At 40.9% G+C, this 144,179-nt stretch overlaps 3 protein-coding genes across 12 annotated transcripts; 2 read left to right on the top strand and 1 right to left on the bottom strand.

Annotated features, from left to right (window-relative positions):
- The first annotated feature begins 5,106 nt into the window (after window positions 1-5,106).
- On the top strand, window positions 5,107-39,639 carry Flvcr1 (FLVCR choline and heme transporter 1). Its single transcript, XM_027934749.2, has 10 exons — window positions 5,107-5,868; window positions 9,927-10,071; window positions 15,700-15,840; window positions 22,625-22,692; window positions 24,089-24,192; window positions 26,728-26,838; window positions 27,302-27,407; window positions 27,736-27,847; window positions 36,795-36,862; window positions 37,012-39,639. The coding sequence occupies exons 1-10, from the start codon at window positions 5,131-5,133 to the stop codon at window positions 37,084-37,086; spliced, it is 1,668 nt and encodes a 555-aa protein (XP_027790550.1). The 5' UTR covers window positions 5,107-5,130; the 3' UTR covers window positions 37,087-39,639.
- Window positions 39,640-80,116: 40,477 nt separating this feature from the next.
- Window positions 80,117-115,496, top strand: Vash2 (vasohibin 2). Its single transcript, XM_027934823.2, has 7 exons — window positions 80,117-80,501; window positions 89,585-89,673; window positions 93,711-93,767; window positions 94,288-94,362; window positions 100,198-100,579; window positions 102,437-102,552; window positions 112,373-115,496. The coding sequence occupies exons 1-7, from the start codon at window positions 80,226-80,228 to the stop codon at window positions 112,443-112,445; spliced, it is 1,068 nt and encodes a 355-aa protein (XP_027790624.1). The 5' UTR covers window positions 80,117-80,225; the 3' UTR covers window positions 112,446-115,496.
- A 215-nt stretch (window positions 115,497-115,711) lies between these two features.
- Window positions 115,712-134,030, bottom strand: Angel2 (angel homolog 2). Of its 10 annotated transcripts, none has more exons than XM_027934835.2 (10): window positions 133,642-133,701; window positions 132,109-132,172; window positions 131,237-131,562; window positions 126,684-126,940; window positions 125,923-125,992; window positions 124,476-124,897; window positions 123,490-123,616; window positions 122,666-122,723; window positions 120,272-120,435; window positions 115,712-118,821 (listed from the first exon to the last, which is right to left on the bottom strand). In XM_027934835.2, exons 3-10 carry the CDS (start codon window positions 131,553-131,555, stop codon window positions 118,670-118,672), a joined length of 1,569 nt encoding a protein of 522 aa, XP_027790636.2. In that variant the 5' UTR covers window positions 131,556-131,562; window positions 132,109-132,172; window positions 133,642-133,701; the 3' UTR covers window positions 115,712-118,669. The 10 variants fall into 10 exon arrangements, 9 of the variants coding, with proteins under 9 accessions (XP_027790636.2, XP_071456190.1, XP_027790635.2 ...); XM_071600089.1 differs by lacking the exon at window positions 133,642-133,701 and adding an exon at window positions 132,923-132,985; XM_027934834.2 differs by lacking the exons at window positions 132,109-132,172; window positions 133,642-133,701 and adding an exon at window positions 133,790-134,030.
- Between the last annotated feature and the right edge of the window lie 10,149 nt (window positions 134,031-144,179).

Raw genomic sequence — 144,179 nt, 5'->3', positions numbered from 1 at the left:
AGGATTTAGAATGACCTTTCAAGAAATACTGCTGAGTTTTTCCCTTTTCTGGACTCCATTTTTAACTCTAAGGAATTTGTTGAACTTTATGAATTTTTTTCTAATTCTTCTATTAGAAATATATTTTTCACTTTTCAAAAATCCTGGCAACAAAGTCAGAAGAAATCTTAAATCTCACATAGCTCAGTTTTCCATGGAATTTAGGAATCCTATCCACAACATACTTGTTCTGACTAGTTGGTTGCAGTGTTTGTAGGGGATGACATAGGATCATCTAGATATGTCCAGATGATATGTCACAAGGTAGTCCAATTGTTGACCATCTATAATGATAAGAAAATTACCTCTTATTAGACCAAAGATCATTAGGATCCTTAGTATAAGCCACTGTGTGTGACCCTTTAGGTGCATTTGGAGAGCACCCTCCAGGAATAAACAACTGTAGAAGAATCCAAGCAGGTTTACATAGATAAGACAGGGAATTGAACCTGAGTCAATACAATGAGAATGAGATATGACTAGAGAAACACAAAGATATGAGTTAGATGAGTTGATAATGATGAGTGATGAGTGATTTACTAAATATTAGCATAGATAAGAAATCAGGCCCTGCTTAAGTGCTTTACATTTATTAGCCATTAATTTCTTACAAAGATCTCATGAAGAACACTGCCTTCATTTTACAGTTGTGTGAGTGCGCCCCTGTGCATGTGCACACACAGTAGCTAGTCAAAGGTCATACAGCTAAAAAGTGAAAGAGCTTGAATCTGAACCAAGACCATTTGGCTTCAGAGTTGGATATTTAGCCATTACAATAGATCAACTTACTGACTATAAGAGAATGCCTGTCATTGTTCAATCTTTTAATCCTCATAGCAATCCTACAAAGCAGGATTCTGTTACCCTATTACAAACAGCTAAGTAACTTGCCCAAGGTCATACAGCTAATGAGTATTAAAGTTGGGATTCAGTCCTAAGTAGCTAGTCTCTAGATCTGATGCCTTTCCCCATTACTATAGATTCCCTATATGGTAGACTCCAGATAGATGGTAATAGCATCAGATACAAAGCTTTGTCATATGCAGGGAAGGGAAATGGTAAGGTGGGCAAGAATAGGTACCAGCAAGTAAAACGTGGAGGAAAATTAGCTGCTGACTGGCTGTGTAGGACACCCAGGGAACTCTCAACCCAAAAGTAGAGAAGACAAATGATCTTTAAAAACCTTCCATAGGAGTACATTCCGGAAGCTGCCCATGCAGAGAGAAAAGTTATCTACAAATCTGGCAAGAGATGATCTCCAGCTCTCACTGATAATAGGGAAATGAAATTGAATATAATTTGCCTGTTTGGGTTTCAGGAAGGGGGTGAGAATTTTGCAAATACCTGAATGTTTACTATGATTGTTTAAACAAAAACGGTCCATTAAAATTCAAGCTGCTGGGCTGGGATTGTAGCTCAGGGGTAGAGTGCTTACCTAGCATGTGTGAGGCATTGGGTTCGATCTTCAGTATCACATAAAAAATGAATAAATAAATAAAATAAAGGTATTGTGTCCATATTCTTAAAAAAATTTAAGCTGCTGTATTCCCTTTCTTAACAGATTTTTTTGTTTGTTTGTTTGAACACAGGGTCTCCCTATGTTACCCAGGCTTTCTTTAAACCTCTAGTCCTAAGCAATCCTCCTGCTTTAGCTTCTGAACAGCTGGGTCAGTAACAGGCAGGTACCACTGCCCCCGGCTTACACAGCTTTTTAAAAAGCTGCACAGAAAGTTTCATGGTACATAAAAGTATTAATAAGATGTCTGTGATAATTTGTGCTGAATATTAAGCACAGTAATTATTGTCTTTCAAAAATTCATAAAATAAACTTTTAAACTGAGGCTTAAGTTCATTGGATCTGATGTTACAGCTATTTTCTTTTATTCATTAGGTGAACATTGCTCAGTAATCTAAAATAATCTCCAAATAGATGCTCAGGAAATTATGCTGGGGGTGGAGTTATAAGATTTTTAATATATACATATTAATTCATTTACTAAGCAAGCAATTTTTAAAAATATTCAATAGTAAATTCTGTGCTTACTAACTGCATTGATTCAGTAAATATTTATTTTTATTTTTAATTAATTAATTATTTATTGCTTTTTAGTTATACACAACAGCAGAATCTACTTTGATACAATTATAGAAGCATGGAATATATTTTATTCTAGTTAGGATCTCATTTGCTGGGGTACTGGGGATTGAACTCAGGGTCACTTGACCACTGAGCCACATCCCCAGCCCTATTTTGTATTTTATTTAGAGACAGGGTCTCACTGAGTTGCTTAGCACCTCGTCATTGCTGAGGCTGGCTTTGAACTCCCGATCCTTCTGTCTCAACCTCCAGGAGAAAGCCATCTGCCCAGCGTAGGACTTCATTCTTATGGATATACATGATAGTGGAATTCATTGTGTTGTTTTCAAATATGTACATGGGGAAATTATATCATATTTATTCCACCATCTTTCCTTTTCCTATCCCCCTCCTTCCCTTCCATTTCCCATTATCAATCTATTGTACTTCTATCCCCCCCACCCCCATATTGTGGGTTAGCTTCCACACATCGGAGAAAACATTTGATCTTTGGTTTTTTGGGACAGTCTCCAGATCCTCCATCCATATTTTTACAAATATCATAAAGTTATTCTTCTTTAGGGCTGAGTTTAATACTCCATAGTGTGTATATATATATATATATATATATATATATATATATATATATATATATATGTTTTCTTTATCCATTCATCTGTTGAAGAGCGCCTAGGTTGGTTCCATAGCTTAGCTATTGTGAACTGAGCTGCTATAAAAATTGATGTGGCGGCGTCACTATAGTATGTCGATTTAAAATCCTTTGGGTATATATTGAGGAGTGGGATAACTGGGTCAAATGGTGGTTCCATTCCAAGTGTTTGATTCAGCAAATACTGAACATGCACTTTGTGCTAGATTCTGACATACATTCTCAGAAAACAGTAGCAGCGAAAAGTAACAAATTTTCAGTCCTGCCTTTATGAAGCTCACATTCTAGTGGGGAGGGAGAAAATAATCAGAAAAAACATAAGTAAAATATAGGACATTTTAGATGCTAGTAAGCGCTAAGAAGAAAAATAAAGCAGGGTAAAAGCATGGGTGGCGGAAGGCAGGTAGTAATTAAATTGGGTAGCCAATGAAGACATTCTAATGCACGTACTTATGGAGCCAGATTTGAGGATAGGTAGTTAGTGTAATTAGGTAAATCGGGTCTAATATCGAGTAAGATAAAGAAAAATGGAGGCCATTATTGAGAATGGAGTCCAGGAAACCAGAGCAGCTCTTGAGGAAATTGAAATGTTAATGTCCCCAAGGCCAGGAACCCATCCTAAGGAACTGTTAATGAAACAGCTCCCAGCATACAATGAGGTGCTAATCCAAAACAGCCCCAGGCCCTTCCTGCCCAGATTACTCCTTCAGCCCATCCATCTCCTACCTTTTGGCCTTTCCACCTGCATTCTATCACTGAAGGATTAAGGGAAACAAAGGACAGGAGTGTGGGAAGACTAAAAGAAGATTTTAGCTATAAAAGAGGGAAGACCTCCCCCTTCCATGGATTCCGCCTTCCGTCCCCCTTCTTCCTCCAGGGAGAAGTCTTTTCTGCTATCCTTTAATAAAGCCTTCCACTTTCCACTCATGTTGCTGTGCTTCTCTGGTGTTTATACTTCAGCATTCCCAGAAGCAAGGACTCCTCACTGGTAAACAGCAGTAACACTTAGGGCTGCCTGATACACTTTTATACATGCCCAAAATAATAATGTAAGAAACAATAAAAACGTGTACAGGTTTTAGGGTGCTAGATATGGACACTTTTTTAAGTCTATAAAAGGATCCTAGGGCTGGGGTTGTAGCTCAGTGGTAGAGTGCTTGCTTAGTACGTGTGAGGCACTGGGTTCGATCCTCACCACCATATATAAACAAATAAATAAAATAAAGGTATTGTGTCCATCTACAACAAATAAAAGGATCCTAGATATACCTAGTTTTAATTTCATTTTAATAGTAAATACTTAGGGTATCATTTTTTTCAAATGTAGTTTTCCAAGGAGTGGTAGGATTCACTTTTTCTCCACACCAGGAAGCCCCCAAGGTCCTGTTTACTTAGGAGTAAATGAACTATGTCTCATTTTAATGCTTTTATTCCCCACAGCCTGTAACTGGCGCACATCGTTCAAAACAAGTTTGGTACCTGGCACCAATGGAACCCACTGAAGGTGCAAGTCCACTTACTATTAACTACAGATTTGGGTCCTAGAGAACTAATGAGCAACAGGGTCCCCTCTGCACACGTCTCCGTCGCCTAATGCAAGCCAGCGTGGAGGAGGTGGGGGAATTCCAACTTCGCAAGGACAAATTTCTGACGAAATCTCTTTCTCTAATCGGACTGGAACGCTTTCTGGCCTTTTTCTTCTGCCGAAATAGAACGAACCTACAGATCGTGGTCTGTGTGCTCCAGAACCAGGGTCCCATTCAGAGAGCAGTGTGGGGGCGAGAGGCCACAGCAGTACTCCGACCTCAGGAAGCCCCTCTTGGTGGCGAACACGGTACCTGTCCCTGGGTCGTTTCCCTGCTTCGCCCGCTCCCTCGTTCCGGGTCTGGAGCTGCCCAATCCGCGGGCCACCTCCCGCCCGCCCAGCCCCAAGAGCCAGAGGACCCCGAGGACCCTGCCCATCCTTCCTGGAAGGAGAACACACTCAGCAGGGTCTTCCTCTCTAGCCTCCGGGTACGTTTGCAGCCCGCCCCGCCCTTCCCGGCAGGTTCCCTATTGGCTCTCGCGCCGGGAGAAGATGCCCTCTGATTGGCCGGCGAGCCGCTACCACTTCGGACGCGGCGCTCTCGGGGCGGGGCCTGCCATGGAGTGACTAGCGGCCCGGAGGAGCGTGGGGAGGACGCGTTCACCTGCGCTCTCAGGCAGGGCTAGTGTGCGCACCACCCGGGAAGGGTAGCCGGAGTGGGGGACCCAGGGGGTGGTGGGGCTGGGGTGCCGGGAGGGACCAGGTACAGAGGTAGGGAGGTGGGCTGGGGCGCGAAGCAGCAGCAGGGAGCACGGTGACATGGCGCGGCCAGACGCTGAGGAGGGGGCGACGGTGGCCCCCGGGCACCCGCTTGCGAAAGGATACCTTCCGGTCCCGAGGGACTCTGCGGCCGGGAAGGTGAGCGCGGAGCAGCAGAACGGGCCCAGAGCTGGCTCCCTGCTCCTGAATGGGGTCCCCAGGGACAACGCCGCTGCCCTCTCGGGAGCGCTTGGCGGGCCGCAGATTCTGCTGGCGCCGGAAGAGGAGACCCAGGCCCGACTGCTATCCACGGACGCGGGGGAGGAGACTCCGGGGGCCGAAGGGACACCGCTGCCCCAGACCGCGCTTTCCACGCGGCGCTTTGTGGTGCTGCTGATCTTCAGCCTGTACTCGCTGGTGAACGCCTTTCAGTGGATCCAGTACAGCATCATCAGCAATGTGTTCCAGGGCTTCTATGGCGTCTCTTTGCTGCACATTGACTGGCTGTCCATGGTTTACATGCTGGCCTACGTGCCCCTCATATTCCCAGCCACCTGGCTGTTGGACACCAAAGGCCTGCGACTCACCGCCCTGCTGGGCTCTGGCCTCAACTGCCTGGGTGCCTGGATCAAGTGCGGCAGTGTGCAGCAGCATCTCTTCTGGGTCACCATGTTGGGCCAGTGCCTATGCTCCGTGGCCCAGGTGTTCATCCTGGGCTTGCCCTCCCACATCGCCTCAGTTTGGTTTGGGCCCAAAGAGGTGTCCACGGCTTGCGCCACCGCCGTGCTGGGCAATCAGGTAAGGACCTGAGTGAAAGAGAAAAGTCGGATCCTTGGAGGACCAGAAAAAGCCATAGTCCATGTGAGCTAGGCATATAAATGGACCTCGGGAGACATTTGTCTATGAAATGAAGATGAGGAGATGAATAGTTGTAAAATAAGAGGCAGTCTTGTATTAAAGAGGGCTTTTAGGCTCTTTGTAAGGACAGAACTTTCAAAATCAGCTTACAGTGACTACCTTGTCGTCTTGCTTTGAAAATTATTTATATTGGCCTGTATGTGCTTAATGTCATAGAAAACTTGTCAGTGCATTAATGAAGTAAACTTGCATAGGTGTTATGTTTGTCACCAGTGTGTTCTTTGCAAAAGGGAGGTGGTGGATTCTGGGAAGTTTGTTTTCATTTGGAGTGGTCATTGTGAACACTATTTAATTTTATATATTAGTAGTCAGCACAGAGCTATGCATTAATGACTCCTAAATCAATGTTCTGGTGATAAAGATTTCAAGGCATTACTGAGTCCAATTACTTACTTTAAACAATAAGACTATGCAAGACAAATCACCGATTGTGGAAAACATTGCAGAAAGGATGGCTTTTTTGCTAAGTCTCCAGATTGTAATGCCATTAGCATTTCAGAAGCATTGTTGGGTAGAATGATTTTTGTGTGTGTTTTTAAAAACTTCGGACTGATTCTCATTATTTAAATTATGCATATGGGATCCTATGATACTTTATGTAAACTATATTGAGTGTTCATTCAGCTTGAGAATATCTAGTTAAAAACTGGTACGCCAAAACCTCCACATTTCTATACTTATATTGCCATATGTAACTATGTAACACAAGAATGTTACTTTCTCACTTCAAATCTCACACTTGTTTCAAGATCACAGGAATATTTATTTAAAATACACAAAGACTGACTCTACATGCTGGTTGCTTTATTTCCTTTTTCTACAAGTGCAGAAGAAAGAGTAGCTTGAAACATATTTGTGTATTCAAAATAATTTATGACTGACACTTCACTTGGTTGCTTCTGCATATTTCAATGGGAGCTGTTTTCTTAAAGTATTTTACATTTAAAAATTATATTCAAGATTAATTCTTCATTGAGCATGATAAAAATATCAACTCCATTTACTTATAGGCAGACTTCCTTTTAACCACACACTTGTGGATCATCTTCCTACTCTTCCTTGTGTTCTCATTCCTTCCTTGGCTCTAATAGTTGTACCGTTGCTCATTATTCCCAAGTATGTACTTTCAGCCTAGTTTTATTCATACTCAGCATTGTTGAGCACTCACTAAGAGGCTGGCAACACACTAAGTGTTTCGCATGCATTATTTCATTTAATTTAATACTGTAAGATTGGAACTGTTAGTCTCCTCATTTGATAGGTAATAGAAACTGAGACTTGAAGTAATGAAATTATTTTGTAATGGTCACATAGCTAGTTAGTGGTGTGTGACCACACTCAAGTCTGTCTAGTTCTTGAATTCCTAGCTTTTAATTTCTGCATCTGTACTGCAAGTCTCTAACTAGAAGACCCTTTTAAAACATAGATCAAATTATGTCGTTGCCCTGCTTTGAACTTGCCAATGATTTCCCATAGTACATAAAATGTAAACTCTAAATGACAAAAACTAAAAAAACAAAAACCCCACCAACTTACATATATGTTTTCTTTGGTTCCTTAAACAGCGCTAAGCTTGTACTTGGTTAAGGGTCTTTGCAGAAGCATTCCCTTTGCCTAGAATGTTCTTCATTTTAGGATCATGTGATTATATTCTTAGTATCACTCAGCTCTCTGTTTAAATTCATTCTAAATATCCAGTGGCATTTCTCAATCCCATTTAGAGTTGCTCAGTCAATTTTATATATCATTATATTGTAATTCTTCATATTACATTTACCACTCTCATATTTATTATTTATGTATTTATATACATACATGTTCATTGTTGTCTATTATCCATCTCCTTTCCCCTTGATTATAATGTAGATTTCATGACAAGCTACATGATGTGAATACACACAGCTCTATCACTACACTACTATATCATTATCATTACTGTATTTATTATAGCACCTGGCTTGTTGTAGGCTCTCCCTGAAAATATGATGAGTGCATGAAGGAACTTCAGACTCATTACCACTGGAGTACTGCCATATCTCCTAGGAACCCACCACTCAAAATTAGCCTTATCTTGTAGTTCATTTCTTTTCACCTCTATTGCTTAGTTTGGCCACCCATGGTGCTTACCTAGACCATACTAACTGATCTCCTTATCTGCAGCTCTTGCTGCCTTCCCTCTGTTCTTCACAGTCTTCCTGCTCTCTAATGTGCCAGATCTGTTCAGAGCACTCCCTTGGCCCCTGCAGTGGCTTCCATTGTCCTTAAGATAAAACAAGACCCCTCTAATGTGACTTGCAAGATTTTCTAGATCTGCCTCCTACCAGCTCTTTATCTCACTCCATGCCCCCCTCCCCTTTTCCGCATACACAGTCTTTCTCTGCTTTGAGCCAGACCGTGCATACTGACAATTTCTTACAAGGTCATGTTGTCCCCTTCCTGGCCTTTTTACATAATGCACTTTGGCTTAGAACACTACTTCTTGTTCATTTGTCTAGCTCTAACTTCTTTCAGCCCTTTGTTTCTCCAAAAACTTTTCTTAAACTCAAGTCTGTACAAGGTGCTCCTACAAAATATTCTACTACCTAGAATGAGCACATGTCTCAGTTTACCTGGCTTAGTCTGGGTGTACATCTGTTGCTTAGTATAATTACTATTGAAGTTTGTTTTACTCTGAACAGTGCTCTGATTTGGGTAATAAATTACACAGTCTCCCCAGTCTTAGAACTCTCTAATTCTCCATCACAGTACTGTATTACCACAATCTGTTAGAATATCTTTTTGATTGTCTCTATTCAGCTTTTTGGAAAGAAGCAAGTGAAATATTTGTTAAACATTATTCTTCGTACCTCAGCCTTGAAACATTTCTTGGGCCCTTCCCAATGTCCAATACCACGAAGTAGTCACTCCCCTCCCTCCTTCCTTCTATTCCCTAGTAATTACTAAACTGCTTTCTCTCCATATGTATTTACCTAGTCTGAATGTTTCATACAAACAGAATTATACAATAAATGGCCCCATTTGTATCTGACTTCTTTCGCTTATCATGTTTTCAAAGTTAATGCATGTTATAGCACTGTATTAGTACATCATTCCTTTTTGTAACTGAATAATATTGCATATACCACAGTTTATTTATCTGCTCATTCACTGATAAACATTTCAGTTATTGCCATATTTTGGATATTGTGAATTATGACTACTATGAACATTTATATATAATTATTTATTTGAATACCTATTTTCAGTTTTGGGGGTATATACCTAGGCATAGATTGCTGTTTCATAGGGTAATTTTATCCACAATGGCTATATCATTTTATACTTCCACCAGCAGTATAGGAGGGTTTTAAATCTCTCCATATTCTTGCCAACCCTTGTTATTTTATTGTTATAGCCCTTCTAGGGGTGTGATGTGGAATCTCATTGTGGTTTTGATTTTCTTGTCCCTAAAGACTAAAGATATAGGCATTTTTAATATGCTTATTGGCCATTTGCATATATTTAGGAAAATCTCTATACAAGTCCTTTGCTTATTTTAAAACTAGAACATTTGTCTTTTTGTTCTTTAGTTGTAAGAGTTCTTTATTTTGGATGCTAGTCTCTTGATTCTTTCTCATTCTGTGGTTTGTTTTTTCTTAATCCTGTTTTTACATATTCTTACTCCCCTTCATGTTTGTAAGCATGAAAGGGTAAGGACTATATCTTATGTAACTTTATAACGGAATCACTCAGAGTAGAAACTCATTATATGTTTTTTGAATAGTAAAGAGATTTGTTGGAAATTTTCCTTCAACAATAATACAAGGACATTAGAACATAGTTTTAGAATTTATAGTATACCTTTATAAATATTAGCTCTTCTGTATGTTCTGTTAAATGGCAGTATTTACCTTTTTCTCTAATGATATGAGCTGTTAACAGGACTGTTCATTTTACAGCTTGGAACCGCAGTTGGCTTTTTACTACCACCTGTTTTAGTGCCCAACACACAGAATAACACAGATCTCCTGGCTCATAATATAAGCATCATGTTTTATGGAACATCAGGTGTTGCCACACTTTTATTTATTTTAACAGCAATTGGTAAGTGAATTATTTTCCTTAAAGATTAGATAAATGCATGACAAAAATATGAGAATAACTAACTCTGAAAATTTTTGTTAATACAGTCACAAATGCCATTTGCTTGTTTTATTCTAGCTGTGTACTATGCTCAGATAATGATGGTACAACCCTAGGGTCCACTACATGGTATTTTACTATTGTAAAAGGTTTGATGACTAATCCATCTCATTTATCTCCCTACTAACTTTTCTTTCTGATAATTTCAAATATATTACTTGCTTCCTTCCCATATTTGTCTACATGGTCTGCTTCTTATGCCTACCTAGCCAGGAACAAGTTTTTGTCATGCTTTGAAATGAGTCAAGTAGGCTACCATCTTTCTTTTAATGATAAGTCCTCCCAAGGATCCCCAATTTTAAAATTAACTGGATCTAAAATGTTGACCAGTGAATGATCCTGGGCAGCAGCAAGCCGTTCAACGGAATTTCAAACTGTGGCGACTATCTGCTTGTTAGGCCACTCCAGCAAAGCACGGCTGCCACCATTCGTCACTGAGTCCTCTCGCCTGGGCCTGTCTCTTGAAGCAGTCAGTCAAAAGTCAGCTGCAAGCAGCCATCACCAGTTTGGAAGAAGCTTTGGGAAGGTCTGCTTTTTAAAGTTTATTTTTAATGAGAAGCAATTTTAATTTCAGAGAAAAAAGGTAGTGAGGTATATGTAAGTAATAGAGCTGTTAACATAACTATAATAATGCCCCTTGGCACTCTGTATCTTAAATGGAATTGGGGAAGAAAAGAACTATAAAGTTGAAAAGCCCCCTTTTCATCATTGAAATGTATAATTAAATATAATTATAGGCAGAAGTTTTAGATCTATATATTAACTTATAGCATGCCCATAATAGTAATGAAAAATTCATATTTTATGATCTCCAGATGTGAAATCCTCAGTTTTCAGAGAAATGTATGCTGAAGACTCTAGAGTGTTCCATAGAGACTGTCTTGGTAGATGAACTGCAGGATCCAGGTATAGGAAGCTCAGCCCACATGCTTAATTTCTTTTTTTTAAGATGATGAACAAAATGTTCTCTTGGTAGCATAATAAGTATTCTGACATGTCCGATCTGCTTGAGGTTGGTTTTTATATTTTCAGTTAATCAGAGAGTGGCATATTTGCAGTGTGCTGATTATTGAAAAAAAGACAAATTATCCCTATACTATTTTAGCACTTAACATGGTTTCTAAAACATTTTTAGAAGTAAAAACTCTCTTAAATTTGCTTTTTTAAAAAATATTTTTTAGTTGTTTATGGACCTTTATTTTATTTATTTGTATGTGATGCTGAGAATCGAACCCAGTGCCTCACGCATGCTAGGCAAGCACTCTACCACTGAGCCACAACCCTAGCCCCTAAATTTGCTTTATCTGGTAGCCATATTTGATTTGCTAGTTGGAATAGGAAATATTGTTTTTACATGTTTCATTAATAATAGATATTTTTAAGGCATAAAATTCTCATTCCATTGAGGGGCTTGTGTAAAAGAACATAAATTCCAGTTTTCCTTTTTATATCATTTTCAGTTAGTTTTCTATTTGGAAGAGCGTAGTAAACTACGTATCAGATATCCAAAAATATGAAATTATTATATATATGATATGTTTGCATATATGCTTAAATTGATACAATATAAGATTTTATCTAAGGAAGAACAATCATAATAGGTATAACCATCGGCATATTACTCTGTTTTGTTTTCCTCGTGTCCAAATTTTTGCTCAAGGCTCCTGAATTACTAAGATATGACCCTCCTTCCCTCTGAATTCTACTCATGATTATTTTGAAAATCCAACCAACATGGTATACTGAATTGGTATTCAGCAGTCTTCCTAAAATACTGTCTTGAAAGTTCAGGCCATGGAACCCTATTCCCCTCCCTCATGGAGCATATGTGTGAATGTAGTTCATCCAGCATTTCCACTGAATTTCATGCTGGAAGAACCCCACTGTAGCCTCTCACATTTGGTTGCTGATGTGTGCTAATCATCCCTTTGAGGAAGGTCCTGTTACCATCACTTCCATTTTACATAAAGATGAGGAAACTGGGTCATGTAACTTGATATAACTTTAAGTTGCCCAAGTTCACAATTAATAAAGTCAGGTTTAAGCCTAGATAGTCTAACTCCATATATAAAATGTTATATACAAAATAGATCATTTTAATTTTACTTTGCCTCATTTTATTTCTAATTTAAATTCCTCTTGTATAAGTGGTAATGTTGTTGTATTTAAAGTCTGTAGAGCAATAAATTTACCATTTAGCCCAAATGTGTCAATTAAAATATTTTCCTGATTCACTACTGTAAGTGGATGACAGAAACCAAAAGTAATGCTAATAAAAACATTTAATACTAATGTATTTAAACACAAGTGTATATAGCATGTAGGCATTTTACTTGTGATTTTTTTTTTGTGTGTGTGTGTGGTAGTGGGGATTGAACCCAGGGCCTTCTGCATGTAGACAAGCACTCTACCAACTGAGCTATATCCCCAGCTCTTACTTTTGATTTTTCTATTAAAGATATGCTTGGACTAGGGTTGTAGCTCAGTGGTAGAGCGCTTGCCCGGCATGTGTAAGGCACTGGGTTCAATCCTCAGTACCACATAAATAAGTAAATAAATAAATAAATAAAGGTATCGTATCCATCTACAACTAAAATAATAATAATTATTACAATGATTGTAATTATAATAATTTTTAAAAAGATACCCATATGTAAGCTATAAACTTTTAACAAATACATTTTATTTAGTCTATAAGAATTTCAAGCCACTAAGGCAAAGGCTCTGATTTTGTAAAATAATGTTTCTAAAAGGACAATATATTTTATATTTTAATAATTGCAAAATTCTTTTAGATATGTCATATCATGTGATCCTTTAGAGCTTATTATTGTTAATTCTGTTTTATGAAGGAGAAAGCAGTAACTGAGGGCTGGGGATGTAGCTTAGTGACAGAGAGCTTTCTTAGCATGCATTAGGTCCTATGTTTAATCCCCAGCATTGGAGAAAAAAGAAAAGAAAGAAAGAAAATAGCATTTCAGTGTAAACAAGGTCATACACCATTGGCTTTTTGTTCACCTTTTTTTCATGTAAACTTAAGTCTGACTTTACTATAGGGTGTAGTTTTTAAATACAGACTAGATTTTGCTAAGAGAGTTTATCTGAACTAAATGATAACACTTATATTCAGGAAATAAATCTAGTGGAGTTAAAGACTGGTGAAAAATTGTATTCACCTCTGCGCGAAATTTGACTTCAGATTTGGAACATTTAGACTTCTTTTTATCATAGTGAATAAAAACCTAAGTAATAGACTTAAAACACATTAAATAACCTGCTACCTTGTAAGCAAAGTTTTACAGTCTGAAATTTTTACAACTGTGAGTATTCTGTACTAACATTGTTAATAAACAGATATCTCCTATCTAACTAAGATACAAAAAGACTTTCCGGAAAAGATGCCAAACATCCTAACAGATCAAGGATTGGATAGGGTAAAAGGAGGAAGAAGAATTGCAACAACTTAAACATTTTAATCTCCTAGTCTTTCCAAGTAAGGATGTTAAGTAGTAAATATTTATGAGCTATATCTCTTCTTGAATTAGTTGTGATATCTGTAAAAAATAGATATTTCATTTTGATACATTTTGATTATATCATAATTAACGTTTTGACCAGCAAAAAAACTTAATTTTTTGTTTTTTAGCAGCAAAAAGGAGAATTGGAGAATTGCAGTATTTTGCAGAAGTTATAAGGGATATTTTTTCCTTTCTTAGTGATTCTCAAACCCAGATGGCTATACTAATAGCATTTGGGGAGTTTTTTTGTTTACTATAGATTTTATCATGGAGGTTCTCATTATTGAACTTGGATAGAATCTCAAAATATGTATTGTTTTAAAATGGTTCCAGTTGACAGGTTCATCAGTTCTGCCCCACTTAGAATAGGTCTTCCTTGTTGGAAGAAAGAAATTGTCACAAAAGAACAGGAGGGAGGGAGAAAGAGAAAGAAAAGCAGAAATTAGAAATTTTCACTAGAGGAAAAGAGGGGGAAAAAAGAAAAGCAGAAATTGTAATCTTCCAGAAATGTTACTTTTTTTCTGAATCAACTTACCTTCTTTTTTCTCTTTGAATTCACTTTATTTGATTAAATGCTAAGGTGTATGTTTTCATGAAATCTCTGAAGTCGAGGTGCCTTTACTGATCAATGATGTCTAACATTTGTGGTAATGGAGACAAGGTTGTGTGAAAACCTTGTGATAACCTGGCAAGGTCACTGAGTGCAAGCATCTTAGATTTAATGATACAGACTTTTCCTTCTGTTGTAGTTAAATTTTTTTAGTGAATAGCTTAAAATTTTGAGGGACTAAAAATAGTAGATTTTAATTTCTGACATACCAAATTTTAAAATGCAGATCAACTCTTTTGTCACTTAGTCATGACTTCTGGTTAGCCTGTTAGTTTTCTATCGCTATAACAAAATACTTTAGGTAATTAACTTATAAAAAGAAAAAGATTATTTTGACTCATAGTTTTGGAGGTTCTAGTCCATGATTGGGCAGACCCATTGCTTTAGGTCTTTGATGGGCTTGCTGGGTGGCCATGGCACAGAGAGCGTGATGGAGCAGATGGCTCACATGAGTCAAGAAACGAAAGAGAGAGAAAAGGGTTGGGGTCCCACCATCCCCTTCCAGGGCATGCCCCTGGTAACCTAAAGGCCCCCCACCAGGCCCCATTTCTGAAAGGTTCCACCTGGAGAATCTTTAGCTTCCCCAGGGACCAAGCCTTTAACACATGAACCTTTAAAGGACACTTATCCACACCATACCACTAACCCTACAGAAATCTCTCCCTAGCCATCTATTGTGGGAAATTGGTAGATCCTTCCCTGCCTAGCCAAAGGAGGTCTTTAGATTTCTGGCTAAGAATGCTGTGAGGTCTCTAACTAGAAACAGTACTAAAACTGTAGAGCATCAGACACCATATGCCACACTTTCCTGTCTGTTATTTCTACCCCTAGATTTTCCATGTGCCACTCAAGTAAGTGAGCAAGAAATACAGCCTGCTCCCATGAAATCACCTGGACTTCCTCAGTTCCAGATGTGTCCTTGAATCAGATGATAAACTTTGCATCAAATTGCAGAAGGAATAGTTACTAACTCAAGACAGTCCTCTCAATGTTCAGTAGTTTATCGACTTGTTCATACCCGAGACTTACCTCTAATTACAAATTGAACTAAATTTAAAAATAGAGTCCTTGATATAGTAAAAATTAATTTTGATCAACTAAAACGAAATAATCAGTGGGCAAGACGGTGACATATTAATGATGGTTTTGTAGCTCAGATAAGTGAACTGGCCAAATCTCTTGAGTTTTGGTTAGTTTCAGAGGGCTGAGACGATAATACCAAACTGATTTGCACTTAGAAGTCACTGAAAATGAAAAACCTCACCATAAAAGACATTCACTACTTACTTAAACTGATTCTGTCTGCTCACTAAGAGAGATATAAATAATTATGTATTTTTACCCGGGCAATTTATTACACTTATGTTAATTACATATAATCCTTCTCATGTTCATTCCCAGCATTCAAAGAAAAACCTCCATACCCACCAAGTCAGGCTCAGGCAGCTCTTCAAGACAGTCTCCCTGAAGAGTACTCTTACAAGAAATCAATAAGAAACCTGTTTAAAAATATTCCTTTTGTCCTTCTGTTGATCAGTTATGGTAAGTGGCTTTCTTATATTTTCTATGATGTCTGTGTAAACCTTTGAGCACTGTGAATTCTTTTTATTTAACCTGGTGGTTTAACCTTAATGAAATTGGTTAGTGAACTCCATAGCATAATCACGGACTTAAATGATAAACTGAAAGCAAAAGAATCCACGGTGGATCATTTTACATGATTTCAAAATAAATAGATCTCAAAGAGAGAAGTGTTGTTTTCTTGTGAGTTCTCCTAGAGTGCAGGTCATTGATGAACTGTAGTTATGACCACATGCAATAAGCATGTGGGAAGTGCTGTCAATGGCTCCTTTCTTACACCCTGTGCAAACTGGCACTTATTTTTTAACTGTTCTGTCAAAACTAGACATTAAGAAAATCATATTACAGTTCTAACTGAAAAACAATTCTGGCTGGGCGCAGTGGCAACTTGGGAGGCTGAGGCAGGAGGATCGTGAGTTCAAAGCCAGTCTTAGCAGATTAGCAAGGCACTTAGCAACTCAGTGAGACCCTGTCTCTAAATAAAATATAAAAAAGAGCTGGGGCTCAGTGGTTAAGCACCTGGGGTTCAAATAAAATTCTGGTTCTTCTAAAATTTTCAAGTTAGCTGACAGTTACTTATCCTACACTGTAGCTTTGACTGCAGATACCAACACTGGTTCTTTTCAGGGTTTTCTGACAGTTTGGTTTTTTGTTTGTTTCTTACATAAACACTATCCACATTGTATACTAACACTCCCTGATTTGTGTTTTTCTTGCCTTCGGAAGTTACTTGCTACTTCTCTTTTTTTGTGGCCTGATTTGAACTCTCACCCTTTCAACAGGATTAGTTCCTCAGTTTTTAGTGGAAATTGCTAATCATGAAAGAATGAGATATTTAATCTAAAGAACTCCATGTACCCATCACTATGTAGGCTGTCACCCAGCTTCAACAGTTACCAACATCTTGTCATTCTTAATTTATATACTTCCTCTATTTTTTCCTAGAATTATCATATAAATAAATATATATATATATATATATTTGTTTTTTTAAACCACTCAGCCACATCCCCAGCCCTTTTTATTTTTTGAGATGGTGTCTCACTGAGTTGCTTAGAAATTTGTTAAGTTGCTGAGGTTCGCTGTGAACTTGTGATCTTCCTGCCTCAGCCTCCTGAGCTGCTGGGATTACAGGTGTGTGCACCACACCTGGCTTCCTAGAATATGTTACAAGGGAATTTCAGAAGTGTCATATCATCTCATCTTTAAATACTTTAGCATGTCATAATTCCTTTCCTTAATTTTACAGGAAATCTCCCTTTGTAGTTAAACCTAAAATTTTAAAGAAGGAGGTAGAGAAATACAGTGGCTCAATACTATTAGAGCAAATTTATTTCTTAAGGCTGTCATTTAAGAGAACTTTTTTAATACAAATTTGTATTGTTTTCCAATACAAAATTTGTTTTTCAGACAAACTTAAGACCAACTCTAATACAGACATAAACACAGAATTTCTCCACATGTATGTACACTCTTCATTCCAATCTCTTCATTTTGTGCCATTATTTCCTTTACCTGAAATGTGCTCCTACAACACCTACCTTAATGTGTACTTCACTTATTGTTCATGTTGTTATTCATTTGTAATTTATTTCATCAAAAGCTATAAATACCAACTAAATGTATAACAGTGCTCTAAATGCTTTGTGGGCTAGAATGAAGCATGGTATAATTTCTGCCCACAAGTAATTTATCATTAGTTGTCATGACCATTTATTGTTATCTCCCAAGTGGGGAAGATATTTTAAACACCTGAAAAGTGAACAACAATGTAGGATGGATTTATAAAAAAAATAATAGTAATATGAGAGGTTGCCTGGTGAGTGCATGCTACAGGCCTTCCTGGTTAGGAAAGGGTGAATGAAGGAAGGGCTGTGGGTGGCCGGGAGGGCCACGTGAAGAACATGGGGATAGAGTACATTGCGCAGACAAAGGGGAAAAGGAAATGGTGTGAGCCAGGGCCTGAGATGGTACCGTCTCTGAGTACCATCTGACTTCTGTGGAGTATTGATCTCTTTAGGATCATATCACTTGGTACCTAACATGATTGTACACAAGTGGTTATTAAAATTATGTTTAAGGGAGCTGGAGTTGTGGCTCAGTGGTAAAGCTCTTGCCTGACATGTGTGAGGTCCTGGGCTCCGTCCTCGGTACTGCATACAAATAAACAAAAATAAATAAATAAAATAAAAGATCCATTGGCAACTAAAAAAAATATTTTTAAAAAATTATGTTTAAAGTCTGTTAAGGTGTGGGGCTGGGGTTTTGTCTTAGTGGCAGTGCACTTGCCTGGCATGTGTGAGGCACTGGGTTCCATTCTCAGCACTGCATATAAATAAATAAAATAAAGGTCTATCGACAACTAAAAAAAATCTTTTAAAAAAATGTATAAAGGGCTTTCATATGTATTTAATTCTTCAAGTAACTATTTTTGAGATAGAAAGAAGACTTGATTTCTTTTTTCTTAATTTTAAGTTTTATTTATTTATACAAACAGATAATACATGCATATAGTATCAAATTCATAAGGTACTATGGGTGCACAATGGAAAGTTAGTGTCCCCCATCTCTTTTCCTGGGTCACCCACTTTCCCTCCCAAAGGCAATTACTGTTATCATCTTCAACTTGTAAGGCTATTGTAACCTTTATAATCAAAATCAGATAAGGATTGTATAAGGGGGAAATTATTAGTTAATTTCACTTATGAATGTAGATAGTGAAAAAACCAACTAAAATACTAGGAAACTAATTTATAAAAATAATAATACATCCCAACCACATTTGGCTTATCTCAGGAATGAGAAATGTTTTAGTAGTCTTATAATATATTCATATAATTTACTACAGTAATGGATCAAAGAGAAAAATTAACCTGATTGCTGAGTGAAAGCATGTGATAAAATTAATTACCCATTGATCAAAGACTTGTAGCAAACTGAATACAAATGAACTTTCTGAACCGGATATATCAGGTTTATCTACAAAACCCCAACAGCACACATCATATTAAAGGCAAAACCTTAGAACCATTCTATTTAAGAATCAATAAGAATATCAAGAACTATGTAATGTTTTGAACAACCAACAATAAAAATTAAAAAAAAAAAAAGAATCAATAAGAAGCATCCCTTAGATAAAATACCTACTGTCACTTTCTATTCAGCATCCAACTGGGAGTTCTGGCTGTCTCAGAAACATAGGAAAAAGAAAGAAACAATATAAGAAACAGAAATAAAGAAGTTATTGTTTGTAGGTAACATGATTATGTATATCAGCAGTCAGAAAACAATGGCCCTGAGCCAATTCTATCTGTTGCCTGTTTTTATAAAAACAGTTATTGCACAGTGTCTTTAGCTATTTCTGGGTTCCAAGAGCTAGTTGAGTAGTTGCGTCAGAGACAACATGGCCTGCAAAATTAAAAATATTTACAATCTATTCCTTTACAGAAAATTTGCTGATCCCTCATCCATTAAAATAATGCAGAAGAACCTAGAGACAACTATTAAGCTAATGAATCATTGAGATTACTAGATAGATAACTAGTAATCGATAGATAACTAGATAATTCGAAAACATTCATTGCATTTCTCTTTATATCAGCAACAAAAATATATTTTGAAATAAATAACCAAAAGAACTTTATAAAGAAAATTATAAAACATTGCAAGGCATAAAAGAAGACCTAAATGAAGGAATATACCTTTATGTACAGAGAGAACTCAAATTGATAATGACGCCAGTTTATGATGCAGGATCACAGTATTGATGAAAGGGCCAGACACAGAGACTGCTTGGGAAGCTAATTTGGGTTTACTCTATTGAAGGAATATAAGGAGCAAAGAGTTAGGAAATACGGTGAGGAGCGCAACGTCTCAATCACAGTTGGAGAAATTTCTTCGCCCACTAAACAGACACAAGTTAAGGATCATAATGTTGAGTGAAGATCAGGTCACATCTTTTGGATGAATACTTGTCACCTCCACGCCTTGTGTTACACATAAGATTGGAGCAGTCTTGCACATGGAATAGTCTGGATAAGGAATAACACTTCTAGGAGAAATTTTTAGAATTGTATATATAGTGTCAAAGACTCGGCAACCAAATGAACTAAGGAAAGCATTTTTGAGGTATGCTTTATTACTATCCCAAATATTGCCGTCTGTTACATGAAACACAGATATACCATACTCTAGATTCAGATAACATAGCATCCCTTGCTATTAGTATTCTTATAATATATTCATATAATTTACCACAGTAAAAATTAATCCTATTGCTGAGTGAAAGCATGTGATAAAATTAATTACCCATTGATCAAAGACTTGTAGCAAACTGTGAATAAAAATGAACTTTCTGAACCGGATATATCAGGTTTATCCACAAACCCCAACAGCAGACATCACACTAAAGGCAGAACCTTAGTACCATTCCATTTAAAAATCAGTAAGAAGCATCCCTTAGATAAGATACCTACTTTGTAAATTTATTTATTTGTTCTAATCGGAAGTCTTTGTCTAAACACTTGCTGTCCTTATTCAGATCTGGAATAGATAAGATCACCCTTGGGTGCAGTGCAGTAGAATACACTCAGCCCTGAGCATAGACCTCATTTTATCCTCTGCTTTCCCAGGCAAATCCAGTCTGGCCAAGGGGCAACCTTGGACTCAATGGGAAGCTGAGTAACAAAGACCAGTTACCCAGGTGTTTGTGTTCAGTTTTGCTAACAGGTTTTTAGACCAGCTGTAGGCTTTATCCTGTAATCTTATTTAAATAGGGATTATAATAGAACGAAACTTATTCTAAAATTCCTATGAGAGAAGTAAGGATCAAGAACAACAAAGATAATTTTAAAATTATTAAAGATAATTTTAGCAAAGAACAAGATGAGGGACTCATTCTTAGCTACCAAGATTTATAAAGCTATGGTAATTAAGATGTCATGAATAGCAACAGATAGATGGTTAGATCACTGGAAGAACAGAGAGGCCCATGGTCTACTCCTATCTTGATGGAGGCTAAGTTATATTACCTCAATGAAACCCTTGCAAAAAATATTTAGTGGCCTGTCAAATTAAAGTTTATTCCTTGGCGTGCTCCATGTTCAATGTGAATTAGCAGCAAGGTTTTGCTCATGAAAGTGACTCGGATTCAGTCTGACATCTCCCTACCTGCTTCCACAGCTAGTTGGGTGGAAAACAGAGTGTTAGTTTTGCTCATATTTGAAGTCACGTGGCCACTCCTGGAATAAATAAAACGAGAATATTTGCAAATAATTAATGACTAGCACATCATACATATATAAAAACTTGATGTTTGACAGAAATTATTTCATCAATTGTCCTAAGATAATTGATTATCTCAATCAAGGTTGAGCATCACATACAATAGCATACACATACATAATGCCATCTGGTTTTCTTGGGATTGTTTTTTTCTTTTTTTTTTTAAAGAGAGAGAGAGAGAATTTTTTAATATTTATTTTTTAGTTTTCGGTGGACACAACATCTTTATTTTATTTTTTTTAATTTTTATGTGATGCTGAGGATCAAACCCAGCGCCCCGCACATGCCAGGCGAGCGCACTACCACTTGAGCCACATCCCCAGCCCAGGGATTGTTTTTTTATGATTGGTTCATAGGAGTTATTTTTATAGCAGATACTACTCCTTTGTTCTCTTATCTTTTGAGAAAGATGAGAGATAGGATTGTGGAAAGTCTAAAAATTAATCTGAAGTACAGATGATGAAATGTTAATGTTCAACAAAACTAGGTCTTAAATAAGGATATTTGCTATAGAATTTTCTATACTCTTTATATTCCTGAAATATTTAATAATATATATGGAGAAATAATAAACTTAAACCTCAGTAACATTAAAATCTCAGCTTACCAACATTCATATAATACATTAAGATATATTAGGGTTTATACCTACTCATATGATTCCTGATAACCAGCTCTTTTTATATGTCTCTTTTTAAGTATTCTTTCATTAATATTGATTTGCGAATTGCCTTGTAAATATTTTGATACAGGAGTAAGATCTTTGAAGTAAGATCCTTTAACATTTATTGGCTATAGTGCATTGTAGATGCTAAGTAAATGATCCATTGCTTGTTTGGTTGCCATATACAGTGTTGTATGTGGGGATATGATTTATGGTCAGAATATCTGAATCTAAATAATAATAGTGCTATGACAGAATTTTGCTATCATATTCTATTAGTCCATTTTCTGTTGCTATAACAAAATACCTGAGGTTGGGTGCTTTGTAAAGAAAAAAATATTTATTAAACTCATAGTTTTGAAGGCTGAAAGTCCAAGAGCAGGTTATTCCTTTTGTTCTGAGGACTCCCTGACTGCATCACAATGTGGGAGAGAGGAGAATGGGAAATGGCCACATGTGAAAGGGGCCAAGAGACAGGATCAACTCACTTTTTAACAACCTTGTCTTGTGAGAGCTAATTCTCTACCATTATTAATCCCTTTCAAGGGTTTAATTAACCTAACCACCTTGCTCTAGGCCTCCCTCTTAAAGATCTCATCACCTCAATACCAGCATACTTGGGATAAACTTCCAAACCATAGCACTTCTCTCTAGTAAATTTAGGTGTTAAATTAATCAGTCCACATTCTGAAAGGGAATGGCAGTAGTTTGGAGATACATTATATTTTCACAGCTGTTACCTGGTATTCCATCTTCATGAACTGGGAAATGATACATTTATAATTTTTTTTCATGTAGGAATCATGACTGGAGCATTTTATTCAGTCTCAACATTATTAAATCAAATGATATTGACACATTACGAGGTAAGCTTCTGCTTTCATCTTATTGCATGTCTGGCCAAGAATTTTTCTTCAGCCGTCTGATCATAAGCTCAAGAATTAACACTTTGTTACTGTAGAAGATTTACATTTGTTTTAACTGAGAATACATTTGTTAAAAAAAAAAAGAAAAAGAAAATTTTAAGGGTCTAGTTGAATGAAGCAGCATCCTATCTGAAGATCTAGAAAGGCCCTCAAGCTGAGCGGAGGAGGTGAAAGGACTGAAGAAAGGAGAAAAAAGGGACAAAACAGGATTGGTCATTTGGGGGGTACCTGGGATCAAACCCAGGGATGCTTAACCACTAGGTCACACCACCAGCCCTTTTTATTTTTTGAGACAGGGTCTCGCTAAGTTGCTGAGGCTAGCCTCAAACTTGCTGTCCTCCTGCCTCAGCCTCCTAAGCTGCTGGGATTACAGGTGTGAGCCACCGCACTCAGCTCTATAGTTACTTTACAGGGTTAAAATAGCAGGAACGCAACTCCTGATTGGTTGCTGTGCATCTCTAGCCCATTTTAAAGTCAAGTTCGATTATGTGGCAGCTAGCAGGAATGACTCCATTCTGATTTTAGTCTAGTCTGGTCGGGTCTGTCTGGCCTAAAATAGGAGCTCAATCTGAAAACAATGATCTCTTTATTTATTTATTTAGGTACCAGGTATTGAACTCAGAGGCGCTTAACCACTGAACCACATCCCCAGCCCTTTTTATGTTTTATTTTGAGACAACATCTCGCTAAGTTGCTTAGGGCCTCAATAAGATGCTGAGGCTGGCTTTGAGCTCACAGTCCTCCTACTTCAACTTCCCAAGTCACTAGTACATGGTGTGCACCACCATGCCCAGTGATCTCCCATAATTTTTATTAAACCTATTTAATCTGACTTATAAAGCATACAATGTTGGAAGCAGAAATCATTGTCACTGTGACCATACTTTACTAATGTTATTGGGTATATGGAAAAAGACAAGCTATTTTAAAGAGAAATCAACATAAACACGGAGAAGGAAATATTAAATTCTAACTGACCTCTCTGCTTTCCAAAGGAAAACACAGTTGTAGTCTGTAAAAGCTATTCCTTTTTAGATATGTAGAAATTACATAAGAATCCTAATAAAAATCATTGTGTTTCTAGCTATGGAGGGATAAGGAAATTTTTTTCTTTTTTATTCCCTCTCTTATTTTAGATATTTTTTCTGGTTTTAAAATATGATGCCCTCTATATATTTTTACAACCCACCCCCAAACTCTAACCCAGGTATTGAATCTTCCTTCTGTGTGCTTAATTTTATCTGATTGTTTCCATGGTCTATATAAAGGTATGGAATATGAAGGATATATCTGAATTAAAAATATTTGATCAGTTTCTTCTGCAAATTGTTTTCAGGGAGAAGAGGTGAATGCTGGAAGGATTGGGCTAACACTGGTAGTAGCTGGAATGGTGGGCTCCATTCTCTGTGGCTTGTGGCTGGATTATACCAAAACATACAAGTAAGTGAAAAATAGATGTGTATAAGTGTTGTTTTTTTCTGGGGTGGGGGTGGGTTATCGGGGATTGAACCCATTGGTGCTTTACCACTGAGACACATGCCCAGCCCATTTCTTAAATATTTTATTTAGAGACAGGGTCTCACTGTGTTGCTTAGGACCTTGCTAGGTTGTTGAGGCTGACTTTGAACTCGCCATCCTCCTTCCTCAGCCTCCCAAACCACTGGGACCCAAAGGTATTTTGATTTTGAAAGAAATTTTACTTTTTATCTTAAGGGATTTAAAGTGTTACTGTTACTTAAAGACCTGAATTCTAAACACTTGTAGATTCTTGTCACTTAGCAAATGTTTCAATAATCTATATATTACTATATTTTATTGGTCACATTTATTTTATCTTTGAGAACGTGGATACCTGATGAACTTCTTTCAATTTAACTATATGTATATATTCTTTTTAGAAGGATTATATCTAAAATAGGTCCTTTCTTTTATTTGTTCTTCTTAGTTTTACATGACAGTAGAGTGTATTTTGACATATTATACATGCATGGAGTATAACTTATCCTAATTAGGATCCTGTTCTTCTGGTTGTACATGATGTGGCGTTTCCCTGGTCATGTACTCGAATACAAGACTAGGAAAGTTACATTTGATGAATTCTACTGTCCTTCCTATTCTCCTTCCCCCACCCCTCCCTTTGTTTCCCGTTGTCTAATCCAATGGACTTCTATTCTGCCCCTGCCCACCCTTCCTTGTTGTGTGTTAGCATCCGCATATCAGAGAGAACATTGGGCTTCTGGTTTTTTGGGATTGGCTTACTTCACTTAGTATTATAGTCTCCAGTCTATCCATAAAATAGGTTCTTTCTAGAAACATTTGACTTTTGACAGACTTTATCTTGTTCTTTCTTACGTTACAGGTTTGAAAACAATCAAAAAGCTGTTCCATCAAAAACATTTGCCTTTTTTTAAAAATTTTTTTTGTAGTTGTAGATGGACAGCATTATTTTATTTGTTTATTTTTATGTGGTGCTGAGTATCTAACCCAGTGCCTCACATGGGAGAGGCAAGTGCTCTGCTACAGCCCCAGCCTCATTTGTCTTTTTTTGTGGTAAAAATTTTTGGCTGTTTCAAGCCATAGCACCACTTAACTATTATAAAATGCGTAATATAAAAATGCTGTTCATTTGCATCTATATGGAACAGCAAAATGCTAACATAAAAGAAAAAGTGAGAGACACTAATTGGGAAACCAAGAAAGGGTTTCAGAGGCAGCATCTTTTTCTGGAGGCCTTAAAAGAATTAATAGGCTAAACTGTCTCTTGTTTGCTTGGGAGGATGAATGAATGGACCTGTGAGTGAATAAATGAATAGAATGAAATAAACTGAATGAGTGAATTGGAACTGTGTCAGATATGCCTTTAAGGCCCGAGATATTTAAATTATCTATTAAATAAATAAATTAGATATTATCCTAAACCCTTCCAAAAGTATCTTTGACTTTGACATTCTCCAAGATAATTCTCTCACAATTTAAAAATGCACTTATTATGGTTTCACTACTGTAAAATTATATCTTAGGGTAAGACTCATTTAATTTGTAGAGGAAGAGCTCATGTGTAAAGGGCTTCTTTCCTTTATAGTCTTTAGTCCACAGAATGTTTAGAAAACTTGGTAGGCATAGAAATGTGTTCTGGTCACCTTGACTTTCTTCTCAGGGTAACTCCCGTTCCTTCTCCCAACTCCTGGTGTGTGTATCCCTTTTGGCTAGGAATTACAGCAAGCGACATGTGATCCCTGTCCCTGAGACACTCGTCGTCTAAATGGCAGCTATAAGGCATCCACATATGAAACATTAAATGATAATATAATACACTAAAATTGATGTCATAAGTGCCGGTTGCGTGGGTATAATTGGTAAGGGGATTTAGAGGAGGGAATTTTGTGAGCTGCAGTGGTTAGGGAAGGCATTCGGAAGAGGTGAGATTTGATCTGAATCGTGAAATATGAGCGGGGAACTCTCCTGTTTGGTGGCATAAAAGTTATTTTGTCTATGTGAGTATCCCTTCCTATCTAAGCACTGGCTATGATGTGAGTTTTTTTCCTGCTGTTATTGAATAATCTTAAATTTAATCTTGAAAGCCAATGATTTGGTGGATAACATTTTCTGCAAATAAGAAGAATGGGTGAGTTTGGTTTTTTTTTCCTTTGGTACTGGGGATTGAACCCAGAGGTGCTTTACCACTGACCTACATCCCCAGCCCTGTTTATTTCTTATTTTGTGACAGAGTTTTTTACTAAGTTGCTTAGGGTCTTGCTAAATTGCTGAGGCTGTCCTTGAACTTTTAATCCTCCTGCCTCAGCCTCCCAAGTCACTGGGATTATAGGCATGTACCTGTGTACCTAGCTAGAATGAACAAATTTTGAAAAACAAAGATTTATTACTATTTAGATAGCGCAATGGCTAGCCACATGATTTTTATGTGCCTGTGATAATCAGAAAAAAAATACTAACAGTTTTGTTGTTTTGTTTTAGACAGACAACTTTGATAGTTTACATTTTGTCTTTTATCGGAATGGTTATATTTACTTTCACATTGGACCTTGGTTACATTATCATCGTGTTTGTTACTGGAGGGATACTTGGGTAAGTGTCAAATATAATAAGACAAATGATACCATGTTATTATAATTCTGAAGTCTTATTACTCTGGCTTTTAATTTTTTAAAGGTCATCCCAAGCTTCTATAATATTTTAAAGTCTGGAAGATCCATCCACTGCTTACTGTGTATATAAATGTGAATTATAAAAAATAGTTGAAAATTGGTTTTTGTATATTGTTGGTAAAAAATGTATAATCCTTACCTAGTCCAAGTAACTTTAGGTATAAAGATCATTGGCCTAGAAAACTAGATGCATTTTTTTCTTAGAAACAAACCAGGAATTGCTTTGCTTCCCAATTCTTGTGAATTGGCTGGTTAATTAATAATAATAATAGTTTCTTACTTTCACATAGCAACCTCAAAATATTCACTTATAGAATGCTTACATCAGTGTGTGACATTGTCCTGGTACTTTTTCCCCCATAATTGTGGCTTTGTTTTCCTAGGTTTTTCATGACTGGTTACCTTCCCTTGGGTTTTGAATTTGCTGTTGAAATTACTTACCCTGAATCTGAGGGCACTTCGTCTGGTCTTCTCAATGCTGCTGCACAGGTGGGTATACCTCAGCTTTCTCTTACACCCTCGATGATTATTTTACCTAGTCATCTAGTGAATATTAAGTTTGACCATAGTTTTTCTTTTAACAATCTCATTTTTCAGTGACTATTTCTAGAAGCCAAACCATATGAAGAAGATGAGTTTTAAAAGTTCTGGGGGAAAAAAATATACTTTTTTTTTTTTTTTTCTTTTTTGGTGCTAGGGATTGAACACAGGGCCTTGTGCATGCAAGGCAAGCATTCTACCAACTGAGCTAAATCCCCAGCCCCAAAATGTACACTTGAAAGAAGCAAACTTAATTATTTCTCTTATTTTATTTTAGGTGTTTGGGATTTTGTTCACCTTGGCTCAAGGAAAGCTCACAACAGACCATGGTCCTAAGGCAGGAAACATTTTCCTTTGTTTCTGGATGTTTTTAGGCATCATTTTAACAGGTACTTAGGGTGTTGTGTTGTGTTTTTAATTAAATTTTCATGTATATTGCTTCTTAAGGGCTTTGCAGAATTCAAGGGTTAAAAATGAGATAAGAAATCAGGAAATTATTTTCTTCTAAATATAAATGTATTAATTTGTTTTGCTGGGTGTGGTGGCGCATGCCTGTCATTCCAGAAACTCTGAAGGCTGAGGCAGGAGGATCACAAGTTCTAGGTCAGCCTCAGTAACTTAGCGAGACTGTCTCAAAATAAAAAGGTAAAAAGGATTGGAGATAGGGCTCAGTGGTAAAATGCCCCTGGATTCAATCCCTACTCTAAAATGACAACAATAAAATCTGTTAATTTGTTTTAAATTTTTCAAAATCATTACAGTTACTGTTCACAGAAAACAAATCCATTTTAAGAAGCATAGAGAAGACCTGGAGTTGAGTGAAACCTCCTTAGGCATTACTTAACCTCTCCAAGACTGTAGACAGGAAAACCAGCATCAGCTCAGACTCTCCTATGAAAATTCACAGCATAGGTCACTGCTGTGACCATAGGAGGGGGTCAGATTTCTTCCTACCAGCAACCAAGCAGTTCAGCAGTTAACAGCAGCTGGGAGTCCTCTGAGACCAGTTCTGACACTCTCTACCTGGGGAGAGCATAAGAGCTCACAGGTTGAGGGTTCAGTCCCCCGAACTCTCCCTACTTAAACCTCGTCACAGATCTGCTTTTCCAAAACCTTAGGACAGTCAGGGATCTCCACAACCCTCTCCTCAAATTCTACTAAGTTCCTAAGACAGCTCACAGGACTCAGAGAAACACTATACTTACATTTACTGAGTTAATGAAGCATACAAATAGGCAGCCAGATGAAGAGATATCACAGGGTAAGGTCTGGAAGGGTCCTGTGCACTGGAGCCTTTGTCCCCATGGAGGTAGTGTGCCACCCTCCTGGCTCATGAGTTCTTATTTGTCTTCCTGTGACTCTCCATATGAGCTTTCTGAAGCTCCCCAAATCCTGTACCTTGGGGGTTTTATAGAGCCTTTATTGTATAGCCATGATTGCTAATAGACTGGGTGGGGAAACCCAGCAAGGCCTGTCTGTTCAGATTCTTCTTGGCCTTTGTACAGCAGTCCTCTCTCTAGGGCACAGGACAGGAGCCCTCTGGAATGAGGAAGGTCAATGACTTATTATCAAGGGTAGGTCAGACTCAAAAAGTCAAAAAGGTGGGGAGATTAGGGTTTCTCTGATCCACCTTGGGGAAGAGAAATTCTAGTTTCTATGTCCTGCCTTGGAGAGGGAGTTGGGTATCAGAAACCATGGTAAACAAAACAAAACAAAACAATACATAGAGATATGAATATATAGACATAGATTGCTAGATCCATCTCATAATATTACAACCTCTCAAGTCCCCCTTTTCTCATTCATATAGGAATAGAGTATTAAAAGCCTGCAGTGTAGGGTCACTGTAAGGATTAACTAAGGTGGTTCATGAGAAGCTCCCAGGATGGCGTCTGACACCTAGAGAATGCCTTATACATGTTATTGTAATGTAGTAGCAATGGTAAGAATCATGGAAGTTGTAGAAATGACATCGAATGGTTGGCTAGTTCTTTCAGTTTTTAGGTATAACCACATAGACATGTGCAGGAAAGAGAATAGTGTCCCATTTCCAGAGAAAGAGAATTTAAAGAACTTTTATCCATAGCTTGCCCGGGCACATAACAGATGTAACGGTGGCTTTGGAAGCAGACCTCATGTTCAGCAGTATTTCCAGGACCAGGTTGACTTCGACTATTATTTTACTTTGTGAATTTCTTCCTGTATCCCTTTACCAAGACAAGAAACAGCGGCTAAGGATAGTCAAAAAATTACAAACAATTTGTTTGTAACTTAATTTGAGGATATAATCTCATAAATCAAAGTTTCTTTTTATGTTTGTTGGCATACCTGATCATTCTTTTTGAAAGCTTCAGTCTGAAGTCTTACCTGTGGTAAATATTTATTTTGAATATACACAACCACCTAAGATTACTATCATTCATGTGTGCTCAAAGGGCATTTTCTCAAAGAAAAACATTCCTATTACACAGTTCCCCCCCATTATCCCTTGTTATCTTCAGTTAATTAACATGAAATATCTATTATAAGTAATTCCTTATTGGTTCTTAATTTCCAGACAAGTACCATGCATCTATCAAATAGAGTGCATGAAAAATAATTTTGTACTCCCTTTGACATTTTTTTATTAGATTCATAAATGTTAATTCAAGCAAATCATGCCTGAAAAATTCATGTAGAAATGACAAAATGTCTTTGAAATTAGTTTTACATTAAATGCCCTTACTATCTAACATGCTAATTAATTTCTCTCATGTGTTGAGTATTTTAAAACTGGAGAGACCTTGATGGGCTTTCTAAAATATTGATACCAGTAATGAAGCAGGATGAAAAGGGACAGTGTGGATTTCAAGGGAAACACCGGACTTCCAGTTTCTAGCCTGACATGTGAGAAATTTGAAGGTTGCCTCTCTACACTAACAACAATTTAAAAACTGAACAAACTGAAAAATCACTCTCTTTTTGGATCCATTAAGAGAAGTGAAGTTATCATACAACCATTGCCTCCAATATTGGAGAGACCAACAGACAGAGAGAACTACGGTTTACTCAAATAGAACCCAGGAGTGGAAACCATTGCTGGGGTAGGAAACCAGAGCTGGGGTTGCTGAGGTGCTGGAGGCTCAGTGTGGACAACTCTGAGATCCTGTGGGAACCTACTCATGAGGCCCACAGGCTTTTGCAATTGTACTCCTGCTTCTGCAGGAAGAGAAAAGGAACCATATTTTGGAAAACACCTGGAGCATTCTACTCATAACAAGATATGCCCTCAGAAGGAACTGTTGTAATCTGCTGTGATTTATCATAGAATCTGACTGACCTGGGGAGAGGTAAATACCCAAATCCTGCCCACTCCAGCCTTCCCAATGGAAGAAGGAAAATATGCAACTCTAGACCCCCTCCAGTCACCCTGTCCCACCTAAGGTGGGGGTGGTGAGGGGAGGATTGAGCAACATTTGTGAAGTTCACAATCCAGAAGCACTGGCCTCATTATAGGAAAACATATGCTTCCCCTCCCCCGCACCTTACCACCACATTACTGTGGGTCTTTTACAGCCGCCCTTTTGAATCCAGTTTATCACGAATGACGATGAAGAAAAAAAATCAAAAGGCACTCCAAGGCAAAAAGCAACTTGAAGCCGTGTGCAGTGGTGCACGCCTATAATCCCAGTGGCTCCGGAGGCTGAGGCAGGAGAATTGAGGTTCAAAGCTCTCCTCAGCAATGGCAAGGCACTAAGCAACTCAGTGAGACCCTGTCTCTAAATAAAATACAAAATAGGTCTGGGGATATGGCTCAGTGGTCGAGTGCCCCTGAGTTTGATCCCTGCTACCCACCCCCCCCCCCAAAAAAAAAAGCAACTTGAAGAAACAGAGCAAGTATTGCCATACTCAAATACAGTGTGGATGTGGAATTAATCAGAGTGGGAGGTTACAACACGTCAGTGATATGCCACAGACCACAGTGGATGAAGTCGACAGCTTTCAAGAACAGGTGAGCATTATAAACGCAAAGGAGGACATTCTAAGAAACCAAAATATGCTAGAGATTGAAAACATGGTGACAGAGTGCAGAATGTCTCTGGGATTATCATAGACTGGATATAGCTAAAGAAAGAATTTCTGGATTTGAGAATATGTCAGTATACACCTTCAAAACTGAAAAGCAGAAAGACCAAAATAGATCTTTTATTGACTTCCTCCTTGAGGTTATGAATTGTTTTCCTGATTTTATTGAATTGTTTGTATTCTCTTGTCTCTCTCTGAGCTTCCTTCAGATCGTTCTTTTGAATTCCTTTTCAGATACTTGATGAATTACATTTTCTTTGAGGTTTATTATTAGAGAATATTAAGCATCCTTGAGGGTTTCACATTTCCTTACTTTTCCATGTTTCTGTGTTTAAATCTCTGTCACCCTGTTAGCAAGTAGAGTAGCCTATCACTTATCGCCTTCACAAATAAGGACCATGGCAAATGATAAACAGCTATGACCCACAGGAGTGATTAAGGAAGTGCACTGAAGTGGCAGCACAGTGGAGGGTCACTGTGGAGTGGGAGAAAGAGGACAGCGCGGCCTCCTGCCTCCCTTACCCTGTCTTATCTGCCCAGATGAACTTGGAGCCAGGATGGACTTACCTTTATTGGGAAAAGATAAGCTCCAGAACCATGTAGGTCCCCATTGTTCCTGCAGATGACTCCTGCGGACCTCACAGACTCTGAACAGAGTTTAAAGTTGCCATAGTTCACGTGGCTGTCTTGCCACACGGTTAGAGCCAGTGTTGTACACCTTCCAGCCCCGTGATCCACCCTGCTACAACTTGGCACCACCTTGAACCTGGTCCCACTGCTAGAGTGCATCCCACCCTAGGGGTTAGTTGCCACAGCACACCTCCGTTCTTGAGACTCCTCTGTCATTTCACCATGCTGGCACTGTGGAGTCGTCATGGCAACAGCAGTGCCAAGACCCAGACATCTAAACCCATGCAGTGCCCCATCCCCCAGGGAATAGACAGACTAGCACAGAGAAGCCAACACAAAGCCTGTAGCCCCCACATCTGCCTGCACTGATGCCCAGCCCAGCAACCAGGCAGATGGCAACCCAACCACTGAAGAACAGATACCAGCCTGACCACACTACCGCAGCACCTTGCCACACTACCACAGTGTAAGCACCTGCAGCCTCAGCCACAATACAGAACCACAGACATGGCTGACAAGAAATACAGCTGAAGAAACTGCACAGAGAACACTACTGAATCTGCCCAGAATCAAAGCTGACACCACACCCGATTGAAACCATAGCATCCACCACATGAAAAAGCCTCTCCCTAACAACAACACGATTCCATAAAGTTGGAGGCGGCGACTATGGCACTAGTTGCACAGATATAAAACTGGGGACACAAGAAACATGGAGAAGCAAGGAAACCTGAAACCATCAGGGGTGCACAGTAGTTCTCTAGTAAATAGACCCCAAAGACAAGGAAATTTATGAAAATGTCTGAAAAGGAATTCAAAATAATGGTCTGAAGGAAGCTGAGTGAGACACGGGAGAATACAAACTAACAGTTTAATAAAATAAGGAAAACCATTCATAGAAGGAGAAATTCACCAAAAAAGATACTGTAAAAAAAGAACCAAACAGAAATCTTGTAGCCAAATAATTCAATGAATGAAATAATAAATATAGTTGATAGGCTAAATGAATCGGAAGAAGGAATTTCCAGACATGAAACTAAACCTTTAAAACTAACTCATTCAGAAAAACAAAAAGAATGAAAAAGGGCAAGGAAAGCCCACGGGACTGATAGGTTACCGTTAAGTGAATAAATGTCCCCATTATGGGAGTGCCAGAGGTTGGAGAAATGGAGAGGGGCCGAGGAAGCATATTTAACAAAATAATCGCTAAAAACTTACTAAGTCTTAGGAAAGAGGTGGACATCCAGATCCATGAAACTCAAAGGAAATTCAATTAGACAACCCAAAGATGTTCACAGATTGGAAGAATTCACATTGTTAAATTAAAATGTTTATACTATCCAAAAAATCTATGAATTTAATGCAGCCTATCAAACTGCCAACGATATTCTTCCCAGAAATGTGGAAGGAAAAAAAATGCTTCTGAAATTCATATGGAACCCTAAATAGCCAAGGCAATACTGAACAAAAAGAGCAAAACTGGAGACATTCGATACCTGACTTCAAACCATTCTACAAAGCCATGAAAACTAAGCAGGATACTGGCATAAAAATAGACACGTAAACCATGGAACAGAATAGAGAACCTAGAAGTAATTCTGTGATCTATATAAATAACCGAATTTCAACAAAGGGAGTAGGAACATACAGTGGAGAAAAGAAAGTCTCTTCAATAAATGTTGAGAAAACACAATGTCCATATCCAGAAGAATGACAGTAGAATCCTCTCACCATATACAAAAATCAACGAAAGGTGGATTGAAGTCTTAAATTTAAGACCCCAAAATATGAAACTATAAGAAGGAAACACTTTATGACATTAGTCTGGGCACAGATTCTTTGGATATGACCCCAAAAACATAGGCAGCAAAAAGAATTGACAGGTGGGATCACATCAACTAAAAGGCTTCCTGTCCAGCAGTGCTTACAGAATGGGGGAAGATATTTACACACTGTTGATCTGACAAGGGATTAATGGGCAGAAGGAACTAAATTCAACAGCACAATAACAATCCAGTTTTTAAATGGGTAAATGATTAGAATAGACATGTCTCAAAAGAAGATACACAAATGGCCAAGTGTATGGAAAAAATGCCCCGCACTGCTCAGCAGGGAAATGTGAGTTAGTACCATAATGACAGGCCATCTCACCCCAGTTGAGTGGCTTTTATCATAATGGCAAAAAATAATAATAAAAAATGTGGACAGGGATGTGGAGAAAAGAGAACTCTCATGCATTGTTGGTGAGAATTAAATTATGGAAAACAGTATGGTATTCCTCAAAATAATAGAAACAGAACTACTGTGTTGTTAAGCAGTTCTGCTGCGGAGTATATATCCAAAGGAAAGGAAACCAGTGCATCAAAAACAAACAAACAAAAAACCCTGTAGGTTTATTACAACACCATTCAATATTCATGATATGGAATCAACCTAGGTCTCCATCCGTAGATGAGTAGATAAAGAAAATATGGCAGATATACCACGTGGGATATTATTCAGTAATAAAAAGAATGAAATCCTTTTGTGGCAATATGGATGGAACTGGAGGACATTTTTAAGTGAAGTAAGTCAGGCACAGAGAGATAGCTCATGTTCTCTCACATGTGGAAGTTAAAAAAGTTGATCTCATTAGTAGTAGATTGGAAGGCTGAGGCAGGAGGATCACGAGTTCAAAGCCAGCCTCAGCAAAAGCAAGGTACTAATCAACTCAGTGAGACCCTGTCTCTAGATAAAATACAAAAAAGGGCTGGGATGTGGCCCAGTGCCCCTGGATTCAATCCCCAGTTCTCTCCCCCCAAATAGAATAATGGATGCTGTGAGGGCTGAAGTAGGTGGAGGAGGTTAACAGGTGCAGTGGTGCTCCATAGTGCAGTAGGGCAACTGTGGTTTACAACATTTAAACATGTATTTCAACCAATGGAGGTAATTTTATATATGTGTGTGTGTGTGTGTGTGTGTGTGTGTGTGTATATATATATTTTAATTTGTTATATATGATAGCAGAATGAATTATAATTCATATTACACATATAGAGCACAGTTTTTCATATCTCTGGTTGTACACAAAGTAAAGTTGTGTCTTCATACATGTACTTAAAGTGGAGATGATTTTGCATGAATTTTGAACTTTTTACAGGCATGTACCAACCAAATCCACTTTTAATACAAAGACACAGATGAAAAGTAAATTGATACAGGAAAGATATCAATGGAAGCATTGGGCTAACTTTTAGAGCACTGAAAGTAAAATAATCTTACCTTCATCTTTTATTTCTACTTTGCTTTATGACTAGTGAAATTACTGAACTGACACATACTTTTATCTTTTTTCTTATTTTACATTCTTTTTGTTTAGTCCATGGCTTTTACTACCACTGTAACACTAGTAACTTACAAATCTGTATCTTCAGTCCCTGACCTCTGTTGTATTTTAGGTCAACACATCCAATCACATCATCTGACCTGGACGTACCATGGACGTCTTCTATTCAACTTGCCCAGAACTGAATTTACCTTCTTCCTATCACACCGATTCTTTTATTTTTCAATTTCAATAACTACTGCTGTCATCCATTTTATAACAGAAGCAAGAAAACTCTGAAGTCACTCAATCCCCCAACTTACCACCATTTTTTATATCTTAAAAAATAACTTACTTGTTCTTTTCTTTCTTTCTCTTTTCAATATCTTTATTTTGTTTAGTTTTTTTTATGTGGTGCTGGGGATCGAATCTAGTGCCTCATGCATGCTAGGCAAGCGCTCTACCACTGAGCCACAACTCCAGCCCCTTACTTGTTCTTTTCTAAAATGTCTCTTTAACCTATCACTAATATTATCATTCTTTCCATTCAGGCAATTACTGTCTCTCAGCCGGCTAACCTCTTGGCTGGCTTCCTGCCTCTTGTCTTATTGCTGATTATAACAGCCTCCATATTGCTGTCCGGTTGTGCTCCCTAATGCACAGGTCTGGTGGCGCCACTGCCCTGCTCAGATGCAATGTTGGCTCTTCACACGGTGTACCTGACACCTATCATATCCTCCCACTCCCTCTTGTGCTTGATTCCCCCCCAGTGATCCCAAACTACCTGTGGTGTCCAGAATAGGCTGTGCTCTTCCTGCCCTGCTCCCTTTATTTATGTTGCTTTTATGCCTTCCTCTCCCCCTTGTCTGCTTGACAAGTTCCTGCTGATTTTCAAAGATGTAATTCAAGGGTGTCTCCTCTGGCAGGGCTTCTGGTTTCCTCGTACTGACGTGGGAACATTTTCTCCTGTGCTTTCCCTCCCCCTTGTTTGTTTCTGCGACATCACAGTAGTCATGCAATGTTATGGTTATGTACATGTCTATATTTCCTTAGTTCAGAGAATCCTTTAGGAAAATGAAAGTTCTTTTTATCTTTTGTTCCTCAAATCCCCTATTTTGTTCACTAATGAATGACTTATTAAATAAGTTAAAGTCTTAGCTGTTTTGTCAGGATACAAGGATTTTATTGACTATTAAGGCATTAATATTGTGCTAAATATTTTGATAATTAATTAAGGTATTAAATTTTTTGATGATGCCCAAAAAGACTGTGTTGCTTGAAGAAAAATATATCCACAAAAAATTTATTGTAACTCCATTGATGCTTCTCTGTTTCAGCATTAATCAAGTCTGATCTGAGAAGACACAACATAAATATAGGAATTACGAATGTTGAAATTAAAGCTGTAAGTAATATTCATTATGATTATATTATAGAGAAAAGTGTTCAGAGAATAAGTGTGAAACTATTTTTATTTAGACAGTCAACTGTTGATCTGCTGAAATAGCATATGCCAGGTGCTATACATTTTTTATATTCTGATTCTGTTTACAGGTGCCAGTTGATAGTCCTGTAGATCAAAAACCAAAAACGGTTATATTATCCAACCAGCCAGAATCATCAATTTGAAGTTGAAAGAAAAAGTTACTGTCCCTCAGAAATTGGGATACAGCCTGATGATCTTTGGAAAGATATATGGACAGTAAAGCTGGGTTTATTAGTGGTGGAAATGGATATTTACTTGAAAATTACTGTATGAACTGTGAACAAATGGTTGTTGTTTTGCTGGTTAATTTAAGTAATATCTTGCTTAAAATATTTTTGCTCTGCATCATGTTTAACACTACCATTTACCTAACTAGTGTCCATTTTCAGTCATACATCATGTCTGAAAGTAAACTTCTTGACATTTATTCTTTCAAAAGTGTTTTTCTTGTAAACAATGGAAGCTTAAAAGACTTTCTAAAATGATAATATGGGAGTCTTGTCCTCGTAATGCATATAAATGTACATATAGTTTATATAAAAAATATTCAGTGGGACCAAATACACAATCTATTCCTAACTAGCTACCTTTCTACTGTGCTGACCAGCTATCCGGGCCACCACAGTGAATGCAATATACCAACATGATGCTCCTAACCCACTGAAGGACAGTATTGGGATCTGGCATCCAGAAGACTGCTAAGATCCCTTCCCATTTCTTATATTGTTACAAAGTGTTGTAACAGTAACTGTCAATGACCATAAAAACTGTTCCGTGTGCAGATGCTACCATAACCTTGGTCTAAGAATCATGCTCTAATTAAACTAAGGAGTTCAGACACAGGCACTTGAGTTCTTTTCTGTGCTGCCTTCTTATCATGAATAAATGCTGACACTATATTTTTTAGTATCCCTTGAAACAGAGTAGTTTTATACCCAGTGTCCTTTTTTACTCTCTTCTTATTTTCAATATATAACTTTCTAGCAAGAAAATTTTATCATATGTGTTACTGGTTATCTCATGATTTCTTGTATCACATCCTACATTTTTGCCTTGAAGATTCCTAAGATAAGGAAATCTATAATAACTTCAAATAGCCCGGGTGTCCCCATGTAGTGGAGACCTCTTAGATGCTAACAGCTCTAATTTTTCAGTGTCATTTTTATGACCATTCTCCTTTGAGGAATACTGTGCCCAGGCACACATTCCATTGATGTGCTGAGGGAGCGGATTCTTTTCTTCATCACAGAGTGTGTGTAGTCTGCTCTTTTACAAGCTCAGGGTAAGGAGAATAGGACCAAATGTGTTTCCACAGTGCCTACCACTGTGTTTTGTTTACAGTGAGTTTAAATGTTGTTGATGTCCTGACTCAAGCTTATAGGGACTGTCTTTACAGTAATGCCATTTATCAACCATAATTTTTACATTATGCCCATATACACAAAAAAGCTGATCATGTGATGAATATGCTTGAAGTGAATAACAGTTTTGATTTAAGTGAAATATATGCATTGGTTTATGATCTCTGTAATCAAATGACTATGAATTGTGTGGAATCTGACCCGAGAGAATGTGTTATCAAAACAACATAGCTAAGAATCAAAAACTCCGGTTCTGTGTTCCAGATCTGCTTCTGTTTGTCATTGTCACTCTGGACAAGTTGTTTAACCTCTCTGGGTGGCATTTTCCTGATCCATGAAATGAATGTATTCACTTTGATTTTTTCTTTTCTTTCTTTAAAGAGAGAGAGAGAGAGAATTTTTTATTTATTTTTCAGTTTTCAGTGGACACAAAAATCTTTATTTTTTTTTATTTTTATGTGGTGCTGGGGATCGAACCCAGTGCCCCGCGCATGCCAGGTGAGTGCATTACCAATTGAGCCACATCCCTAGCCCTCACTTTGATTTCAAAGATCTTTTTAAAATATTAAATATCATTCATCATGGAGTAAAACAAGTCTAACCAGAGAAAAATGTCTTTGATGATTGTTGGTGGAAACAAGGGACTTTCAAATCTCTTTTTAGCCTCTTTAGTCAGTCTGCAGTAGGTCAGGCAGAATAGGCCTGATCAGTAAGTAGCTTCTTTTGATATTTACATCATAGGTTAAAATTGCCAAAAATATTTTAGGATACCTACTCCCAAATAATTGTTTCTATTTTGAAATTGTCTGTATTTAAAATAAATTTACTGAGTTCCTAAGGTTTTGAACAAATTATTGATAAAAGTTGGAATATTTTCTTTCTGAAAAGTGTACACATATGTGTTGTATATTTTTTCCTTGTTTAGAAAAGGGGCAAAAAAAGATGTGACAGAATCCACAATGAATTGAGAGCTTCTCTGTGTCTTGAGTGAAAATTTCTAAGACGTGTCAAACGAGAATGTTATAATTTTGCAAAATGAAATAGGTGATCATCTTCTGTATAAATTTCAATCAAATGATTTTAGGAAAAAAGTGATGGTTTCAAAAGCTGTGGTGTTTATAGATATTGCAAATATAGCTTTTGCCTTTTCAGAATGTTGGAGAATTGTTTTTGAAAATATATTTGTGTGTAAAATATGTTTGTGTGCAATAGCTAGAAGAATGCCTGTGTTTTATGTCATTATTCATGTTCTAATTTTTGCTCTTTGTACAGTTTATCTTTTTGCTTATTCTTCATTATTTCAGACTCATAATAAATTTATTTTTTTAATGTTAATGTTGTTTGCCTTTTTAGAAAAAAAGTTCTGGTGCTAAGTTATTCACAAGGAGTGGAAAGGGATTATAAGATTTCAGGATAGCCTGAGGAGGGAAAGAGGTAGTTTATGGAACACGAGGAAACAAAATCCACCAAGGTCAGGACTAAAACAAACCAACAGATTTTATTCATTTACAAATAACTTCAGAAAGTGAGGTCAGCAAGATGGCAGAAGAGGAACTTCCTGTTGTCATCCTCCTGCAAAAGCATTGATTTCAATAACTACCCATGGACAGGAGTAAATTTGTGGGTGTCCAAAAGTTCAGTGTAGAGATTTAAACACAGAGTTTGAGCGAAAGATCTGAGAATAGATGCATTGAAGAAAGTAAGAAGAGCAATTTCACATTAGCCACATGACCACATCCTCTAAGTGGCACAACTCAGTGCCCAGAGAAACTGTCACTCTGGGATTTCTCTCAGGAAAATGAAAGCACGAACACCTGTTTCCCCCAGCTGTATGGGATGCTTTCCAAGAGGGCTACTTATTTCTTGTCCCAACCAGAAGACTAAGGTGATTAATATGGCCCAGTGTTGGGAAAAGCCAGACTCAAAGAAGAAAGGCCATGGAACACATTAACCGCTCTGCACATTAATCACTATACACACAAACCACTTGGGAGGCTTTGCTATGGACCACCCTCTTGCCATGTAGACTATGGTCACCCCAAATACTGTGTACATCTCACCCTCTCTTCTCTCAAGGCCGGCTCCCTGAACATACCCCTATAAATAGTGACTGCAGATATCTTCTGCAGGTCCTGGCTCGGCTCTGCAGCATTGGAAGAAGAAGGCACTTGAAATTTTTAAGGAGCCACCCTAGGGAAAACAAACAGGAAGTTCTGAGCACCTCACCTGGCTTTGCAGGATTAAGGGAAGACATACAATCTTGAGAATAGGTGTAGAGCAGGCAAATCCCTAGCAAATGTCTGAAAGAGTCACAGAATCCCTAGTCAGGCTGGTTGGTAAAGGCATTTCTCTCCCAAGATAGTAAAGACTGAAGGAGTGATTACCTCTTCAAATGCAGAGACAGCAACTAAGACTTCAAGGAACTTCCCTCCCCCCAAATCAGGGAAACATGATATCACAAAAGAACACAATATTTCAGTAACTAAAGAAATTAAGTTTATAAATTACCTGACTAGGAATCAAAAATAGTTGTCTTTATTTATTTAGACTGCTAGGGATTAAACCCAGGGAAAAATAATTGTTTAAGGAAACTCAGCAAAGCTACATGAGGAGACATGCAACTCAAGTCTAAAATGGAATAAGTAAAACAAGATGTTTCACAGATAGAAATCATTAAAAAGAATAGAATTTTGCAACTGATGAATACAGTAGATGAAAGGAAAAATGTCATGAGTGTCAACAGCAGACTTGACCAGGCAGAAAGAGAGCAAAAACATGAAAAGGAATGACAAAAAGCTACAGGATTCATGTAACATCTTCAAGAAAGCTGACTTTTTTTTTTCCCCCTTTTGGGGAATTATAAAGGAGTGGAGAAAGAAAAGTGGTCAGAAAGCTAATTATTTAAAGAAAAACAGTCTGAAATTTTTCCAAGTGTGAAAGAGATATGGACATCCAACTATGTGAAGCTTAAAGGTCCGAAATCAGGTTCAACCCAAATAAGACTTTGCCAAGACACATTGTACTCAAACTTTTAAAAAGAATTTCAAAAGCAGTAAAAGAGGCTTATCACAGACAAAGGAACTTCAGAGGCTGTTAGATTTCTCAGCAGAAGCCTTGCAGGCCAAGAGAATGGGATGTTCTTTGAAAATGTGAAAAGTAAAAAAACAAAAACAAAAACTGCTCACCAAGAATACTTCATCTGTATTGAAGATGAAGGGCTGTAGCTCACTGGCAGAGCACTTGCCTAGCATGTGTGAGTGAAGCACTGGGTTTGGTCCTTAGCACCACATAAAATTGAAACAACTACAAAAATAATTTTAAAAAATACTTCACCCAGAAAAGCTATCCTTCATAAATGAAAATTTAAAAGAAGAAAGAAAGAAAATCCCAAGTAAAAGTTGAGGGAGTTCAACTTGAAGAGAATTCTTCAAGCTGAAACAAAAGCATGCTAACTAATTCCTCACATGAAAACATAAAACTCACTGGTAAAGGTGATTATAGAGTCTAGTTCAGAATATCTTAATAATGTCACGGTGGTGTGTAGAATGTTTTAACAGTAAGATGTTCTAATCAAACCTCATGATGGCCACAAAGCAAAAATCTATAGTAGATATAAAACAGGTTAAAAAAAAAAAGGGAATCAAAGCATATCACTAAAGAAGATTATCAGATTAAAAAAAAAAGGCAGTAAGGAAAGAGGAAAGTAACAATGGATCTACAAAATGCAAGAAAACAATGAACAAACTGGCAATAGTAAGTGTTGGCCCCTAAGTAATTACTTTGAATGTAAACTGATTGAATTTTCCAATCAAAAGGCACAGGATGAATGAATGGATTAAAAAATAATAACTCTCTGCCCCTATAGGAGAATCACTTCGGCTTTAGGAATACACATACTGAAAAGGAAGGAATGGGGGAAAAAAAATCGTGTGAATGGAAAACAGAAAAGTAGACTTTTATGTCAAAAACTGCATCAAGCGGGGGCGGGGGTGGGGGGTGGGCTGGGGTTGTTGCTCAGTGGTTAGAGCGCTTGCCTAGTATGCGTGAGGCACTGGGTTCATTCCCCAGCACCACATAAAAAAATAAAAAATAAATAAAAGTATCAAAAAAAAAAAACTGCATCAAGGAACAAAAAAGTCAGTATGTAATGACAGAGGGATCAGTACATCAAAAGGACATAGCAATCATGAGTGGTCTTTTACACTTGGATAACCACACTTTGAGAGAGGAGACTGGCCGTTGTCTGGATGGATTGGCCTGTGGGAAAAAAGTGAGAGGGAAGAGCAAGGGAGGGTTAAGGATCAAAGGACTCTAATGAGGAGACAGGAAATATAAAGAGCTACTGGAGACAGAGAAGGAATCCATTGGACAGAAAGCAGAAAAATTAGGGGTAGTTTTATTAGTGAAGCCAAGGAACTGACACAGTGAATTTTCATGCAGCATAAAATCGAGTCTAATATAAGAGAGGGATTTCTCTTCAGTGAAAAATCCCGAATCCTTCAAAATCCATTTTCACCCAAACTGAGACAAATAAGCTCTGGGTCATGACAGCTAGGACCAGATTTATTGGTGGACAGAATTTTCCATTGCATAATCCAGAGTGTAGGATTTAAAAAGCTGTCCTTGGAGAGGATATAAAAATAGGGTCCCTCTCTCAGATGCTGAAAGAGAAGAAAACAAATCATTCTAGTCCACAGCGCTTGATCAGTGTTTGTTCATGTGCAAGATGAGATGGGAGCCCAGGGAGGACAGGGGGGGTCCCCTCCTGCTCAGCAGACACACAGGCTGCTCTTGTTGGCGCAGGCAGGGCTTTTCTATTGAGCAGAGGACCGGAATGCCGGGAGCCCCCAGGTTCATTGTTTTTTTTTTTTGCCTCTTATGCCTCTGCTCACCCCAGCCCTCACCTTCACCTCGCTCTTCAAAATCGTTCCTCAACGTCCATCTCACAAGTTATGGAGGACCCGTAACAGCCTCAAATGTAACCTTGACTGTATTTGCATTGTAAACTGGTTTAGGCTAAATGAATAAAGACGATAGCTTCAACTGTCCAGTAAGAAACTGAATGAGGCTAGTGTCCTTTTTTGTGTTCCTGAAGTCACTCTGCATTACATTAGTGCCTCATAACCTATAAGTACATCTGCCTTTTCCTAAGCACTAAAAATCTGGCAGCTAGACCCTTGTCTGTCAGGCAAAGTGCCGGAGAGAGACATTTCCACTCCAAAAAAATGGGGAGAGCATGCCCTCTACTGGCCATTTAATGAACTGTTTCAGAGTAGTTGAAATTTCAGAGGCTTGTGGAAAGAGACTTGTCTGACTTGCCCGGTATATATATGTGTGTGTGTGTGTGTGTGTGTGTGTGTGTGTGTGTGTGTTTGGTTGTAGATGCTTTGTGGAAGGAACCATTGAATTAGAGCCAGACCTCTGTGTGTGTGTGTTTGGGACCATCCATATGTCTAACAGGTTTGGAGATATGGCTGAAATAAACTGACATTTCCTTGACCCCAATCCTCAAAACAGACACACACACACACACACACACACACACACACACACACAGTGTTAAACAACTGAGTGGCCACCTGGGCAGTATAGCATGAGGGAAACATTAGCTATCAATGACCTTTCGGGTTTCTAGGTCACATCCAAGCAAAATAATGGGATGATCAGTGTGGCAAACAGCCCAGTGACCCAGCCTAACTCGGATGGAAGTTTGCACAGGACACAGCTTCTGTGAATGGAAGAGTGTGTGGTGTTTTTTACTGGCTGCTCCTCTGTGGAACCCCTCCAGTGCCCCTGGCCATGTTGTGACAGGAGGAGGAACTTGCTTTTAGTATATACCCTCAGCTGGGCCCACCAGCTTTCTCCAGTCCCCAGCCTTGCTGACCAAAGATCAAGTCGTTGAGGACCCACGCTGAGATGTGACAGACCCGTGCTGGCACAGGACTGGACTGTGATGGTAGCCTCAGAGCCAGGTTACTTGGGAATCCATGAAAACAAGCTCTCCAGGCTGGGGTGGATGCTGACCTGGCCCCGGGGAAGACTGAAAGCATGCCCCCGTAGGTGACATTGCTCAGCATTTCTCCCTGTCGTTCCTTGGGAGAAGAGGATATTATTTTCACATAGGAAGGGGGACTATTGGCACAACACACTGGGGTGAACCCCTGCGGCTGCCCTGCTGGAGGCCCTGGGCCCTGCTTCCTTACCCAAGGCTGAGCTCTCACTCTCACGCCACACCAAAGCCCAGGAGTTCTCAAATGTGCAGATGCCTCTGAACCACCCAGAAGGTTAATGAAATCGAGTGCTGGACTCTGAGGTTCTAGTTCTGTAGGTCTAGGCTGGAGACTGAGAATTTGTATTTGTAACAAGTTCCCAGGCAGATGCTGCTGGCCTGGGGATCATACTGTCAGATTTCCCACCCTAAGTTGCTGACCCCAGCCATGCCCCACCCTGCCACCTGCTGGTGTCCAAGAGCACATGCTGGCTACACTATCCCGGGTCCCTTGGCAGCCCCAGAAGCACCACCATTGGCCTGATGGTATATATGACCTGGTGTTCTTTTCTTTATCAGGATGAGTGGGTTTTGTATTTTCCCCACAAAGAGGAACAATGCAGAGATTTGGTTTCTCAGACACCCCAACAGTTCCCATCCCTGTGGGTGCATCTGTGACTGGTGAGGAAAGATCCCAGATGGAGCCGCCAAGCTGTCTCCACGCCTTGTGAGCCACTGGCAGCTGCTTCTGAGGGGAAACAAACTCCAGCCCCCGCTGCAACCCCGAGAGGAGCAGGCTGTCTCCTGGTGTGCCTGGCTGAGGCTCATCTGCTGGGCTCTTCCCCACTACAAGTCCATCTTCCTCCCCTGCTGGGAGCCATTAGCCAAGTAAGTAGGTATGACAATTTCCTTGCCAGCGTACCCCATGTTGCAGTGACATTGAATGTAGGTGACCTTGCTCAAGGACCAGGGCGGATTAGGGTGTTCCGGGTTTAAGATAATCGTGTTTAGGGCGTTCCCAGTTTAGGTTCCAGGTTTAAGGTTTAAGATTATTCCTCCTGGGAATAGGGCGTATCCTGCTGCCTGAGTTCCCCTTGAGTTCTCACGGGATTTAGACAGTATTTTTTGGGAGACAGATGCCCAGTGGAGGTGGATTTGGGCAGAGAACGTGGATTTGGGCAGAGAACGTGGATTTGGGCAGAGAACGTGGATTTCCCCAGAACGTGATTGTAGACGGCTGGTGTGAGTTCGGGAATAAAGAGTTGCTGTTTGAATCTACAAGCTGTGTGGTGGCTCGTGATTGTGTGCCCAGCCAGACTGCGGCATTTGTGCCCAGCCAGACTGTGGCATTTGGCGGCTCGTACGGGGAACTTCTAAAGCTTGGAGGTAAGTGAAATTGCTCGCCCCTGAGGAAGAGCGAAAGAATGGGTGACCAATTCAAAAAACAATGTGTTATTGTTTTGATTTATCTTGTTTTTGTTTCAAGCTGCCTATCCCTAGAAATTTCTCAGGCAAACTGGAAAAAATGGTTGACTAAAGGTTTGAAGTTTGTCGGCCCTGAGGAAGAGAAAATTGATACAAAGATTTTTTATTCCGTTTTTGTTTCATTCAGTTTCGGCTTTGTTTTGTGCTATCTTATTGGGTTGCGTTATCTTTATAGTAGATTAGAAATTAGTAAAAAACAAACCGAAAAGATGTTAAGTAAATTGTTAGAGGTTCAGACCATGGAGAAAGACATTTTAGATCAAGCAAAAGAGAAGGTCTCTCGAGCTAGTCAGACAGAGGAAGAAAATTTAAAGGAAAAGGGGTTGTTAGGAAAAAGGCCACAACAGGAGGCTGTTACTAACTCCGTTTTATCACAAGAGGGCGTAATTCAACCAACAGCCCCACCGATGGAGACAGCTGAGTGGCCCTCAAACCCCGTAGTTGATAAATGGGATCCTGAGACAGGACCTCAAAGATTAGCATGCCCTGTACTTGAACAGGCAGGAGGGCAGCGAATTCACCATGCATTAGATTTTAAAACAGTGAAGCAGTTAAAGGAGGCTGTAACAACCTATGGTCCCCAAGCTCCCTTCACGGTAAGCATGGTCGAGTCCAAATACTAACTTGGACATGACACCAGCAGATTGGGCTAGCATGTGTAAATCTGTACTAAATGGAGGACAATATTTGTTATGGAAGGTTGCCAATGAGGAATTTTGCACGGAGACAGCTAGGCGAAATGCAGCAGCCGGTTACCCTCAAAGAAATCTAGATATGTTGTTAGGAAAAGGACCTTATGAGGGTCAACGGCAACAAATTGAATATGATCCTGCTATATATGCACAAATTGCTGCAGACGCAGTTAGGGCATGGAAGACTTTACAAGGACATGGAGATTTACAAGGTCAGCTATCTAAGGTAATACAGAGAGCTAATGAACCTTACGCTGACTTTGTAGATAGGCTAATTCAAACGGCTGCCAAAATTTTTGGGGATACAGAACAAGCAATGCCATTAATAAAACAACTGGCTTATGACCAAGCAAATCGTTGCTGCAGAGAGGTTATTAGACCATGGAGACATGAAGATTTAAACACATATATTAAATTATGTAGAGATATTAATGAACAAGGGCAGGTCTTGGCAGCTGCAGTACAACAGGCTTTAGATGCCAGGCCAAAAACATGCTATGATTGTGAACAAACAGGACATTTTAAAAGGAATTGCCCCATAGGAGGAGGGTTTAACAAAAGTAGGTATCAAAGGAATAGAATACCGGGTATTTGCCCACGATGCCGTAGAGGGAGACATTGGGCTAATGAATGCCGTTCTCAAACCACCATAGAAGGTACTCCCTTATCAAAAAACGGACAAAGACCAGGTATTTATCCAAGATATCGTGGAGAAAGGCATCAGGCTCCATTGCCAAAAAACGGACAGGGGGGCCCAATGCCCCGGGGCCCACAACCACAAATCTACGGGGCAGTGGAGGAACCCAGCAACACCATCAGGCTAGTGCCCAGGACACATTGTCCATTAAATCCCTCATCAGACAAACCCGAGGGAGCGCAGGGTTGGACATCTGCGCCTCTGCCAGAGCAGTATTAACTCCAGAGATGGGAGTTCAAATCATTCCCACAGGAGTAAAAGGACCTCTTCCCCAAGGAACAGTAGGCTTATTATTGGGACGTAGTTCATCTACATTAAAAGGACTTATGATAAGTCCTGGGGTAATTGATCCCGATTATGTAGGTGAAATAAAAATTATAGCTAGTTCTCCAAGAGGTATATCAGTAATTTCACCTGGAGATAGAATAGCACAGTTGTTAATAATACCCAGCCTACATAATAAATTTCCTAGTCATAGTGTAGAAAGAGGTTCCAGGGGATTAGGCTCCACAGGTGTAGATTGGGCTATGTTGTCTTTAAATTTAGATTCTCGCCCAATGCTAAAACTAAATATTCAAGGTCATGAGTTTAATGGGCTACTGGACACAGGAGCTGACCTTAGCATCATATCTCGTCAAGAATGGCCAAAACATTGGCCATTACAACAAGCCACTCAAACGCTTCGAGGCCTAGGAGTGGTGACTAATCCCCATAGAAGTTCTATGATATTAGATTGGAAGGATCCTGAAGGATGTGAAGGAACTATACAGCCATATGTATTGGATCATCTTCCTATAAATTTATGGGGACGAGATGTCCTAGATCAATTAGGTTTGACGTTAACAAATAACATCAATCCTAATGCGCCCACTACTAGGACTAGACAAGGCTTTAGGAAAGAAAAAAGATTAGGAAAACAAGGGCAAGGTATAGCAGCACCAGTACAAATAGATCAAGGAACAGACAGACATGGGTTGGATTTTCAGAAAGGGCCACTGAGACAATCAAAATTACTTGGAAATCAGAAAGACCAGTGTGGGTTCCTCAGTGGCCCCTGACTAAAGAAAAGACACAAGTAGCCCATGATCTGGTCAAACAACAATTAGCGGAAGGACATATACAACCTTCCATATCTCCCCATAATACTCCCATTTTTGTCATCAAAAAGAAGTCTGGTAAATGGAGATTATTGCAAGATTTAAGAGCCATTAATAATGAGATGGTTATTATGGGACCTGCTCAATCAGGGATTCCTCAATTGTCTGCTTTGCCAAAAACTTGGCATGTTTTAGCTATAGATATTAAAGATTGTTTTTTTTTCAATTCCAATTCATCCCAAGGATAGTCCACGTTTTGCATTTACTATCCCTGCATTAAATCATGAAGGTCCTGATCAGAGATATGAATGGAAAGTACTCCCTCAAGGGATGGCTAACAGTCCAACTATGTGTCAAATATATGTTAACAAAGCAATCCAGCCACTTAGAAATCAAAATCCTGAACTACAAATATTTCACTATATGGATGATGTATTATTGGCACATAAAGATAAAAACATATTGCTGGAATGTTATGCCACACTTACAAACTTATTAAAAAATTATAATCTAGAGATAGCAATAGATAAAGTACAATTAAATTTTCCAATTAATTATTTAGTTCTATTATCCTCAACCATGGTCCGTCCACCAAAAATTCAAATACGAGTAGATCAACTCAAATCACTTAACAACTTTCAAAAGTTATTGGGAGACATAAATTGGATAAGGCCTTATCTAGGTATACCAACAGGAGAATTGGGACCTTTATTTGATATTCTAAAAGGTCCATCAGATCCAAATTCACCCCGCATGTTAACTCCTAAAGCAAGAAAGGCATTAAAAATTATTGAAACATATATGGAAAATATGCATTTGGATAGAATTGATATAAGTTTGCCTTTATTATTTATTGTACTACCAACAAAAAATATTCCTACAGGAGTATTTTGGCAAGAAGGTCCATTATTGTGGATACATTTATCTTATTCTCCTAACACTATTCTTACTAGGTATCCTGAGGCTGTAGGACAATTAATACTCAAAGGAATAAAAGCAGCGAAGGGAGTGTTTGGAATTTCTCCCAATAAAATTATTACTCCATATACTATGGATCAAATTGATGAGTTAGCTAATGAGTTAAATACTTGGGCAATAATCATGTGTAAATCTAATGTTTCATTTGATAATCATTTACCATCTAATCCTTTGTTGTCTTTTTGGTCTAAGCATCCTGTAGTTTCTCCTAAAATGACAAGAAAAACACCTATCATGAATGCTCCAAATATATTCACTGATGGGTCTAATAATGGTACAGCAGCAGTAGTTACCCCAGATCAAACTTTTACATTTTTAGTACCCAAACAATCAGCTCAAAAGGTAGAGCTTAATGCAGTTTTACAAGCTTTTTTGATGTTTAAAGATTCTGTATTTAATTTATTTTCTGATAGTCAGTATGTAGTTAATGCTATAGTATCTCTTGAAGATGCTGGTAGGATTTCCCCTTCTTCTACTGTTTTCTCTTTGTTTTCCACTATACAAAGTCTAATCTGGGACAGAAAAGATCCATTCTTTATAGGACATATTAGGGCACATACAGGATTGCCTGGAGCCCTTAGTTTAGGCAATGATTTAGCAGATAAAACTACACATGACATACATATTTTCTCTACATTTGAAGAAGCTACAAATTTTCATAAAAGGTTTCATGTTAATGCTAATACTTTACAAAAGCGTTTTAAAATAACTAAAGAACAAGCCAGACATATAATAAAACAATGTCAAAATTGTGTGACATTTTTACCACAAGTTAATCTTGGAGTCAATCCTAGAGGACTGATACCTAACCATATTTGGCAGATGGACGTCACACACTTGCCAGAATTTGGAAAATTAAAATATTTACACGTTACAGTTGATACTTCTTCTGGATTTTTGATGGGCTCCCTTCATGCTGGAGAAAAAACTAAAGATGTTATAGCTCATTGCTTACAAAATTTTGCCACTGTGGGCGTTCCTAAACAGTTAAAAACCGATAATGGTCCTGGCTATACCTCTACCTCTTTTAAACAATTTTGCTCATCATTTGGTATTACTCATATAACAGGAATCCCATACAATCCACAGGGACAAGGCATAGTTGAAAGAGCTCATCAAACTATTAAAACATACTTATTAAAGCAAAAAGAGGGAATTGGAAAGGGGTATATATCCCCTAAAGATAAACTTAAAATAACGCTTTTTACTCTAAACTTTTAAAATTTGGATTCATCAGGACTTAGTGCTGCGGAAAGGCATATGTATCCAAAAAATGTACATAAGCCTAAAGTACTTTGGAAAGATATTCTAACAGGACAATGGAAAGGTCCTGACCCAGTGATTGTCTGGAGTCGGGGGTCTGTTTGTGTTTTTCCACAGGGAGAACAGCAGCCCATTTGGATTCCAGAGAGATTAACTAAAAGAGTTTCTACAGATCGAAAAGAAGATGATTTGACTCAAATCCATAACAGCTGATATCCAGAACTCCAGCTTGGCCATTCTTACATCTGCGACAGTGATTAACCAGGATGCTTTTTTCAATAGCTATTTTATTATTGCATTTTTCCACATCATAAGGTTCTATTTTTATTTTTTGAGCTCATACAAACCTAGGTTAATGTTTTTCTGATCAGTTTTATTTTTTGACTGTGGAGTTTTTAAACATTGCAATGGAGATTTCACCTAGGTAAAGCTACAAGGCCTTTACTATTTTCTTATGTGTTGTACGTTTGTGTACACTCTTGTGTTTTGTGTTGTATGTCTGTATGTGCGTATGTCCATATTTCTTATATGAGGAGCGCTCATGAAAAAATGGATCCGAATTATTATTATTTTTATTCACGTGATTTAAATGGTTTAATTTAAATTAGGTAATCAGCTGTTAAAGATTGTTTTTAAAGGAGGTTAACAGATCTGTTTGTTTACTAATTTAAATTAGGTAAACAGCTGTTAAGGATTGTTTTTAAAGTAGGTTAACAGATCTGTTTGTTTACTTTCACCTTTCCTTTTCATTATATTTAATAATTCTTTTCAGGATAATGTCTCTTTAGCATCATTGCCAGAATTCCTATCTCCATCCCAGTGCCAGTGAAGAACTCAACAAGTAATGCTCAATCAAAGAGTCAACTTACTTTGGGAGGAAACGGATTTTGGGAGGAAATGGACATATTGATAGATTCCTCCGCTTTGAACTGCTTGCAGAACTTGCCTGGATTATGTAACTATCGTTTGGTGCAGCGAATTGTGGTAATGCTGGCATATCTTTGCTGATGGTGTCACCAGTGATGCAATTTTTCCCAAGGAGCCGTCAATTGGCTTGGTGTCGTGGCATTTCTGTATCCTCCTCCCTTCTGCTAGTGATGGTCTAAAATTTGGGGGCCAATGGCTTATGCTGGACCGGTAGTCAGTGATGGGTATGATCCAATTGCAGTGGTATCAACCTAAGACAGGAGGCTGACGCCTAAAGGTCAGTTTTCCGATGACGGGTAAGAACCATATGTTGAATTGGACAACCTACCAGGCACGGTCCTTAAGCCACATTGCTTGTTGTTTAATTAATCAGAAGGGGGGAGATGCTGGGAGCCATTAGCCAAGTAAGTAGGTATGACAATTTCCTTGCCAGCGTACCCCATGTTGCAGTGACATTGAATGTAGGTGACCTTGCTCAAGGACCAGGGCGGATTAGGGTGTTCCGGGTTTAAGATAATCGTGTTTAGGGCGTTCCCAGTTTAGGTTCCAGGTTTAAGGTTTAAGATTATTCCTCCTGGGAATAGGGCGTATCCTGCTGCCTGAGTTCCCCTTGAGTTCTCACGGGATTTAGACAGTATTTTTTGGGAGACAGATGCCCAGTGGAGGTGGATTTGGGCAGAAAACGTGGATTTGGGCAGAGAACGTGGATTTCCCCAGAACGTGATTGTAGACGGCTGGTGTGAGTTCGGGAATAAAGAGTTGCTGTTTGAATCTACAAGCTGTGTGGTGGCTCGTGATTGTGTGCCCAGCCAGACTGCGGCACTCCCCTCCCCTTTCTTCTGGACCAATTCAGAAAAGGGAAAAGGTGGGTTTGAGAAAGAAGCAAAGGATGGCACTGGGTGGAAGGGAGGGGGTGGAGGAACCATCCTCTAGGGAAAAGCAAAAAAAAGGAAAAACTTGCCTGGTGAAGGGAAGAAGCCAGCCACACCCTCGCCTGGTTTGGAGAAGAAAGAGCAAAGGAGAGAAGAGGCCCCAGCCTGGAACTGCACAGGAAGTCCACCACTTTGAACAGGGGAAATTTCCTAAGCACCCACCAGGGCACTCTTTCCTCTGAGACAGTGAAGGAGGGAAGGAGACTCAGTCTTGACTTCTGTACCCTAAGAATCACATGGAGGCCCCAAGACTGCTATCCTGGGTCCCACACACACAGGACAGGACTACACTAATTTATTCACTTCTAGAATTCTCTATCAGGGGTTCCTCTCACTCTTCCTCTGCTTATTTCCCCTGAATCATTTAGAAGATTGTATGATAAAGACCTCTTTTATCTTCTTTAAGTGATCTCTCTCTCTCTCTCTCTCTCTCTCTGGTACTAGACATTGAACCTAGGGGTACATAACCACTAAACCACATCCCCAGCCCCTTTTATTTTTTATTTTGACACAGGGTCTTGTTAAGTTGTTGAAGCTGGTTTTGAACTTGTGATCCTTGTGCCTCAGCCTCCCCAGAGGCTGGGATTACAGGCGTGAGCCACCACGCCAGGCTTTAAATTATCTCTCCAAATTCAAAACTTCGTCTGGGTTAATTGACAAGTTAATTGTGGGGTTTGTTTATTCATTTAACAAACATCTGACCTTTTGGGCAGCAGGTTGAAGTTGCAGAACCCAAACAAGGACTGATGCTAGCTGGAATCGCCTAGTGAGGACAGATGGAAATTTAAAGGGTCTATAGAGTATGCTGTGACACATGGGTGACTCCTGGGATGGGCATGTGTGGTGGGAGGGAGTGGGTGAGAGGAGAACATGGCAGGGGTAATGTTGGAACTGATTGACAGGGACATCTATCCATTGTCCTAGTGAGACCTCCTCTTGTTTTCCGCATGTTACCAAACAGAAATGTCTGCCCTTAGCAAAAGCTCCATGTGCATTTAAACCTGATCTTCCCAGTTATTTTGTGTATGCCTATATGTGTGGGTGGTATCAGGGGTTGAATCTAGGAATTCACCGTCACTGAGCAATATCCCAAGCCCTCTTTTAAAATTTTATTTTGAGTCTGAGTCCTGCTAAGTTGCCCAGGCTGACCTTGAACTGCCTCAGCCTCCCCAATAGCAGGGATCACAGGTGTGTGCCATATCCAGTTCCTCAGTCCTCCTTTTTATCCCAGGTTTCCTCCTGCATTGTTGTGGCTGGCGTTTGATGCTTCTTTGTCACTTCCTCACCCGCTGGGGACAGGTGAGCTCTTTCCAAATGGGTAAGATTCTCCAAAATTTGAGAGCTTATCAAGAAGTAGGGGTAGGGGACCAGATCCCCTGATAATTCCTTCCCCAAACTCAAATGTATTATGTACAATAACCAGAGTTGCTTGTGATTAAAAAAACAAAAACAAAAAGCAACCCCCAACACACACACATACAGTTTGCCAAACCCATTCTGCAGAAAAGGATTCCCTAGACCCAGGCAGAGACCCTGGAATTTCATCTATCACCAGCTTTGCATGTGTTCCTACCACAGTTGGGCAGTGGCCATCTTTATTTTATTTTTTTCTTTACCAGGGATTGAACCCAGGGGTGCTTAATCACTGAGCCACATCCCCAGTCCTTTTCTTTCTTTCTCTTTTTTTTGGGGGGAGGGATTGGGGGGACAGGGTCTCACTAGTTTACTAAATTGCTGAGGCTGGCTTTGAATCTATGATGCTCCTGACTCAGCCTCCCAAGCTGCTGGGATTACAGATGTGTTCCACTGTGCCCAGCTTAGCGGCCATCTTTTGAGGACCCCTGACCCACCAGAATGAAGCCCTGGAGCCTTGAAGGTTCTTAACACCTATTTGGAGAACTGCCTACTGAGGGAGGGTCTTCTGAGAACATGTTCTGGAGAACCTGACATATTAACCAAGGCCTTGACTTAGAAAGGAGCCCCAGACAGCCCTCTGGAGCATCCTCCAGGGCTGAGGAAAGTGTTCACTGGTGGCTCTTCTGCAGAAGGGGTCACAGGGAATGGAAATAACCCGTTAGTAAGCAATGCAGGTCAGGCTTCCAACTAAAGGGCTAGGGTCTTACTGCAGGAGGGAATAATGAAGTGCCCTGTCTGCAGAGAGCACTATACTTCCCAAAGGGTTTCATCCATGTTCTCTCATTTAACCATTGCAACCAATCCCATGGGGGAAGTGGCTTTGACCCACATAGTCAGTGGCATCACCAACCAATAGCAGGGAGGGGCTTCAGTATTGCCTGGCTCCCAGTTCTTCATGGCACCTCTAATTATCCTAATAATCTAACTAATAAATCTAATGTGTCTGTGCTCCTGGACCATTTCCTGGCACTCTATACTGCTTCTTTAAGAGCACATGGGTGTCCCAAGTGCCTCTCATAAAACATTCTGGAGCTTTACTAATCGCAACCATCTGGCATGAGAGTAAACTCAGGCCTGGCCTTGCCAAAAGTTGCATAACCAGAAAAGAATGGAGTTGGAACTAGGGCCCCACTCTTGGGGCTCCCAGTGCAGGAGAGAGTCTCTGGGACAGGGAAGGTCAGAGCAGCATTGAGCAGGGAGCAGCTGGCAGCAGCTCCAGCCTCAGGCAGGCAGTGTGGACCTTGCCTATCCTGTGACCCTGGGAGTGACTCCAAGGAGGAATTGGCACTGATTACCAGCCTGAGGGGAATTGGGTGCTGCCAAACACCTGGCATGAATCTGCCATTGGTTCTTCTGTCTCCTGGTACCTGAGATGCTTGCCAGGATTGCTCTATGGTGCTGGGTCTTGTGACCCTCAAAAAGGAAGGTGCTCTGAAGCCAGTCTGTCTGAGCAACTGCCCCTGATTCCCTTGAGGCTTTGCCTTTTCTGTGCCCATCCTCAGACCCTCACAGTGAAGATCTGGGTCAGTGATGGGGGCTGGGAAGAGATGCCAGTCGTATAGAGGCAGACGCTCTGGCTTGTCGTCAGCCCCTGGGATTGTTTGGCAGAAAGTCCACCTCCTCCTCCTGAGTCAGATATCCAGAAGGAGCATATATGTTAGGCTCTTTGGTGATAATTCTGTGTTGAATAAAGTTTGCAACTTTAGATCCGTTTACTTTTCTCATGTTTATTTTAATGACTTCTGTACTTTTAAGTCTGCAGAAGCAAATTCATCTTTAAAAACTCCCTTAGTTTTGAGTGATGGGTACCATGTGATAGCTGTGGTCCACATGGTCCACCCAGGAGACAGTGGGCCATCTGGAGACCAGCAGCCCAGACTCAGCTGGGCTGTACAGCTACACCTGGGGTTCCTGGCAGTGAAGCTGCTCTATGCGGCACCAGGGACCCCATCTGTCCCACCACTGGAGGAACTAAGCAGCTGTTTGGCTGTCTCCTCCGCTCCCAGCTGGAAAGCATTGAAGGTGGGGTGAATACCTGGTCCAGAGAGGGGGCAGCCTTTCATTCCCTCAGACCTGGGGGCACAGCCAGTGTCTCTGCCTCCTAAGGTGGCTGAGGCCTCCTTCCTTGTTAGAGCTGCTGTTGAGCCATCAAGGGGACCTGGGCAAAGGGATGGGGGAAAAGCCTGGAGGCTCTCTCTGTTGTCATCAGACCTCAAAGCTGTAACTGTCCAGAGTGATAGCCAGCCCAGAGTGGCCATGCAGGGGAGGAGTGGGCAGCAGAGAGTGGGGGACAGAGCACAGGCTTTGGTGGTAGATCTTACATGTTTACTCTGCCTCTTCCTAGTGGGGCAACTTTGGGCCCATTACCAACCTCTCAGCCGTCTTACCACCTGCATGCTAGGAATCAGGAACGAGTGCATTAAATAAGAAGTTGACTGGGAATTCCCAACAGAGCAGGATGCCTTGCAGGTCCTGGTTCCTGTGCTTTGGACAGGCCAAGTAGTTGTCAGGACCAACCAGCTGACCTAGCAAGCTGGGCATCTGTCTGCCTTGGGAATCCCACAGGTGCCAGACCCTTCTGTAAAAATGCAAAAACAGGGGCTGGGGCTGGGGCTCAGTGGTAGTGCACTTGGGTGGCATGTGTGAGGCACTGGGTTTGATTCTCAGCACCACATATAAATAAATAAAATAAAGGTCTATCAACAACTAAAAAGTTATATTAAAAATCTAATTTTAAAAGTGCAAAAACAGGGGCTGGGGCTGAGCTCAGTGGTAGAGTGCCCGCCTCGCACATATGAGGCACTGGGTTCGATCTCAGCACCATATAAAAATAAATTTAAAAAAAAAAGATATTGTGGTCAACTACAACTAAAAAATTATTTTTTTTAAAAAAAGTGCAAAAACAAAGCCAATCCCTAAGAGTGCTTATCCCCTTGCTGTGTCTGAGAGAAGAGGGAAAGTCACAAGAGAAATAGCCTTTGTCTCTGGACAACCCCTTCTCCTTGAGCTCAGACTTCTCTGTGCACTGCCTGATTACTCAGGAGGGAGAGGGCTTGACCTGAGGGATCATCTCATTTTCTCTCCTCCCTCTACTTCCCTGACCCAAGGTACATCTGCTCTGATAGGGTCCAAGGTGAGCTGCAGAGCCTCAGTGGCTCATTGGCAGGATTCCACCTGGAGTCCTGTGCTCTCCCAGGGAAGAGGGGACTCTGCTTCTTCTGGCTTTCCTTGAGGATGGAGGCAGCACGTTGGAGCTAATGCCCAATGGAGTCACAGACCTTGTCACAGAAGCTGCTCCTAGCCAGCTGTGCTGGTCCCTATGAAATGTAAACACAGGTGCCTTTGCCCTTCTGAAAACAGCCTTTGGGCTTGACTCTGGGATAGACTCTGGTTCAAATCCTAAAAACCACCCATTGGCAAACCTAGGTTATTCCCATGCTGCACACTGAGGATTTCCTATTGCCTTCCAGAACTCGCTTCCTGATCTTCTATGCTAACAGTGCTGCCTCTTCAGCCCCAAGTTTGTCCCCAGCCTCCAGTGTTATTTCCTCTGGGGCCACCAGGTGGCAGTGAGAAGCACTTCCCTCACCTCACCTCCTGCTGGGGCTTCATTCCTACTGTCCTGAGTGCACAGCAAACACCTTTGTTCTACCTCTAAGTAGCTGTGTGACTTTGGGAGGTTACTAACCTTTCTGAGCTGAGTTTCTGATTCACCAGCTCTGGGATGTGGATGAACATTTGCATTTCTAACAAGTTGCCAGACAATATGGTTGCTCCTGTTCAGGGGACAGTGCCAGGGGCTATAAGCACCCAGCAAGCTGGACATCTATCTGCCCTGGGAATCCCACAGGCGCCAGATCCTTCTGTAAAGAGCCCTTCAGACTCTTCAAGGACCCAGAAGACTGGAATTGTGCTCTCCTGAACTTTACAGGAAGAGATGGCCACAAGCCCTCCTCTCTGGAATGTTCCTGTACCAGCAGACCCCTTCCCCAACATCCCTTGTCACTAAATCCTGACACTACTCTCCATCAAAGGCCTCAAGAGCCAAACAATCAACCTTTCTTTAACAACAGGAGCTCAATACAGAGAAGGTGCCATTGGAGAGAACAGGAAGAAGAGAAAAGTAACTGGAGAAGGTCAGAGAGGAAGGGGACAGAGGCGTGAGCCCCCATGTCTGTCCTAGACAAGATAGCCACTGTGAGTGCTGAGTGTTAACAATAGGGAGCTGAAGCATTCCCGGCTAAGAAGACCCTGGGGGCTGGGTGCTGGAGGCCCCACCTGCACTCCTCCTGGGCACCTTTCCCAGGTACCTGCAGGACACAACTGAGCTCTGGCCAGCTAAATGTGGGTAGAAGTGGTGCCTTTTGCAATCTGGTCACAAAAGCTTCCCTGGCCTCTCTCATTTCATGTTCCATTTAATGTGCAAATCCTGGACTGCCTTGGGAGCCACACTTTGGAGATGATGGTGCCTCTGGTACCCTAGATGGCTGCATGGGACAGGGCACTCCATCCCCGGGCTCTGCAGACTTTAACCTGAGAGAAGAATGAGCCCCTATTGAATGAAGACACTGAGTTTTGGGACCTACTTGTTACAGCATCTGCCACCACCCTCACTAATACATCTGACACCTGCTCTGATGAGAAATGAGAAAGAAGGGACGCTGCCATACACTTGCAGGTTCCTCCATGAGCTTCCTCAGATTTAACATCTGGATTTAGTCTGATCTCTGTGTGATCTTCTTCATATTGAGCATCTGCCCCAAGCTTATAATAGCCAATGCCAAAGGAATGTTCATTAACTGTTTTGTTTTCATTAATTTGTTTACTCCTCCACAATACTCTAAAAGGCAGTAAAAGGGGGAACTATTATAATCCCTCTTGTGAAGATGCAGGTCCGAGGAAGGTCAAGTGTTGTGTTCAAGGTCACTGATAGACTCTAGTAAAGGCAGAGCCAGAATTTGAAGCCAGCCCTCTCTTGTCTCTAAGCTACACTGTCTGCTTGCCAAAGACTCAAGGGCAGTCAGCTGGGAGCAGTTCATGATTCAGTCGAAAAGACACGAGTTCTACTTGAGAGAATGGGACAGAATGGGATTGTTTGCTAAATCCAGATAGTTAAGACCCCAGAGTTGGAGGAGAAGGAGAGAGGAACATGGAATGAATGCAACAAGGTCACATCCACAGTCCCTCCAGGAGGCTGGGGACGTAAATCTATGAATTCCATGGATTCCCAACCATCCCTTCCCTTTACTCTGATCCAGCTTGTACCCTCCTCTTCAGACTCCTGGCTTCAGGTCTCTTCCAAGAGTAGAGCACTGGAGGGTGTTTGACTTGTGCTCCGTGGGATCCTTAGCACCTATAACAGTGCCAGGCACATAGTGGATGCTCAGTAAATATTTGTGGAATTAATTAATAAGGATAAACATCAGCAAGATCTGGTCTTGGCAGTGGGATCCTGCCACTTGGGGTCTCAAATCATTGATTTTATGGACAATGGAACTCTCAAAAAATCACCTGGTCCCTGACTTGCTTCTACTGAGGACTACCTGCCAATCAAACCTCTCTTTTCAGTAAAGACTTAAATGAATGTCAGGACTGATCAAGACCTTTGGAAACCATCTAGTTCTGTGGGTCTCAGACCTGGCAGTGTATAGTCCTCTAGTGTGTGTACCCCACTTCTAAAGATTTAGTTGGTCTGGGTGGCAGCCTGGCATCAGAATTTTTAGCTCCTCAGGTGTTTTTAGTCTGTGTGTGCCCAGAATTTAGAAATAGGGATCTAATCCAACCCTCTCATTTTATATACCAACCTCAGAGAGAGGAGGGACTATATAGTGAAGAACAAAGACCCAACTTCATTGAGCCCTCTTCTCCACTCAAAATGCATCTCTATCATCTGTTTAGAAAATGCATTTGAGGGGCACCTAGTGTTTTTGGAAGGGAGGAGCAGAAAGTTCTTCCTAAGGTCATACCCTTTCAATATGCCCTTTATCTGCCGAGTGGACTTAGATTTAATGCAGATGAGAACACAGCTTCTCTCCCTTCCCCGCCTGCTTTGTGCCAGCCTCCTGTTACAGACACGGGCGCTGATTGATTCAGTTTCCTGGGAAGACCTCAGTGCGCCTCCCTGATGCCTCTCTTTGCTGTCTGTCTGTCCTTTGCCAGTTTGTTTCTGATTTTCCTTCTTCTTCTTCTACTGGCTTTCCACCCACTCCTGTCTAGTCCTCTGCAGATCATCCCTGCCTGGCTGAGTGGCCCCCCAGCAAGATCTGGAAATAAGTGAATTGTTGCCTCCTCCTCCTTCCTTCTCCTTACTAGTGAGTCCCCTCCAGCTCTGTAGGGGAAGGGCTGGCCCCAGAGGACCCTGCTCTCTCTTTTCCACAGCTGGCAAACAGCGGAACTTGAGTCATGGCCTTGGAACACAAATAATCTGCTTTCATTTGTTTAAAAAAATCACTAGCGGCCAAAAAAACATACTAATAAAGGCTTGGAGAAAGATGATCCAGAGCAGATAAACAGTCCCTTAATCAGCAGTACAGTAAATAAAAGCCCATGCAGGGAGCCTCACTGAGAGTAGTGTAGGGTAGGCTGTCTGGAGAGTTTTAACCCTCCTTAGCCCCAGCTAGCAATGGACACCTTAGAATTTTCACACTCCTGTGCTTGGCGTAGAACTTTCAGGGCAGTATTACCAACACTTCTCTTCACTGTGCCTCCCAATCCCTTGTGAGCACAGGAGGCTGTTTTGTTCCTTCCTGTCTTCCAGGGGTGAAATCACTGCTGCTCCTATTCGCTCCTGACCCTTCTCCACCCTCCAACTGTGGCCCTGGACTCCACAGAGAATCCTCTGCTGCCTTCTAGAACCTTACCAGTCATTTACAATTCAATCATATGACAGCCAGTGGAACCTTCAGTCCTGTATACAGAAGGAGCTCAAACACTTAATGTTGAGATACCTCATGATGTGTGGAAAGCATGAACACAGTGTCTCTGATACATAGCAGGGACTGTGCACAAAGCTAATTCATTATTTACCAATCGCACCATCTCATTTAATCCGTACAGAACTTCTGTGAGGTGTGTGTAATTGGACCAATATTCAAAAGATGAATAGACTTAGAAAAACCTGGCTGAGTTGGGTCTACTGGTTTGCACTGATTTTATCTTCAAATAATTCTAGGTGATTTGGGGGCTCATTTTCCTGAAGGTCGGGGGCTTAGAGCCTGCATATAACAATGCTGCCCAAGGCAGAGGATCATGGCCAGAAGTACAGAGTTGGAAAAATCATCCAGGCCAGAGAGGATGACCCAACACAGCACGCCAAACATCACCCTGGATATGTCTGAAGAGGATCGTCCAGTGTTTCATGATGGAATTTACTGCCAATATTTCAAAGACCAGAACATTTCCCAACAAGATTTAGTCTTCCAAGTTTATCTTGAAAAACTGTAGATCTGAGATCACTAACCACTTGACCAACAATTGGAGGAAGCTGACAGCCCCTTCCCTAGGGGGGCCTGCTCGCTCCCTTTGCCAGTCTCCTCACAGTCAGCTTCACCTGTTCCTGTTATCTGTCTGTCTCCCTTGACATTTGAGCTTATGGCCCCTAATCTATTTCCACCCACCCACTTCCTGTCAGAAAAGCAGGACCCTGAGAAGCAAGGAGACCAAAGACACAGGCAAAAGGGGGAGCTTGAGCAAGCTGCCTAGCTTCCCTGTGCTGCCATTTCCTCATCTGTAAAGTGAGAATATTGACTAGTGCCTGCGGTTGTCTGCCTGGGCTGCCACAACAAAACCCACGGACTGAGTGACTTACACAACAAACACCTAGCTCCAGAGTTCTGCAGGGTAGCCCTCTATAACCAAACTGCTAACCAATTTGGATTCTTGGGAAGGCTCTCTTCCTGGTTTGCAAGAAGAGAGTCACCCCCTTGCCATGTCTTTACATGGCCCTCTCGTTGGTGTGTAAACTTCAAGGGGAGAGCATGCAAGCAAGGGAACCAATCCTATCTGATCAGAACCCCACCTTTATGACTCCATTTTATTTTAATTACTTCTTTAGGGGCCTCATCTCCAAATGAAGCCACACTGGAGCTGAGGGCTTTAGTATACGAACCTGTGGGAATCACAAACATGCAGTCCAATAAATAAGTGGTGCTTATTTCCTAGATTGGCCCTGGAAGGAGGGAATGAATGAATGCATGAAAAGCACTCAAAGCAGTATGAAGCGTTTAGCAACAAAATATGATGCTGCTGATGATGACAAGGGTATAGGGCTCCTCTTCAGATTTTTATAGTACTCTCTCTGCCAAAAGATGTTTGTTACGGGGACCTGCTCTGCTCCCAAACAGCTGCCATCTTGCATTAGACCTAGGAAAGTATTACAGTTAAGAAAGGAAGAACTGTTGACTTCTTTCCTCAAAAAGGATATTCAGGGAGCATCAGGAAGAAAGTTGAGCCACCTTCCTATACAACCATGGGCTCAAGTGTCTAGTCAACACATCCGGGAGGGATAGTTGGTCTCTGAATGTGCTTATGCTGATGGTATGACCTCATGTCTTGTTTCCCTCTTGTTCAAGGTTCTTGTTACATCTTATCTGCTTTTCCCTTTCACCTCCATGTATTCCCCAGAAGGGGGCATGTGTCAGCACCCTGAAGATTGAGGGTGCACTAGGCAGTCTCTGTTTGTCCCCCAAATCTACTTTCTCTGTCCCCCAAATATTGCTTCAGTGGACCATGGGCTCCCAAGGCTCCTGTCCTCACTTACATTTCCTCAGTTGGTGGTAACAGCTTGCTAGTCCTGGAAATGTCACCATGCCTGACGGGACAGGTCCCTCAATCCTGCCCACACCTCTGTCAATAGTCCCTTTAAAAATTCTTTTTGCTCCACTTTCTCACGAGTTCCACATATTTTCTTCTTGATCCCTGACTGACACAGAAAAGTCTGGTATCTTGCTTTCTGGGGGAAAGTGGAAAAGACTGAACCCAGAAAGCTCTTCAGGCAAAATGGGTGTGCCCCTCCATCCTGCTCATGAAAGAGTATCCAGCTCCAATCCCATGAATATTCATAAGACACATCCTGTGGCATTCACCAAACACATAGGGAGTGCTAGCCCCCGCCCAGGATGGTCCAGGCAGCACTAAGATTAGCAGGTGGAGTTCCCTTCACATCAGATGGCTTCCTGGACCTTCAGAAATTCCCTGATGCAGCTCCCATATGATCCCAGTCGTGCACTTCCATTGCAACTACTATAGGTCTGTCCACCCAACAAGACAGGTCTGTTTAGCGTATTGCCATTTTCCTCTGAGACATAGATGCTTTATTGCTAAGCTCACTTCATTTTTGTCTTCCTAAAGCGCTGGGAAGCCAGAAGGGGAGCTCCCCTACACAACCTAGGTTATCCCAAGTCATCTCAACCACTGTTCCTCTCTATGTGAATCATTTTTTGTTTGTTTTTTTTTGGGGGGGGGGGGTACCAGGGATTGAACCCAGGGGCCTTAATCACTGAGCCACATCCCCTGCCCCGCCCCCCTTTTTAATATTTTATCTAGGGACAGAATCTCACTGAGTTGCTTAGGGCCTCACTCAGTTGCTGAGGCTGGCTGGCTTTGAACTCGCGATCCTTCTGCCTCAGCCTCCAAAGCTGCTGGGATTACAGGTGTGCACCACTGCACCCAGTGGAAAATTGATTTTAAAAAGCCCTGTAGAGATCAAATTCAAGTAGAGATGATCTGCAACTTACATGGTTCAACCTACAATTTTCCAACTCTAAGAGGGTGCAAAAGTGATATGCATTCGGTAGAATCCAAACCTTGAAATTTGAATGTTGCTCTTTCCCCAGGCTAATGATGCAATATTTTCTTGTGATGCTGGGAAGTACAGTGAGCCACAGTTCCCAGGCGGTTGATCACAAAAGTAAACAACCAATACTCTACAGTGGAAGGACAGTATAAACTATATGAGATAATCAACAATTTATATTTTATATTATAAAATGGTATTTGTGTTAGGTGATTTTGTCCTATTGTAGGCTAATGAACATGTCCTCAGCACATTTAAGACAGACTAGGCTAAGTTAGAGTGTTAGGTAGGTTAGAGCATTAATTTTTTTTTTTTTTTTTTTTGAGGGGAGGAGGCGGGTTGTGCTGGGGATGGAACCCAGGGCCTCACACACGTCAGGCAAGTACTCTACCACTGAGCTACAACCCCAACCCTATTAACTGCATTTTTAACTTAACGTTTTCCATTTATGATGGGTTTACTTAAGCCCAGGGTGAGTTGGGGAGCTTCTGGGGTTGCAAGGTGGCTGCTTTCCAAGGAACAGGTGGGCACAGAGCCTGCAAGGACACTGTCAGGAGGGGGACAACAGGCTTCTCATAGGCTGCCATTGTAAGAAAAGGCAGTCATTTTACAGCAGACGATCCTCTTCTCTGAGCAAAAGGGAGTTGTCATCCAAGAAAGTCTTAAATTTCTGCTCCCTCTAGCCAAATGTCCTCAAAGCACCTCATCACCCTGAACCTTCAGGAAGGACCATTATCCAGGGTGCAAGCTGTTGCCAGTAGATTATTTGAACCTTACTTTTGTCCTTGTCCCTAGTCTTGGTCATTAGTTTCTAATTCTCTTCCATGCTCCCTCTTCTCCAGCATGCCCTCTGCATGGTCTAGGTTAGAGAAGTAAGTGAATCTGTGTTTCCAGGTCCATTCCTGGAAGGTAAAAGCTTGAAGCAACAGGGCAGTAACTCCTAGATCATAAAGATGTCCGAGAAGTGTCTGCAATTACTATTTAAGTCCTCATTGTTCTTGCTTATTAAAAAAGGAAAGGGAAAAGAAAAGAATCAGATTAAGGGAATCTAGATTCAATCCCACTTCTGATAACTTACTAGTTTTATCTCCTTACGTAACCTTTTTAAACCTCAGTTTCTTCCTTTGTAAAATGAAAATAATAATATCTATCTCACAGAGTTATTGTAATGGATTTTTATTATGTTTTCTGGCTATCCATTCCCTTCCTTTTAAATTTTTTTATTTGTAAATAATTTTAAACTGACAGAAAAGTGGCAAAAGTAAAATTAGTGCAAAGGACACCCATATACCTTTTACCCAATTGCAAATATTATGATCTTTTCTTTTATATACTTTAGTGTATAGTTCCTAAAACCAAGGCTATTCTCTCTTACATCCCAGTATGCAATTAATATTTTCAGTGAAGTAACATAGATACAGTATTTCAATCTAACATCTATATTTCAATTTCATCAATTGAACCAGTGATATCATTTATATCACCTGTCTCTCTTCCCAGGTCAAGATCTAGCCTCTTTATTATCTATCATGTTCTACTGTGGTGGTGTCTTTTTAGTCTTTTTTGATCTGGAACGTTTCTATAGCTTTTGTTTTTTATTGCATTCACAGTTTGAAAGTTATTCAGTTTTTTTTTTAATTGAACTTTCTTAGTTTGGATTGGTCTGGTGTTTCGTCATAATTAGATTCGTGTTATGAATTCTAAGCCAAAATACTGCATAGGAGATGTTGTGTCCTTCTCAGGATATCACTTCAGAAGGCCTGGGATGTCCATCTGTCCATCATGGGGGATGTTAATTTTAATCAGATGGTCAAGGTGTTGTAAATTTGCCACCAAATAGTTACTACATTCCTCCTTGAAACTGATAATAAATCTGGAAGAAGGCACTTTAAAACCATGCATATCCTACTTCTCATCAAAATTTCTCCCTGGATTTAACATCCACTTATGTTCCCGGCTGAAGTAGTCTTTACTGTGATGGCTGCCAAATGATGATTCTCTAACTCTAGCACTCTGCACATTGCCATTACACTGTGAGCATGAGTCTTGTTTTTTACCCCCTTTCTTTATTTATAATCTAACATAGACTCATGGATTCACATTTTTCCCCAGTGGTTTGTAGTTCATTACTGAAGTTAATTATTTTTGTACTGAAATTGACCCTTGACCAGTAGGAGCCCTTGAAGCTACCTCTTCATCCATGTATCCTTGTGAAATTCCCTCATCACTTTTTTTTTAAGCAGTTGCTTTCTGACAATAATTGTCATTGTTAATTTGGAAGGGAGGTACCAGGTATTAAATCCAGGGTACTTAATCACAGAGCTACACCCCCCAGCTCTTTATTTTGAGACAAGATCTTTCTAAGTTGCTGAGACTGGCCTCAAACTTGCAATCCTCCTGCCTTAGTCTACCTAGTTGCTGGGATTATAGGTGTGTGCCCCTGCACCAGGCTCTGATGGTCAATTTTATGTGTCAACTTGACTGGGCTAAGAGTTGCCCAGATAGCTGGTAAAATATTATATCTGGTATGTCTGTGAAGGTGTTACAGGAGAAATTAGCATTTGAACTGGTGAGCTGAATAAAGCAGATGGCCCTTTCCAGTGTGTGTGTGTGGGGGGGGGGGCGGGGGGGCATCATCCAATACATTGAAAGCCTGAGTAGAGCCAAAAGGTAGAGGTAGGTGAGATTGATTTCTCTGCTGGAGTTGAGGCACCCATATCTCCCCCCCCCCCACTATGTGCCAATGATCCTGGTTCTTAGGCTTGTAGACTCTGGAAAGGACTTCACCAATCATGCAGGTGAGACATTGGTTCAGAACAAATGGTAGGAGGAAATAGGCTCTGCACTAAGCATCCATTTTTCTAGTAAGAGTGAGTGATGGCTGAATAATCTGGATTTCAGAATTCACTGAATGTGTTAGGTTGAAATCTACACAGAAATGGAATTGGAGGTGGTATCAAGAGCCTCCAAAATCACATGGGAGGCAATGCAAGCTGTATGGGCTAGCATTAAAGGCAGGAGGAGAAATTCCTCATCAGTCTGATTCTGGAACATGTTTCTGCATACTGACCTTGGAAGCTTAGCCTTAAGCCTAGTTCTCCAGTCCTCCCAACAATTCTGTGAACTATTCAACATCCTTTAATAAGTACTTTTCTCTTCATGGGCAACCAGAGTCATTGTGAGAAATTCCATCTCATCAATTTTCCCACATCCTGAGCCATTTTGCTATACTCTCCTATAAAACTTTTACATATCATTTTCATATTTAGAAAATTAATTCACCCATACATTTTCAACTTGTTTTTTTCTTAAGGTTATGTCTTAACATAGGTTTCCAAAACTTGCTTCCCAAAGTGTAATCCTCAACTAGCAGGATCAGGGGGAGCTCATTAGAAATGCAGAATCTCAGGGGCTGGGGATATAGCTCAGTTGGTAGAGTGCTTGCCTTGCATGCACAAGGCCTTGGGTTCAATCTCAGCACCACAAAAAAAAAAAAAAAAAAAAAGAAAGAAATGCAGAATCTTAGACCTCACCCTAGATCCACTACAGATTGTGATTCAGTGACTACCCTAGGTGATATAAAATATGAGGACCACTAAAAACAGAGCCTGAAGCAAGGATCAAGGTGCTGATGCTTTACTGCAGGAATAAGAAAAATATAGAAGTGAGACAAGGGGATGGACAGCAAAGCAAAGGGGTAGGTTTCTACCCTGGCCTCTGCTTTATAATAAGCCTTAAAAAGACACTGCAGTTCCTGGCAGGCATGAGCACCTGGCCACGTGGCAAGGCTTTGGACAGGCTCTGTGGAGAAACTGTGCCGTACAGAAACTCAACAATGGAGGCAAACTAGAGAATTTATCCTCATAAACCACCCATCTCCTATTTCCTATTGGTTACCTCAGAGGAAGTTAACCCCTGTGCTTCTGGACTATATCACTCATCCTATTTGTTCTCTTTCAGAAGCCAAATTTCACATGCTGTTGTATGGTGTTCCACCCAAGTCTGAAAGTGGCAGGAGGGGCCACAGAATACATCCAATAACTGGTCACTTTGGCTGTACAATAGCAGTGGAAGGAAAGGGCTGAGGCAGTGGAACTGTGTGGGACTGTTTAATGGCAACAGCAGAAAATATGAGGGAATCTGAGAAGGCACTGTAATATATGTCCAATATGACCTTCCCATTCACCAATGTGTCCAATATGACCTACCCATTCAACAACCAGAAAAGTTGTGTGGGGTAACATGTTAGTGGATAAGACATTCTGTAGCCTTCAGTAGTAGTGCTGGTTGAAGCCCTGTGGAAAATTAAAGCTAACTGATTCTGGTAAAGGCAGAAAAGTGTGGCCTTCCATTACATGGCTCCCATATTAGAATATGGAGCCCCCATTCTCTTTGCCTTTTTTTTTAAAGTAAACACCCTCACCTCTATTCCAGGGGAGTAAATACAAACCTATCCAGTTACAAAGATCCTTACAAGGTATTGGCCAGTTGCAATCTCCCAGAAGACTTCATGGAAAAAGCTAATGAATAAAGCTACAAAAGGCTTGATTCAAGCTCTGGGGTCTGATCTGGAGATTGTCATTGATATTGATCTTCTACCTTCTCCATCATCCATTCTAGACTTCCCCGACTCTTGTCCAACATTTCAACTGGTTTATCTAGATTCGTTGTCAATCTAGATGATCCTCATACTTTAGGGGGAAGTGAGGTCTTAAGCTCTCGGTTGAATTGTCCTTATCAAGTTGTAATTGCTATCATTGCCAAATTATTGCATCAGGTATCGAAGCACTGAGAGAGATTCCATTGAATCACCTGAGCTCTCTGCAATCCAGTAGAAATAGTCCAGGCTTCTCCAGGAGATTCAAATATCATACTTTACCAGTATGCCCACAGGCCTGAAGCTACCAAAGCAGCCAGGCAGTAGTCACAGCTTCCAGGTCAGTGGAATCTGACTGTGTTCCCTGGCAGAGGTACCTCCCAGGAAACCAGAATCTCTAACATAACAGAGTCCAAAGTTTCAGGGACAAAAAGCACAAATTCCTTAAGTGGTCACTGAGTGTTAAAGTAAAAGGAGTCACTTCCACTTCCATCCCTGGGTTTCTGGATTCATTCTTTTCAGCTATTGAAGATTAGGACCATGTGTAGGTCATTAGTTCAAAGTGCATTATAACCTGGAATTCTGTGCCCCAAGGTGTTGTCCCCTAGCTTTGCCTTACCTGAGTTCCAACAGGTATTCCAATATTAACAGATCAGCTGCTTTGGGGTATGTGGGTATAGTAAGACCAGTAGTTCATGGGCATGAGCTCACTGTTGCCCCCTCTTTCACCATACATTGTTCTCAGGAAGTGTTGTACAGGATAACGTGCCAGTGGAGAAGGCATTCCATAAGCTCTCAGATGGTGGTACTGGCTGAAGTTCTATGAGTAGAGAAGACAAACCCATTTATTATGTTTATATCAATATATGTGTTTCTATCTCACTCCTTGATGGGGTGGCCCTAGATATCAATATGACAGAGATAGCCCCGGTGTTTACTCACTGTCCCCATGTAATCATTCCTAGCATCTGTCTTCACTCTCCGAAATATCCTGATTGGGTCAATAAATTCCATAATCATCCTTCTCTTAGGAAGAGTGTGATATATTAACCCTGCACAGAATCGTCCTGATTTCCCCTCCACCTTGCTGTCTACGGTGGAAAGGATCTCCACCTTATTCTTTATTCTTTATGGACCCCTCTGGCCCCTGTAATTTTGGGATTTTTTTTTAAAAAATCATCTCCACTAACAGCAAGGGGCTCAGTTTCACAGCAACCTTCCCCATACCATCAACTCTAGCCATTACCAACTCCTAAAAAATCTTCCTCACTGTCAGGAATGGTGGAGCACACCTATAATCCCAGCAACTCGAGAGGCTGAGGCAGGAGGATTGCAAGTTTGAGGTCAGCTTGGGCAACTTAGTAAGACCCTGTCTCACAAAATAAAAAGGTAACTAGGAGTGATAGAGCATGCCTATAATCCCAGTGGCTCAGGATACTGAGGCAGGAGGCTGGCAAGTTCAATGCCAGCCTTAGCTACTTAGTGAGGCCCTAAGCAACTTAGCGAGACTCTGTCTCAAAATAAAAAAATAAAAAGGGCTGGGGATGTGGCTCAGTGGTTAAGTGCCTCTGGGTTCAATCCTAGGTAAACAACCAATCAATTAGTTAGTAGAGCTGGAATGTCAGTCAGTGGTAGAATGTTTGCTGACACGTGCAAAGCTTTGGGTTCACTACCAAAAATATATATATATATATATATCTTGTTAGCACATTCTTTTTTACTTTTACTTTAGTGAAATGGGTGCTCTGGGGTGGCCCAAGGAACTAGAGAGCTGGCGAGTTCTTGAATCCTATAGAATAACCCTACAGAATAAACCCTATTTCTTCTCAGGAAGAATTCTTTCAACCCTTTTAAGCCTGGCTACTCCACTTTTCTTATTGCCATAATTGAGATAAGTATTCAAACTGCCATCCCAGCAAACTATTAGAACAAATCCCAGGCATCCTTGCTAATAGTAGATGCTCAATTTTGTATGAGTATTCCCAATCAGTAAATCCTCCCAATTGAGCTTTCTGCCTCACTGTTCCTGACATAAAATATAATATTCCCAAGGCCCACTCCCACGCATGTTTCCACAGTTTCTGCCCCGACAAGTCCTATGATCTCCCTCTCTGGAGCAGGGCTTTGCTTTTCCAGTGCAGTGCTACAACCTGACTGTGGATACTGATGGAGGCAGCAGTTGGTCAGGCCAGGCCTGGAGGAGAACCCACAATGGAGCAGGGGGTCTTCACTGACCCAAAGGATTCAGAGGATGTGAAGTTGCAAGATGTTCATCCATCCAGATATCCCCCTCCCACTCTACGGTCCTGTTGTCCCTATCAGGGCTGTGACTTTGACGGGGCAGTTTGTCAGGGCCATGTGTTCAGTCTGCTTTGCTCTTCTGCTACTCTGTAATTGGGTCTTGGGCTTGATGTCAAGAGTCTATCCTATGGCTACAGGAAACAGGTTGTCCCTTGGAGTTGCCCTAGAAGCTCTCTGGCTTTCAGATCATTTTATAAGTTGATTATTAACTGCTCTGACCTTGTCATTTTCTGTTTTCCAGGACTCTGGTACCCTACTATTTTTTAAAAAATTTGAAAAAGATACATAATAGGATTAGCCAGCTGGATTCAGTTCAGATGATCCCAATCTTGTTGGCAATAGCCAAAGTGTGATAATCAGGAGCTACTCAGACCCATGCCTTCTCTCCATCAATCCTGATTAGGGTGTTAACCTGGGGCACATCAGTGTCAAAGAGCTGCTTGTTGTGGTGCCTGTTGGCCTTGACATCCACAATGAACACAGGTGTGCTGTTGTGTTCTGTCTTCTTGCTGGCACAGTCATGGTTGGGGGAACTAGATGATGGCATGGTGGTGAAGTTTGTCTCTCCTGGGGATGATCTTCTGTGGATATTTGGACAACATAAGAGTCTCAATGTCTTGGGCTTCCAGAGGTGGATGATGTGTAGATTCTTTTTGTATGAGGTTATAGACCCCTTTCAGCATTGCCTTGACCTTCAGAGTATTTGCTTTGGCTTCAGCTTTGGGGGAGAGACAGGAGCTTCCTCTTCACTTCAGGCACCATCTTGGTGAGAAGCCTCTCTGGCACCTTCTAATGACCTGTTTCCAAACTGATGAAATGCAACGCAACGTGATCCTAATGCTCTCAACTCCAGTTTATCTGTGGTGCCAGAGAATGTGAGGTGGGACAGGAAATGGGTCAGATATACCTATTAATAGGTGACTGGACATCAGGGCTATTACCATCCTTCTTATTACTAGCAAAGGAGTCTGTATTGGTTTCAGATAGGAGGACAAAACAACCCCCAATCCATTTTGAAGATTTGATTTTAGAACTACTTGTGGAACCAGTTGTCTTAGCTTGGTTTCCCTAAGAAACAGAACCAGAAGGACAGATTAAATGCAGATTGGGGAGACTGCAAGAATAAGTGAATAGGGAAATGAGGTTGGCTAGGATGAGAAGCAATGCAGGTGGTGTTTTATGCAGTTACTTCACATCCAGCTGCAGAGAGCCATGGCACATTGCTCAGTAGGCACATCTGCCAACAACCATGCAGGACATCTCAGTCAGGTATTGGAAAACTATCATTCAGAACAGTCTCTCAAAGGGAAGAAGAAATAATTTATCCACCCAATTCCCTCCCATCTACTGTTTCTCATGGTCAAAATGCTTTCTGTATTGAATGATTCCCTAGGTTACATCTGCCGACACCTGTGATGGCTGCTCAGAGAGCAGATCCCACATCCTCAGGGTGGCATGTCATCCGAGTCCAGCAGTAATGGAGGATCAGGGACTCCAGACATGCAGCTGGCTGGTCCAGCTGTGCAATAACAGACAAAAGGGAGAGCTCAGAACTTCTGGGCAAGTGCCTAGTCAGCCCCAGGTGGCAGAATTCACAAATTTGGCTGAACATGATGGCAGCTATTGATTTTAGGAGAAAGGCAAGTTCTAGAGAATGTTAGGTGGGACATGAGATGTATCAAATACATCTATTAATAGGCTATTAATTCAGAGCATGTCTTTGCTTTATATGTAAAATTTCAAACATAAAAATTGAGAAAATCATTTCATGACTCCCTATACTCATCTTTCAGCTCAACAATTATGAACACTTTACAGATTTTTCTCACCTCGTTGTTTGTTGTAAAGCAGATCCTAAACATTGTATCACTTCATCTATACTCTATTATGCATCTCCGATAAGATTTGTTTATAGCCACTATCAAACCTAACAAAATGTCACTATCCCATACGAATGAAATGACCATTCTTTAATATGATTTGAATGCCCAGCTCCTTACTCACATTGCCTTGGTTGTCTCACACAGATTTGGTTTTGGTTTTATTTATTTAATTTTTAAAAAAAATTGTCAATGGGGGCTGGGGATGTGGCTCAAGCGGTAGCGCGCTCGCCTGGCATGCATGAGACCCGGGTTCGATCCTCAGCGCCACATACAAACAATGATGTTGTGTCCGCCGAGAACTAAAAAATAAATATTAAAAAATTCTCTCTTTCTCTCTCTCTCTCTCTTTAAAAAAAAAATTGTCAATGGACCTTTATTTTATTTATTTATATGTGGTGCTGAGAATCAAACCCAGTGCCTTAATCATACTAGGCAAGCACTCTACCACTGAGCCACACCCCGAGCCCATGGTTTGGTTTTATTTTACAATTGTTTATTTTATATGCATTATATATATGTCTGGACTATAAGAAACTTCCTGTACATACTTCTCTTCCTTTTTCCCCTTCTAATGGCCGAAATAAAGATGATAATCAGGGAAATCTGAAGAGCCATGTGTTAAATATGGAAAAGCCTGTCAGTGAGTCTCTGAATGACTAAGTATAGAAAATTTGCCCACCAACTTATTCACCTTCCCAGTGTAATCAAAAATATATCTTGTTGGAAATAATTGTTATAGCAATTATACATAATTAGTTATACATAATCTAATAAACTTATAATTTTTTTGGTACTAGAGATTTAACCCAAGGGATGGGGGGCTTTATCACTGGGTCACATTCCCAGACTTTTTAAAAAAAATATTTTATTTTGAAACAGGGTCTTACCAAGTTGCAAAGGGCCTCATTAAGTTGCTGAGGTTGGCCTTGGAATTGCAATCCTCCTGTCTCAACATCCCAAATCACTGGGATTACAGGCATGCACCATCCCATTTGGCTCCTCTTTTAGTTTTGTAAAAATTTTAAACATTTTATATTCTGCATACGATTTCAGTATAATGTTCTTAGAGGTTTAACTCTAGTTATTTATGCTGACTCTTTGGTTTGGAGGCTTGTTTCCTTGTGACTTGGTAGTTTTTAAACATGGGTTTTTGTTTGCCTGAGTCCTTTAGGATTACTGATGGGCTGGGGTTGAAAATGTATTTCTCCAGAGAAGATGTGTATTTGCTGCTTCCGGGCCTCCAAGGACATTGTCAACCTGGCACCACTCAGACTTATTTTTCAGCTTGAGTTTTTCTGAATTCTCTGTTCAGTTTAAGGTCAGTGCAAGAACAGATATGTGGTTACAAATTCTTGGAGTATCCTTTCTTATTATGATGTGTTTTTCCATTCACAACAGAGGCTCAAAGAGACAAATTATTTTTGTGTTAGCTTTTCATCAACTATTACAAGTACCTGAGATAATCAACTCATAAAGAGAAAAGGTTTATTTTGTCTTACAGTTTTGTCTTACAGTCCCTAATTGGGCGAACACTTTGCTTTTAGGTCTCTGGTGGGGGGACAGCAAATCAAGGCAAAGCAAAATCACTTACCTCCCTCATGGCTGGGGAGCAAAAGAGAGAAAAAGAATACTGGGGTCCTATAATCCCCTTTGAGAGCATGCTCCCAATGACCTAAAACCTCCCATGAGGCCCCACTTCTAGAAGGTTCCACCATCTCCCAGTAGCACCAAACCGGGCATTATGCCTTTAACACATGGGCCTTTGCAGGACACTTGAGTTCCAAACCATAGCACTTCCTTCTGCTGGTTGGACCTTGGGCAAATCACTTAAACTTCCCTTAATTTAAGACTTATTATCACTGATTTCTTGAAGGCATTAAGTAACATAATACAAATGAAGTGCTTAAATTGTGTTTTGCATAAATTAAGTACTGGATACATGTTACTTCTTGTTTTGTAATTTATATGGCAAGACCTATATCCAAAACCATTAGGGAATGATACAAAACAGTGTATAAATAAATGACAATTCTTGTGGTTCAGAACTGTCATGGAACATACAGAAAATATTCTTTGAGGGAAGTGAGAGTTGAAGAACCTTCTCTATTTTCCAAGAACCCCCCTGACCCCAGAAAGAGGTATAGTCCCCTTATTTGGTGTTTTCTTCTGCTGTCGTAGAATAAGACCAGGGTTGTTAAATCTCATGGCTTACAGAATATTATTGTTGATATTTAGTGAAAAGTCACTACTTCAGCAGAGTGATAACTTCCCTCATCAGACTGATCATAGACCCTGAACACTTGGGTTGAATCCATGGACATAAGCTCCATTTGGGGTGCATATTTGTTTGCTAAAGTTGCCAGAACAAAGTGCCACAAACAGAGTGGTATAAACAGAAATTGGCGGTCTCATACTTCTGGAGCTGAAAAATCTGAGATCAAGGCATCAGCAGGGCCATGTTCCCTCAGAAGGCACTAGGGAAGCATCTGCTCCTGGCCTTTCTCCTGCTTTGGGGAGTTCTTTGGCTGTGGCAGCAGGACCCCCATACTCACATGGTATTCTTCTATGCACATGTCTGTCTCTGAGTCCAAAATTTCCCTTTTTATAAAGACATCAGTTATATTGGACTAGAAGCTCAACCTCTCCAGTATGACCTCATCTTAACTAATTACATCTGCAGTGACAATATTTCCAAATAAGGTCACATTCTGAGTTGCTAGAGGTTAGAACTCCAATGTAAGAATTTTGTGGGGGAGGGCAACACAATCCCACCCATAACTGGGTGGGTCTTCTTCTTTGTTGCCAATGGAGGCAGAAAGAAGCTGCTAGTTCCTGTGTGCCAAAGTTCCTCCTTCTCCCCCTAGCTTTTTCCTTCCCCCCTTCATACAGCCATGGCTTCTTTTCAATGTATGTTCCTTTCCCTGGCAAGGGATACGACTTCTCTTCTTGACTCTCAGACAATGAAACATGCTGGGAACAGATGTCTCCAAATCTGTTTCTGCAACAGTTTTGGATTCAGATGAAGGCCCAACCAATATCTCTGAGCTGCTTTGCGTGTGTTTTCACATACCTTGCCTCTCTGAATCCTCAAAATTCCCCTCTAGAGTAGTATGATACCTACTTTTGAGGAAAATAAAGCTAAGACATTAAGTAGCTTATCCAAAATCACACCATTCACAAGTGGTAGGGCTAGAAATACGATCCATCTGGATAGGATTTTGTCTTATCTTTGTGATTCCAGAAACTAAGACAGTATCAGCAGCTCTTCTCATTCCAAACCTTTCCACTGCGCTTCTCTGCTTTACCAGTCACTGTGCCAATGAATGGAAGTGACTGTGCTCTTAGAGGATGAGCATCTAGTTACCCAGGTGTCACAAATTGGTCTCATCCCACCGCGTATATACATAGTTGTGCCAACCTAACTATTGGAATTTTCAAAACCCCTAAATCAATATGGCCTGGATTCACTTGAGTGTCCTGTTGATCAAATACCCAAAGAAATGAAAAAAATTGGATGTAATCTAGTGCAACTCTCAAGTGCAAAGGAACTCTGAACAGGAGTCCTGACTCACAGTGCCTTTCCTGGGACAGCACACTCCACCTCCATGCCACCATGTTGGAAAAGTAAAAATCTCAAATCTCACAACTGTCTTAATATGCTTAGGCCCCTGGCTCTCCACCCATCCCACCCATGGGAAAGAAGAAAACACATGACCGGAATATTAGAGGCTAACAATAAATGCCCTCCCTGTCAGCTGTCAGAAAATCCAAGGTGCTTTGAGGCAGAAAGATGAACAAACACTCCCCTTTGGCAGGATACAGGCCCTGGCTTAGTAGTTGTAGTCATTAGCTCCTGCTTGGAGAAAGTGTTTCCCAGGAAGGCGACCTGTGCTGTTTGATGTTCACTGACTGATCTGGTTAGGCTCTGAATATAGGACCTCATCCTGAAATTCTAGTCTTCTAGAGAGGGGAATGGATTTGAGGAATGAATGCAATAAGAAGGAAGAATGTTCCACATGAGAAAACTGAGTACTCTCTGAGGCATGTTTTCCTTTAACAGTGCAACGAAAACTGAGGCAATTATAAGGTGAGAGGATGATTTTATTTCAATTTCCTGATTTTTTTTCAGGTGTGCTTGTTCCACTTGAATTATATTTCATAAACTGACCCATTTCCTTTGTCTGTATGGGCCTAAGTCATCACCGTCATTATTGAGTCTGGAAAGTCCTAGGGCGCGGTCTTTGTCTCAGGGCTAGGTCAGGGCTAGGTCCAGAATTCAGGTCTCTTCACCCCAGTCCTGGCTCTCAGCCACTCCCCAGAGGCCTCTGCTGACACGGATACCTCACCATCAAAGACCCAATCCCACCCACCAGGTCACTCATAGGGTTAAGCATCCTTAAAATGCATCCTCTGTCTGTGATCCTTCACAATCCCATTGCCATGATGCTTCACTCTCAAAGCTGGCATCTGGCCTGGAGTTCAAAGAGAAAGGAATTACAGCCAGGTTCCTAAGTGTCCACAAAGAGCAAGTTCTGGAATCAAAGAATCTGATAGCCAGAACTCTGGGAGGGTGAGAAATCTGCTCTCTTCTTTTCAGAAGGAGAGCAGGAAAGTGGCTTGTCCAGGGTCACTCAGCTCAAAAAGACAAACCTGGACCTAGAGCCATCCCATAGATCAGTAAATCTGGTCCTTTTCCCACCTCATCTTACTCCTTTCTTTCTGACAGGGAGAGAGGGAAAGAGCAGAGAAAGAGAATGAATGAGAGAATGAGAATCACCTTTAAGGAAAAGGTGTTTCAGCCGGGAGTGTGGGAGTTGTGGGAGGGCCTCCCACTTCACCCTGGTTTTGAAGGATCTCTCCATCCCCTTCTCTAACCAAGTAGCTGTGGCAGAACAGTGGGGGCCTGGCTGACATCCTGGGCTTTAAAGTCCCATATCAACTTGCGTTTTTTTTTTTTTAATTTTTATTGTTGGTTGTTCAAAACATTACATAGTACTTGATATATCATATTTCACACTTTGATTCAAGTGGGTTATGAACTCCCATTTTTACCCCGTATACAGATTGCAGAATCACATCAGTTACACATCCATTGATTTACATATTGCCATACTCGTGTCTGTTGTATTCTGCTGCCTTTCCTATCCTCTACTATCCCCCCTCCCCTCCCCTCCCCTCCCCTCTTCTCTCTCTACCCCCTCTACTGTCATTCATTTCTCCCCCTTGTATTATTTTTCCCTTTCACCTCACTTCCTCTTGTATGTAATTTTGTATAACCCTGAGGGTCTCCTTCCATTTCCATGCAATTTCCCTTCTCTCTCCCTTTCCCTCCCACCTCTCATCCCTGTTTAATGTTAATCTTCTTCTCCTGCTCTTCGTCCCTACTCTGTTCTTAGTTACTCTCCTTATATCAAAGAAGACATTTGGCATTCGTTTTTTAGGGATTGGCTAGCTTCACTTAGCATAATCTGCTCTAATGCCATCCATTTCCCTGCAAATTCTATGATTTTGTCATTTTTTAATGCAGAGTAATACTCCATTGTGTATAAATGCCACATTTTTTTTATCCATTCGTCTATTGAAGGGCATCTAGGTTGGTTCCACAGTCTTGCTATTGTGAATTGTGCTGCTATGAACATAGATGTAGCAGTGTCCCTGTAGCATGCTCTTTTTAGGTCTTTAGGGAATAGACCTAGAAGGGGAATAGCTGGGTCAAATGGTGGTTCCATTCCCAGCTTTCCAAGAAATCTCCATACTGCTTTCCAAATTGGCTGCACCAATTTGCAGTCCCACCAGCAATGCACAAGTGTACCCTTTTCCCCACATCCTTGCCAGCACTTGTTGATGTTTGACTTCATAATGGCTGCCAATCTTACTGGAGTGAGATGGTATCTTAGAGTGGTTTTGATTTGCATTTCTCTGACTGCTAGAGATGGTGAGCATTTTTTCATGTACTTGTTGATTGATTGTATGTCCTCCTCTGAGAAGTGTCTGTTCAGGTCCTTGGCCCATTTGTTGATTGGGTTATTTGTTTTCTTATTGTCTAATTTTTTGAGTTCTTTGTATACTCTGGATATTAGGGCTCTATCTGAAGTGTGAGGAGTAAAGATTTGTTCCCAGGGTGTAGGCTCCCTATTTACCTCTCTTATTGTTTCTTTTGCTGAGAAAAAACTTTTTAGTTTGAGTAAGTCCCATTTGTTGATTCTAGTTATTAACTCTTGTGCTATGGGTGTCCTATTGAGGAATTTGGAGCCCGACCCCACAGTATGTAGATGGTAGCTAACTTTTTCTTCTATCAGACGGCGTGTCTCTGATTTGATATCAAGCTCCTTGATCCATTTTGCGTTTTATAGGGACTTTATTAATTATCACTAATAACAGAAAACCCAAAGCTGTGCCCATTTGATAATTCGGGAGAAATTTGTAGCGCTTTAAAAAAAATATTGAATTTTGTGCAAACATATAAAGAGCTACTTCCGGAATCACCCATCATCCCGGGTAGGGGCAGTGGACTGTCCAGCCTTTTTCAGGGAATGCTGTTCCTACAACCCTTTCTCTACCCCAGAGTCGCTTCTCTACTTCAGGAGGTTTTGCTTCTCCTATGCTTCCCACAGTTGCAAATCCTCACGTTGCCCAAAACTAAATCTTAAGTTCCATGGACAAATGCTCCAGCCCCGCGGGGCTCCCGGACACTAGAGAGATCGGATTTCGCGTGGCAGCCCAGCTTCCCTTACTCCGCTTTCCTCCCGCCTGAGATGCGCTGGAGCCAATCAGAGCGACGCCGAGCTCTGGGTTGTAGAGTCCCGAGCCCGGGACCCGCCCCTCTTTGTTGCGGTGGCCAATGGACGCATTCAGAACATCGGCGGCTGCCCGGGTGACTCGGTTATATGTCACAGAATAACATTCGAGAATGGGACATGGAATGAGGCGACGACCGCAGCAGCCCCAGCAGCCCCAGCAGCCCCAGTCCCAGGCTCGGCAGCAGGCGCCGAAGCAGCAGCCCCCGCCGCCTGGAGAGGCTTTGCAGCAATGAAGCCCACCATCCCGAGGTAGGTCCCGGAGCGCCGCGCGCCCTTTCCGAGCCCCGCCTGCGGTCAGTCGCTCCAGGTACCTGGCCCTGGAATTTGGGGTGCGGGAGGCGGATGCAGCTCTTTCCATTGGAACATAGGGCTAGGGGCGCCCCTTCTCCTGCCGGGGTCCGGGAGGGTTTTCTGGGAGAAGCGGGGCTACCTTTGCAAGCGGAGGCTGCTGCAGCGCCCTCGCGTTAGCCCTGGGCGCTCACGTGTCGGCACGTTCTGGGCTCGGCTCGTCTCGTCCATCGTCCACTACTGGGACCCAGGAATGAGTGGAGCCTTGCGGGGACCTCCTGTGTCTTCACGCACCACGGGCTGTCTTTCTTCTGCCTACACGGTCCACTCCGCATCCCCCATGCTCCTCGTTTCCCCCACACCCTGGTGTTTAGGTGTGTGTGAAGCTTTGTGGCAAATTCAAGCTGCCTTTCTGTGTAATCGGAAGGCTGAAAGCTCGTATTCAATTCCTTGGGGGAAGGGGGTCTTGTCAGCGTGCAAGGGGCAGCGGGAGGTGACGTGGAGACGCTCCAGGGCTCCCACTCGGTTCCTCTGGATGTCCACTTAGCCGTGGTGTCTGCTGTCTCCACTGATTTCAGGCACGGCCCGTAAGCCGGGAGCCCGGCCGCCTCCGCTGAGCTCTCGCCGCCGCTACCCCTTGGCGCGTCCTGCCGCAGAGAGAGGCATGGAAAAGGCCACCCCCGCGGGGCGCTGATCCCCGCGCCGCGCCCGCGCGCACACGCCCCCCGCTGCTGCCGCTGCCAAGCACCCCCCTCACCTCGCCCCCCGCGCCCTCTCCCCACCATGACCGGCTCTGCGGCCGACACTCTCCGCTGCCCCCACCCCAAAGGCTCCAAAGGCACCCGGTCCCGGAGCAGCCACGCACGGCCCGTGAGCCTCGCCACCAGCGGGGGCTCGGAGGAGGAGGACAAAGACGGTGGGGTGATGTTTCACGTTAACAAGAGCGGCTTCCCGATCGACAGCCACACCTGGGAGCGCATGTGGATGCACGTGGCCAAGGTGCACCCCAAGGGGGGAGAAATGGTGGGCGCTATCAGGAACGCCGCCTTCTTGGCAAAGGTCAGTGGCTTCGCATGAGAGGGTGGGATGGGCAATGATGGGACCATTTCAACCAGAACAGAGCAAATAGAGTCAATCTCCATGTCATTGGTCCTGCTACAAACTCCCTCCTCCCAATTGCTCTTGTCAGCTCTTTTCCTAATTGTCATGTTTGCCTTGGAAGCCTTAGAAATGGGGGAGCACCATCCTGGAACTATATGATAGGATTGTGGCAAGGTTTCTTTGAATCTCCAAACTGTTATTTACTCAGTCCCATGTCCATCCCCCTTCAGCAAAGACTAGCGCCACCAGGTAACACCAGCGATGCCAAAAATGCATAGACCCCAAGGATACCACTCTACTTGTCCTCTTTGGAGTTCTCGCTCCTTCCCCCATCCTCCCAGCCCCCCACCCCCAGCAAATGATTTATTAAGCTGTGAATGAATTTGCAATCAACCAGTCAGACTTCTCAGTGTGAATCATTTCTAGACTTTTTGCCTTTTTTTTTTTTTTTTTTTTATGACAGTGACTTTCACCTCTGAAACTTGCAAAACAGTGAACTGTCTCTTTACAGCGTATCTGGACTCCAAGAAAAAAAAAAAAAAAAAAAAAGAAGAGTTTTGGCAGTGGCTTAAAAGGGACTTTCCAGTACACATGATGAATTAGTCTCACTGGATAAAGAAAGAGGCTCAGGAGTGAGCTGACTGGGCTTGAGGGCCAAGGATATTGTGTCAGAGGGAGGAAGATGTTCCCTGGTGGGAGTAACAGCATTATATAAAATACCAAAATGAAACTGGAGAGAAATGCTGCAGAGCTTGGGAGTTACTATGGTGGATAGTTTCCCCTGGATCTTGGGGACACTGGTATGGCTGAGAAGATTCTTGAGTAGGTCTAGGTACACAAGACCAGAGTCCTAGAGGACCATCTGATAGAATTTGGTGACAGCTGAGCATGTGAGCCTGCAGGCTAGAAGGCTGTGTGCCCTTGGGGGTGTGACAGGGCCTCTAAACTTCCTGCAGTATCAGTTGGAGTATTTTATTACTCTTCTGGTCAAGGAGATCTTCAGTATGCCCACCTAGAACCTGTCCGCATGAGTGTCAACCAAAATTACCCATGCTCCATTCTCTTAAACAGTCCTGTTTCTGGTTTATTTTTACTTTTTATTTTGAGACAATTCTGACTTCACAATTTTTCTTTACTTACTTGAGAAGCTGGAGCCCTTAAGCCTAGAAGATGAGGTCACAGGGAACAGAGGCTAGATGCTACTGTCCTGGGTTGCCTTTCTAACTTGCACACTTATTACTGTCTTGGTCTCTAATTGTGCATTCTTCTTCCATCCTTGTAGTACTTTTCCATGTAGGAATCATGGAATCTTAGTAGGTAAAATAGTCTCCCATCTCACTGAACCCCTTCCCTTCCTCTTCCTGAACACTTACTTGTCACCTCCCAGGGCAGGTGATTCCAGGACTGGCCAGATTTGAATGTGAGGAAGCTCTTTTCTTAGACTAAACAGAAATCCACCACCACTTCAGTCACATTTCACTATGGACTCTTGTATTGCCCTTTGAATCAGTGCGCAGTGTGCTGACTTCCTTGCTATTATTCACAGCAACCCTGAAGGCTACAAGGCTCTTACGGTGGAAGGCACTTGAAGTAAAAATTAGGGACCAAATTCTAGTTTTGGTTGTGCTAGCTTTGTGACCAGGTCACTCACTTAAAATCTCTGGGCTTACTTTTCTCATCTATAAAATAAAAGTAGAGCTGATTTCATGTAATGTTCTTTGCAACTCTCAAATCCCATGATGTCATGATCCAGGAGTCTGCAGGTCTCTAATGCTGACCTGTGTGACACTAGAGCCCACTGGCTGAAGAACCCTTAGAACTGTGACATTTCACATTATTCTTTAGTCCTCTGTGTCTACTGATAGTGCCTTTTACCTTTTCTTATGTGTCATAGTTCCCAGACTAACTCATTCTTGTCCTCTTTCTAGGACAATTGCTAGCCTGTCATCAGTCCTCTGAAATAAGCACATGTAAAATACAATATCCTCAATGTTGTCTGAGCAGTTTAGAACATAGATTTCTATTTTCTGATATCTGTACTTAATACCTACTATTATAGCTGAAAGCTATGCTCTTAAAAGAGAATGTTTCTTTTTTCTTTTTCTTTTATTTTTCATACTTGGGATTGAAACCGGGTGCTTTACCACTGACCTTTGACATCCCCAGCCTGTTTTATTTTTACTTTTTATTTTGAGACAAGATCTCACCAAGTTGCTTAGGGCCTCACTAAGTTACGGCGGAGTCTGGTCTCAAAATTGCAATCCTTCTGCCTCAGCCTTCGAGTTGCTGGGATTACAGGCACCTGGCTCAGAATGTTCCTTTTTTTATATGTCAGCTGCATCATTACTGTACTTTTATAGGAACATGGAAACTGCAGTTAAGCCAGGACTCTGCCAGCCCAAATTCAGGCAGTTGGTCTTTGAACCTAGGGAAAGGGCTTAACATTTTTCTCTCTCTCAGCCTTGCCTCTTAATGCTTGGCTCTCTATCTTCAGTGGTCAGATGGTATCTCCCTGGGCCCACCTTTCTGCAAACCCTGACCCCTGCCCAGTCTCTGACATGGGAATGATGTCAAAAGCTCCTGTGCTCCTCTTGGATCAGGGGCAATTTCCTGTGCTTAATTTGGCAGACTCTCCTCTGGGACCAAGTCCTTTCCTCCTTCCTGCAAATCAAAGTCCCCCTGAAGCATGAAAGAACAGTGGTAGGGTAGTGGTTGTGGAGAAAGGTCGGAGAATTTCAAGGCATTTAACTATTTTTTTTGGCAGTTGAAGATGCACTAACAAGCAAAAAGAAGTAGACGGGGAAAGGTTTCAAGGGCCTAGGAGAAGGAATGAATGACAGACCCTTCCTGTCTACAGGATGTTCCATTAGTGGCCATGGTCAGCTTTGCCTGAGAGTCCAGATGTCTCCTCTTGATTGAAAGAAGAGTGTTCACTGAGATCCTTCTTCCAAATTTGTGACTACAGGCCTCTTCTCTGGTGGTTGCTGAGTCTGAAGTTAGCACTTGAACAGGTCAAATCTGAGGTTTTTCAGGGATAGTTTGACCCATTGAGTTCTTAAGTCTTCAATTCTGTGAGCATAATAATTATTTCAGAGTTACTACAAGTGGTATAATTCTTGCTCAATTTATGTGTTTATACGTGTTCCACATGTGAGACAGTGGGGTAGAATGAAGGAAACAGCAAGAATCATTTGGAGGTTTCTAGAAGATGGGAAGGGAGGGGCAGAGAAAGTGGAAGCACTCCTAGCACTTCTGTCTGCCTGGGGCTGGCCCCACTCAGGCAGGAAACCAAGATGGATTCAGCAGGAAACATCCAGTGTTTCTTGCAGCCCTCACACGTTTGTTTCTCATTCTCACATTGATTCTAAACCGGGAAAGAATTCATGTTTAGAGGTCTGAATTTTGCCTCAGCCAACAAGTGTGAGTTCTTGGGACTTGAGACTTTGCAGCAAAGGGGGCTCCACATGGGCCCCCAGAGGCCTCACACGGGCAGTTAATTCCCTCCTCTGCCCTGGATTCAGAACTGTCTGTCTTGTCTGTGCACCCTGCTCTGCCCAAGGACCTCTGTACCAAGCCACCATTAACAGATTTGAGGTTGCTCCTGATGCAGAACCCTGGGCCCCACCCTGAGATCATGGGTGCTGGTTGCTCTGTGCTGCTTCTCCCCAGTTGCCAGGAAGATTCTTCTGCCTGATGCCTGTGCAGTATATTTTTCAGAGCAGGGAAGACAAAAGCCTTTGCTTACTCCTCATTCTTGTCAAAGATTGCTAGTGCCTGGGCCTCTTGCTGCCTCTCTGGCTCCTTTCCTGGCCTCCCCTTTCTCTCCGCCATGACAGTGCCAGCTACACACCTGTGCTCATCCATATCCCTTCCCCTTGCTTTCTCCTGACAGATTGTGTTTGGCAAGAATGGAGTCGAAGAGAGGCTGTCTGCAAAAGTCTTGCCTGTGGTTTGTCTCATTCTTCGTCTTCTTGAACAACAGTCTTCCTGCCCACTCCCCTTCCCCCTCTTTCCTGTCCACTAAACCTCCCAGGGCCCTTGTCTGTGGAGAGGTTAGGTCTGAGCTGTTCCCTCTAGATTCTGCCTTCATCAACTTAGCTGTGGTTTGCTGAGCAGGATGTAGGTGGCAGGATATGAGACCCTGGGGGGGAAGAGCCATGGAAAATCAAAGTTGGAGTATGATGAAATCTGGCAAGGAAACAGCATGAGGAAGGACCCTTCGGACCCCAGTCAGGGAGAAGAAAAACGGTGTGCCCTGGGCTTTTCCTGAAAAGGTCGCACCAATTTATGTTCCATTATTGCTGGGTGAGAGCATCCTCACCAGCATTGGGTATTTGCATTTCAAAATGTCTTTGCTATCTAGGGAAGAGGAAAATGACATTTTGCAGGGACTTCAATTTGCATTTCTTAAATTATTAGCGAGCTTGAATGTTTTTTTCAAATATTTATTCCCTCTGCATTTCTTCTTTTTGTGATCTTTTTATTGTGATAAACCTATATAACATAATTTACCATTTTAACCATTCAAGGTGCACAGTTCTGTCGCAATAAGTACATTCATGTCACTGCCATCCATCTCCAAAACTTTTTCATCTTCCTCCATTGACACCGGTACACATTAAAAACACGATCTCCTCATCTCCTTCTCAACCCAGCCTCTGACAGTCAGTCTCTACTTCCTATGAATCAGGCAACTCTATAATCCTCATTCAAGAGAAATTATACAATATTTGCCCCCTGCTTCCCCCCCTACCCCCAGTACTGGGGATTGAACCTAGGAGAGCTTTGCCACTGAGCTTTACCACGAATTGCCAGTTCTTTTTATTTTTTTTAAATTTTGAGTCAGGGTCTTACTAAATTGCTGAAACTGGTCTCGAATTAGCAATTCTCCTGTCTCAGCCTCGCAAGTGGCTGAGATTACAGACATGTGCCTCCATACTTGGCTCAACATTTGCCCTTTTATGACAAGGTTATTCCCCTACCAAACGTCTTCAAGGTTCATCCATGTTCTAGCATGTACTAAAATTTCCTTCCTTTTTAAGCCTGAATAACTATCCACTGTATGTACGTGCAACATTGTGCGTATTCCTTTCATTCATCCATAAACCCTTGTGTTGCTTCCACCTTTGGGGGCTCTATTTTTTTCCATTGAGGCCTAAAGAGTTTTCTTATCGTTCTGTATGAACTCTTCATGAATTAAGGATATTAATTTATTGTCACCACGCATCCCCAGGGGAATGTGGGTGTTTTCATCTTCCATTAGTGTGAGAAGACATCTTTGTGATTCCAAGTTCTGAGTGTCTGAGAATTCAGGCCCCTGCTGATTCTGTTTTCAAGTTCTAGAAAGGTGCAGACTCTACAGGCCTCCCTGGTCTAGACCCCTGAGAACCTGTTGTTGATGAGCCATTACAGTTTAACACCTTTGAATGTTTACACATTAGCTCATGTAACCTCACAACCAGCCTGGAAGGTTTAAAACAGGTAATGATATGATTCCTCTGTTATCAGGAGGAAAGCGGAGACTTAGAGAGGTCATGCAGCTCCAAACAGGGTCCATAGCTGGTAGGAGACAGCAGAGATTTGAACCTGATTGTGTGTCTTGTGATAATACCCCAAAGAGCCCACCCGGCCTTATAGTCCAGGTCCCATGGGAACCCTGGCAGCCTAAGGCACCAGCTGGAAACTGCCCCCCTCGTCTGAGCCCCCGCCAGTTCTCCCAGACGTCGGGTGAGTTGTAGCCGATGACATCATCCCCGCAGCAGTCTCTGCTCCTCTCCCCACCACAGCTCAGCTCCCTAGCCTGGGTTTGGGGAATGTCTACATTTGTCCTCCCGACTGGGAGCAAATGTGGCCGCAGCCCTAGGACTCTGCTCACAGCCGGGCTGAGGTAACCATGCAGCTGTCTTGAAAAGCCCTTGGGCGCCATTGGGCTGTTATTCTGAGGACCAGCTGTCGCCTGTCTCCCACCCCCACCATTCAGCCTGTGGAGCTTCAGGGGAGTTGAAATAATTTGGTGGTCAGCCCTGCAGCGAACTCTGAACCGTGTCACTGGCTGTGCACAGTTTCCCAAGAGGTTTACCCTCCCACTTCCCCACATTTACCAACTTTTCCATGAAGTAGGTACAAACAGCATTTGCCTGTGGAGAAATGCTCATGGCTTCATAAACTGTGATTTCCCTCCTCCCTTCCTCTGCTCCTGTACTTTCTGTCCCCTCTGTATCTGGCCTAGAGCTTGGAACATAGGAGATGCTAAGAAAATGTCTGTTCAAATCTCCCCTTCTTTCTTTACTTCTCTGTGAAATTTCTGGCACTTTTTTTACCCAGAATTCCAGGTATGGGTTTTTGCAGATGTTTCTGAAAAGAAACAAAAACAAAAGCAGGGATAAGCTTGACACTTCCTGGTGTTTGTTGAGCAGAAATGCAAGTGTTCTTTCCTAACCCTTTTTTTGGTGATACCAGGGATGGAACCCAGAGCCTCACTAGTACAAGGAATGTGCTCTATCACTGAGCTATATCACCAGCCCTGCCTGTTTTTTTTGCTTTTGTTTTTGTTTTTGAGATGGATTCTTGCTATGTTGCCCAGGCTGGCACTGAACTCCTGGGATCAAGAGATCCTCCTGTCTCAGCCTCCAAAGTAGCTGGGACTACAGATATGTACCACTGAACCCTGCTCACTTCTTATTTTGACTCTGTGTGTGTGTGTGTGTGTGTGTGTGTGTGTGTGTGTGTTCAAATTGAAACATTTGCTCCTCAAAATAACTCTCTCAGGCAGGAATGTGATTCATTTGAGTTGAGATGTTGTAAAGAAAATGTAGCTTGCAGAACAGTTGTGTTTGCAAGTACTGCCACTTAGCCACACACCACACACATACACACAGGACTCACACATAATCCTTAACTGTGAGGTAGAAAGTGTGACTTTCAGCTGAAGGAACACTGGCTGTGAAGTAGTATGTCTCAAGGCCAAGATAGATTAGAGGCAAGATCGGAAATGAAGGTTAAGGCACATTTGCAGTAAATGTAGCCAAAGGGGCAGAAGTATGGAAAGAGCCTGCTGCCCCATAGGAACTTGTCAGGGAAACAGCCAGGAATGTCCTAGGCAACATCTGGCTCTGCTGCCCAGCCAGGCTGCCCAGGGCTGTCCTTGAATCTCTTTACCAGCAACTTCCCCTTCTATCTGCTTAGTATTATCCTAGGGCTTTCCTGGTCCTGTTTTCTCCATGGATGGGACTATCTTTCTTTTAACCAGTTCTACTTCCTAAGAGGCTAAGGAACCTCCTTTCTCCTTCCTGGGTCCATAGTTCCTCTCACCAATGACTCTACCCCACCAGACAGCAGAGGCAAGGAGACTGAGAAACACATAATGGGGAATAAAACAAAACCAAACCAAAGCAGAATCTTAACATGCCAGGCACCCTGTAATCCCAGCATCTGAGGAGGCTGAGACAAGAGAATCACTAGTTTAAAGCTAGCTTCAGCAAAAAGCAAGGTGCTAAGCAACTCAGTGAGACCCTGTCTCTAAATAAAATATAAAATAGGGTTGGGGATGTGGCTCAGTGGTCGAGTGCCCCTGAGTTCAATTCCCAGTGCAAAAAAAAAAAAAAAAAAAAAAAATCTAACATGCGTACAAGACAAAACCATGCCCATATGTTGTTTCTTGCTTCCCAGGAGTCGCTTAATTGGACATCTCTGTTTATTCTTGCTCTTGGCCTCCTTGACAGGGTTGCTCAGAGCTGAGTGGGCGTCTTAGCTCTAAATTTCCCAGGAGACGCACTTTCCTTCCCCTTTCCAGTCCTTGCTTGCCTTTGGTCCTTTCTCTCCCTGGCAGGGGTTAGAACTTCATATACTTGAGTGTTGACCAAAAGGTAGACTAGGAAACAAAATTGGCTGGGGTGTCCTCTGGGTAAAAGCCCAAGTTCAGGATTTTCTCCCGAAGAGCCACTTCTTTTTATCTTGCTGAAGCACACATACATACTTTTACATGCATGCTGGATACATAGATCTTTGGTTCTAAATTATTTTCTGAATTATAGAAACAATTTCAGAGAGCCTCACCAACTGTGGTAGGTTTGCTCATGGTGCTAAAGGACTATGATTTATGAAAGTTACAGGTGTGATATGAGAGGTAGCGTCAGTATTTCCCCAGACACAGGGTGCTAGGAGATTATCCAGAGGTTTGGGTGCTGCTGTTTTCCTTTCCATGGATTTTTATGAGTCAGAGGAGCTGCACTTGTCCAGGAAGAATCAAGGCAAGAAAAGGAATCTTTCTGAATCCACTTGGTTGTGGGACTTAGGGGACAGAATACAATGGGTGTTGCAGGGAAGTATATTGAGAACGGGGCCCTTAGCACTATGTTGTAGGGCACCGTGTACCTGCATTTTGTGTAAATAAAGACCTGGAGTGATGACCCATAAACTGGGTCATCATTAGCCGTGAAACAAAAGGTGTCATGTGCCGGGCGCGGTGGCGCATGCCTGTAATCCCAGTGGCTCAGGAGGCTGAGGCAGGAGGATCGCTAGTTCAAAGCCAGCCTCGGCAAAAGTGGGGTGCTCAGCAACCCAGTGAGACCCTGTCTCTAAATAAAATACAAAATAGGGCTGGGGATGTGGCTCAGTGGTCAAGTTACCCTGAGTTCAGTCCCTGATACCAAAAAAAAAAAAAAAAGTGTTTTACAGTAAAAGTGTGGCCATGAATGGAGCACTTCTGTGTCCACCTGGGCCAGACTCAGTGGGGAGTATATGGCCCCTGGTCTCAAGGAAGTGCTTAGGCTCCCACGGGAGAGGCCAGTTGTGTTAACACAACACCAGGAGAGCCACAGGGAGCCCCCATGACCCAGAAGAGAGTATGTATAGAGGGAGAACTTCCATGATGCACTGGCAATTCTGGGGAGACCTTGTGGAGGAGGCACCCTTGGAACAAGTGAGCATGCTAGGGTGGTTATCTGCGCTCGGGAGCATCTCCTTCTCTGGTAGTTATAGCTCTGCGCCTGCCCCCAGAAGCTATCGCCTCAACAAAAAGATCCTTCTCTATTTCTCTACAGCCTTCAATACCCCAGGTCCCAAACTACAGGCTGTCGATGACGATTCCAGACTGGCTGCAGGCAATACAGAATTACATGAAGACACTACAGTATCCTTCCACCTGGCATCTGAGTGGACCTGGCTGGGGGTCTGGGGATTGTAAGTCTGGTGTCACGTCTGTCCCCAGTTGGTCTTTAAGGCTGGTGAGGCATACAGGAAGGCCCCAGATGAGAGTCTGAAAGTGATAACAGAGGATGTAATTGCAATGATCAGCCCTTCTTCCTTTAAGTAGGATGTGGGCAAGAACAGCAAGGGGACAGTGAGCCAGACCCTCTGGCTTCTCTTTTTCCCTCCCCTTTCCTGGGCTTTCCGTGAGATCCCCTCTTCCTTACATCTTCTTCCTTTTCTCTGCTTCCTTCCTCTTGGTCACTTACTCTCCTCCCCTCTTCCTCTACTGAACCAACTGTCTTTCTTCCCCTTCCCCCTATTCTTTTTCTTTTATTTCTTCTCTCACTTATTTACCTTGGTCCCTGGTCACTCATGATCTCAAGAGACCTACCCCATGCTGCTTTGGGCTCCCACAGCAATCCAGGATGGTGACCTTGCTCAGATTCTGCATGAATTGGTTGGGGCTCTGCAGTGGGGGTCCTGTCCCCTACTTGAGCTTGAAGAATTGCTGAGGAACCCTGTGGGCCCAGGCTGGTTCAGACCAGCTAGATTTTTTTGATCTCCATGTCCTCGGCTTGTTGACAATCAAGATTAGATCAGTTCAGAGGGCTCCTCATGAGCAACCCTGTGGGAACGAAGGGGCAGAAGTGATGGTCCTCTAGACACTTCTGGGATTATACCAAGCATAGGTGTCCAATGGGGAGCAGGCCACAGCACATTGTCCGGGAGGCCAAGCTTCTGTTGACCCTTGCTCTTTCTCCATAGACATGAAACTTAGCCTGTCCTGCAAAACCGTCACATTGCTTTGCTTTCTATTTGTCTGTTCCTATCCAGCCTTGAGGCCAAAAGGACTTCAGAAAGCACCAAGCACCTGTCCAACATATTCCAAAAGAGCCTCCTCTTCTCTGTATTATAGGCAAGACTCTTTCTGGTGGATTTTTTTGGGTCTCCTCTAAAGGGACGAAACATCAGCACCTCTCCCATAGGGCTGAGTGTTACCAGATGGAAATAACACCAATTTCTGCTCATTTGGGTAGAGAGATTACTTGATTAGCCTTAGTTCCCATTTCATGGATCACCAGCTCCCCCATGTGACATTTTCTCAGTGGAGTCCTGCGGTGATATTAGCAGGAGAAGGTGGAAGCAACCTCCAGAGGGAGGTCAACAGTTCTGGCCCTGGGAAGACTATGGGTATGGTTGCTGATCCACTTGGGAGTTCACTTGGGAGTTCTTTGTAGTCCAGAAGCACAAACTCCTGCCAGAGTAGACCTGAATCCCAAGAGCTGATTCTTTTCAAAGGTGACCTACTCTTCATCAAATATTCCAAAAGGTGACAAATGAGAATGGCTTCTATTTCTATCTAGGACTTAGTCTTCCCAAGGATCACCAAGCCAGAGAGGCAAGAGAATGAGTCTGGGCTGGGATGGCATTGATGGGGGCAAATTGTATGTGCTTTGTGTAGCACTTGCCCATGTTCCCTTCAGCCCTGCAGCATGTACTCAGCTAAGTTTCATTGTTGCCCTGAAGGATCTGCATTTTAATTTTTCTTTTCTCTGAACCTCTGTGATGGTCAATTGAAGACGATCACTGATGGCAGAAGGGGCAGGAAAAATCACCAGGAGGCTGTTGGGATGTGCTCCTGGCCTTTGGAGCCATCATTCCAGGAAAGCAAAGCATGGACTTTTTCTTTTTTTTTTTTTTAGAGAAAGAATTTTTTTTTTTAAAGAGAGAGAGAGAGAGAGAGAGAGAGAATTTTTTTTAATATCTATTTTTTAGTTTTTTTGGCGGACACAACATCTTTGTTTGTATGTGGTTCTGAGGATCGAACCCGGGCCGCACGCATGCCAGGCGAGCGCGCTACCTCTTGAGCCACATCCCCAGTCCCGAGAAAGAATTTTTTAATATTTATTTTTCAGTTTTTGTTGGACACAACATTTTTATTTTATTTTATGTGATGCTGAGGCTCGAATCCAGTGCCCCGTGCATGCCAGGTGAGCGCTTGAGCCACATCCTCAGCCCAAGCATGGACTTTTTCTTCTGACCTGATTTTGGTTTAGTTCATTGGGACCCCCTACTACTTTGGCCTGGACACTGTAGCAGATGTCAATTCTGGGAATTGCTTGGGTCCAGACCTGACTATAGATGGTCTCAGCTGGCTGTGGAGTCATGAAAAAATGAATCCTGTTTTCCCCTGATACAGCCTCCAAGTGGCAGCCAACTGGTATGCTGATTTTGCATGGGATTCTGGAAAGAAAGGTGCCTCACTGGCTGTGCTAGATGGGGAGAAATCTTCTGAAGAGCACAGGGGAGAATGAATACCTTCCTCTGCAGAGAGTGTGCTGGGGAGACTATTTCCACCCATTCACTTTCAGGGTCTCAATTATCCATTGTAAAGAACTGAGAGAAGGGTGGTCAGGTAGTTTTTCATTATTTAATTATCAGTTTATCTTACTTTATGTACTGGATGTATACATTAAATATATAAACAGGGAAAGTTGAGCATATAGCTGCATGTTTGCCAATTGAATTCTTTATATTTACTGGGAACCCCACTTTTTGAGTAAATCTTTGGTTTAAGTAAAAAAAAAATCACTTTAGAATGAGAATATTTAGTCCCTCATTTTCTCTTTTACCTCTAATATTTTGTACATGGTGTTTTCAGAAATGCCACCAAGCCTGTATTGTTCGTGGTTAATCTCACAGCCTAGTCAGTAACTCCCAAGCTGGTGAGTTCGTGAAAACTGTCCTTTGCCCCACACCCTGCAGCTCTGAACTCAGTGATCTGAGTTAGGGTGACTTTGAATGGCAACTATGGTTAAGAGGCATGGCCTGAAATCACAGTTTCCAGGGTTGGTGCCTAGAGTCTGCTTTTGAGCTCCCCAGATGGTTGTCACATGTGCCTGTGTCCGAGAGGCCAAACACACTGGTGCTGGAAGGGACCCCAGCCCCTCTCAGGAGGGTGTGAAGTGTCTCCTCTGCAGCTGCTTTTTTCACTCAGGGGTGCATCTGTCCCACAAGTCCTTCCTGGGCTGCAGTAGCTCTACGTGTTCCTGCTTCCTTAGTGCCCTCCCAACACACACTTTTTCTATGATTTGGTTTGAGGCAAAAAAGCCAAACACACAAAGCGATTTTTCCATAGAGTGAGAAAAATCAAGATCCAGACTCAGAGAACATTAGGAAATAATTGATCTCCTCCAGAGTCACCTGGTGCAGGTTTACCAATTCCTGGGAACTTCTGGGTAGCTGGCTAAATTCTAGATGTGGATGGTGGTGCCATCTTTTTAGGTTTAGTCATCAATGTTAAGTGTCAGTGCAGCCATGAAAGTGATGTTTCTAGAGTAAACTCTGTTGCATTCTGTCTGTGTGCAATTAAAAAACTTATTGCCATTTATTTACCCTTCATTCCATTTCATCCATGCATCTGAATCCATCCTCCTTTCCTCCATCCATCCTTCCATTCCACCTATTCATCCATCTTTCCATCCATCTTTCATCCTTCCATCCGTGCATCCTTCCATTTCACCCTTCTCTCCTGACATCCCTTCATCAATCTCTCCATTCATCTATTCATTCACTTCTTCCTTAGTCATTTAATAAAATTTGCTAACTTAAGTATGTTGGGATTCTGCCAAGCTTTATGGGGATATAAAGATGATAAAAGAACAGTCCCAACTCTCAAAGAACTTGTAGTATAGTAGGTAAATTAAGATTGTGTGTGTGTGTGTATATATATATATATAAAACTAATCAGGATTTAACAGAGCTTACAAAGGTCCAAGGTTCTCTGAGACCTAAGTTAAAAATTAGATTAAACTTTATGACAGGACAGTGAAGAATTAGAGGCTACTGGCTACTGTCTATTTTTGAAAAGCTCCTGCTGTTTAACCCCATTGAGAAATCAGAATGCATATTTTCCTCTGCTGGGTGACTGGGATCTTTGGAGTTTTCTGTTACTTTTCCTTTACATACTTTACACAGATATAATCACACAGGGACCCAGTTCTTTGAAATTAGGAAAATGAGACCGCTGAGTGGGTAAGTGGTGCATGATCTGTGGGCCAGATGCCCTCTCTCTCTCCTACCAAAAAGAGCTGCCAATTCCCTCTCCCAACCTCTAGTCCTATATCCTGGTGCTCAGATATCCTAATCAGTTGGGGGTATATGTAGAGGGTGTCCCTGGGCCCAGGTTGAAGGTGGGGCTGAGGACTGAACCACTCCAACTGCTATGTCTAGTGGTGAAGTCTGACTCTCTGCATTGGAAGCTTGTAAGATTCACTTTCTGAGGCCTCATTTGCCTGTTCCATTGGGAATGTGCCATGGAATACTGGCACTCACCTCCGGGATGTAACTCTTGGAGAAGAGAGTGGAGAATTGAGGGTTTTAGTTCTGCCAAGTGCAGATACGCTTTGGTGTCTTCCTGTGAATCAAGCTCTCTCTTTCCCCTATATTCCTGCATGGTGCCTAGGGTAGAGACAGGCATGCTGATGAATTGATAGACAGACTGACTACTGCATAATTAAGTCCTGAGAATCCTTTGCTGTGTTCTATCCTACAGGTTAATGGAAACAGCGAAAGAAATGACCCGAGAGTCCTTACCTATCAAATGCCTTGAAGCTGTCATCCTGGGCATGTATCCTTGAAGTTATGTATGCTTACAGTTACTGCACAGATGGTGACCTAACTATGGGGCTTGTTGCACCTTCAACATCTTTAATTAACAGAGATGATGCCCATTTCTCTTTGAATGAAGGGATCAAACTCTGGTGCTTCTCTTTAGCTTTTACTTTGGGAGTTGAACCAAATCAATGCTTGGCTTCTTGGACCAACAGTAGTCAAAACTGTTAGCTCTAGCCTCTATGAGGGCTGGCTCTCAGGCCAGTGGGGTTGCAGGTTCCCTGGTCACAAGGAGAATTCTAACTTAGAGGGACTAGAGAGAGAGAAAGAGAATGTTTCTTTCTTGCATTAATTTGACATTGTCACAGGAAAAACACTCAAGGGAAAGTGGAATCAGTAACAAGAGGGCTAGTCGCCAAAACCATCTCCAAGGAAAACGTAAGGGCAGATTGTGGAGGAGACCAAGCAGAGGCAGTGCGTTCCCACTTGATGGAACACAGCTGGCACAAGGGTCTGGTCTCTCTCACACTTTCTGTTCCATTTTCCACCACACTCTTGGCTCTTCAACCTGAGAGGAGTACAGTCCAGAAAAACCGTGATGACACTTATTGGTGCTGATGGTAATTGAACATGATCAGATAGAAGAGCAAAGAAACTCCAAGTTCTCTGGGTGGATGGCTGGAAGGGATGGTGGCAAAGGAAACAGAGTAAGATATGAGCTTGAGAGATGGGGGAACCAGTTGGGTCCTTGTGTGCTGTACTGAGAAGTTATCTTTTCCTAAAAGGAAGTGGACAGCTCAGATGGAAGTTCTGAAGCAAAGAAGTGACATGATCTTACGTACTTTTTAGACAATAGCTTTCTATTTTATTTTATTTGGTTCTAGGGGCGCTTAACCCCTGAGCCACATCCCCAGTCCTTTTTTAAATTTAGGACAGGGTCTTCTAAGTTGCTTAGGCTGGCTTTGAATTTGTGACTCCTGCCTTAGCCTCCTGAGCTGCTACTATTACAAGCGTGTGCCAGGTGAGAGTAGCCTTCTAAAGGATAGACTGAAAAAGGACAGTTGGAGAAGGCTGGGACTGGATCTGCAAAGCCCATTGGGAGCTATTACAGGAGGAAGGGTGATGTTTGGACCATGGCCCTGGTGATAGGAATGGAGTTGAGGGGATGGTTTCAGGAGTTGGTAAGGAGGCAGAATGTACAGAACTTGGAGACTAGATGAATGCAGGACTTAATAAGCAATCAACAAATACAGGTTTCCTGATTGGGTGACAGTGTGTGGAGGATGGGCTGGAGGGGTGAGAGTGACAGAGAAGTGGATACTTCACTTCAGTGCAGACCTGAACTCAGGAAGTAGCAGTGAAGGAGGAGGGAAGGGGTTGGAAGTGAACCAACACTTGTGAACTGCTGAGAAGTGAAGAGCTAAATGAGAAAGCAGGAACCCTGTATTTCTGGCTTGCATAATAAATAGGGTCACACACCAAGGGAAGGACTTAGAGGGAAGGATCAGATTTATGGGGACCTGAGTTCAGATTTGGACTAGCTGAGTTTGAGGCATTGAATTCAGGATGCAGGATGGGCTGTTTGGAGAGTGGAGCTCACTAGGAGGATCTACACTAGAAATACTGATTTGGGAGCTGGGATATTTGGGGGGTTGTAGCTGCTGTTCAAGACGTTAGAAGGGAAAATGATCAAGGACAAAAATCTCAGTATTTTTGGTCTAGTTGGATGCAAAGAACTTATGAGAGAGACTCAAGAGGGGAAGTCAGGGAGGTCAAAGGAAAGGCAGAAGAGAAAGGAGCTCTAGCAATCAGCAGGACACGGGATTGGTCTAGTCTGTTTTTGGACATTGTCATGGGAGGGGGAATGTCTTTGGACATTGTCATGGGAGGGGGAATTTCTTGCCTCTGCTGTCTGTGGAGCACTGGAAGGTCTGATCTGAAACCAGATTGTGCACAGGTGCCTTGGCGGACTTCTGAAACAAACAAACAAAACAAAAAACCCCAGAAACTTGAGCCTCTTGGAGGCCCCTCCCCAGCTATGCAATGATGCCTGCTCCCAGCTTCCCACAAAGGAGATGAAATGTGTGCCTGGGGAGCTCAGCAGGAGGCCAGGGCTGAGGGTCAGAGCAACAGATGGCTGAGGGCCCCAACTCTTTAGTGACAGGAATGAGCCACAGCTGTTTAGCAGAGCCTCTTGCAAGTTTAATAGGGGCGAACAATTGGCCAGGGATCTGGTGGAGATCAGTGAAGAACACTAGCCCAGGCCCTTTTCTGGATGGATGAGCTAACCTCAGGCTCTGCTGCTGGATATCTAAGTGCACCTGCATATAGTTATCCGCCCCTCCTCCCCACACTCCTGCACAGTTTTCTGCATCTAAGCTCCCTGTCACTGAAATTATCTGCAATCTTTGGGGATTGCAGGGAATAGATCTGTGACAAAACTTCTGGGCTTGTACTCTTGCTTTTCCTTTGTTCTTATCCGTGTTACATTTCAGAACAGTCCAGGGAAGGTGGGGAGGGTGGAGAGATTGAGCTCACACTGCTGAACACAGTGAAATCTGACTCTGGGACGCAGACAAGAAACACAGACCTAAATTCTAAAAGTTGCAGCATCTTTGTCTTCTCTTTGCTGTGCGTCAGCATCTCTGTGTCCTGCTTTGCCCTCAGGGATAGTGAAGGATGGCTTGGGCATCACCTGTGTCTCCCGCAGACCCTTGTGCAGGTCCAGGAAAAGACCTGGATGACTCAGAAACTGTCTATTTGGCTGCACACTGTGTCCCTTGACATTTTCTGCCTTGTTTTCTTTTTGTACTTTTTTCCCAAGTTCAGGATTTTCTCCCAAAGAGCCACTTTTTTTTTTTTTTTTAAATCTTGCTGAAGCACATATACATATACTTTTACATGCATGCTGGATACACAGATCTTTGGTTCTAAATTATTTTCTGAATTATAGCAACAATTTTAGAGGGCTTCACCGACTGTGGTAGGCTTGCTCATGGTGCTAAAGAACCATGGTTTGTGAAAGTTACAGGTGCGATATGAGAGGTAGCCTCAGCATTTCCCCAGACACAAGGTGCTAGGAGATTATCCAGAGGTTTGAGTGCTGCTATTTTCCTTCCTAAGGAAAAACTCAGGCTGCTTCCCTACTCTCATCCAAGGCTTCACTGACTGCCATAATGATGGAACAAATCCTGGAGATCGGTGACTTGTGATGGGGTGGTCTAGTGGTCTCTCCAGCCTCCTCCCCACTCCCACTTCCCTACCTAGCTGAATACTTGTCCTCCAAGACTAATTCCAGTGTTGCTGTGCTGAGGCTCCACTTCTGTCCACCCACAGATTACTAGGCTTGCCTCTCTTACGGCAGGTATGACATCATGTTCTGGTCCTGTTTTTTTATTGTAAAACACATATAACAAAGTTTAACCATCTTAACTATTTTCAAATATATAATTCAGTGACATTAAGTCTATCTGTAATCTTGTGTGACATTATTACCGTTCATCTCCAGAACTTTCTCAACACCCCAGTTGGAACTGCACACCCATTAAACAGCTCCTGTTGCCTCCTTCCAGCCCCTGGCAACCACGATCCGCCTTCTGTCTCTATGAATTTGACTATTCTAGGCACTTCAGATGAATGGAATCATACAGATTGTGTCCTTTTCTGTATGGCTTATTTCACTTGGCATCGTATCTGCAAGCGTTTATTCATGTTTTAGCATATTACAAGATTTCTTTCTTTCTTTTTTTTTTTTTTTTTTTTGGCTACTAGTAATCAAGCCCAGGACCTCATGCATGCTAGGCAAGCTCTCCACCATTGAGCTAACTCCAAGCCCAGGATTTCATTCTTTTAAAAGGATGAATAATACTGTTTGTTATACAGATACTACATTTTGTTTATCCATTTATCCATTGGTGGACGTTTGGATTGTTTCCACTTTGGTTATTGTGACTAATGCTGCTGTGAGCCTCAGGGTACAGATGTCTGGAAACCCTGGTTGCAGTTCTTTTGGGTACTGTGACTAAATGATATCAGTCAGCTTGTTATTGCTGTGACCAAACTACTTGGCATCGGTTTAGAGGAGGAAAAGTATGTTTGGGTTTGTGGTTTCAGGGGTTCAGTATCTGGCTGGTCAGCTCCATTACTTTAGACCCCAGGTGAGGCAAGACATGGTGGAGGAAAGCTGCTCAGCTCATGGCAGCCAGGAAGGACAGAGAGAGAGAGAGAGAGAGGGAGGGAGGGAGGAGAGGGAAGAGAGAGAGGACAGAGAGGTGCCAGGGACCCCTAGTGATCTATTTCCTCCGGCCACACCCTACCTGCCTATAGTTACCACTCAGGTGGATAGTCCTTTCAAATTATTCATCCATCAAATGGACTAATCCACTCATTAGGTCACAGCTCTCGTAATCTAATAAGCTTTGGGGGGACAGAATAAAATTGCTGGATCATATGTTAATTCTGTTTTGTTTTTTAACTTCTTAAATTTTTTTTTTTTTAGTTGTAGATGGACACATGATATCTTTATTTATTTTTATGTGGTGCTGAGGACCAAACCCAGTGCCTCACACATACAAGGCAAGCACTTTACCACGGAGCTATCAAGGGTCCTCCTGTCCATCAGTGTTATAGCTAGGGTAGGGTAGGGGGGAAATGGGATTGTATAAAGGTGTAATGAGCAGGGGTCAAATCGTGGCAGGATGTGGACTATGTCCTGGAGAAGATGAGTCATTGAAAACTTTTAAGTGGAAGAGTGACATATACCAAATTTTGACTTAAATAGGTCATTCTGGCCACTGCATGGAATTGGAGAGGAGGCCAGCATTAGTGAAAACACATTCTTAGAGTGGAGAATGGCACCTGCTATGAACACTGACTATGCACAGGACTCTGTGATGAGCACCTGGATTAGTATTTTCCAAATCTTTTTAGCAGAGGAGTGACATTATATCCCCCTGCCTTTCAGAGGAGTTTTCAATAGCCCTCTCCAGAAAAGCTGGGCAGAGGGACTCACAGCCTCAGCAGGACTGGTTGGGATTTCAAGATGGACTTGAGAATGCAATGTCTCTTGTCCATTGTTTCTGTACAGGGAGGCAGTGGGACCATTATTTGAAGCTGCACCTGTGGAGTTGCTAGGTCAAAACCAAGGTAACAATAAGAGACTGTTATTAAATCCAAATGGGCCAGTGAGTGGAGAGAGCCTGCCTATTGGCTGGGGACTGAGAGGAGCCTTGGAGTTTGGGTGTGGAGGCAGCTGCTCTGCATGGTACCCCAGGAGTACCCTCTGGCATGGGTACTCCGGGGCCTGGGAGGACCAGATGAGGTACATATTGACCCCTTATGACTTTTCTCTGGCCCTTGCCATCTAGATCATCCACCAGCCTGCCTCTCACATCTCTATTGCCTGGATTCTGGTTTTCATTTCTCACTTTGGACTCCAGCGTATTCTTGGTCTATTTCACACAAGGTAGTCTAGCACATCATTCTGACTGCATAAAAGAAGAAGAAAAACAAAGACACCTCGAAGAGCTCTTAATCCCCCGTAGAGAACCAAGCAAGGAAAAAGTGCCTTCATGTTATGTTTTGCATTTTTTTGTTTTCCATTTAATTACTAAAGATGGCAAGCTGTTCTCTTTGTCCCATATTAATTCTGTTTTGGTATGTACCATTTAGTTGATACTTGAAGATATCAAGTGGATCCTTTATCAAAAGATCTAGAAAGCTTAGATGTCGGCCTGCTCAGAGGCAGAAGTATAGGCTCGTTGACCCCTATGAGTTTGTTTTCCTTTCTTGGGAGTCTGTCCTCTTTGAATTTTCAAGACCTTTGTTCCTTCCTTGACTCAAATCGTCTAAGATACTTAACCAATGGACAGCCTTCCATCGAGCGATTCCCCATCAGCTTTAAAACCTACTTCTCAGGAAACTACTTTCACCATGTTGTGCTGGGGATTTATTGCAATGGCCGCTATGGCTCACTGGGCATGAGCAGAAGGGCTGAGCTGATGGACAAGCCATTGACCTTTCGGACTCTGAGTGACCTTATCTTTGACTTTGAAGACTCTTACAAGAAATACCTGCACACAGTCAAGAAGGTCAAGATTGGGCTGTATGTCCCCCATGAGCCTCATAGCTTCCAACCCATTGAGTGGAAGCAGCTGGTCCTCAATGTCTCCAAGATGTTGAGGGCTGACATAAGGAAGGAGCTGGAGAAGTACGCCAGGGACATGAGAATGAAGGTAGGTGCTGGCAACACAAATTTATGCCTTTTTCCCATTTCCTCTCTCTCCGTACCCGCACCTCTACCCCTTTTGCTCCAGGCCTCAAACTTCTAGGATGGTCACACAAGTTTCCTGAGGTTATCTTGCTTGGTGGTCACACTAGTAAATTCAGAAATATAAGTCATTTATTACTTGATAAAGACAATTGAAGTCTCTCTTTGTATGTAACATAGTTGGCCCTTCATACCTGTGGGTTCTGCATCTGCAGTTTCAACCAACCTTATTAAAAATATTTGGGAAAAAATTACATCTGTTCTGAATGTATACAGACCTGTGTATTGTCATTATTCCCTAAACAATACAGTGTAACAACTGTTTTCATAGTACTTACATTGTGTTAGGTATTGCAAGTAATTTAAAGTACCTGTAGGCTATATGCAAATACTACAATATTGTGTAGGCTATATGCAAATACTACACCATAGATTTTGGTAATCTGTGGAGTTCCTAGAACCAGTCCCCTCTAGGATCGAGAGGACAATTGTTTCTCAAAAATCAGAACGAAAACCAAATTAGATCTTAAAATTAAAGCAATATCTTGGCCTGCGATTTCTTCTGTGAAATCAGATGTAAAATGTAGTCATTTCACATTAAAGCTCTAGTTTTGTTCTGTTTTCACCATACAGTAGGGTGGCCAATTGTTCCAGTGTGCTTGGAACTGAATGGTTTTCCAGGACAGGTTTTTCAATATTAAAACTAGAAAAGGAGGGGCTGGGATTGTGGCTCGGCGGTAGAGCACTCGCTTAGCACGCGCGAGGCCCTGGGTTCGATCCTCAGCACACATAAAAATAAATAAATAAAATAAAGACATTGTGTCCAGTTACAACTTAAAAAAAAAAACTAGGAAAGGAGCCCGGTGCAGTGGCACATGCCTGTAATCCCAGCAGCTCGGGAGGCTGAGGCAGGATCATGAGTTCAAAGCCAGCCTCAGCAAAAGTGAGGCTCTAAGCAACTCAGTGAGACCCTGTTTCCAAATAAAAACCAAAATAGGCATGGGGATGTGGCTCAGTGGTGAAGTGCCCCTGAGTTCATTCCCTGGTACCCAAACAAAACAAACCAGGAAAGACCCAGGGAAACCAGGAAGAGTTGGTCTCCCTGCTTTATGATGTGTTTCAGAGTCACATTACGTCTTTGGTCTGCCATCTAAATTGCAAAGCCCTTTGACATAAAATTCTAATCAGGCGTCACAATAGCCAACGAGGGAGTGTTCACGGGGCAGGCCTTAGATAGAACATACCTATAAGCCTTTCTTCCCTCTTCCAGGTTTCTCTGCAGTGACTTGATGCCAGCTTATCCATGTCCCTCCAGGGCTTGTGGGGTCACTACAGAAAAGCCCCTGCACACACTAAAGTCCTGGGGTAGGGGTTATGCTAACTTCAGGCTTGGTTATGTTCAGCACCTGGGGGCCTGCCATCTTCACTCTGTTGGCCCTGGAGTGGAGCTTTTGATAAACTGCAGCCACTCTGTGTACCTGGGCTGGGAGATTCTGAGGACGAACATGCTGGTCCCTGAGGCAGTGCACCTGAGCAGAGAATCTTGCCTAGAGACCAAGCAGCCCCAGGAGGGCGAGGCATTTAACTCAGTTCCCCTGTCTGCCATGGAAAAGGGGATGTGATGACCCACATGGCTCTCTGGGAAGCGGTGCCCTTCTTGTCAGTGCAGGGAGGAATGTGTGTCGCTCTGGAAGTCTTCCTGTCGGTGCACCTGAACTGTGGGATCATGGGTGGGCTGGGGGTTGGGATGCTGTGCTGTAGGAGGATATGGGGTGGGGGTCCTTTAGGAAACAGTGTGGTTGATGCCTCGTATCTTCTCCAGATCTTGAAACCTGCAAGTGCCCGCTCTCCAACCCAAGTGAGAACCCGGGGAAAATCCCTGTCCCCCCGAAGGAGACAAGCAAGCCCCCCAAGAAGGCTTGGCAGGCGAGACAAGTCGTGAGTAATATTCCTCTTCCCCAACACGAGGCTCAGCACACACATTTGTGGGGTTGTCCTAGCCTATGGTGACAAAGCTGTGTCCTGGATTTGGCATTTGAACAGACAATGATCCCCAAGAGAACTATCCTCAATCAAGGGTCAAATATAGAAAAGGATCCACTAGGCACATCCCCGCCATTACTCTTACCCTGCTGATTCTGAGTTGTGTACACACCCAAAGGGCCAAGCTCCAGATGGCCCTAGAGGAACAGCCTGGAAGCCAGGTAGAACCGAAGGAGCACTGAATCTAGATTTAGGAAACCTGGGTCTGGAACCAGCTTGGCCACTTAAGCTAAGACATGTGACCTTGGGCATGTCTTATAACCTTTCTGGATATATGTTTTGTCACCCATAAAATAAGATTGTTAGAATTTATGACTTTCCTAAAACTCTGTAGTCAACTGTACCCAGCAAAAGTATGATTGCCATCAGTGGATGGTGGCATCAGAAATACCCGCAGGCTCATCCTTTTCCTTGGCTAACCCTCCTGTTTTAGCCCCAGGACTAGCAATTCCACACCTACTTCTTAGGTCATAATGACCCACTTAAGATATGACAGATCAGAGCTGCCAAGGATGCCCAGAGTAACCAGCAATAATCCACTGGCAAACACTTGAGCTATAATTATACTGGGAGAAATGCTGCTTGAACCTCTGGCCATGACAGGGACAGTGCACACAGTCTTGGTTGAGTCCCAGCTCTGCCACAGATTGGCTGTGCAGCTGGATAGATCCTTGGTCCTCAGGGAACCTTAGTTTTCATCTATAAAAGAGAGTAAAAATGCATCCTCGCCTATCTCACAAGGTTGTTGAAAGGATTCAGTTAGATCTTGTGACAAGAGTGACTTGGGAATGGTGAACTGCTTTTACACAAGCCCGTTAATCCTACATGGTAAGCAGGGAATGGTTTTACAATGTTTATTTTCAGATAAAGAAACCAGAAGACAAAAACGTGTTCATTATGTCCTATTCCCAGTAACTAGTCAAATATGAGCTGGGGCTCCTGTTTGGAGGCTGGAAAGAGACTTGAGAGGGGAGGTATCTTGACTAAAGTTTAAAATGGATTGAGTTAGATGAGGAGGGGCAATTCCCTTCCGGTTTTCTTTTTTTTCGGGGGAGGGTGGGTGGGTACCAGGGATTGAACCCAGGGGCACTTGACCACGGAGCTACATCCCCAACTCTATTTGTGTTTTATTTAGAGACAGGATCTTGCAGAATTGCTTAGTGCTTTGCTGTTGCTGAGGCTGGCTTTGAACTTGTGATCCTCCTGCCTCAGCTTCCCGAGCTGCTTGGGATTACAGGCGTGCACCAATGTGCCCGACTGCCATTTTCTTTTAAACCTTGATATTTCTGAGTTGCAGATCCAGGGAAGGGGTTGTGGGGCTACTGGATATGGGGAGAAAAAAGAGGGACATGGATGAGAACAAAAAGAAGGGCTGCCAGAAGTGGGACGCACCAGAAGCCCACCCCAGGCCCCTCCTTCCCTCTCTAGATGTCAGCTCTGTCGTTGCTCAGACTAGATCCCAGCACATTCTGGCTCCCAGAGTTATGTCTGCAGAGAAACAGCTTCTCTGCTTCTGCCCATGGCCTTTACCAAGCAGGTTTTGCTTTTGGCAAGGAAGAAAGAGACAAGTATGACTATGAGTTTAAACTCCAGGAATCCTACCATGGGACAGTGGGCACCACAAAGAGTTTGGTGACCTTACTGTGCTATTATTTCAGCATTACATAAGGCCAGCAAGTCAGCTTTAAATGTGTTGGGTACCAGAGGGCAGCGTGGGAGTGGCCCTAAGGATGGGAATGACCTTAACAGGCAAGAGGCCCATCAGCCTCTTGGGGTCCTGTCTATGCATGGATAATTTTAGTGGCTTTATATCCCCAGCCATTTCCTCCCTACAGCTGAAGCTACTGAATTCCACTCTATTTTTGCACTTGTCTGAATAATCCCTTTAAAAAGGAGGATCCGTGTCACTGGGCTGACACAGCTGAGTGGGTGGGTAAGTGGAGATGACTGTATGAGCATCAGCTGAGACAGTTTCCAGGGGGAGACGGGGAAGCCCCTCCACCCATGCATCCTTTCTCCTACTCTGCTGCCCTAGGAGCGTGTAAAGTATCTTCTACAGAGAAAGGTCAGTTCCCCTGCCCCATGGTTCTTAGAAAGAGTGATGGAGTTTGAGGTTCATGTATCAAAGTCCCTCTGTGAACCTAACCCAGCTCCTCCCCAGCTCTGGGCCTCAGTGCCCTCATAGCTCTTCACAGAGGTCCCTCAGTGGCGATCACAGTGGCGATTCAACTGGGGCCAGCTTGCAAAGAGCAGGGTTAGATGAGCAGTGGGAGATTTTGCCTCTCTGGTGGTAAGCAAGGACACTCTCCATTAGGTCTGGGGGACCAGGGATGGTTAAGGCTCTGCCAGGCCCAGGACCACCATGCCTCATAAGCAAGCTTTCACTGCACGTGTCAGTAGAGCCCCCACTGAGCCTGCGTGCATGTTCCCCGAGGTCCTTCCCATCTCTGACAGGTCACAACTCTCGGCTTGCTACCAGGGACCTGGGCCTGGGAGTGTAAGAGGGAGCTTATGGGAGTTTTCTGGCTTGGCTGGCTATGTTGGCAGTAGGGAGCACCTCCCATTGGAGTGACCACAAGGGAGAGTCTTCTTCATTGGGGCCAGTGTCCATAAGGACCCAAGAGAACCTCTTTGTTCTCTCTCTCCATATGGCTCCTTTCCCCTCCTCTGTCCCTCCCCTGTTCATGTTTCTTCTTCTATTTTTGTTTCTTCCTTTTTGATTTCCCTCCTTCATCATCCTCCCTGGCATCTGTGGCTCTAGTGGGCTCTGCTCACCCGATGGGAGACCCTCTGGGTCCCAGAGGTTACCAAGCCTCACCTCAAGATAAGGTCCCTTGGCCACAGGGTCACAGTTGGACAATGCAAATCCTGCTTCATTCTTTCAGGGAGGATTACACATCTCTAGGCTTCAGGGTGAATGAGGACAGAGGCTGTTTATGAAGTCATAGAGAATGAGTTTGATTCTGTGGTTTAATCACATTGAAGATATTGTTTTAAAATATGTTTTAGTTGTAGTTGGACACAATACCTTTATTTTAATTATTTTTTCGTGGTGCTGAGGATCGAACCCAGGGCCTCACACATACTAGGCAAATGATCTACCACTGAGCCACAACCCCAGCCCACATTGAAGATATTTTGAATAGGATCCTTCAGTGCAGTCATTCTCCTCAGATCCCAGACAAGAAAACATTCCCAGGATAGAAAGAACACTTCCTTAGAACAGAGTTAAAAAAAAAAAAAAAAGAAGAAGACGACTATGGAGGAAAAGCAAACTTCCCAGATTATGTGAACAGAGCAGTCTCTACTCAAATGACTTACCCATTAGCTCCTCATAGGATTTCATATGACCCGGGGTCCCTAGGGACACTTGAAGAAACCAAGATGGAGCGGTGGGCCTTATCAGGACAGATCAGGTCAGGCAGAGTGAGCCAAGAACCTCTGTGAGCTCTGCAGGGTCACACAGGGTCAGGGTTCCTGGAGCTGGGATTCTGGGTCACAGAAAAGAGAGGTAACATCAGAGCCTGGAAGTGGTGCTGTGGAGTTTCAGACAGTGGCCTGTGGCTCTTGAACTCTGGCCAGAGCCTCCTGCCTGGGAAGGGCGTAAGGGATGGGCCCATTCTGTCTTGGCAAGGCCTCCCTGTTTACGTAACAACCTCAGCTGTCTGCCCCATTAGCCGCCAACGGTGGTGCCTGACATCCTGGGAAGCAAGGAATGTGAGGGAGGAGTGGACTGGTCTTGAATGAGGGTGACAGGTGTGAATGGACCCCTCTGCCCTCCCAGTGTTCTTCCAATTGACTCCATGTTTCTCTAGGGCCTACTCAGATAAGCCATAAATGCTAAATTGGGGTTTGGCCTGATCTGATTCCTGTCAGACCTTACAGGAGAGGAGGGCATGGGGTTTCTGTTTACAGTTGTAAATGCTGGGCCAGTAGCACCCTTAACATGGAGGACTAAGGGGTTAATGTTAGGGTGCACCTTTACCATGCATCCCTTCCAGGAATCCCAGGTCTGCATGTGACACGGCGGTACTGGTCCTCTTGAATGTGTGTGTGTGGGTGGGTCCTGCCAGCATGTGTGCCACACACAGCCCCTTGTCAGAGGGTAGAAGAGAGACTGGGGGTTTGGGAGTCCTATAAGCTTTCCTTCCACTTACTACTTCTTTTCTTTTTTCTTAAATATTTATTTTTTAATTATAGGTGGGCACAATAGCTTTGTTTTATTATTTTATTTTTATGTGGTGATGAGGATCGAACCCAGTGCCTCACGCAAGCCAGGCGAGTGCTCTACCCCTGAGCCCCAGCCCCAGCCCACATCTTTTCTTAAACCCAGCCTCAAGGGGACACACACCTCCTTGTATGTTAAGCCCTAGGATGTGGTGATGTCCCCACAGTCCCCAACATGCTGCCCTCATTTTCTGGTTCTGAGGCTTCTTGTGGCCTCACGGGTAGCAGTACTTAGACCGTGCTGATTGGTGTGCAAAGGACTCAGTGTGCCACTGTCAAAGCTCAAGTAGCAGTGGGCAAGAGCAGCCCAGAGGTGTTGTCCACATAATACCTTCTCTGTGGAACCACCACACTGTCCTCCCCCTCTCAGCCTCTGACCTGTTGGCTCCCGGGATGCCAACCCACAGTCAGGGTTAAGGGTAGACCAGATGGGCCATCAGGCTTTTGCCTGAGTTCACCCTACTCTCACATTTATGTGAGAACAGATGAGGCTGGGCCCCTTGTTCCTCCCACAAAGGGAGTCAAAGCAAACAGAGTGTCACCCCTTCCCCTTGAAACAGAATGCTGCTCCAGAGCCTTGCAGAAGGGAAATCCTTTGATTCCCTTGCCATGTTTGGACTGGGAATGAGCCTGGAGAACAATGTTCAATCTAAAATAACCCGGGATCTGATGAGAGGTTTTGGGCAAGCACAGACTCAGCTGAATCATCATCCTGGTGTTCGTGTTTCTTAAAAATAACCCCTTGGCAATATTCTAATTATAAATGGGGGAGCACTGGAAGAGGCCTCCACACACACCATAGCTCCCCCAGCTCTGGCCCTGAGATGAGCTGGCGAGGACTGAGCGCTATTTCTGGCTGCACCCAACAGGCAGGTGGCATGCTGTGATAACCCACTTCTATCCTTTGCCAGACCAGGAAGCTGCAGTCACTGCCACTGTGAAAGGAAAGGGTTTCATCTCCCGGGCAGTTCACCAGGAATCTCAGCCTCGCTCTTCTTCCACCAGAATTAGCCTTTCTTCCCCTGGATCTGGAGGTCCAGGGGTGGCAGGCAGGGTGGGAATACAAAGGGAGGAGACACCTCGTCACTTTCCTTTAGGAGTACACAAGCTGTCTGTCATTACAGACATAGTCAGCTTACTGAGTAGGCAGGTTCCCTACATGACTTTGAGGAATAAAGCCTCTCTAATACAGAAGAAAAAATCTTCCTACTTGTTAATTCTTCAGATGTTGTCCTGGTAACTTGAATTCCTGGCTTAGGACTTGTTCAAATAAGATATTACATGATAAAAGTAGCGTATGAGGCCCTATCAGCCATTTACACATTAGGCTGGAGAGGGAGGTACATACTCAACAGAGGGACTCACAGATGAATTTACTTGGACCCTGCTCTCAATCCTTCAGTTTTCAAGGCACAAGGATTGTGAATCAGCAGGATTCTTGAACAGATGAATGTAAGAAACAGCAAATAGTGAATTGTCAGGAAATACTTCATGGAATAGGGGGCATTTGGGTTGGACCTGTAGGGATGACAAGATATGGGTGGGGAAGGGCATTTCAGACAGGACCAAATAGGCCAAGGTGCAGAGGCAAGAGTGGCCATGGCATCCTCAGGTGCTTTGATTGGGGTGGGGGTGGGGTGGGGCAGCTTGCTCATAAGGCATGGGCTGCAGGTTCTGGCGACCAACCCTGGCCAGTGGTGTGACTCTGCTTGAGCAAATTCCCTAACTTCATTGCTTTCTCTTCTATAAAAGAGACAGTAACAGTATCAACCTTGGTAGGTTATGATGAGAATTAATAAGCCCAACCTCATAGAACAGTGCCTGGCACGTTGTATGTGCCTGATAGATTCAAGCTATTTATAAGTGATTTCTTGGCTCCTGGAAGACACAGGGGAATTGGTGGAAGTGCTAAGGAAAGATCTAGAAAAAGGAGGCCAAAAACTCGCAAACTAAATTTCATCTATTTTCAGATGTGCCAATAACAGAACCTGGATAAAAGTAGAGTGAAATTTTAGGAACTCATGAACTGTGAAAAGTATGGCGAAAATCCTGTTCCTCAGGTCTGAGGAGCTCCAAAGTGACTGGCCAAAAAGTGACTTCTCTGTGGTGGCCTATGGCCAGTTAGCTACAGTAGACACAGCAAGCCCACAGTTCAGGAACCAGGGGGCAAACTTTGTCTTATTGACCCTGTCCTGTAGCCTGTTCTGGCCACTGACTTCCCAGGAGATGCTGTTGGGCACAGGACTGGGAGTGAACAGCCAGTATAGATCTATTTCAATACCTGGAAAATATTAAGCTAGCATCTTACTGGCAGTATTTTCATACATGAAGGGCAACTTATTTAGCTTCAGAATGAGAGGTGCATCTTGGTATTGAGGATGATGCCAGGCCAGAAAGAAAGTGTGCACTTGAGCTGGGCATAGTGACGCACACCGGAAATCCTGATTATCTGGGAGGCTGAAGTTGGAGGCAGCCTAGACAACTCAGACCCTGTCTCAAAACAAAATGAAAAGGGATGAGGCTGTAGTCCAGTGATAGAATGCTTGCCAGTATCTGTATGACCCTGGTTTAATTCCCAGTACCACAAAAATAATGTACCTGAAAGGTTCTAGGGCTGGGGCTGTAGCTCACTGGTAGGGAGCACATGCTTGCCCTGCTTGAGGCCCAGGGTTCAATCAGTGGTAGGTTGGGCAAGGACTCTGGAGCAAGGGATTCTCTTGTTAAGCATAGGAACTGCTTACTTTCCAGGGACAACAGGAGACCCAAGGAGCCACCATGACTTAGGTCCTACATTGTTTAGCAGGGTTACAGGGAAGACAACTGACCCTGAGAAGGGAGTGTGTCTCCTGACTTCACTTAGGTACCACCATTTCTCATGAGTGGAATTATAACTTGCTAGGAACAAGTTCTAACTCCACACACTAACCTTCCTCAGGCTGACTCAACACCCATTGTTACCAGCATTGGGTGTGTATAGCAATTTTGGGTTAATGGAGGGAAATGGTATCAACAAGGATCAGGTTTAGCTGTGGATAATGCGGGGTTGGAGATGATGACTTACAAGATTCCCTATTACATGAAAGCAGCTCAACTGAAGTGGTATGGGGCTTCTTACTGCTCTGACTTCTTTAGTGACCAACTTGAGGTTCAAGCTCCACATCACTTCCACATTGTCCTCAGCAGGAAGTTAGAGGGAAATAAAAAGATGAAAGGCACATGCCAGTTGTCTAAGAGGAGACCTGGTAGCCGACTGCCACACACTTCCACTTCCATCTCATTGGCTGTGTGTCAGCCAAACCCAGGCTGGCTACAGGAAGACTAGGGGATGTAGTTTGTATTCTAGTTCAGCTAAAAGTTGGGGGCGGGGATTTCTCAAAGGGGAGAGTTGATATTGAGGGGCAACTAAGGCTGCCACACACAGATCATTGAAAACATCAGTTAAAAAATCATCTATTACAAATGTAGTTTCCATTGGGATGAGGAGAATGTGCTTTTTCATAGTTACACCACCAGAAAAAGTGGTGTCCATATTTTAGTTGCTTTAGGAAGTTACTTTTATTTATTCCTTCTCTAAAGTAATGAATTGCATATACATACTTCTGGCTTCTCCCTGGGCAAGTGTATTTTTTATTACTGAATTTTCTTAAGAGTAGAACATGCCAGGAAGGTGAGAAGTTGACTTACCTTTCTGAACACGTGTCTTAGGCTGATACTAATGTATGGAGAGAATGCTTTGAGGGAGAAAGTCTCAAATTAGCTGTTTGTAAAGATATCATCTCAGGCAAGGAGACATAATAGAGGCTTCACTTCAGGCTTTCTGACAAAGTGAACAAAAAATATATGGACCCTTTAAACCTGATTTGTAAGAACCAAAGTTCTCTCCACATCAGCGGGCTGAGGACTAGGGCAGAAATCTAAGTTTGAATCCTCAAGCAAAACTGTGTTTCCTTTAGCTGTCAACCCAAGCAGGGCCCTCACTTGGGAACTGGAGGCCACTCTTCAGGCCTGTGGTAGTGGTCCTATTTAAAGGGAATGGCTGAGGACTGGAAACCTTGGGCTCTTTGATAAAAAAAAAAAAAGCAAGAGTCTACACACAGTGTTGGTATTCTACCAGCAGTCAACTGTATTTATTAGCATTGTGGGTGAGCCCCAGGAACCATAAAAGACACAAAGAAGAAGGAGGCATGGATCTTGACTGATAAAGCAGGACATGTGGTCTAGCTGAGAAATAAGCCCATGCAATACAGAGAAAATAAAGATTACACTTTTTGTTTTTTAGTGGGGCCAAGTTCCAAGTCAGGGATGTTTCTGAAGTCAAGTTTCAGAGAAGAAGGGTCATGGACTTAATAAGGTCAAGAAGGGAAGTACAGAATTTATTGGCAGTGCTTAACACCATTCATTGAGCTGAGCTGACTGAAGCTGGAAGTTTATTTCTAGGTGAATAAACTGGGCTATCTTCCTGCCAGGGGAAAACCATTTGCTGTTAGGAAAACTTTCAAAGGTATAAACTAAGAAATTTTTTACATTTATATTTTATTTTTTATAATTATGAACAAGGTTCATATGTAACCTAAAATATTTTTTTTGTAAAAATGACCAAATGTGAAGCTTTTAGATTAGAAATCACTAGACATTAAACATCCCAAAGCTGGTTTATAGTCTTGGTTACTTCTTATCCAAGGTGAGAAAGAGGCTCATTAGGAATAGGAAAAATTGCAAGATAAACCACAGAAAGGCTTAGGCACTGTTATATTAGAAAGTCACTTAGAAAATGTCTTTAATGACAACAGATGATGTGCTACTAAGTGATTTCTACCACCTCCCCCCAGCTTCAAGTACTTTCTTACATAAATACATAGGCATAGTTTTATATTGATATTGGAAAGTACTTTAGAGAATGTTTCTTAGGAAAGAGACATGCTTTGCCACTGAATAACTTCCATAATGACATGTTCTTTTCAGATAAATTTTGAAAAATTCACCTTGATTTTATATATTCAAGTCTGGAATATAAACCCTCTGTCAATGGTAACTGGGATCCTCTCCCAGAATCTGGGTCACCTGAGTCACCCTGTAATATCTGAGCTTCCTTGGAGACACAAACGCTAGGAAATCAGTTTCCAGGAGAATTCCACTTTCAGTCTGTGGCATATGTGACTTTTTAGACAGTTGCAATGTATAGCGGAACTGGGTTTCAAAAGTTATCATGGGACTCCATTGTCTTACAGCTGAAAAAGTTCATTCAACACCCTGAAAATTTTTGATTTCTACATTAAAAGCCTGCTAGAATGTTCCTTAAAACCTATAAAAGCAGACCTAAGAACAAGAACCAGAATTGGGAGCTAAGGCTGGTAGAGTGGGGGTGGAAGGTGGAAAAAGACAAGGATCAGAAAGGTCAGGAACTCTGAGTAGAGGCCCTTGAAGATGCTCATTATCTTTCTTTGCCCTGTCCCCTCTCTCCCACCATCTTCCTGTCTTTTAACTTTAGACCTGCTCTGCCTGAAAAGAAGGTGGCTGACCTCAGCACTCTGAATGAAGTGGGCTATCAAATCCGAATCTAGCCAAGCCATACCGGGCAGCAAGAGGGTTTCTGTGGTGCTTCTCTCTGCACTTTACCCAGCATCTTCAGGAGGAACTGCAACTATTATTTATTAAGAACTTGAAAATTTTATTTTTAAGGATTCACCTGGAAACAGAATCTGAGTGGGTGGGGATAATTAGCTTTAAAAACTCTGACCATGAAAAGGCTAAAGTAATAAACCCCACTGGGGCTGGACTGTCTCCCTCACTAAAGATCTCAAGGATAACAAACATCCACAATAGTTTTATATTTTTCCATTTACTGACTTTCTTTTACTTGCTTTGAACATTATGCCTCACCAGTAGTAAATGTTCATAAATCCTCTCCCACTTTTGGTATAGTAAGGTAACTCAATCAGTATTAGTCTTTTTCAGCAATAACAGAAGCAAAGAATGGTGGGTTTTTTTTAAGCAGTTAATATTACCTCAGCCTTTTGACATTAGATATGCAAACTTAATGGTATTTTGGTTTTTTATATTCTATTTGTATTGTTTCCCCAACATTCCCCATGGGGATCTCCACAAGTTTGGAGTTTTTTCCTGGTGCACACACGTGATGAGATTTAAGGTATTTTATGCAGGTGTTTTATTAAAAAGCACTGAAATTCTCCTGGCAATACGGGAAACCATTTTTAGGATCTTGGAATTACTTGTTTCTTAAAACATTTGCTGAGAGCATTTTTTGTTCTTTCAAAACAAAACAAGCACAGTCAAAAGCTAGTCTATGTTCTGTCACTAACATTTAAACTTTGCAGAGTCTGGCAAAATAGGACATGAGGTCATACACTCCTTCCACAAATTTAGCAGTATTGAGGTTACAATCTCTGCCAGCAACACACTCAACGTCAGAGAGACAGGAATGAATCGGGGGTCCTGAGAACCTGATAACCTTTTCTCTCACATTTCATCTGATTTTTAAACTCTTGAGTTAAGTTTTGATTCTGAAGAACTTACCATTGTTAAAGATGTGTTCTGATGTCTTATATTAAGGCCAAATGTGATACAATATGATTTTTTTTTCCAGTTCTTTGCTTTTAGATACCTCTTCATGACAATTTGGAAGTACTGGAAAAAATCTATGGTTTAGTAGAACATTTTTCTTTCTATTTTTTTTTTTTTAGAATGGAAGTCTTCTGGTACAATGTTACATATGAAAGTGTAATTTAGTCCATGGGCACAGAATGCACGTCTGGCCGCATTTAACAGTTATGGTGTAACTTCTGGCTGCAGACCAGAGCAGTTCTGAGGGCAGACATGTGTAATCTGTGTTACAAATATCAAGAGCAGAACTTCTATTTCATTTGTTTTATCTTAGCAACCATGCTAACTTGTAAGACCAAAGGACATATTTAAGTCAAGTCTGATTAAGCTTGTCAACAAAAGTGTTAGTTCAGTGTTTCTCCTTTGGCTTTGACTAAAGGTAGTTGAAAGAAGGGAGTTAAAAAAAAAATAAAGGTAAGAATCTGTTCCGTGATAACTTATACCAATAAAACCTCTGGGGGGTGTCATGAAAGCACAAGGGATTCATCCTTTAGCTCACTTTACCCTAAAAATCAGTATTATTAATGAAAGTACTGCTGTTCTGGAAAAGGAAGTCTAATGTCCCTTAGTGACCAAGTAAGTATACATTTCATGTAGACTAATAAATGCACCATGAGAGAAAATTCGGAACAGTTTTTAAGAATAGTATTTTTGGACTAGGGCTATAGCTCAGTGGTGAAGCACACTCAGCACGTGCAAGGTCCTTCCTGGGTTCAATCCCAAGCACCAAGGGGAAAAAAAAATGATGCCTTTTTATCTTTACACAGTATATTCACTAGCAGTCTTCATGGCCCATGTGTTCTGATGCTCCAAGTAACCAGTGAATCATTTCATTCTCTCTCTGAAACAATACCAATTTCGCCATGTATCTTCTATTATCCATCTGAAACTTTATTATGTCCAATAAACAGACTGCTCAATCAACTGTAATGTCAGAAGAGCTTAGAATAGCATTTGCCAAGTACTACTTAAGGACTATCCCATCCCAAACACAAAATGTCAAATAGTTGCAGAGCCTCTTGTTTCTCCCAAGAAAAGGTAAAAGAACAGGAATATAAAACTGTTCCCAGTATGCTGATGTATAAGCCTTAAAATTGCCAACTGGCCTGATGATTCAATTAGCAACCTAATTTCTTTGACATTCTGTGATTTTTAGATTCATTTTTCTTAAGTAAGGGTTACTCACAGCAACATGTAAACTTATTTAAACTGTTCACAGTTCTCATTTTACTTCTATTGCCTACAGAATATGTTAATTTTGAAAAGATATAGGAAAGTCACCAAATCCTAAATTCTAATGTAATAATTTAAAAAAATAATATTATGGCAAAAACCCCAAATAAGCAACCAAACAACAAGCCCAACATGTTTTACCTCTCAAAACTGATTTTAAGAATAGCTGTAATTCAAAAGATAAAAAATTAAGTTACAAGATGATTTGGAGTCTAGTTTTTAAAGTTATTATGCGAGAGAAATTTTATGCTTAAGCCACATGGCATTATATGCAAAGTTTAAATGAATGACAGAAATTTTGATCTGAGACTATGTTGTGATGTTTTGAGTACACTTTATTTCAGAAAGTGATATTTAGTATTTTCTATACACACTGAAATCATGAGCATTTCACTTTTTCTAAGTCAATTATTTCATAAGGATTTTATTAATAGATATTGGTAAATAGAACTTTGGAAATCTTAATTCAGTATTCTTACTATACCTGAGGCTTTTGTAAGCTATAGTTTTATGTACAACCTTGTACAGTTTTTTTGACATACTATTGGAATCTTGTTTATTCTCCTGAACTTTGTTCTGGCCAATACATTTTTTTTAAATCTTTTAAGAAAATCTGTGATTGTTTTAGTGGGTATTTTTCTAAGTAAACGAAAACTTGTATAATGGTATTTTAGAGAATGCCAGATAAGTGCATGTTTCAAGTTAATGTTTTTCTCATCACTTGTATGTTTATACATAGCATGGAAATTTAATAAAACCATCCTGGAAACTTAACAATTGTGTTCTTTTTTTTCCACTAAAAATATCAGATGGTACAATTTTATTCCTTGGTCCTCTATTTTGGCATCTTAGCTTGTAGCATTACCCCAAGTAGTAATAAAGGCTGAACAGAGTATTGAAATACTTTTGAAGAGGCCAAAGACCAACTTGTGCAGCTTAGTACATCTACCACAAAACTTTCAGGCACCAGATGTACAATTCTAATAATTTATTACATAATTTACAGGTACAAAGTGCAAATGACTTGACTCCTCCATTTCCCCAAGCCCTTGAACTCTCTGGCTCCCAAATAACTTTGATTATTATTTTTTTAAGAAAAGCAAAGTGTTTAAAGCAGACAGTTGTTAAATTAAAAAAAAGAGACAAGATTTCTAACATGCATATTATCTTGATATTAAAACATAGAGTAAAATAGAAATTTAATTATTTCACAATCTCCCTTTGCTTGAATAGTATATAACACTTTAGACTGTGAGATTTGGTTTCTGCAATTAATGATTGTTTTTGGCAGGTAAAAATGAGGATCCAGAAGCATTACCAACTCTAGTGGCTAAAAAAAGGAAAGACAAGTAGATAATTACTTTTCAGTGGAGCTTTAAAAGCTTGTGAGAAAGTTATAGTGACCTGTTGGCTTCTGGTCCACAAAATAACACTTCATTGATAAGTTAAAATAGAAAGCAATTTTATGGATTAACTCTTCTCAAAGTGAAGCACATGAAATGGGCCAAAATTCACAATGTATTTATTAGGATATAAAATTTTCACAGAGATTTTCAGGGATATTAGATTGCTAAAAATGACCTACATATAATAAAGTTATTTTAAAATAAATTCATTCAACATGAAGCACTAATCAATGAATTTTCATTTTTATTTCCCCAATACTGTAAAGAGATTCTATTATCATTATAATTTTATAATGATAATTCTATTAACATTATAATTTGATGATGACTATATCTGTTAATCAGGACCTATATTATTCTACACACTACTAAAAAATGAGGAAAATCTGTGAACTATAGTTGACACTAAATAAAAAATTAAAAAAGAAGGGCTTGGGATGTAGCTTAGTGGCACAGTACTTGCATAGCACATGTGAAGCACTGGGTTCAATCCTCAGCACCACATAAAAATAAACAAAATAAAGGCATGCTATCCATCTACAACTACAAAAAAAAAAAGTAAGCAATTAAACATTTCAAAGTACTCAATTATTACAGATTTTAATAGATAAATTTTTATCACCTGCACATCTTCTTGGAGGCTTTCATCTGGTTTATTTTTTAAAAATAATTGTAGCAAATGATTTAATACAAAAATTTTAAGTCCAAGACTATTATGTTTTTTTTCCAACTGAAGACAAGACATTCTAGTAATAAAATTCACTGTAAAAATGTTTATAATTTACTGCAAAATGACTACTTAGTAAAAATGTTTATAATCCATTGATCCTACTGTCTACAAAATAAAATTTTAACTTTTTGTGTTTTAAAATTTTTTGATTCAAGGGGCTGGGGCTGTAGCTAAGTGGTACAGTGCTTGCCTAGCACGTGTGAGGCCCTGGATTCGATCCTCAGCACCACATAAAAATAAATAAATAAAACAAAGTTGTCCATATACAACTACAAAAAAAAATTGTTTAAAAAAATTTGTTTTTGATTCAAACACATATAGAGCCACCTACAGGATTTTATCAGACCTCATAAAAACCTCTCATAATCCACTCATAAATAAGCACCAACTTACACTGGTGCACCACTATAAAACAAAATAAAGGTGGGCTCAGTAGTACACACCTATAATCCCAGCAGGCTTGGGAGGTTGAGGCAGGAGGATCTTGAGTTCAAAGTCAGCTTCAGCAACTTAGCAAGGCTTTAAGCAACTCAGCAAAACCCTGTCTAAATAAAATATTAAAAAGGGCTGGGGATGTGGCCCAGTGGTTAAGCACCCCTGGGTTTAATCCCTGGTACCAAAAAAAAAAAAAAACCACTGAAACTGATGGCTTTTTAAAGAGCTCTTCTAGAGAATTAGGTATCCAAGTTGGTATCTCCCCTAGAGTTTTACAACTTTCTTAGAACCCTGATAGCTGCTACTTTGTTCTGATGAATTTTCCTAATAATATATAGTTCTACAAAATCAGTTCAGTAAAACAGAATCTCTCCCCTAAATCAGGGATCTTTTCTTTTTTTGTGGGGATCATGGAAGGTACTGAGAACTGAACCCAGGGGTGCTATACCACTGACCTGTATCTCCAGACCCCCCTTTTTAATTTTAATTTTGAGGCAGGTTCTCTCTTAAGTTACACAGGGCCTTGCTAAATTGCTGAGGCCTCAAACTTGCAATTCTCTTACCTCAGCCTCTGAGTCACAGGCATGTGCCACTGCACCTGGCCCCACAGATCTTTTCTTACAGAAAACAGAAAAACACAAAGAAAATCCTAGGTAAACAAAGGTATAACTCAAGTCCACTATTTTTAGGTCCACCTATATCTGTTATGGGGTGAAAAGAGTAGACTTATAAGACCTCATCCTCTTATGGTGACCTACATTTCCCAAACCTTTTCTCCAAACTACAGGCATATCACATGGCTCAGGACAATAATAAGAAGGATTAAGCATTCTGTACAATTTAAAAGCATTATTACCTTCAAAAACTAAAATGGTAGGCTGGATACCTGTGAATGACCTGATGATTTCTGAGACAGCCAATTGGGACTCAAAACACATAGAGTTCTCCCAAAGAAATCATGCCTACAGGACAGAAACAAATTGTGGTTTGCAAGAACTCAGATATTCTGGATCCACTTAAAGCTTTCCAAAAACATGAAATGAAATTCTTCACTAAACAGACTAAAGAAGATGCACTATATTTTAAAAACATTGTCAACTTTACTAAGATTTAGAATAAAAAATATTTACACATCTTTTATAATAAAGAGTATTTACATCTCAATTGTCAGGAAAATATTTTTCATCATTAAAAAAGAAAATTGTTGTAAACTTGTTTCTTCCGATATCTGTTTCAAGCACTTGATCTCTTCAGAAATTCCACAGCACAAAAATAAACATGCAAAAGCCGAAGAACAACTTTATAGTCTTTGAAAAAGAATATAACCAGAAAGAAAATTATGTATATAATCAAAGAAGAGTCAGAGCTCAAGTCTGAATTTAGCCAATAAAGGCAGATGATCTGAAGAATTATTTTCATTTGGAAGTCCATTAACAGTCCATAAGTCTTGTTCTGTAAGAAGTGACAGTCTAGCTAGAAGTTTCAAGCCACCAACCAAAGCAACTTCAGCTCCTACATTAAAGAAGCAGATAAATGTTTAGTGAAACTGTGTCAATGAGTTATTGTAAATTAATTACACAAGCCTTTTTTTCTAAACAGTGACAAAGAACTTGAGACTCCTACAAAACACTAATATGAAAGTTTTTAGAATGACTAATTGTTTTATTGAGTTATAACAATAATTCTCAAACTCACAGCAGTTTCTGATATTATTTGTACTTCAAATACATTTTTCTATTTTAAGTTTTGCAAATAATCTTTAGAGGAAAATATTAATGTAATACATAAAAAATGTTAAGAGTAATTTCAGATTGATAACTACCCAATAAATCATCCACCAATCATTTTGCAATTGCAATAAAACCAAACAGATCCAACCACACTTATATAGGAAGCTTATCAGGTAACTGGAGAATAAGTATAATTTACAATTTACTCCCAGAAAGGCTGCCCCCACAGAAGTAAAACATGACACGCTCTCAACTGTGAAGAGATTTGAGATGCTGATCCATGATACTCTCCCGCCACCTAGTGAACTTTTGTAGACATGACATCTTCCAGAACCCTATTATAGCAAGGTATTTCATAAAATTGATTTTAATAGGAAGAGTAAGCTATCTCCTGAGTGTTACTAATAAAGTAATCCCCAGAAGGAAGGGGAGGTAAAATAAAACAAAACAGGAACAAAAGGGAAAATATAAAAAAGCACACACACATACACACACAAAAAAGAAGGGAGCTAGGCATGGTGGCCCACACCTGTAATCCCAGCAACTAGGGAGGCTGAGACAGAAGGATCACAAGTTTGAGGTCAACCTGGCCAACTGCCAACTTGTAAGACTCCATCTCATAAAATAAAAAGTGCTAGGGATGAGAGAGAGAGAGAGAGAGAGAGACAGACAGGAAAATCAGGAAAAAAAAAAAAAAAAGCTGTCCACATTTAAAACTGCCAAAAGTTCTACTTTATATTCTGATTATTTTAAATTCTCCATTTAATATCCTTTGATTAATGTATACAACCTGATTTTCACTTGAGTCATATAAGGAAAGATGTTATCACTTTTGCTTTTTAGAAACACATAGTCACGCTTTCTTCCTCAGAAAGATCCAATATTCCAAAGTCAATATACAAAACTGTTGTTGGCAGGATAAGTGTGGTCCTACAACAAAGGCAGCATGCCTTAGTAAATCTTAACCACAAAATTGTATGATGACCATTGACAATTTATTCAGTTACTATCAACTACGGATATAATTTTTAAATAATTTCTTTGGAGTACTTTCCTGCTTTCCATCATATGCAGGCAAGTAACTGATTGACACCATCAACTGTTTCTTTCAGAATATTTTAACTTCTAAATCTGGAACTTTATCTAGAGGTTTAGCTAACTTTCTTAACTTCAGCCTTGGAGTTTTAGCTACTGGGCTCTCTATCAGAGTTAGGAATACATACAGTTTTTACCTGGGTGCCTAGCAACATCTTCTTTTTCTGCAGAGTAGAAAATATAATCCACAGTTATGGCACTTCGAGAATGACAAGTGGTAACTTCTGGAATTCCAGTGTCAGGAAAGAAATGTGAATAAACGGATGACAAGCTGAAATGGTGCTGTAGGTTTGAAGATAATCTAAATTGAAAAGAAAAAGCATTCAGCATCCATCAAGTTTTTCAAGCCTCCTATTTAAAGTACTTTTTCATTCAATTTCTACATTAAGACCAGACATTAGGACAAGTTTTATATATGCAGACCATATCATAATTTAGCATTCACTTATGCAGTGATATTCAAAATCCAATATATCAATAACCAACATACTAATGAAACTATTTATGTTCAAAAGCCTTCACTTGATAATTAACATGTATTCTAAGACAACTTTCATTTTTTGTTGTTGTTGTATTTTTAAGAAAGAAAAAGACTTCTGACATCAGAGGGACCACGTTTTTCTGTTATTCTTGCTCTGATGTATGAGATAACTTCAGGCTGCATCATTTACTATAAATACATGTGATGTTATGGGCAAAGGGTTTAAAGATCATTTTCTAGTAATACATCATAAATTTTAAGGATCATTTATGCCATGAAGAAAAAGAAAATCTTCAGAACATTTTGAAAATTCATTCAACAAACATTTATCAAACATCTAATAAATTCTAGGCACCATCTTAGGTGCTGAGGCTACAGATAAAAATGAGGTTTTAATGTGGTTTTGTTTTTGATGAGCTAGTATGTCAATAAATAAAGATAATTCCTTGGAATTGCTCTTAACTTCCAACTTTTAGAAACATCTTATGTTCAGGAACATATATTTACAGAATTATTAAATGTAAATAGGTTTTCTGCAAATTTTCATCTTACCATAATTTTTCAGTTTACAGATAAAAGCTGTACATATAAATGCACTGCATTCATGTGCAGATAGTCAACCTATCTTTTCTCATACTCCATCTTATTTTAAAACAATTTAAGAATTACTTAAAATTATTACTTGTTAGGTTAATCTTCTTTATTTTTTTTTTCCTTTAATACTGGGGATTGAATCCAGGGTCTCACACATGCTAGATAAACTCTACCACTGAGCTATATCCCCAGCAGCCATCCTCCCACACCCCACCACCCACTTTTTTTTTAAAACTTTGAGACAGAATCTCTCTCACTAGTTGCCCAGGCTGTGGGTCTTATTAAGTTGCTTAGGCTGCCCTGGAACTTGTGATCCTCCGGCCTGTTGCTGGGCTTGCAGGTATGTACCACCACAGATGGCTAAATATTCCTTTTTGAAAACCAAAAAACTGCTTCCTTTCTTACTGAGTTTTTATGATGTGAGAATATGTTCTCAAAACAAGGTATACAAGGGCTGGGGATGTGGCTCAAGTGGTAGCGCGCTCGCCTGGCATGCGTGCGGCCCGGGTTCGATCCTCAGCACCACATACAAACAAAGATGTTGTGTCCGCCGAAAACTAAGAAAATAAATATTAAAATTCTTTAAAAAAAAAACAAGGTATACAAAATAAAATTAAGAAAGCAGATAAGGGGACTAGGATTGTGGTTCAGTGGTAGCGCACTCGTCTGGCATGTGTGAGGTACTAGGTTTGATCCTCAGCACCACATAAAAATAAATAAATAAAAACAAAGGCATTGTGTCCACCTACAATTAAAAAAATATTTAAAAAACGGATAAAATGTAGGAGAGATGCTCCTAATTAGGTTCCTAAGTTAAAATGTTAAAACAAAAACTTATTCACAACATAAAACAATCAAAATATTTCAAAAATCTCCCAAAGAGATAAGACATAGATCCCTGTCTTGTTATGCTAACATGAATCCATTTCTCAACCACAGCCCGAAACATTAATGTTTCTTTAATAAGGAATCCAGGCATCTTCATCCGCTGATGTTCTTTTCCTATAGTTCAAGATATTATAAAATTTCTCTTTTCTAATGGTATACTCTTTTTTTTTTGGATCAATTCTCCTGTAGACTGTTTTGAGATCTAGTAAGTCAAAGAACACTAAGGATCCTCCTGAAAACCAAAAAATATTTTTCTGCAACCTTGACCTTTGTTTAAATATGAAATGGCAATAAATTTCAGGGTACTTGAGCTGGTCTAGGTCCTTTCATAACACCAACTAAGCATTAAACATTAAGCTGTATATATTTTATCTCTGTGAATCCTCACAACAACCCAAATTATATATCAGGAAACTGAACCTCAGAAATGTTAAATATCATGTGCAAAATCACACCACTAAAAAAGCAGCATCAACACTATCTTCCTTTTTTATCCAAGTGTTTTTTTGAGAAATATTTTTTTATTCAACTGAAGTCAGGAAGTGCCCAACTGCTTTCCAGAACTCACTTTTCAGCTGTTTCGAGGACCTCTGTTTTCTCCAGCTGTGTTTGTGTAGGATCACTATCTGTAAGAACAAAGAAATGTATTAAGCTTACTTACACATTCTTTTGTTCTAGTTTGTCTTATTATAGTCCTCTTACTACAGAATGATATTTAAAAAAACACATCTAGTTTAAATTCTACTCTGCCACCTGCCACCTTACGTGTTTTATCCTGGAGTCTGTTTTGATAGTCTCCAGAATTAGGAAAAATAAAATGTAGGGTTGGGGTTGTATCTCAGTGGTACAGCACTTGCCTAGGATGTGTGAGGCTCTGGGTTCGATCCTCAGCACCGCATACAAATAAATAAATAAAAATAAAGGTATTGTGTCCAACTAAAACAAAAAAACATTTTTTTTTAAACCAACCAACTTTTTTTTTTTTTAAAGAGAGAGAATTTTTTAATATTTATTTTTTTAGTTTTCGGTGGACACAACATCTTTATTTTTTTATTTTTATGTGGTGCTGAGGATCGAACCCAGCACCCCGCACATGCCAGGCGAGCGTGCTACCGCTTGAGCCCCACAACTTTTGTTTTTAATAAAATAAAATGCAAACATTTCAAAGGCAACATAACATGCAAGTAATCATGCATATATAATTTTGGAAGTTCAACTTTACAAGGTAAATTTAAAGCTCTTTGAAAAAAGGAATGAGCAAAATAGATAAATACTTATACATATATATGAATATTCATCCCTGAGACGCTATTCCTTTAAAATTTTCATCTTACAGCTTCAAAAGAAATACTATTGCCCAGCAGACTGCCAAAATGTACTGCAAACGCTTACCTGTCTTTTCTACTTTTGGTACCTGCTGTACCTCATACACACAGTTCTGTGAGATACCTAGGTTTGGGGGCCAAATTGGAATAGATAAAATTCTTTGTCCCCGTGAAGACTGTTCCTGGCCAGATACCTAAACAAAATTTCAACAGGTATCTTAGGTGAATAGATTTTAAATAATTTATGTATTGAAAAATTTATGTCTTAAATAAAAGGTAATCCAAAAATAGTAAACATTACCCATTATTCATTATGTTAAGTAATTATCTGTGCTTATAAAAATCATGTTCAAATACAGTTCAGAAAGTACTTATTTATATGAAAACAAGTCTTTTCCTATATACACATTTTTCTCTAATTTAAACATCCAAACCATTTAAAGCTTTGACTAATATTGCCTCTCCTTTTTTGCTACCTGCAATATAATTCCTATTATATCAAATACTAAGAGGATCAATTCTTTAAATTTATGATTACTCAAAACTCCAGGAGTATAGTTTACTTTGGTTAAATATACTGAAGATCACATGATTAAAGCAAAGGAAAGCACAATAAAAATAATAGCACCAGATACATTATTATAAACTAAAGCATTAAAATATTACTCATTATGTAGAGGAAAATATAATGAAGACTAGTTTTGCTAAGAGTGTTGCCTGTATCCAGCATTCAAAATTCTATCCTGCCACCTTATGAACAGTTCTTTATTTGTGAGGTATTCATGTCTGGCAGTTTTTTTCCCCTATTTTTCTTTCTTGCTTGCTTGCTTGCTTGCTAATTCCTCCAAGCAGAATGTTGCTACAGATGCACAGAAAAGATAAAATTAACCAAGTGAATAAAGACTGATTAGGAGTTGTGGAAAATCATCACAGCTTGGTAAAGTGAGATACTGGATCATCCAAGGTTTTCTAACAGCTACAAGATGACTATCCTCACATTACAATGAATGGAGCAACTACCCACCTCTTAACAATGGAAAAGTGAGCACTTACCTTTCCTATGGCAAGTCCTTCATAATTCAATTTTCCTTCCTTTATGAAACTATAGAGTGGAGAACCAGGAACAGAATTAAAGTCACCACACATAACAATAGGACAGAAACTGCCATCTTTCTGATGTGCAACACTGGAAATCTCTGCCAGCAGCATTGCCAATTGAGTCAGCTTAATATCTCCTCTCCTTGGATTATACAATAGATGTGTATTAGCTACACAGATCGCAGGAGAGGTAGCACATGGAATTTTGGGCTGCAAGAGTAAAACTAATCCAATATTGTCTCTGTCCAAGAGAGGAATATCAGGGCGGAAGAATTCCACTGGATTCACTGATAAGAGCGAAAATTTGGAATGCTTGAAGCAAATGGCACAGCCATCAGGTTTCCTTCCTGTCCGCATCTTATATTCACAGTGATAACCTACAAGAAAGAAAGAAATGTAAAACAAGGAACTGTTTATATATGTCAAAACACAGCTCTTATAATATTTCTCAACAATGTTTAACAAAGTGTATTCTGCAGAACATTAGTAATATGGGATATAAGTAAGTGCTGGAGTCCAAAAAGATTAGCACTGGGTTTAATAGATCTCTTTACTGGCTGAGTTAAGTCCTTACTATGCTAATGTGCATGATCATTCTCTCAGTTACAAGTCATGACAATGACAGTAAGGCTCTATAATCATCTCCTCTCTCTTCACCTCATCTCTAATCTTTCAGCCAATAGCTCTTTCCCCTTGCTCTGTTCCTATCTCCAATTACCTGTCTTCCTGCTGCCTGGAATGCTCTAGGTATGGCTTGTTCCTCTTTTTCAAGTCTTTGTTAAAATGTCACTTTGATCATTTTGATTAGAATTGAAATCTCATTCCACTTTCCTACTTTTCTCTAGATAAGTATCTCCTGATATATATTATAATTCTAAGTGTGTGCTGTCCAAGGGAGGAGACATTTTACCTGTTTTGCCCAACTCCACTGTCTAGAACAGTGCATAGTATATAGTAAGCACTCAAAATTATTTGCTGACTAAATAAATATAAAGCAGGTACATTTCTCAATCTATATGACCAAAGATGACCTGTTTCTAGAAGTGTTTATTCATTAAACAGGTTTTAAGCTTTTATCTATGAAGTACTAGAGGCTCTGCTATGTCATGAACTAGGCAGAATCATCCCTGATCTCATGGAGATCAGAATATTAGTGTTCTGGTGGTAAGCACAGCAACTGCTGGGAATACGAACTATTAAACATATTCTGATATACCTATCCCTTTGAATTAAAACTACATATCAACATTAAAAAGGTTCCCATTGAAATATGTATTTTTGACCTTCTGAAAATAGGTATTTACATTTTCAAAATTAAAATTTTTAGCTTACATCTTACATCTTTCTTAGCAAGTTATGCTTAATAATACACAAATCTTCAAAAGTAAAAGTTACATTGTACCCAGTGATTCCAAACTTGGCCTGATTTCTGTTCCATAATGATCTTCTTGAACTTCTTGCAAACAAAGTACCTTGGAAGAAAAAAATAGCTTGAATTAAAACACAGAAATGCAAATATGAATTTTCTGGTGCTTTCACCTTTAAAAGGAGGTTTCATAAATTCTAAACCTGGTGGGAATTGAAAAAAATGACTTAAAATCCTTTTTTCCTGTTATTTTTAGATTTAACAAATTAATGTTTCCCAATTTGACCAATCTCAAAACTCTGGCCTTTAATCTTGGAGCTTTCTTTCTATCCAAGATTGATATTTCCCAAAAGAAATGTTTTAAATTTACATGTCAGGCTCTTTATCCTGAATTCCCATGTTCTTTTGTACTAATCTTTGGAATCCTTTCTAAGAGAAGTTGATTTTTTTTAATACTATCATTTAGATGAAATTTTTACATGAACTATTGAAATTTTGAACCAAAGAAAATATTTTCTTAATATGCCAGCTCATGTTTCAAAACTGACCATACTTACAACTTTTCAGATAATTTTTGAAAAGTTAGATAATTATTTATACAAACAAATGATTCTCTGGAAGTCATGATAACATGTTAAGAACTGTTCCACCATGTTTAAGATGTTCTTAAACATCTCTTCTTCTTATCCTCCCCAACACAAAAAAGGATAAAAATCACTTCATTCACAAACACACAAATGAAACATTTAACTCAACTATTCCTTGTGTGAAGAATTTTGGTAATATTTTACACTTACATCTGCATCAAAGTGTTTAATTTCTTTCAGAATATTGGGAAACCTAAAACTCCAGTGTAATACTGGCCGTCGGCAGTGTCTATAAAGGTGTGAATTATCTTCCAATAAATCTTGTGAAAGTATATTATAGGACATCACTGAAAAGTCAAACTTGTTCTCACTGTCTTCACATTGGGGGTCAACATTTTCATCTCCTAGGATCTTCGCTTTTTCTTTTTTATGGTTACATATATATTCCCAATTCCTTTTGATCATGCCTGTTAAAATACATTGGACAAAATAAGAATTAGTAAAAACTTTATTTAAAATGCTATTTAAAAATTCCTATAATGAGTCAAATGTTTTCTCCCTAAAAAATGGCCATATAGCACTAAATAACTAGCAGATGTCATAAAATAGATTGCAAAGGCAGAAAAATGCTATACTGACTAACACATATACAAATTTAAAAGGATCTACAAGACATTCTGAAGGCTAAGAGTATGTGCTAATGAAGTTAATACTATACAGGGGTTGTGGTTTCTTACTTCTCTATGGTTAAGAATAGTTTGCCACAGACAACTATAATGGTGTATTTGTATGTCACAGTTGGCTTTTCAATGAGATGATTTCATATTATATTTTATTCCCTATTTAGTAAAATAAAATCAACAAATGATTAAGTTCCAGAATAACTCTTTAGTTCAGAATTCTGGTATATATATGAATGAAGGTTACATAATGGCAATACATGGAAGTAGTACTTAGTATCTAAAACATTGTAGGGGAACAATGAAAACAAAATGAACAAAATACCAAAGTAAAAGCTAAATGTGATTTATGGAAGGCTAGTAGATAATGGCTGGTTGACAAACATAGCATGCAAAAACCAGGAATGTGTCATAGTTTTTATTCCGCAAAGACATAACATACTCTGAAAAAGCAATGAGAGAATAGAAAAGCATGAGATTCTGCATTATAGATAGTCCTTGACTTAAAAATGACCACCATTTATGTAGTGTCCCTCACCACACCATTAAACGGGATACTCTTACTGCCATGGAAGCTATGAAGAAAAATTTGGAACTTTTAGAGATCTAACTATAAGCTCAAAAGGAAGAAGAAATAAAGAATGGGAAGAAAATATAGTAGGAGATGGACTTCCAAGCATGATTAGATTATATGAAAAATCAGCCCTAGAATATCTTCTTCTACTCTACATGAACGTTTTCACTTTGCTGGATTATAATGCCTAAAATCCTACCAATTAAAAATTAAATTGAGGTTAAAATATCCTATAAATTTATACATGAAGTGAAAATAAAATTAAAAGGAAATACACTAGTATTTTTGTAAATAGTTATCTTTGAGTAGTAGGATTGTGACAGACTTTTCCAAATCTACAATAATTATCTATTTACCTCAAAATACCAATATACCACAAAAAACTGCCAATAAATACCTTCTGGTAAATTAATATAAAATAATAATACCTTCTGGTTAATTACTTTAATCAGACTGCTTTCCTCAATATCTAAGTATCTGATGCACTGAGGGGATAGAAATTTTGACCAGAGGACACAAGAAGATAACTAGTATGACTAGTGCAGTCTGGAGGGAACAAAGGAATTGGAGACTTATGATACCATGAACATATTAGGAGAAGGGTAAAGGAAAAAAAAAAGAGGAAAGAAACAAAACCAAACTAAATGAAAGTCCTCAAGTATTCCATAATTTTACATGGAGCTTGTCCTATGCACAGAAAAGGGAAGAAAATTATTCCTTTCTCTATCCTTCACCAAACATGCAGAAACCTAACTCAAAAGGCTCAGTACTAGGGCTAATTATACTACCTCCACAGAGCTACTTATAGATTTATAGAACACTATTCATAAACTGGGGTTAGTCTATGATGGTTTTAGCCACCAATCAGTCTTCAAATGTATACAAATGTATATGAGATGGAAAGGGCTCTAGTCATGCAAACAAAATGTAAGCTATCATCATAAATAAAGCACTATCTTGGTCACTGCCATATGAAAATAGGAAAGATGAGGGTCTAAAAAATGTGTTTGCAGTTCCTTATTAAATATATGCATATAATGGCATATAAATGCTTTAAGACTTTTATAGTCCCGGTAATCAGTTTGTAAATCAACTTTTTTGCAATTTTACTTTTAAATAACCAGGACCATTCAATTATCTGATTAATACAGTGGCTTTCAAACTTTGATAGCTTGTAGAACCTTCTGTCATTATTTTTTGTCATGGAACACCAATCTCTGGCATAATGGGACTGGGAATGTGATGATAGAGTAAACACACATTTTATTTGCTTTTAATAAAAGTACATAAATGTGTTTCAAGTGCTAGGGTTCCATGGAAGACAATTTGAAAACCACTGACAGAGTGGATAGTCTTCGACCTTTATATACTTCACAACATAAATTCACACTGCAAAAGCTTATATACCTTCCATGTCAGGAGGAACAAGATGATCACAGCAGAGAAGATAGATGAATCAAAGAAAGTAAGCAATAGGCCTGATCAGGTTTTTGGGCTGCCTAATTAAAATATCATAATTGTATCACACAAATCCTTCAAATACCACTTTAAAGTGATAGGCAAGTTAGCAATGCTGTTCTCTTGATTGAAAAGTATTAGTGAAATATCGGAAGTCACAAATATGGCTTAACGAAGAGCCTTTTCCTTATTCACAATACCTAGGAAGAATGGACATATAAAGAGTCAGGTTGCAATCAAAGATTATCAGTATGTAAATGTAATTCCCCATCCATTAAAGGGAAAACAACACCACAGTTTTCTGAGTACCTACAATGTAGCCAACAGTGTGGTAGGCACTTTGACATGCCTCATTTCTTCCACAACAGACTTGCAAGGTAAGCATTACCTTACATTAGGAATCTAAGGAGCAAGGAGTTTCAGTAATCTCTCCACGTTCACACAATCAGTGGTAGAGTAGAAATGAGGGCAGGGAGTGGTTTCTAAGTCCATGCTAATGTCAAATGTCACTATGCCACTGCTCTGAGAGCTCACCAAATTTATGAGGATAAACAGCAGAGAAGTGTATGTTAACCTGATGAACAACAAATATATAAATGAAAAGCAATTCAAGGTCATCATACAGACCTGGACTTAGATAATGATCCGTTCTTAGGAACCTGATTCTAATGCCTTTAAATATGCCTTCATTCATTCAAATAAATATCTCTTTATCTTCACATGTAATAATTAAGTAGTACACAGATTTTCACTTTTGAGGGATTACAATTTCTGTTTCTCGACCCCCCACAGTAGGTTCTTTGCAACTATATGATAACAAATTATACATTTGCTTGGATATTAGCTGGACCTAGAATCCAGCTTAAGCCTGTATACTGCTTTTGTGTAATAAGGGCAGAGAGAACTCAAAAGAGTACTAACTAATCAATTCTTCTAACCCCGATTTCTGGGCAAAACTCACTCAATGTCTTGCTCTGAAAAACTTGTATGTCATCTCCTTCCATGTTAACACCCACACAAGGCCACGTTCAAATATCTTCAAAGGAATTATCTTCACTGAAAACTATGGTTCAATAAGAAAGACAATTCCAAATTCTACTTGACACTTCCTTTATATTTTCAGGAGGTTGGTGTAGGGTTAGGGTATTGTGTAGGGCTGGTGACAAAGAGGGAGCCTAGTGAACTGTTCAGAAGAAAAAAAAAATATGAGAAAAATAGACCTAATCAACGTATTTGAAAAAAATGTTTCCTCAGAGTTGCATAAGATATAGATCCCTTTCTAAAAGATATTTCTGACTGACTCAATTTTATAGATCTGTTTGAGAAGTACAGATTTAATAAACTAAAACCTCACTCTGTAAGAAACTGTCTTTCACTTACAATTTTTTCCTTCCCCCCTTCCCCCCATACTAGGGACTGAACCCAGGAAGTTCTACTACTGAGCTACATCCCCAGACCTTTTGATTTTTCAACTGGAGATAGGGTCTTGCTAAATCGACCAGGCTGGTCTCAAAGTTGTGATCCACTTGCCTCAGTTTCCAGAGTAGCAGAGATTACAGTATATACCACCAGGCCAACTTCACTTTCAATTATTTCTTCTTAAAAATAATCTTTTTATATTTAAAAGCTAGTGTTAAAAATGAAAACTAAATTGATTTTGATTTTTTTTTTTAATATCTGTGACTTCCAAGAATACACCCACCAATTTCTAATTCCTGAAAGGCCTTCTGTTTCAAAAACACTGGATGTGAAAATTATTTTTAAATTAAACTTAGTGTTTTAATCTATTTCTCCACTCTTTTTCAACTGTATTTTGTCTGAAATTTCTTTTTTTTTTTTCAGCCAGAAATACACAAGTAACTGAAAAAAAACAAAAAAAACAAACAACTTCATTGTAAAAAGATTTATTTTTTCCTAATAGAAAACTACTGGCTAAAAATAAACACCAAACATCTCTAAAATCTGTAGATTTAAATATTACAAATAAAAGTGTCAACTTAGTCTATAATAATTTATATCTATTCCTTCACCAAGATAAATGTCACTTTTACCTTGGTGTTTTCTTCGTTTTGATGAAGGCTCATCTCCCTCAGAGTTCATGATGTAACTAGAGAGATGAATCAAAGAGGTCTGGCTCAGGTTGTCAGGTCTCCAGTTACTGTACTGAAACTGAGTTCTAGACTCAAATAAACAAGGTGGTCTCCAATTTAGTGAAAAATGCCTACTACTGAAGTATGGGTAAGGAGCACGAGAATAATGTCCAGGCCACCTCATACAACTAGAAATATGTCTGTTCCAGCAACACCTTTGCAGATTCTCCCACGGTGTAGTCCAGTCTCTGCCCAGACTCTTCGGGTGATGGGAAAACATGGGGTATCTAAAAGAAATAAATACACTCCTTGAGGCACCACTTTTTGTTCAGCTATAATACACAAAATCTAAACTTAATTCCTCAAGGGAAGATAACATCTACTATTTAAAATCTGACTTCTATATCTGTGAAGGATGAAAGGAAAAGCACGCATGGTTTAGCTATGAGCATCAATACCTCAATACTTTCCCCCTAAACAACCACGAATGGTATTCTAAATACTTAACAAGAAAATGCAACCTCAGCTCCCAAAATGCCACAAACGCTCCCAAAATGTCCACAGTCCAACTAAGAGAGTAATCAACCATCAAACTAGAATTCAGAGTAGCTCTCTGGCACCAAACTCCATAGAAAAATAAAATCCACAGCAAACATAATACTTAATCAAATATGGAACACATATTAGACTGCAATTGAAGCAAATCTCTCCTCCAACTTGGATTTGGAGAAAAAAACATGTTTCTGAACAGGTTTTTATACTAAGGTAGATTTTTCCCAAACACTTGTAAAGCTAAGAAAACAAGCCTATCACAACCTTACAAAACTACTTGCCTTGCGCATCAGTGGGTGGACAACTTATTTTTACATTCTTTTTTCTTTCATAAGCATTCTTCTCCTTGGGGGAAATTAAAGAGGGTAAAGATCACGTACTAGGAATCACTCAACAGCACTTCAAGCCCAACAGCATCAATTTAACCTATCATCCAAAGTATCTCCAAAGTAGTGCTAAGATTATCTTTGATATGTTGCTCTCAAGCTCTAAAAAAAAAAAAAAAAAAAAAAACACTGGAGCTAAGTACCATCTTCTTACTCTTAAAGTTGAAAAAAAAAATGTTAGGATTCAGAGGATTTCTATCCTTGCCTCTGGAATTCAATATAAGTACATTTCTCAAAATACTGTCAATAATGTTGACTTTTATGTTATTTTTCATTTTAAGAGCATAAATGCTGTTTATGTGGTCGCAAACTGTTCTCTAACAATCAACCTAATTGTACATCTTTAAAGACTTGACACGTGCACTCTGTCCTGTTTTGTGATAATTTTTTAAAAAATTTTTTATACTTATTTTTTAGTTGTAACTGGACACAATACCTTTATTTCACTTATTTATTTTTATGTGGTGCTGAGGATCGAACCCAGGGTCTCGCATGTGCGAGCGCTCTACTGCTGAGCCACAACCCCAGCCTTGTGATAACTCTTGAAAGCCAAAGGTATTTGGGCACTTGGTCTCTGCATTTCCTACCTCTCTAAGCTACTATAATAAAACTTAAACTTGGACTACAACATGTATTCTCTGTATTTTTAATTATTTAACGCCTTTTTCTCTTAAGATATTGAGCTCCTTCAGGGCCAGAATCTTCTTACTCATTTTTAAGCCGGTTATCTTCACAAGTGCCTAGCACAGTGCCTGGCATACAGCTGGTACTCAGGAAACATTGTTGAACTGAATTGCCATCAAGTCCCAGGCCCACAGGAGTTAAAACCAGACCCTCATGACTTTTGTGATAATTAATAGTGATGTGCATCCCATGCATGGTACACCAGTCGGTTTAAGAGAGTACACAATTAAATCTTCTGATTTGCAACATATTATTTTAGTTTATTAGGAATAAAAGTAATCCCAGGATTTCGCGGGCACGAGTAAGGGCGACGCTAATGTAAGTAGCGCCTACTTCAGTGCTTTTTAATTTTTTTTCTTCTAAGTACGCCAATTGAAAGAAAACATCCAGTCAACACCACGGCTGGAACGAGAAGTTGGCTATAACCGTAAAGGCTGGTAAGAAAGCGACCCAAGTTTGAAAGATGCTAACATACCAATAACCAACCACCCCCCAGGCGTGTGCCACGCACCGCCTCCCTGGAGGTCAGGCCCGCCAGGACCTGAGGCGGACAGGCTGCCAGTCCCGGGTCGGGCCGCGGCGTCCGGGGAGGCCGAGGCCGGCTTGGAGGCTGAGCCAGGGAGAGGGCCAGGGCGCCGAGGCCAAGCCGGGTCCGGAAGGCCCGCGCCTTCCCGGAAGGCGGCCGACGCGCTCGGCACCCGGACCCGGCGGCCAAGCGTCCCGCCGGCCTGGCGCCGGGTTTACCTATCCCTTTGGGTCTCCGGAGGAACCGTCCCGGCCGCACCATCTCCCAGACCCTCTTCCTCCTCCGCCTCCCCAAGCCCGCCCCGCCCCGGGCTAACCTGGGCCGCCCGCCCCTTCCTCCTCCCTCGGGTCACCCAGCCTTACTGACCGGCCTCTCCCCACCACACAGCGGCCGTAGCCCCTCCTCATACAACGCCAAGCTTCCATCTTCTTCCTCAGCCGTCGTCCAATTCCCAGGCCCAGGGCTCCACCTGAACCTTTACGACCTACTCGGCGGCTTAAGGCACCACGGGGCCCCCATCACTCGAAGTCCCGGTTCCCGGCCCGGCTGCAATGCATGCTGGGAGCTGCAGTCTCGCCGCCGGCCATGTCTCCATCCTGCCCAGTGAATCCCTTAAATCCTTACACACGAATTGTGCTCAAGGAGCATGCGCAGAGGATGGAAGCTTTGCCAGCCATATCCGAACAGGGCAAAATTCCCGACCTCCGTCTTAAAGAAACAGAAAGAAAGAAATGACTGGATCGCTTTATTAAGACCCGTGGGCAGGTGCACCGTTGTTACTGTATGAGAGCTAAGAAGGAAAATAAAAGTTATTTTATCGTATTTTTAAAATGTAGATATTCAAAAGGTGAATGCCCAAGTTGAGGAAATACCCTCTCAGTTCCCATGAAACGAGGGTACCACAGATTTTTGGCAACTAATTTTGTGGAAACACCACCCACATAACTATAGAACTCACTTTTAAATGTGTATGTGTGTCTTGAATGCTCATCTGTATCAAATATAGTAGGACTCTAGATTCTTGGAAAACATGAAAAGAGAGATTGAGAATAAAGTGGGGAGAGAGGAGGAGAAAGGCATACTAGAAGGTAGGATCAGTGGTGTTTCATAGGCTGTTGGAGTGAAGTTGTTTCTTGGAAAACTTTTTTTTTCTTCTTGTGTTACTTTTAAGAATAATTTTCCCTCAGTATATAGTTGATTCTCATCATTAATAGTAGTTAGATTCTATCATCAATTTGCACAAACACTGAATTAATGTATACTAAGCCATTACTATTTAGGGAAATACAGGGTTAGGTTTCTGTGTGACTTCAATTACATTTTCATCAACTAATCAATACCTAATCTTGTTTTATTTGTGTTTCTATTTAAAGATCCTTATTTAATATTGTTAATTCATTAACACTGAACTAACTCAAGGCCAACAGCATTTACCCCTAAACAAAGTTTATCTAACAGAAATATTTTCTCTGTAAATTATATCACAGGCTTCTTGCACTTAGGAAAATTTGACAGTGAAATCTGCTAAGGCCTACACACACAAGGCCATGAGTTCCTTAACTTGTCTTCATGGAAAAGCCTTCAGGCCATTCATTAATGATTATTGTTTGGAAGCAGCTTTTCAAGAATGACGAGCTGAAAGCCAACTCTGCCATCAGTGATATCCCTAGCACAGACCATGACTTCCACTGAAACTGAACTGGCCCCTTCTTTTCATCCAACCCACAAGCAGATTTACCCCTTTAATTTTCTATAAATCCTCTCATTACCAATAGAGGGAAGGCAGATTTGAGCTCTCAGCTCCTAACCTCCTTGCCAGTTGGCTGCACAATAAAGTGTCTTCTTTTTGCAAAAACCTGGTGCTACAGCATTGGCTTCTCTGCATGTAGGGCAGCAAGCCCATGCCCAGTAACAATAGCACTAGCTTTGGGGACCATTTTTTAACAGTATATTTTAATCAATAAAGATGTGGAAAGGGCGGGGATTGTGGCTCAGCAGTAGAGCGCTCACCTAGCAGGGGTGGGATCCGGGTTCGATCCTCAGCACCACATAAAAATAAAGGCATTGTGTTGTGTCCATCTATACCTAAAAAATAAATATTAAAAAAAAAGATGTGAAAAAATGGCACTAGATAGACTGTGATAGGACACTTGTTTATGTATGAGAACTGAAACAAGAAGGCAGAGTGGGCCCTCTTCAGCCGCAGATAGGAACAGGCACTTTTCACTGATCTGTATATGCCTGAGAATAAGTGCAAAAGCACTTTGAGTATTGATTTTGGAATTACAAATAAATTTTAGGGTAGTATACATTTGCAAATACAGAATCCACAAATAATGAGGATCAAGTGTACTTCTGTTTCATAGTGTCCTATTTTCTAATTGTACCCACAATTTTGCTGTTCATTACATTTGAGTAGCGGTTCAGTGTAGACATCCCCAGCCCTTTTTTTTTTTTTTTTTTTTGTATTTTATTTAGAGACAGGGTCTTGCTGAGTTGCTTAGAGCCTCACTAAGTTGCTCAGGCTGGCTTTGAACTCACGATCCTCCAGCCTTAGCCTCCCGTGTTGTGGGATTATAGGGATATGCCACCATATCCAGCTAACATCAATTTTAAGCAAGGGCCATGACCTGCTATTTTCAAAATTTATCTGACTTAGTGCTGTGCTAAGTGCTCAAGATGGTAGACAAAATATTCTTGAATGAATGGTGAACACTGAGTGAGAGTTAGAAAAGACCTGTGAATAACCAGAATTTTTTTTCCTTTAGTACATCCTAAAACCTCTGGCTTATTAGGTTGTTTGTTTGTTTTTGTTTATTTGTCAACTCAAGAATTTAATGCTTTCTGGGAAAGAGAACACGTCTTTGATATCTAGACTGGTGAGTTTTTGTGTATTGTCTTTACACTTGATTCATGGCTGAAATTGTACACTTGAAGCCATAAACTCTCCATATATCTGTGTGTGCCTGTAATTCATAAAGAACTTTCCCCTCATTATATGAGTGTGGGATGTTGTTATACCTCTGGAAAAAGTTACACACTGTATTTTACTAAAGGAGCTCTGTTTGTTCTGATTGACTTGTAGAAATAAATAAGGATTTATATAAATTTAATGCCTAAACTTACCTGAAAATAAGGGAGTAAAATTTAAATGAAATTTTGTTTTGGTGGTCCTGGGGATTGAATCCAGGGCCTCATGCATGGTAAGCAAGCATTCTACCACTCAGCTGTTTTTATTTTATTTTATTGAGACAGAGTCTGACTAAGTTGTCCAGACTGGCCTTGAACTTGTGATCTTCCTACCTCAGCCTCCCAAGTAGGTAGAATTATAAACATGAGCTGTTGTACCCAGGCTTAAGTGTGATGCACTTTAAAGAAAACCATATTATTCTTATAGAAATGGCTCAGAAATGTTTTATGACCCCAAGTTCACATAACTAAGGTCAATCTCTGATAAACAGGCAATTTCTTTTTTGATATAGTTTAATGTTACTAAGAAATGGGTTAGGAAGAAAGATTGATACTTCAGAATACCATCCCTCCATAATTGCACACTCAGCCAGGGAATGAGGCAGTGAAGAAGGGTCATCAATTAAACCTCAGAGCTCTACTAAATGGAAACTATGTGTTTTAGACAAGCAAATAGAGATTCATCTCGTATTGAGGAGATTGCTTAAGAGTTTATGAACTTGAGTCCACTGGACTGGGGTATAAGTAGCCAATATGTCTACTTATGAGTTAAACAGACTTCATCGTGTCTTTCATCCAGAAGGGCTGACGATTGAAAGGAAATAGAAGTATTCCAGAGCTCAGATTTCTATGAAACACAGACATCCTGGATACCGTGTGGGAGTTGTTCTTGGCAAAAACTAAAGTAGGTAAAACTGTCCTCTCTTACCTAGAACTTTCAGGGCTGATTATGGAACAGAGAGGAGGCTGAGAAATGCAGTGGAATGAATTCAGTGTCTCCCTTCTTGAAGGATAAGCCACTAGGGGAAGCAATTTTCAGAGTGTGACAGAAGTACAAAGAACCTCATTAAGGAGCTATCAGAATGTGGCAGAAGAGAAAATAATACTCAAAATATGAATTTGAGCAAAACCAGAGAGACAATTTACCTGAAAATTGCTTTTCAAATCCCTAAGCAGGAAAGTGATCATCTCAGTTGTCTGGTTTGGGACATCCAGAGTGGATCAGCAAACAAGGCAGAGTCAGGATTATGACAGAAAAAGAAAAAAAAAATCAGAGCGTATGCAAACAGAAATATTTAACTTTGACATGCTTGCATAATGTCTTCATTAGTTTCTAGAAGGAAATAATCATAAGGTAATGCCATATCAGAGCATAGCACTTGCAGTCCCAATTTAAATAATCTAGATATTACAGTTCCATTTCTATACCAGGTGGCCTCCAATAACATTTGTAGTCAAGAGTCACTCATTCGCTAGCATTACTGGGTTCAATCCTCAGCACTACATAAAAAAATAAGTAAAATAAAGTTATAATAAAAAAGATTCATTCACTCAACCTTACTTATAGGCCTTATGTACAATCTCCAGCATTGAAAAACAAGAAAGATTAATTTACTCATTCATTTATTCACTCTATAGAAACAGTGATATTACTGACTTAGCTTGCTTTGTCCCATTGCATGAACAGCATCCAAGGGAACTTGGCATGCATGCAAGGTAGCAGCTTTCTACAGGTAGCGAGAACATGCCCTAATTCCCAGTGTACACGAGAGAAAGTTAATGTCCTTCAAGAGAAAAGTGTCTGGACATTCTAGCCCAGACTCATGTACTTGATGAGGTTCTTGGGAACAGAGAGGGGCATTTCAGGAGCATGGTGTTTTACTGTCCACATTTTCTCCATCCCCGCATTTCTCCAGGTGTACTTACTTTACTAAATTTGGCACTTTTTATTTTCACACATTACATTATATGTTCTTATGTAGATAAGTATTCCAAATATATATATAATGTTTTTATGTAACATTTTAAAATTATCATATTCTGTATCTTTTATCAACATGCTTTGTATTCTCAACATTATATTTTAAAATGTACCCATTTTATACTTGTTATTCTGGTTTGTACATTTTTCAGTACTCTATAGTATTTCAAATGCAAACCATAAACTAGAGATTGAACCCAAGGACATAATATCTCTTCATGTGGTGTCACTGCTAGTATCTTTATGTTGGTTTCTCTTTTGGGTGATAATTTAGACTTTAGTTTTGTAACCTACAGTTATTTTCAGTACAGTTTTTGAAATATTGTTTATCATGTTCTACCATTTAGTATTACTGATTAAAAGTCAGCTATGAGCCTAAATGTCATTTCTTGGCAGACAAACTGTCTTTTACTTTTTGTTTGTTTTGGTGTGTGTATGTTGTATGTGTGTGTGTGTGTGTGTGTGTTTTGTGTGTGTGTTGTGATTCTAGGGGTTGAACCTTGGGTCTTGGGCATGCTAAGCAAGTGCTTTATCACTAAGCTATATCCCCAACATTTGTTTGGTTGTTTTTTTTTTTTTTTTTTTTGAGACCGTGTCTCATTAAGTTGCCCATGCTGGCCTCAAACTTGCAGTCCTGCCTCAGCCTTCCAAATTACTGGGATTTCAGACATATACCACCAAGTCTAGTTCTCCTTCTGTTTTTTTTTTTTTTGGTATCAGGAATTGAATCTAGGGGTGCTTAACCACTGAGCTCATCCCCAGCCCTTTTTATATTTTATTTAGAAACAAGGTCTGGCTAAGTTGCTTAGTACCTTTCTAAGTTGCTGAAGGTTTGAATTTGTGATCCTCCTACCTCAGCTTCCTAAACTGTTGGGATTACAGGTGTGCACCACAGCACCTGGCTCCTTCTGGTTTTTAAGATCCATATTGTATACGTGGAATTGTTTTTATTTATCCTGATTGGTACTCTGTGTATTTTTATTCTGAACATTAATTTCTTATTCAGTTTGGGAAATACTGGTTGATTATCTCCTTGAGTTTTATTTTTCCAATATTTCCTCTACTATTTTTTTTCTGGAATTCCTGCTAGATTGTTATTAAGTCTTTTAAAATCTTTTGCCACTTGACTGTTCTTTTTTTATCTATTATTTTAATTTCCTTTCTATTGACTATTCCTAATCATTCCTCCTCTGCCTTTTGTGCTTTTTATTCTTCTCTTTCTTCTCTATTTCCCTGCTGAGGTCTGGGTGAAATAATCTGTCCAGTAAGTTTACTTTTTTTATTTTAATTCAGACCATCTTAGACTGTATCTGGTCTATTGCACAGTTGTTTCAATGACTACATTTTTAAGGGCCATAAAACCATAATTTAAAAAATAGAAAAGAGTCCCATATTATAGGAATTTAAATTGACTATTTATATAACAAGTAATGAAGATAACTGATCAGCAGTAAAATAGCCAATATACAGTACAATTGGTTAAACATCAAGGCCAAAAGATTGATGTGTATCATATATAATCTTCTATTAAGACTTTTTTTTAATTTTTAGGATTTCTAGTTTTTTTCTATATTGATAGTGCTGCATTATAATTATACATAACAGCAGGATTTGTTCTTATATTCATGCACACATAATAGTAATAGTAACATAATAATATAATTTGGTGAATTTCATTCCCCACTATTCTAGTTTTTTTCCCACATCCACATTTTTGTTTCATTTCTCCTTGTTTTTTTATAATTCCTTGCTTTTTTTTTCTTTTAAATCTCTCAGAGGGCTGGGGTTGTGGCTCAGCGGTAGAGCGTTCACCTGCACGTGTGAGGCTCTGGGTTCGATCCTCAGCACCACATTAAAAAAATAAATAAGTAAAGGTATATGTCCAACTACAACTAAAAAATAAGTATTTAAAAAAAGGGGAGGGGCTTGGGTTGTGGCTCAGTGGTAGAGCACTTGCCTAGCACATGCAAGGCTCTGGGTTTGATCCTCAGCTTCACATAAAAATAAATAAATAAGTTGTGTCCAATTACACCTAAAAAAAAAAACTATCAGATAATACTTAACATACTAAATTTAAATTTCATTTTCAGATTATTCTGTTATCTGAAATAGATTTCTCCCCTCTTTTTTTTTTTTTCTGTAGGTCACTGTTCTGAATGTGAAGCTCCTCATGTTTTGGAATTTTGATGTGCAAACATCCTTATTAGATTTCTTCCCTCCTCTATCTTTTTTTCTGTTAACCTTTCTATGTTAGTGGCCTCCGTTTCCCCCACCAGGGACTTCCAGACCAAAATTAGTTCTTGTGTTAGTTGCTTGGCTCCATCTACATATGTTGTAGCGATATTGTAGATTCAGTCACTGAGCTAGTGGGTGGCCTGTCCCAGGGCCTGGGTGTGAGGCTGTGTCAACTTCCTCAGCCTTCCTAGGCAATTCCATAGAAGCAGTCACTACTGCTTTATTTTTTAGCCTTGTTTTCCTTTAGTTTCTGCAGTGGTGGACCTGAATCTATTCCTTCCCCTTCTTCAGAGGACTTTTGGTTCCTGGTTCCCTGAAGGAGTGCAATTCCTAGATGAAGAGCATAGCAATCTAACTTTTGGTGTTTCTAGACCTCAAGAGATGTTTATACTGATTCTGAGCACGGTGGTGTTTTTTATTTATTTGCTTGTTTTGTGTCATAATTCCTCCATTTATATAATATCTCATAATGTATTTGGTACAGACGTCTTTAAAGCAAGAACTTACTTATAAGGTACCTTAGCGAGAAGTACAAATATACTATATCATATAATGTCCAGAAACAGTTTCTTTATAAGCCCAAAGTCTATGCCTCAAGAATTGTGAGCACATTGAGATTCAGGTTAGCATAGTTGTAAAGATGGGAGTGTGGAGAAAATGCAACTTTTTTTTCTTACTTTCCCATACCATTTTGCACAACACCTCTAGTCACCAAAATGGGTGTTGTGAGGATTCCACACAGATATAGCAATTCTCCAGTGAACAAAAACTGAGTGTCCTGCAACTCAATTCAATTCTGACACTGTCTCCCTGAAAATCACATCATATCCCACAGGCTAAATGTTCAGTCCTACAGGACTGCTCTCCACTTTAGACGCTAGTCAAAATGACCTTTACTTCTAACCAACTGGCTACAAATTGGAATATTGCATGACCCCTTCCCTGGGTTCAGTTAATTTGCTAAAGCAGCTCACAGAATCTAGGAAAGGCCCTATTTACATTTACAGATATTGATACAGAACAAGGCCCCACTGCCCAACACACATAGAAGCATTTACTGTGACACCAGGTTTTGCAAGAAGAAAGAACTTCATTGAAAGGATAATCAATAAGAGGCCAGGAACAAAATAAAAAAGCACAATCCTATCCCTCCATCAGTTGGTATTATGGTATTTCTAGGAAGACAGAGGGGAGAAGCTGTATGTTGATTGGATGGTGACAAGGGACAGTTTTAATGTTCTTTTATGCGGGTACATAGTAGGATATCATGAGACAGTCAGGGAGCACCATGAGGACAAAGGACAGATGAACTCTCTAGGCTTTAGCTCAGGACCTTACCATTAAAAGTATGGTGTGTATTCTTCCCACCCCTTCACTCTCCAAACAATCACATCAACCACAGAATCCAGCTGCCTTTGAAGAGCCAGAATACCTTTGCTCCAAAAATAAACCAAATGAGAAAACAAGCCTATTGGGGATTACCACAAAAGGAGAAAAGGCAAACAAACTACTGGAGCCCTTACCTCTTACACAATAAAAGCATGATATGTGTTTTCTTCTACTCTCACATGGTGCTCTCTCTGAAGCTACAGCAGCCCAACCTTTTGGGAGGCCGGGATGTTTGTGCAGGATGGTGGCACTGACAGAAGAAATGTATCATTTCCTGGGGTAAACTAACTGTTCATTCCTCAAGGATGGGATGCTTGCACAAAACAAAAACACAAAAACACTGCCCCAAACAGCTTTTCAAACCATGCCCCTGGCCAATGAAAAATTATCAGGCCCAGTGGTGCATCCTTGGAATCCCAGCTGCTCAGGAAGCTGAAGCAGAAGGATTGAAAAATTTAAGACCAGCCTGGGCAATTTAGTGGGACCCTGTCTCAAAATAAAAAAAGACTGGGGTGTAGCTCAGTGGTCAAGTGACCCTGGGTTCAATTCCCACTACTGGAAAAAAATTACCAGATTTAGCCTACTCTAAAAAAGAAAATCAATAAGAGCTTATCTCTCCCTTTGTTTGTGGGAGCAGCCTGGTTTCCTCTTGGTGCTGTCTTCCTTCATCTGAGGCTCCAATTTAAGCCTTGCCTGTGTGACCATGACACTTGGCTTGAATTCATTTTTACCATCAGCGAGTCAGATGTTCCCATCTCCATATTACTCCTCTTGACAGGTGGCATATTTCTTTTCAGGGGAGTTGTATTCTGCACAGGGGATTCTGAGCTTGTGATGCCAAAAGGGCACTGACCAGCCTAGCTGACTTCCTTGCATGTCCATTCTGAAAGAGGGGTTCAAATCACTCCAGAGTGGATTCTGGAGGCACTCCTAGAGAGACAACTTGGGTCCTTTGTTATTTAAGGAATTTGTGTCTAGGCCTTAGTAGATCTCAATATTACAAAGGATTCAGATGAATAACCACATAAAGAGATGATAGGAAAAGTGAGGAACTGGGAGACAAGTGAGCAAAAAATGAAAGACAGAGACCAGGCAGAGATACACACAAGAGTTTATTTGTCAGAGCTGACAAATAAAGGCACATCTCTCCATAGATGGAGAGAGCAAAACAGGCTTGGGGTTTGGGACTTTTATGGGGCAGGCTCAGGGATTAGGGCTAGGTGGGTCCTAATGCTGGCGGTTAAGGGTGGGGTTGGTATGAGGGAGTAGTGAGCCTTTCTCAGAAAGGCCCTTGGGCGGGAAAGCAAAATTTTTCTTAAAATGGCAGCTTTCATTTAAGATGGCCGTCCAGATGCTAAGCAAGGACCTTATAAGAGATACATAAGCAAGGTATGTAGGAAGGGGCATGAAGCTTCCATACCCTCTGTCTACCACCCAATAGATATCTCTTCAGCAATCCAGTAGCTCTCTGAATCTTGTACTTTACATTTTTCTTGGGGGGATACATTAAAGTGGTGAACCCAGGGGCTCTTAACCACTGAGACATTTTTATTTTTTTATTTTGAGGCAGAGTCTCACTAAGGTGCTGAGGCTGGCTTTGAACTTGTGATCCTTCCGCCTCAGCCGCCTGGGATTACAGATGTGCACCACCACATCAAGCTGTCCTTTGGTTTTGTTTTTTGTTTTTTTAATTTTTTTTTGTAGTTGTAGATGGACAGCATGTCTTTATTTTATTTGTTTCATTTTTATGTGGTGCTAAGGACTGAACCAAGTGCCTCATACATGCTAGGCAAACGTTCTGCCACTGAGCTACAGCCCCTGTCCTTTGTTTTTTTATGGAGGCTTTATTACACAGCACAGAGGCTAGGCCAGAGGCAGATGGATTTGGTGTCCCATCAGATCAGAATTGAGAGAAAATGACATAAAAGGAAAATAAATTCAGTTTGTCTGAAACTGGGAAGGCAGCTAATCTGCCTGAGTTAGTCTTACAGAACAGTTGTAATTTATAGGAACAAAATCAGGAACTATACCTACGTAGTTTTAGTGAGGCTCTGTTAGCCAGAGATATGTTACAATTCCTGTTTCACTGGCACCCACCCAGGCCAGGGGAGCCACAGCTTCTCAGTTCCATTCTTAGCATGAGGAAGCTTGAGTGGAGAAATACACATTACCAAAAATGAA

Source organism: Marmota flaviventris, chromosome 12 (assembly GCF_047511675.1).
Source record: "Marmota flaviventris isolate mMarFla1 chromosome 12, mMarFla1.hap1, whole genome shotgun sequence".
NCBI lineage: Eukaryota > Metazoa > Chordata > Mammalia > Rodentia > Sciuridae > Marmota > Marmota flaviventris.
The sequence above is the reverse complement of the archived record's forward strand: the minus strand, read 5'-3'. Positions and strand labels throughout refer to the sequence as shown.

What these genes read in the sequence shown, in the direction of transcription:
- Flvcr1 (XM_027934749.2), top strand. Translation starts at nt 5,131, where the DNA reads ATGGCGCGGCCAGACGCTGAGGAGGGGGCGACGGTGGCCCCCGGGCAC. An exon ending in GATTATACCAAAACATACAA is followed by an intron (nt 24,193 to 26,727) that starts GTAAGTGAAAAA and finishes GTTTTGTTTTAG; the next exon opens with ACAGACAACTTTGATAGTTT. An exon ending in TTTAGGCATCATTTTAACAG is followed by an intron (nt 27,848 to 36,794) that starts GTACTTAGGGTG and finishes TCTCTGTTTCAG; the next exon opens with CATTAATCAAGTCTGATCTG.
- Vash2 (XM_027934823.2), top strand. Translation starts at nt 80,226, where the DNA reads ATGACCGGCTCTGCGGCCGACACTCTCCGCTGCCCCCACCCCAAAGGC. An exon ending in AATTACATGAAGACACTACA is followed by an intron (nt 89,674 to 93,710) that starts GTATCCTTCCAC and finishes TACTTTACACAG; the next exon opens with ATATAATCACACAGGGACCC. An exon ending in CCAGGGACATGAGAATGAAG is followed by an intron (nt 100,580 to 102,436) that starts GTAGGTGCTGGC and finishes TATCTTCTCCAG; the next exon opens with ATCTTGAAACCTGCAAGTGC.
- Angel2 (XM_071600088.1), bottom strand. Translation starts at nt 133,092, where the DNA reads ATGCATGGGATGCACATCACTATTAATTATCACAAAAGTCATGAGGGT. An exon ending in AAAACGAAGAAAACACCAAG is followed by an intron (nt 126,941 to 131,236) that starts GTAAAAGTGACA and finishes GTATTTTAACAG; the next exon opens with GCATGATCAAAAGGAATTGG. An exon ending in AGATGTTGCTAGGCACCCAG is followed by an intron (nt 118,822 to 120,271) that starts GTAAAAACTGTA and finishes TCTTTAATGTAG; the next exon opens with GAGCTGAAGTTGCTTTGGTT.